The sequence below is a fragment of the Betta splendens genome, chromosome 15 (genome assembly GCF_900634795.4).
Source record: "Betta splendens chromosome 15, fBetSpl5.4, whole genome shotgun sequence".
NCBI classification, from domain to species: domain Eukaryota; kingdom Metazoa; phylum Chordata; class Actinopteri; order Anabantiformes; family Osphronemidae; genus Betta; species Betta splendens.
In genome coordinates this window covers 6,414,724-6,521,287 of record NC_040895.2, presented here as the reverse complement: position 1 = coordinate 6,521,287, position 106,564 = coordinate 6,414,724, and the positions used below count along the sequence as shown (strand labels likewise).

The 106,564-nt window shown below is 45.8% G+C and overlaps 7 protein-coding genes and 1 long non-coding RNA gene across 24 annotated transcripts; 6 read left to right on the top strand and 2 right to left on the bottom strand.

The window, feature by feature from the left end:
* Positions 1-2,082: 2,082 nt before the first annotated feature.
* On the bottom strand, positions 2,083-15,133 carry fam204a (family with sequence similarity 204 member A). 2 transcript variants are annotated; one of them, XM_029127438.3, is made up of 7 exons: positions 14,739-15,130; positions 14,422-14,506; positions 14,180-14,210; positions 13,785-13,887; positions 12,207-12,296; positions 2,621-2,730; positions 2,083-2,457 (listed from the first exon to the last, which is right to left on the bottom strand). In XM_029127438.3, the coding sequence occupies exons 1-7, from the start codon at positions 14,991-14,993 to the stop codon at positions 2,406-2,408; spliced, it is 726 nt and encodes a 241-aa protein (XP_028983271.1). In that variant the 5' UTR covers positions 14,994-15,130; the 3' UTR covers positions 2,083-2,405. The 2 variants fall into 2 exon arrangements, with proteins under 2 accessions (XP_028983271.1, XP_055358192.1); XM_055502217.1 differs by lacking the exons at positions 2,083-2,457; positions 2,621-2,730 and adding an exon at positions 5,017-5,197 and having other exon boundaries at positions 14,739-15,133.
* Positions 15,134-15,226: 93 nt separating this feature from the next.
* On the top strand, positions 15,227-19,150 carry LOC114842087 (uncharacterized). The gene is made up of 3 exons (XR_003783250.2): positions 15,227-15,446; positions 18,836-18,922; positions 19,038-19,150. It is a non-coding gene; the product is annotated as an uncharacterized LOC114842087 (long non-coding RNA).
* An 11,438-nt stretch (positions 19,151-30,588) lies between these two features.
* On the top strand, positions 30,589-38,267 carry pik3ap1 (phosphoinositide-3-kinase adaptor protein 1). The gene is made up of 17 exons (XM_029127584.3): positions 30,589-30,786; positions 31,586-32,011; positions 32,223-32,455; positions 32,558-32,708; positions 32,788-32,930; positions 33,011-33,143; positions 33,216-33,412; positions 33,513-33,690; positions 33,771-33,833; positions 33,911-34,162; positions 34,231-34,284; positions 34,361-34,554; positions 34,641-34,713; positions 34,792-34,959; positions 35,483-35,553; positions 35,908-36,008; positions 37,517-38,267. The coding sequence occupies exons 1-17, from the start codon at positions 30,756-30,758 to the stop codon at positions 37,629-37,631; spliced, it is 2,583 nt and encodes an 860-aa protein (XP_028983417.1). The 5' UTR covers positions 30,589-30,755; the 3' UTR covers positions 37,632-38,267.
* Positions 38,268-39,044: 777 nt separating this feature from the next.
* On the top strand, positions 39,045-67,325 carry LOC114870501 (sorbin and SH3 domain-containing protein 1). Of its 14 annotated transcripts, XR_003788347.3 has the most exons (29): positions 39,045-39,169; positions 44,299-44,341; positions 44,500-44,583; positions 44,794-44,910; positions 45,536-45,642; positions 45,790-45,919; positions 46,078-46,110; positions 46,464-46,606; positions 46,914-46,974; positions 47,074-47,142; positions 48,134-48,169; positions 48,309-48,411; positions 49,074-49,188; positions 50,280-50,363; positions 53,636-53,685; positions 55,336-55,514; positions 57,253-58,650; positions 59,703-59,767; positions 59,893-60,063; positions 60,433-60,479; positions 60,886-61,000; positions 61,075-61,200; positions 61,280-61,474; positions 61,663-62,184; positions 62,753-62,848; positions 63,686-63,732; positions 63,821-63,873; positions 63,974-64,080; positions 64,380-64,414. XR_003788347.3 is itself a non-coding variant. In XM_029175180.3 (28 exons), exons 3-28 carry the CDS (start codon positions 44,550-44,552, stop codon positions 64,445-64,447), a joined length of 4,356 nt encoding a protein of 1,451 aa, XP_029031013.1. In that variant the 5' UTR covers positions 39,049-39,169; positions 44,299-44,341; positions 44,500-44,549; the 3' UTR covers positions 64,448-67,325. The 14 variants fall into 14 exon arrangements, 13 of the variants coding, with proteins under 13 accessions (XP_029031013.1, XP_029031014.1, XP_029031020.1 ...); XM_029175180.3 differs by having other exon boundaries at positions 39,049-39,169; positions 46,081-46,110; positions 63,686-63,873; positions 64,380-67,325; XM_029175181.3 differs by having other exon boundaries at positions 39,049-39,169; positions 46,464-46,600; positions 63,686-63,873; positions 64,380-67,325.
* A 1,022-nt stretch (positions 67,326-68,347) lies between these two features.
* Positions 68,348-73,531, top strand: pdlim1 (PDZ and LIM domain 1 (elfin)). Of its 2 annotated transcripts, none has more exons than XM_029127522.3 (7): positions 68,348-68,615; positions 69,530-69,681; positions 70,102-70,186; positions 71,118-71,293; positions 71,821-71,978; positions 72,100-72,217; positions 72,930-73,531. In XM_029127522.3, the coding sequence occupies exons 1-7, from the start codon at positions 68,523-68,525 to the stop codon at positions 73,114-73,116; spliced, it is 969 nt and encodes a 322-aa protein (XP_028983355.1). In that variant the 5' UTR covers positions 68,348-68,522; the 3' UTR covers positions 73,117-73,531. The 2 variants fall into 2 exon arrangements, with proteins under 2 accessions (XP_028983355.1, XP_040929867.1); XM_041073933.2 differs by lacking the exon at positions 68,348-68,615 and adding an exon at positions 68,737-69,389.
* Positions 73,532-79,093: 5,562 nt separating this feature from the next.
* sgpl1 (sphingosine-1-phosphate lyase 1) lies at positions 79,094-87,897 on the top strand. Its single transcript, XM_029175748.3, has 14 exons — positions 79,094-79,252; positions 82,086-82,251; positions 82,688-82,755; positions 83,027-83,174; positions 83,264-83,343; positions 83,487-83,615; positions 83,690-83,778; positions 83,859-83,967; positions 84,056-84,154; positions 84,240-84,386; positions 84,533-84,771; positions 84,872-85,018; positions 85,112-85,232; positions 85,443-87,897. The coding sequence occupies exons 1-14, from the start codon at positions 79,241-79,243 to the stop codon at positions 85,581-85,583; spliced, it is 1,695 nt and encodes a 564-aa protein (XP_029031581.1). The 5' UTR covers positions 79,094-79,240; the 3' UTR covers positions 85,584-87,897.
* A 111-nt stretch (positions 87,898-88,008) lies between these two features.
* On the bottom strand, positions 88,009-89,725 carry pcbd1 (pterin-4 alpha-carbinolamine dehydratase/dimerization cofactor of hepatocyte nuclear factor 1 alpha). The gene is made up of 4 exons (XM_029175749.2): positions 89,592-89,725; positions 88,836-88,967; positions 88,674-88,754; positions 88,009-88,262 (listed from the first exon to the last, which is right to left on the bottom strand). Exons 1-4 carry the CDS (start codon positions 89,592-89,594, stop codon positions 88,170-88,172), a joined length of 309 nt encoding a protein of 102 aa, XP_029031582.1. The 5' UTR covers positions 89,595-89,725; the 3' UTR covers positions 88,009-88,169.
* Positions 89,726-89,901: 176 nt separating this feature from the next.
* si:dkey-192p21.6 (uncharacterized protein LOC565246 homolog) lies at positions 89,902-105,632 on the top strand. 2 transcript variants are annotated; one of them, XM_029175746.3, is made up of 19 exons: positions 89,902-90,122; positions 90,304-90,390; positions 90,554-90,657; positions 90,817-90,938; positions 91,711-91,829; positions 93,674-93,743; positions 93,824-93,890; positions 94,826-94,905; positions 97,726-97,802; positions 98,441-98,471; positions 98,555-98,709; positions 99,879-99,991; positions 100,168-100,289; positions 100,686-100,809; positions 100,924-101,010; positions 101,692-101,769; positions 104,257-104,327; positions 105,128-105,240; positions 105,310-105,632. In XM_029175746.3, the coding sequence occupies exons 1-19, from the start codon at positions 90,104-90,106 to the stop codon at positions 105,489-105,491; spliced, it is 1,821 nt and encodes a 606-aa protein (XP_029031579.1). In that variant the 5' UTR covers positions 89,902-90,103; the 3' UTR covers positions 105,492-105,632. The 2 variants fall into 2 exon arrangements, with proteins under 2 accessions (XP_029031579.1, XP_029031578.1); XM_029175745.3 differs by having other exon boundaries at positions 89,902-90,390.
* Positions 105,633-106,564: the final 932 nt, after the last annotated feature.

Sequence of the window (106,564 nt, the reverse complement as noted above, 5' to 3'; positions counted from 1 at the left end):
ATGCTTTCCCCACATGTCTTCAGTGGAACAGTCGTGTTTTCTAAACGTTTGTGTTTTCTGGATTGTTGCCTTTTATCAAAGGTTGTGGTTCTAGAAATGTTCTCTAATCACTCTGTGTTTTTTTAAATGGTTTCTGGACTGGAAATGCTTTTGTTTCTTACTGTAACTGTTGTAAGATGTTTCCTTATCTTCTGTGAAAAATGCTAAAATGTGGAAAATGGTTCATTGCAACCAGACCTCAGTTACCCGTGTGACACTTGCGTAATGTCATATCCCATTTAAAAAAATTTGATATATTTAAAAAAAATTCTCATTTTTTGTTTTTCATATTCAAGATTTTAAGTGTGACATGTTTGTTTTAGTATAAGTCAATAATCCAAGTGACATTTAAATGGGCAAACCTGTAAACCATGTGTCTGAGCTGCGGCAGTACCAGGTAGCGTTGCTATAAACACTGTTTGACTTTATATCAGCTGCATCTCTGCCATCGCTCCTCTGAGCTAATCCTCTTCTAGCCGGTGATAGCAGGAAGTGATAGCGTTGGTGTCTCGTTTCCAGCAACACATGTTCCCTTTCATACGACAGCAGCTCCTCCGACCATTTAATCGGGTTGTTGCTGTTGTTGTTTTTTTTTTCCTTCAGCCTTGCTTCGCACAACAAACAAGTCTTCCTACGAGTGATTCGACATGTGCCCAAGGAATTTGTCTGTGCGCTTCACAACAAATCATCCTAGGTCAGGGGCTAAGATTGGCCTCCAGTAATAGACTATTGAAAACAGCTCGTCGACATGACGAGAGAGGGGGGGAAGTGGATTTTCCAGCTTAAAAGCAGAATCATCTCTGCTCAAGGCATTATCCTGTGTTCAAAGAGATTAATAAAGTGAGATGCTGTTGATATGGTGCTGTGCTGCTCCTGGATCAGCACTGGTCATGTTCACCGACAGCCGCTGGTTTTAAAATCGTGGCCCCACGTTTTCCGCATGTCGGGGAAGACGTTCCTGAGCGCTTCCTGCAGGAGTCGCCCGGAACTTTCAAAGCCCCTAAAACGCGCTGCTTCTGGTCGCATTAATGAAGCATCTCTGATGTTTCCTCTCTCCTCAGTCAAGATCTATTTTTCATAGCAGTCATCAAAGTGAAGAAATCCCATGTTGTACTTTGATGTGCTTAACACAGTTCTAACACACGTCTCATTACCCAGATAATTAATAGTTTAATTAACACCAATTCTCACCAAGTGACAGCTTCTCAGTCTCACACTCTAATGTAAAATGATACAAACTTCAAACTTCACCACGTGCATATCTAGGTTTCCTCCGCTCAGGTGTTTTTTTTAACATAATTGCTTACAAACTTTTACTGCTGATGTCTTGTTCATTTTTCCTCACGCTGATTGCGCCTACACAGCGAAGCAGCGAGAACAGTGTTTCTCACCAGGGGACACAGTGGCCAGGTATGTGCAATGCAAACAACTTAGGTGGATTAATTTTATTTCTCATTACCTCGAAGCAAAGCAATCATTTTTACGGTTTGAAAAAAAAAAAAGCATTAAGAATAGAAGTAATTTATCATTTTGTGCTTTTTTTCAATTTTTTGACATGCTGTTTGCAATTAGCACTTCCTGGAATCTGAACGGGCGCCTCCGAAACGTGGAGCCGCCGCCGAAGCGAACGCTGCGGATCACAGAAAAAGATCAAAGCAACAGTGAGAGGAATCAGTGAGTTTACAGATGCTCAAGAGAGCTCGTCGCACAATGAGCCGCGAGTGTAGGCTTCGAGAAACCACGCGCGCCTCTTGTTCGGGGCCCAGAGACAATAGCCCGTCTCCCAGCATGGGTGACGGCCAACAGCAAAGCCCCTGTTCCACGTCTCACACCCCCTTCCTCTCCGCTCGCTCAACTTCCAGTTTTACGGCCGCTCACAACAGTTTACAGCAGCCAAAATTCATTTTCTACTCCCAAATCCTATCGCACATTATCCTGTACATTGCATTAGGGCCCTAATCTTTCCTTTCTCTTCTGCAGAAGAAGAAAGGAGCGCCTTCGTGATTAACCCACTTTACAGCAATAAATAAACGCATCATCCAGTAATGTACACCAGATTTAATTTGGAGGGAAAAAAGGCCAAAAAGCTCAAATCACTGAAATGTAATGAAAAATAACACAATGCAGACACCAATGGGCGCCTCGGGAATTAATTTGAATGCGCCATCGTTTTTTCTCCCTTACACTGTGTGGATTGGGCTCTTCCTCAGCCAACAGTGTGACTTTCTCCTCCTCACATTCTGCTGGTGTGAAGTCTTCAAAATATACAAAGTGAATGAACAGAAAGAGGATCAGTCCATGGTGGAAAAAAACAAAAACGGGAGCATTATCAAAACAGCCTCCACGAGCTGGGTTTCCTTCACGTGTCACATGTAACCCATGTTGCTTTTGGTTTCCCATCGTCTTTTCGCCTCAAACCTGCAACACAGAAAACAGCTCAGTCACTCAACCGGGCTCTAGGACGCACGTCTGTGTGCAGCGGCGCGGGCTTCAGAAGCGCCGTCTTCACCAGAGTGCGACACATGGCAGATATCAGGCCGAGCATAAACAGGACGGGGAGGGAGAGAGAGAGTGGCCGTACCCCCAGGGTATTTGCTTCTTCCTTTTTCTCGCTGCCCTCAAAGCGTCCTCTTCCTGTTTGCGTTTCACAAAGTCACGGCAATCAGCGGCTTGGGTGATTTTCACGGCCAGCTATTTAGAGGCACAGAGAGAGGAGAGGCCTATTAGAGAATGGAAATCAGTCTGTGGCAGGAAAAAGCTTTTTGGACTCGTGTGTCACTGTCTCAGCTTCCATCCGACTGTCCAACACACTCCACATCGGCTGCGCAGGCATTAAACACACACGGCTCTAGTGCTGGTCTGTGTTCATGTAACATAAACAGTACAATATTTGTCATTATGTTGAATGTCTTCGTATTTTGACATTTTATCCACAACTATTAGAATCAGAACTCAGGAATCTGAATTTAAAGTCTTAAACCTTCTAGTTGCCCCATAGCTCCTTACTGTAAATGACAGGATTCTCGTTCTATTCAAATCATCCTGCATCGTTCTGCCTTTTGTCTGAGGCATTTAAGGGGCGTCATATTTCTGAGCTCCTGGTTTCTAGTGTCTCTTTCACACTGTTCTTTTTGATTGCTTCTTTTTTCTTGTTTAATGTGAAAACGAAGCAAATGAATAAATAAACGCTGAGGAGCAACAGTCAGCACTTTCCCCCCCTTTCATTTAAAAAAAAATAAAAATACTCATCACCAGAGTAAAACTGTTTGGAGTACTGCAGGCAGTCCCTGAAATCAGAAGTGCAGAGAATGACCGTGACTGCAAGAGGCAAACATTCAAATCCCAGGGAAGGCGTGTGTATTGTGAAGCAGAATAATCCCAATAACCCCAGTCACACAGAAGCACAGGAAACAAAGGGAAAAATCCTGCCTCCTCTGTCACTCCTGAGATAGGTTTATTATTCAAGCAAAGGCAAACTTTGATAAACAACTTGGAACAATTTCACCAAACCTTTGGGTAATTCTCTGTAATATTCAGAGTACAATCAGGGGGAAAGGAAGTCTTAAGGTAATGAAGAAATGTGCCACCACTGCGCCACTTGAAAAAAAGAGACCTGCTCGAAAAAAATGTTTCAATTATAATTAAGTGGGATAAACTTTATTAGAAAGACTGAAACTAAAATATCTCCTAATGCATGCTGGGATTAAGCAGGTCAGAGCGAGCAGGCAGGAAAAATTAAACTCTAAAGGCTTTTTATCACCATATTTCAGGAACCAAGGGTGTAAAATGTTCTAATTTGGGATACATTAAAAGCCATAAAGGTCTTTCAAAAAGATTAATGGTACTTTGCTTGGATTTAAGATAAGGGCTTCGGCTGTCTGCAAGTACTGGGCTCCGGCTGGGCCCTCAAGGCATTCATCTATACAGTGACTGGAAGATTTGTGGAAGCGTCTGCATAACCTGAAGCGTGCATGCTATGACATTTCTCCCGTTCTTTGCCATTTTATAGCTTTTAAATTCCTTAAATCATGTTTGCTCCTCTTAAAGAGTGCTGCGACGGGTGACGGCGCCTACGTGGGCAGCAGATCTGCGCGCTGATAAGAGCACGCGGACGTGTTCCCCTGCTCCTCGTGGCGATGGCGTGTGGGCGCCTCAGATGTTTCCTGCAGTTTAGAAGAAACCGGACTTTTGAGGAACCCGAGAACAACTCTGCCCTCGTCACGTTTACGCACCGTAAACAAAAGTGCATGAAACTGGATGGTGTCATTTGGAGATCTGCAGACTGAGATGCTTCTTTTTAAACAGGGATTACCCACATTAACCTGCTCTCCTGTGGGGCTGCATTTGAAATGCAAAAGGTTTCAAAAACACGCCTCCTTAAACATTCCAAAAGCAAAATTAAAACCCAAATTCATGCCCCTCGTCTCCCCTATTTCAAATTCAAAACACAGCCTTTACTATATTTAAAGCATTAAAGGTCTTGGTTTTTTCCTTTTTTATCAGTTTAGTCTCCAATCCCTGATTGTCTTTACTGGGGCTCAACATTAATGTCAACCAAGTTACCTAGGAGACAGAAGAGATCAAAGAGACAAAAAAAACCCCTCAAATGTCTGATTAATCAAGCCTGCAAACAGCTTATTTCTTTTAGCCTGCATGCAAGTATGAAAATGAGATTCCGAGAGCAGTACATTGTGCAGATTTGTTCATTCTTATCTGAACAAAGCCAGCGGCAGCTTATTTCATGGATCACTGGCACTGTCAGCGCTGTGGCGCCGAGCAGGTGACGGCTCCTCTTTCTGTGGCGAGAACAAAATTAGCAAAAAGTCGGCACAAATTAGCCTCTCATATTTTCAGTAATATGACATTATTTTTCATTTACTTTTTTGATCCACTTTTCAGGATTTTAGCCCACAACCCCCTCCCCCCCGCGTGCATCTTAGTGCCAAATCCTTTCACATCAGAGGCTTGCGGAAACATAAGAATGAAAGTACAAAGCTGGAATAAAGGCGAGAGACAGGAAACCTCGTGCATTCTTTGTTTATGCAGCTCCTAAAAGGCAATTCTTCCCACTCCACCACATATTAATATACAATTAAGTGTCCATCACAGGCGTGTTTCTGTGGCTTGTTTCTCTCTCTTGTGTGGCCTGTGCACAGCCCTGTTAAAAACAAGGTTTATTTAAAGGATTAGCACTCTGACCTTTGGAATATTTAAAGGCAAAAAAAATGCATCATACACAATGCTGGCACTGCAGCCGCAGAGGCTTAAGGGCACTAGGAGGGTTAAGTCAATAGCACCATTTTCTGTTCGTTCATGTTTGGGTCGCCATGGAAATTTAAGCACGGACCCAAACACGAGGCTCCGATCCACAAAAAAAAAATAATCTGCCTAAGTCATCCACAAGATAAACCTGGTGTGTCTTAATAACAGTTTCACACTCTTGTTTTCATTGGCGTCTCCTCCGTTGCATCATTTCGGAGGCGTTCGAGTAAACGAGAGGAGCATTAGTTTGTCTTCTCGGCCGGAGAAAGAAACACTGTGGCAATTAAACAGCAGGTGCAGGAAGACAATAGCTGCATGAAAGATGAGAAAAATACATCTCCATGTGGATAAAGTGTTAAAGCTCCTATTAACAATAAGAAATAAATGATGGCTTTAAGGAAGAAATGGCCCTAAAACCATTCATAAATTTCCTATCCAGGAAGCCTCTTCCAATTAAAACGTGTGAGAGGTGGATTAACAAGGGCTATATGGCTTTGCCTCGCTAAATCACCTCCCCGAGCTGCTCTGCTGCATTTGACGTGTAAACGATTAATGACCAGCCTAATTCCCTTATCACACTACCTTAATGCCTAAATAATGTGGCCTTAGTCAACTTTGGAAAGCAGGGCTATATAAGAAAGGAATGAATATCAGATTAGGCAGCTCATGAGTTATTTCAGCGTGAATTCTCAGAAGTGACACAGAGGTGGAAGAAAGCGGTGGTTCTGGTTGCAATGGCTTTAGTGTTGCAGCAGCGCCGAGAGGGTCAAAGGATCAAGAGGTCAATCAGCGCCACCCGTATCGCCTTCACGCGGCCGTTTCATTCAGACGGCCCAATTGAAATCTCTTAAGTAAAGCAACGCACTGGCTGCAACACAGGGAATGCAAATCCAGCTCGGGTCTTAAGTCTGGCAGTGATTAGCAGCGTCGCTTGGCGTGACCTCCCCCCAGAAGCAGTGATGTCAGGATGGAAGTGAGGTTTTTGTCAATTCTGCTGTCTGTTGCAGTCGTTCAGGGCATTTTATGGTAGCTGTAAAATCACAGCAGCACCATTTGACCCTGTACGCATTGCATCATTCAACTTTTATTACTGATACATGTGTGAGCACTCACTTCCTGTTGTTAGTTGACTGGGGGTGAGTGGTCCATCATCTAATGATCCTTTATTAATAATGATTTAACACTGATTAACCTCTAGGTTCTTCTGTTAAGTTATTATTTCTCAGCTGGTTTTGTCCAATGAATAGTTCAAAGCCAAATATTATACAGTTGTAACAACTTCCATTTAACATGTACTATCAGTTTGAATGCACAGTTAAGACTATACTGAGGTACAGTGCTTGAATAGAATGTGTGATTATTTCCATGGCGGGGTTTTAAATTCCCACGCTGTTCTCACCAAAGTTTATCTGTCTTCCATGGGGCAGCCCCTGAAGAGCCTTTTGTAATCTGCACCCTCCACTTTGACAAACAGAACTACGTGGCAAGCCAAAAGAAGCCCACTCCAGGGAAGGTACAGTACCACAGCCCTGTCTCTATTTTCTGTGCTGGTAATCTGATGCTAGATACACACGACACGTCATCTTTAGGGAGTAGACAAAAAAAAAAAAAGAAAGCTGTCAAAGTTTGCCCGCTTTGTGCACGTTTCATTATCTCACGTCTTCTGAGTAGAGAAGGCTTATTAGCAAGCTTTGAACTCACACTTACAATAATATGCCATCAACAGTTTTATAAGCTAATTAGAAAAAACAGTTTAATTAATGAGTGACTGGCAATAAAATGGCAATCATGAAAAAAGAAACCGAGGGTGCTAAGCTTCCACTACCACCAATTAAGGCCTAATTACAAACAAATTATATATGTATTTTGCTGTGGGCTTTAATTTTAAATAATGGCTTTAATTAAAAGAGAAAACATGCTAATTAATTAAACAGCACACAAATCTACACTGAAAAGTATGCTTTGTCTATCAAGTAATTAATGAAATACAATAATCCAAATGAGATTCCCAGGCATTTGATAAAAGCTTAGCACCCATTTCAAAATCCATTTCAAAATTAATGGGCGAAAATTTAATGTGACTCATCCAGAGATACAATAAAAGTTCATTCAGTGATAAATTGCTTATGCTGAAGGAAAAATGAACAAAGACGAGAGTTTCCCTAAACTCTGCGCGAGGTGGCCCGGAGGGGGGTGGGGGGGTGGATGGCGATGGCGCAGAGGAGAGGGGAGCCTGCCTCCCTCTCTGATGTGGGGCGGGGAAAGGCAGCATCTGATAAGGCCCGGCTCGCACAAAAGCGCCGCTCATTAATTTTTTGATTATAAACACAGGGCACGGCAGGGAGAAGGTGGCGGCAAGGGGAGAAAAAAGGTGTTAAGTGACATAAATATCATGAAACGCTCTTAGTTCGGCTCTTTGTTTTAACTAAGCCACCATGTCTCCGCTGACAAAATGCCGCGCCACCTTTGCTTCACAGCGTTTAAGGGAGGCTTTTCCAAAGGGTAGATTTCAAGGACAGTGGGGCTTTTCCTTTTAGCTGCTGCTTCTATTGAAACACGAGCTGGAACATAATGAGGGATATTAAAACCATCTGCATGGTCAAACGCTACCGATGCCATAAATGGCCCAGTTAATACATATTCATTTGGTTAATTACTGCACAAGTGATCTAACTATTAGGACGAACCCCGTTTTAAACTGTTTTCGACTGATCGGGGTAATGATGCTCAAACAGAGACTCAAGAGGGGTCCAACGTCCAAAGGCCACGCAGAGAAAGGGAAGCCACGGGTCACATATGAGCCTACAGTGGGGTCACGTTTCTAATATGACATGAATGTGATGAGGCTGCGACACAATTCATTCAGCATTTCTCAGAAAAGACAGAGGCGTTGTCGTGTCTAAATGTTCGTCACACGCGTTTGTTAAATTTACCTCAGCATCTCACTTTCACACTTTTCACAATTTTTTGCATTTTCATATCACACAGGCCTGTGATGTTTAAATGCTGGAGCGCGCGACTCCCAACTAGAACAGCCCAGCGCCAGGTACGTCTGAAGTGGCCTGCTACCACACATCACTGCAGGCCCCTCTCTGTTTGGGGGTCTGTTTATTGCCCCCGTGGTTCGGGGGGAGCCAGCAGCCCTGCAACCAGCTTTTTATTTTTCCCATTCTGTAGCTACTGGAAGTCATAAAATGCATGTGGCACCCCCTATTGTGGCAGACTACAGACAGTTTGTGTTTTGAAGTGGTAATGCCACTCTAATAGCGGAGATGAGTGCTACGGGGGAACTGTAAGCTCTAACATAGCGTGACTGTCTTTTGTAGTGAAATATACCCACTTACTGTATATAAAACACAGCTCCTGAGTCTTTCAAAAGACCACAGTAGTTCTGTCTTGTAAAGAGAGAAAAAAGTGCAGGGGAGTAATTATATATCACACAGACTGAGAGTGAATGGAGTACAGGAGGGCGTATTAATGTGACAAAGAAAGTCCTGCTCAGTATTTAACGGTAAACTAGACAAAGCAGCTTTGTCCTTTCTGAGCTGATTTCTATCATCTTGATTTATGGTACAGTACTGAATAGAGACCTCAATACAATGACATGCAAGAGATCATGAAATGTTTAGTACAGTTCACTGACAATATTAAGCCACTTTCATCTAAATCACCTTTTTGAATGCAGTGAAGCCATAACTTAGTCGTTATTGTCATGACAGCTGCGAGTGATGGGCATTTTATTCAGTCTGGAGGTAGTTGTGGCTTCGCTTTATGTCGGAGCGATCACGACAGACACACAAAGACTGTACAAAATAGTAATTAATGTTAATAACTAAGCTCTGTAAGTCATGTGTGACTGTCCAACTGGCTGCTCTGGTGCGTTTCTGTCATTCAGTGTGTAGGCAGATCCTCAGTTCTCACAATTTAGTAGAAGAGAAGAAGAGACATGCATGTTTGTCTTGTGTGTTGTTTTTCAGAGTGGATAAATCCAAAGCAATCAGAAACAATATGTACTTTCTGTATCTCTCGTAGGTCACACTAGGCTGACGGATGACGGCGTCCCACAGTGCTTTGCAGCATCTCATGGGCTAATTTTCCAGGAACAGCTTTTGAATCCGTCTGTCAAAGATGAGGTTCTGGGTGCTATCAAACCTCCTGACAAGCTTTGAACCGTTCACACTGCACGTGTCACTCAGTGTCATGCTAATTACAGAATTAATTATCCCCCGTATGCAACTTGCATCAGTGTAAAATAATGTGCACATATCAAAGGATGGAGACCCAATCTTCTTAACTGGACGACTTGCATCTTTTATTCCACTGAACTACTAGCACGACTTCAGACGCAAGAAGATTTTTACGTTGTTTCGCGTCTTCTAAGGCTCGTGGAAAGAAATCTAAACGTGCTTGGGAGGATCAACAGACATCGTTATGAGGGAAGAAGCCCTATCTGCACAGTTTAAAGGAATACATTAGAGAGCTTTGTCTAAGAAATGTAGACGTTAATAATATTTTGTTACCTAAAAGGAGGATGTGATTTCTTTGTGCAATCTTTGTGGGCGTTAATACTTTCACTTAAAAAAAAATGGAGCTGTGTCTTTATGAATTTATCCAAAACAAAGACTTTCAGCCTTGGGAACTATTTAAAAACTGTAATGAGAATAAAAAGGCTCAACCTGCAATATCCGAGCGGCACGTCTCAGAAGTTTGACAGATGAAAGAGCGCGTATCTCCGAATTTGTAAGGAGCCTTCAAAACGGGTTTTTTACTTGTTGTAATTGTTTTAATGTTCAGATTAAAAAGAAGAAGAAAGTAGAGCAAATGGAAATCGCTAATTGATTTGAGGGAGCTCAAAACAGCCAAAACAAACATTTTCTCCTCATAAAAGGGGGGATTCTGACAGCAAGCGCTCTATCTCCCTTCCATTTGCCTTTGCTTCGCAGAGATAAGTAGGAACTGGTTAGATTCAGGATGAAAATATACTGCAGCGCTGCCATCCAACGTGTACCAGCGTTTTCTTTACAAAACAATGCCTAGAGGGACAAACAGGCCTCTTTATTTCTTCACAGCTGTCGGTACGCTTTTGCATTTTTTGCTAAGAAAACCTGTTCCTATTCTTCGAGTGAAAAGCCTGCCACAATCACGTCCCGGTGTTATGACCGTAAACAAATTAAACATCTAAGTCATTCTATACCAAATGAGGCACTCAATTATAACCTTGAAATTGATTCTGGCCACAGTGGGAATTATTGATCTTCTAAATGTTTGTCACAGTGATCCTGTCAGTGCACTAGGGTGCTGTAAACAAACATGTTGCTCTTAATGCTATCTGCATTACAGACTGCATCACTTTAAATACATTATAATCCTTTGCGATTCACAACATTTCAAACTTGCTGGCCCTCAGCCGCCACTTCTATTCATAATTTCCACACATCCAGCCCTGCCCGTGTACAAAAGTAAACGGCGCACAACTTTGTGTCACTTAGGTTTTAGGGATTTTAAAATGGTCAATTCACCACCCTGGTGAAATAAGTTATCACTGCTAAACAATGAGCGGGGGCTGCCAGGCTGCTGTCACGTCCCATCATAGTTCTGGCAACGCGCGAGGCAGGTGCCAGGAAGGCAAGAACCTCAGCTCAGGCTAAAACCAATCCACGAGCGCACTAAGAGGCTTTCTGAAAGCACGGCGCAGGTGCCACTCACAAGAGCTTTCATTTAACTCTGCCGCATTTGACCACTCTGTTAGCAGCTAAGATGGGAAAATGAAAGGGCTCCGATGCTGCACACTAACGTCTATTACATGCTGGTGATGCTGGGGCCATGTGTGTAATGCCAATTCAGTCAATAGTACAACTGATGCATTATAGAAATTGAACAGCAAGGAATTTGTCTATATGTCTTATTTGTTCAAGAAAAAAACATTGATGTCCCATTAATTTTTCTTACGTGACTGACAATTATTGCTTGGCTGCAAAATGCAGGTCCTGCTTGACTTGTCGAAACAAAAGACAAAGTCAGAGTCAAACATAATATATTTTTTAGGTGGTGAAACATCCAATCACACACTTATCATTAACAGCTGCAAGGCACCCAGCGGAAGCAGCAGTACCCCTCCCATAAAAGAGCAAAAAAACCCATCAAATAATTAAATTTGGTTGCCAAAGCCCACACCTACTGACGCATACCCTTGAATTACATATGCTTTATTACTATTTTAAGTTACAACTATGAGTATCATTGAAAGAGAACAAGTTCAGCATAAGCTAAACTCTCTCCTGAACCTACTTTACAACTCAATTGCAATCCATGAACAACAATCAAACTGAGCCTGCGGCATGTTACATGTTCCTGTTGCAGCTATTACAAAATTAAAAAAGCTGATGGGATGTTGTAAGCAACATGCATCATGAAACAAAGAAGTTTAACTTTGATGCTCAACGTACAGCAATACCCCCAGTGGAGAAGTAACACTGCAGCTGTATGTCTTTTTAACCACAATTATGTGTGTGTGTGGGCTACATTTTATGCTAAATTAGTTTCAAACCACTTGATCCTTGATGCCTGCCAAGACGGTTAGTTACAAAACTTCAGGCACTGCATTAAGGGACATGTTCACTTCAAAGGTATGAAACTCTTACCTGGAGAATGATTTAACAGTTGGCTTGAAAGCAATGTACCCTTCATTAAAAAGCAGAGCCAAAAGTCCTTTAGACACTGCAGCACTTCAAAACTAAGGGGTGGGCTTTCCATTAACTCAATGGAAAAGGGCTGCAGGACTGAATGGTATGTGTCTGCGTGTGTTTTTGTTCCTCTATGTCTTTGCAGCAGAAATGGCCACGGATCCATTAGCCTGATTTGTCACAGCGGGAGCACCCCAAAGATCTCTTATCAGCACAACGTACCTCTCGTGTGGCGAGTCTGTCGCTCATCTCCTCCGCCTTTGCAATGTCCCCTTCAGCTATGGCCTTCTCTATGCTCTTTTCTAGGCCGGACTGCAGAAGAGGAAAAAAAATCAGTTTTTTTTTTGGGAAATATGGGTAGAGAGAAAAAAAATCAAAGAGTAACTTCAAAAGTCCCCAGGGCCTTATTTTTAATATGATTGCCATTACTACAAATATGTAGATTTCCCTTCACAAATGAAAGGCTTTTTGATTGGATATTAGTAAGGAAATCTTAGAAATGCTACAGGAGATTACCAAACATAAATGTGACTCTTTAATTACACATTTCCATTACAGGCCTAAGCGAGGAGGGGGGAGTCTAGTTACTGATGGCACTTCTGCTGTGATGAGCCCATCTGAGGGAGTCGTGCACCACTTTTCTCAGCTCGCCAAAATTTCATCATTTTTAAAAATACACTAGGAAGAGGCCCTAATTATTAACTTGTCTCCTCTAATGTATTGTTTAGAATAATTGACACCGTTACTCAAGTGGAAAAGGACGATATTCTCAGACTTTACTGTAACTCTGTAACTGGTGGCTTGGATTTGAATAATTATTATCATTTACACTTGACATGACACTTCCTACAACGTGACCTCTGTTGTTATCAACAGTATCTCACTAAATAAAACTTAATGTGACAAAATTTATGTCATGAAATGTATTTTAAGGTCACAGAAGAAACTGTTACAACAGGAATAAAGCTTAATCTAGCTGCTATAACAGCTTTTTTCCTCGAATGACTGTGTGCAAGACTTGGCAAAATTAAAAATATAATATATTAATTAAAATTGCATTTGAGGGATAGAGAAGCCCCTCATTATGTTGATGTGACAAGTTCTCTTTCATTCAGGCTGTTAATCATTTCTTTCATCCTATTCAAAATGAGGCTAAAATCAGCAAAAACTCAATTTTATGCTGCTGTGAGATAAATTAAGCACCAAATACCTCAAAATAATCATTAAAAGGATTTCAAATTGAAATGAGAACAGTTCCCATTGACTGGGTCAGCTATAATATCCATCAAGCTTGCAAATATTTTGCTTCATTGGCAATTTGCAAGACTTTGTATTAAATGTTAATTCATCTTCAAGTGCAGACACACATTTGGATGAAAACAAAGCCTTTAGGTTCTTTGACTATTATTCCTCGAAAGTACAAGCACCTAACTATTTATATTCAATTCATTAGTATTGTGTTGTATCAGATATTCTTTCCTCTCTTCTTCTGTCAAGCTAAATTGTGATTTATCTTAGGTTCTGTGCAGAGGGGAAAAAATCAACTCACTTTAATCTGAACTGCACAAGAAAGGAGATTCGCCCTAATCTTATCACTTAATGTAGCTAAACGTAATCCTTGGTATTCTTGTCAGTGCTACTATAGGATTCTTCTAATCCACAAGTCATATCACATAACACAATGACAGGATACAGTGGCACAGAAACACAAAGGGTGTGAAGGTGCTACCAACAGGTACGGCAGAAACAGTATTAAAGCTCAGGAGACAAGTTAAAAGGAAAAAGTCTTTGTTGCTGTACCTGTGCACAGGGTTTGGAACATGTAGGGGGATCAAACCGATCATTAACACCAAAATACTGTTCAAGCTCATCCCAGTGCTTCTTCTGTTTACCCTGATGTTCTCTGTTAACAGAAAAAAATCATATGTTAATGGTTAATGCAAAGATCAAATACTAGGTAAAACAGAAACTGTCAGGTGACATATGGTCACATACTGCTGTGAAGGACATGAGACGTCAGTGCCAGACAGCAACAACGTTGCTTTCACAAACTATGCCTCTGCTGAAATTCATGTATTAATGACACTGTACATGAGAATTGTATGTATATTTTGATAACCATCACAACTGTTATGCACTTTAATTGCTTATTTTTATATACACTTCACTTAATGGACCTTGTAACATGTAGCTACCTTGTCCCTGTGGGGTTTCTGCATTCTTGTTCTGTTAAATAAGAGAGAGATAGAGATCCAATTAAAAGAAAGAATAGTTTCTATCAGCATCAGATACACAGAGGGCCACAATAACAAGTTGGCCAACAAAGTGCTACATTTTAAAAGACAGTTAATTTCTGTTTTGAATTCAGGATGAACAAAACATAAACTTCATAGAAGAGGCCACTGTAGCAAAAATGGGATTGTATTGTCACAGAAACCTTTCACGTGTCGCCTTCTTTTCCTTCTTCTAGGAACTTTCATTGACTTCATTTCATCATTTTTCTTCCGCAGATCTTGGAATTTCTTAAAATAAAAATAAGACACAGAATGATAATACAACCGGGTCTTACAAACCTGTTATTAATCACTATTTTACCAGGACAATTACTAGCGGGATTCAGCTGCAAACTTAAACAATGTTGATATGTGTTTCATAACCAATTAAATTACATTTCATACAGTTCAAATTCAGGTTTCACCACAGAAAACTATTTCCAATCAGCAGTAGGCGCTCACTACATACAGATTTACATACTTGCCACATTTCCTGGGAAATACCAGGCATACCGCATGTCGGGAATTCACTGTCTGCATCACTGGCAGTGTGGCTCGACTGAGTTTCTATCACTGTGTCTGTGTTTTCCCCGGCAGAGCTTAACTTTTCACTAGATATCAAGCGCGTTTCACTTTGTTTCGTCTTCTCCTCAGCATCATTCTCCTGCTTATCCTCTTCGTCATCTGGACTAAGGTCGTCCTCTGTTAAATCATTAGGTAGAAGCCCGCTGTACATAATCTTTCGTGACGGTTTGTCTCAAATTATAGGGTAACAATTCATTTCATTAGTGTAAAAACAGTAGAAAATCGGCTAATTGCGTTTCTCGAGTGCAGCTGTAGGAGCAAGCTTTCATTTCCGGATAAACACTGTGACGTTTCCAAAATAAGAGCATAGATTGGTTGACAGCCGATCACGTTGTCCAATCAGGACTGTACTTATTAGGGCTATGCCTGTGAAGACGAGGATGAGACATACGCTTCTATTGGCTGTTTTTCGTGGGCACAAACCACATTTTAAGGCAATATTTCGGCGCGTTGTCAGCGATAGCGGTGTTTTGTTGTCACCCACCCTGTTTACTGATATTTACCGTTATTTAACTAATAATGCCGATGTAAAATCGATGTCTAAGGGGGTCTTTGCAGTAAAGTTGAATCAAGAGCTTCCTGATGTGGAGCATTTCTAATTGAGGTGAGCCAGGCGACTGACAGGTCCGTGAATTACCAGGAATCATTTAAATGTTAACCCAGTGTTAGCTATATTTGTGTCATGTTCTCGGCGAGATAAGCGTCCGTCTATGACCAATGGTTCGCAAAGTGCTTTGGGCATTACATTATTATTAGAATGATTAGCATGCAAATCTTGTATAGCCCCTGGCAGTGGCACAGGCACATCTAGCCTTAAAATTGCTCTTTCACACTCATTCACATTAGGCTTTCTTTTGGTTGCATCTTATTGCAAAGCCAATAATCTACATAAATTATAGCTTGTATTTTGAGTGTTGTATAAATGTAGCTGGAGTAAAATGTGAGGAATACACTTACTGGCCACTTTGTTAAGTACATCTGTACGACCTTCTTTAGATTACGTTACTGTAGATTGTAGGGTTGTACTTTATTAATGGGGTACATGACACCAGTTCAATGTATACCGGTCCACACTGGAGACTTTAGAGCAGGTTTTGTGTGTCAGCTAAAGCAATAAAGCAATGCAATGTCATTTGCAACGTTTCAATTATTAGAAATAGAAACAGAGGACACGAGGTCAGGCTTTAAAATGACACAATTAATTGATATATGAATGGACAGAAGAATAATTGACAAATCTGATCATTTAAAAAATTTGTTTTTCAAATAAATATGCCGCGTGCTTGTTGGATTGCTTTTTTTTTATGTCAAAATGAATGGGCAATTTTAAAATACCGGTAATCAATAATTTTGGTTTGGGACTGTTGGTTGGCTGCTTAACAGCAGAAGAACATATAAATACTGAATGATAATCGCTGGTACTTGTGTTTTACATTTTTATTCATTAATTTATTTTACACTTTTACCTTTAACTATATAATTCATATACACTTTTCATGGATTCAAATCAGAAACTTTCTAGCAAGTCAAACAAAACCAGACCTTGGTGTTACTCAAAAGCAGAACGTGGAACCTGGAGACTTTGCAATCTCCTTGACCCCTCTGTGCTCTAAAATGACGGATTTCTGCGATTACTGTGAATACTGATGACTGTGTTGAGCTCGGTGAAACCTAGTGCGGACTTAATAGGGCTGATAAAGTTTAAACTATATTAAATGTCATCTTGAGCTGTAAAATCTGTATCTCATCCTCTGAAATATGCAACCATTAACTGGTATCACTCACTCAGACTTTAATTACATGTGTGACAAGTTGATGAGCATGTCAGCGTCTGAAGGTAAATGAGAGTCACAAAGTCCTGCTAATACTAAACAATTTTGGCATTACAGGTCTGAATCATTTCCTTATTGATTACTAAACTTTGTGTTCTATTTCACACTTGAATTAAAGTCTCTCCGCTCTCCCACCATCCCTCTCCCTGTGTCTCCCTCTCTCTCTGTGACTCTCTCACTGGCATGGGCGCCAGTTCATTATTTCCGTCATTTCTTGGTAATTTGGAGTTGGCTGTTTAAAACTTAGAGCCTCTTATTAAGTTTTGGCCATGGTGGATAAGAGGCAGGACTGTAAGAGCACAGAGATAAACTAATCATCTTAAAACCCTAATTATTAGTATCTTACTGTGGCAGACTGTTTTTGCGAGCCAGCCAAATTGAGCCTCAAATGAGCAAAGGCATATCTGTGGAAGTGGTAATAATTTTAAGTCATCTCGATGTGGCTTGGTGTGGCAGAATTCATTAGTGCAGATTAGCACTATGTGTACAAAGTAAATGAGATATCTAATAGCAAACGTGTAGGTCCGGGACGCCTAATTTCCTCCCCACTACGAGGGATGATGTTAAGTGGCGATTATATAGATTCTAACATTGTGATTCCTGCAGGATAGAGGAGTCACACTAAACTGTTCCACCAAAAAGACGACCTCTCCCCTTTCCTCTGCAGCTCAGGTGTATAGGAAGACAACAAGAATGAACCTTCAATCTGATTACGCTGTGTGACTATGATGCAGAGAGCTGCGTTTCCTTTTTCTTTTTTTTTGCAGTGAATATGAAGGAAGTTAATTATGTGTGTAAGGAGAAGGTTGGGGGAAAAATAATACGATTACAAAGAATAATTTGCTGATATAATTACACCAAAATTGGGTACACACAATCGTAAAATACATGTATTGCTTGACCTGGGTTAGCCAGTGAAATAAATCCTCCTTCTATAGCCTTTGTTAATTTGTTTTTATCATCTCCAAGTGGTGTTTGTGCAGGCAGTTCAATTTGCATGTGTAATTCCACTGTGCAAATTGACAACAAGTAGATAATTCGAGGAAATAGGCTGGTTGCAGGCCCCTGCTATCTTCCCAAGCCTATTCATTTTGAGGAACCGCTGAGGCATGAAACTCATACATCAACTATTTCCTGACAACGCTTAGGCTTATTGTCCCCTAAAATGTCATTACAGCCATTATTTATGAAGCTAATTCATTTATTAAACCATATTTACTCTGACAGAATTTGTCACATTCTATCCATATCCCGAGCATTGCTTTTTGAACAATGTCTTTCAGCGAGGACGTGCGAACGCGCGCGGCCCCGCAAAGTTTTGAATCGAAACTGTTTCTCGCTCATAATAGTTGGAATATTGCGGGAAAAAAGGTGCAGCAGTTCTTGGTTTTATCCACTTTATTCGAGGTGAATTTCCATGCAGGTCCACTGGTAACAACCAGCACCTTTTTGTCCCACCACAGTAGAGCTAACAGGAACATAATCAGCTGAATAGTAGCGAGTTTAGCAGCGCTGATAAATCCCCTCTCTGACAGCCTCCTTCCCAAATGAGTGTGTATTAGTCACTTTTAATGCATTGCAGTCAGACATCTAAAGCGTAGAGAGTTCTCGCGTTGAGCCTCCTGGCCTGTTGCTGCTGACTTATGGATCTGTCAGTTTAGCGCTGCACACTTCATGACAGTGTGGATAATTTGTAATTGTGAGCGATGAAGTAACACATAGGGGAGTCATAAATTTTCATGTTACATGTTCTCTCTGGATAATTCCGTCATACCATTCTCCTGGATCTCTTTCTTTGGGCTCACCTGTCACCCAAAAGCACTTATCACAGCAGTGGTGAAGAGTTGTGTTTGAACTGTTTTACAATATTGATTTGGAGGCATGACATTTTAATTAATACTGGGTGTTAGCTGTCATACAGGCAGCCAGTCTTATTGGGTAGAATATGAGACAGGCGACGTGGGGGCAGTGAAGATAAGGCTAAAGCACTTACTGTGAAAAGACTGTAAAAAGGATCAATGTGGAGGGAGAGAGACAGTCATGGCTAAATTTAAGGTGGAAAAAACAGTAATATCTGTGCTCACTGTATTTCTGTCAGGGTCTATTCATCGCCCGATAGAACAAATCACTAAGACACAGCGTGCCTTCATGTCTTCCACAGGTTGCAGAGTTAGTACACGGTGATATTGGAAACCCGCCTTGCCAGTGGACCCAGAGACAGCCCAGAGACAACCAGGGGGGAAATTAGGTAACTTTGTAGCACTCCATTGAACAGCAATAAGCGTTTAGGGCTTAGCAAGCATAAACACATTAAACTGATGAGATTCATCAGCAGTCTTCTGTCAAATCTGTTGTGCCCACAGGCAGAGTTCAGCAGCAGCACACTGCAGCACGGGGAGGGTGGAACACAAACCGAGGCTTTGTCTCCTGGCTGTTTCCTGGTTTACGCCAGGTGGTCTCCTACTCTGGGTAAAAGGTGATTTTGATGTCATTTTTCATCTTTGGATAGTTGATGAATGCATAGGTTATGTGATTCATGCTCTGATTATTTAAAAAAAAACAGCAAAGTTTGCAGGTTTACTGTGCAATATGTTGACACACACAGAGAGGCTGGACACAAATAAAATACAGCATCGTACAGAAAGTAGCTGTTTAACTTCACATTCTGCTCACACTATAACATAACGGTAATAATATTTTTATTACTGCAGACTGTTTATATTATACTATGGTTAATATAAATGAGTAAAAAAGTCGTTTGACACAAAAGATCAGTTACTAAATGTTATAAACCAGAATTATGTCACATTTGTTGAAGGTGTGTGAAATATATACGCAACAGAGTTGGCAAAATATGGCAGGATGCCCATGAATACCAGCAGAATGGCAGCCTTTAAATAGACATGCAGCATTTGTTCATTTGCAGTTTGTTCAGCATATTTGATGTTTAATTGGCGTAATCTCAGAGCTCAAAAAAGGGAGGACCCTACCCTGATAAAGTGATACATTTAAATTGAAATATTTCTTCTCAAAAGTGAGGCAGCTCTTCAAATACATTCCACCATTTATCTGTTGTCTGTTCCTTTCCAAATCATTATATCCTCTGGCTTTTGGAAAGTTTCACTGGAGGCAACCAGATCAGCATGAAATGAGCTCAGTTTGAATCTTTATATGGTCCAATCAGATGAGCTGAGATTTAATCTTAGCTGGCCTGCCCTAGCAGAGTCCGACCCCTCAGATGAAATTGACTACATATTCATAGGTTCACTTGCATGGTTGATTATGCCTGCATAGAAAGAAGGCAGAGCCCTTCTCATATTTATCATTATTTACTATTGCTTTTTAGGAGTAAGGTTTAAATGTTGAATATTAATAGATTCACCAGTCAGTTGTATGAAATCGCCACATATTTACACTGAGGACAGGTTGTAGCTATAGTGTATTGTGTGTCATCTTAGCCATTCACTACCTACATGTAGCCTGACATAAAATAAAGCCTTAGGATAATGGAAAATATTACCTGATGAATTAATTAGGATGATAACATCTATGGTAGGAAGCTTAAATGCCATCTTAAATTACATGCAAAAACTTTCAACTTGTCTCATTTGCATGGAAGGTGCAGAAGCGTGTAGTGTATACAAAGCCTTCCATGGAATACAGAGGCGTAAAGGAGTTATTGTAGAAATAAAAAAGAGAAACTGAAAGAAATTACATAGCGACGTCAGGGAAATGGGGTCTGTGGTGTTAGAAAACACCTTGTCCTAATTCTAAACTACTAAATACATACATGTCTTTTGAATGTTTGCCCCTTCAGCTCGGAACCCATTTTGATTTCACCAACAGCCTCTAGCAATGTTCTCATTATTTTATGCAAACGTCACAAGTGATTGTCTTTGGCGCTGCCGCAGTTCAACATTGTTAATTGACTTAATGCACGCCGTGCCAATTTGGAAGCAGGAAATGAAAGCGGTCAGTTCCCAGATAACATATTCTTTGTTGTACAGATTTCAAACATGGATATAATTCATTGTATTGTTTCATTATGTGCAGGAGAGATTTGGAGCAGGGTGCCTGTCTATTTCTAAACCTGTTCATGGCTAAAACAAAAATATACTGTACCTGTGGACTATTATTTTTAATAATAATAATTGTAATAATCACAGACATTTCTTTATTATAAAATCAATTGTGCAAACAATAATTATAGGCCGGACAATCCGTTGTCCTCTGCTCTTCCATTTAGCCTAATAATGCTCTTTTGTCTGCTCTCATTTCTTGTTAGCATTTTTTTAATGATGTGTATATTTTTGCTGTGTTCTGGAAAATCTATTTCCCTCCCTGCTAATTAATCTCACATGCACCTACAAGTGCAGCGGGTTCACAGGTAAGCTTCCCGTCACCGCGTCGTGGCACAGGTGGAGGGGGGAGAAAAAAGCCCTCTTATTGTGGAAATCTTCTGGAGAGAAAATGGGAGAAGGAATGCCTTGCCTTCCTCATTACACTGCTGTCATTTACTCTTCATCCCCCGTACTCTTTAGTGGCATTAAGACGGGATGTAAATTTGACAGTTAACGCTGTTAGAAAATGGCTAGTTCAAGAAGGGCAGGAATTAGAGATGGGCATTAGGCGCTGATAAGCTCCTTTCCTCTGCCGTGGCGGCTGCTTAACATTCATGGGAAAGTCATCATCAAACAACGTTATCACAGCTCTGTTGACGGCTGAGGAACATCATCACTATGATAATTTTTTTTATAGCTGTGAGCCAAAAAAGCACTCTTTTATTTCAGCGGTTTGTTAATGAGATAGGAGCTTGTTGGTATGGGCGAATGCAAACTTGCCACTCTCCAGCGTTTGTTTGAGCCCCCCCCACCCCCCCGCCTCCTCTCTCGCGCTTCCCACCGCCTCCACTCCTCGGCATTGCGGGAAGGAGGGGGGGGGGCATTTTTATGTACTCTTTTCGAAGTGCTCTGTGTACATTGCTGAAGGAGGGCCTTTATGTGTACCTTTGCAGATCAGTCGCTCAAAGAGAGGAAAACATGGTTATATCAACAAACGCTCTCTTCTAACAGGCCTGTAGCTGGCACCTGTCACTCACCTGGGATTTAGCCATAGAGACGAATACAGGGAGGGTTGGCTGTTGTTGAAGCTGAGTAAACTCCCACCAGAAATCACCAACTCTGCTTTTATTAATAACAATGTTATTACCGTAAACCGATACTTTGGTAAGAAATGAAATAGCATTAATGTAGTTATTTTTTAGTTGAGCCCAGGTCAGATGTGTATTCTCTGTGACCCCTGGAGCATTGCTAGCTGTATAGCTGCCAATGCTAAGCAGCTTTCTTCTGGACAGGGATAAAACTGTGGGGCTGCAGATACTGTACCAAGATCAGATTTTGGCGTTATCACTGTTCGTGGAGAGGGAGATTTAATCTTCAGTCCTCACTGCGGGAAATGACAAATCATCCCTAACTTGGTCTAATTACTTCTAAAACTTTTTGTTTGCACTCCGGTTGGGAGCAAAGGCAGGTAATGTACTTATAATGTAATGTATATGCAATGTACAGATTATCTGTTAACACTCAGACTCATGCTAATTATAATGCTAATTCATCTTGGTAGTAGTTTAGTCTGTTGGTACAACTGAACTCTATTTTACTTTTATTAATGTAATTATATTTTACTAAAACATACTTCAATATATAATGTAATAACGTTTGACATCGTCATTGACTTGTTCATCTTATTCATCCATTGTCCTCAATTACAAACTGGCAATACATCCAACATTAGCATAATAGTGTAATGTCTGGCTGTTCTGAGACCAGCTGCAGTGTTGAGAGACTCTTTGGTCATTACTCACTTTTTATTGTGTTCATTTAGTATTACAGTATTTTTCCATCTAATCTTTTCATTGAACTGCATTGAGCTTGTCTTACAAGTTTAAGTGTTGCTTCTTTTCTCGGGGAAGCGAGCACCAGGCAAATGTGTTGCAGATGTCCTCCTTGGATCCACAGCCGTTCCGTCTCTTGACTTGATTCCACGGCATTATCTCCACTTTGTAGCGGTCTCCGAGCTCTTTGTCATCTGTGTTCAGTAGTTATCTGTACTGTGGACCACCGTCGCTCCTTGTGTAGTGCTATTATTTAGTGCCACTTTGGGAAACAGGACAGAGCGTGATCTGGTGTTTCTGGGTGTACAGTTTCTTAGCAGTGTTGGGTTCCCTGAAGCCTGAAAACCCAACCATGTTTAATGAGGAGGATTTGTCCAACACAGAGTTCATATATTGAAGTGATTAACTATTCTGTGACATATTATTCTGGTGGGAAAATAAACTCAGAAGTATTTAGAGCTATTGAAAGATCTCAGTTGGAGTTTTTTTCATTTCTGATAATAAAGTGTAATTCAGCCTTTGAACTGAAAAAGTCTGTTCTTACTGTTATAAACTGTTTATCATTGGCTCATATTTTATGCATAATCACACTGTTCAAAGGTCTATTTCCTCTCATTAGTTCCACACTCAGCTGTGTTTGTGATCCTCTTTTTCATTCCATCACCAACTTTAGTCTCTCTGTCTTCTTCAGTTTAGCTCACGAGAGAAATAAGCACACTGGTGGTGGATTACCCTCCTGAAATAGATGTTACTTAGAATTCAGCCACTCCGTTTGTAGTGGACTGAGGGTCCTTGTGGCCAGAAAGGCTTAAACTGCTAATAATAGTAGGTAATCTGTAACAATCTGGTTTTCTATTTGTGGTTATTGTGTCATGGGAAAAACACTTGATGTGGATGAAGCTACAATATGGTGCAGCTGCATACTAACAGGAACCAGCTCCACTGCTTCTCTGATGGATACTAAGCATTACAGCGTCACATTATCAGAGGCTGCGTGAGAGCCAGCTGTGGTGGTTCTCACAGTTCACAATGTATTAATTTATAATTAGTGGCTTTAATGAAACTGATACTACAATATTAGTTATTGGCTGTACAGTTTTAACAGAAACAAATCCATCATTCAGTCCAATAAAAGTGGCCACATGAAAGAAATGAAGTGAAGAAGCAAGGAGCATTGAAGCTAACGAAGTGTATTACACACTTATTAAAGTCATTTTCACTTTGCCTCGCAGACCTGGCCAAAAACACTTTCAAATTTCCATTGTACTCCGAGGTAGACTGTGTGGAGCTCTTTTTTTTCCTGTTAACTTTGAAGTAAGCCAAAAAAATGTATAGGTAGACAGGGGTGGCATCAAATAATCAGCAACTTCAAAAAGCATGCTGCCACTTAGCACTCCTAAAGCTAATGTCCCCAAGACATTCAGAATGGAAATTATTCAAACTCATTTAGTGGCAGCAAATTGGTCTAAGTTCAATCAGAAAACAGACTGACACTGAACAAGAAGTGCAGCCTAATTATACTTGTTTGTCAAATGAAAATTTCATTTGGGCAGAAATGAAACCTTCGAGCAACTTCTTTTAAGGTGAGCTCCTAGTTGTATTATCAGCTAAATGCAGTAAAATCCATAATCATATGATGATAATGAAAATGGAGCCAATGTTAACATTCAGGCTTCCAATGCCCCGGGCACATGGCGATAAAAATTAAGTACCATAGTCCTCTGCCAGGCACGCTGACACCCGGGCTGGTCTTTAGCCTCTTAGATGCGTTTTTGCATTTTAAAAACTTTATCAAAGCACTGTTGCAATGTGGAAAATGTCAACGTGAAATGCACTGAAGGCAAATTGGAATTTCATTAATAGTAAAATTATTGCTTTTGACTGATGTATTACTATGCTTGTTAAGAGCTGGAGAGTGGAACGCTCGTCTGTCTGGTCGGCAGTCTTGCCTCTTCTTGTCCCATGCCATTTGCTGAAAGTTAGAGATCTGCTTTCTGACTGGAAATGGAAATGCGAAGTTGCTAAAGTTGCAGGAAGTGAATATCTCGTTACAGACGTGTAGGATGAGCGCTGAGATCACTGTTAGACGACACTGACGTGCGGGCGCTTTCATGTTTGCTTTATTTCCCCTCAGCTGCACAGTATTGCAGGTAAATAGGCCTAAAGTGATCTGACGGCATTAGCTCAGCGACACACGTGCTCATTCATCAAGTCAGCGTTGTTTATTTATCGATGTCTTCAACGATAGAGGAGGAAACGGGAATGTTGTGTCAGGAGCCGTGAGACTAAAGAGTCAGGAGTTAAAAGATGAAAGGAAGAATATTAAGCAGCATCATTGTTTCCAGAAGGTTTGACTATTCTCACCTCAAAAGTAAAAAACATACACATATATTAAAATTATATATATATTAAAATTCATCAAACTAGTTAAAATGCACATAATGTATTAACTATTTAACTAAATTGATGATTTATTAGGATGCACATTTTAATTTTTGTTGTATTGTCAGCATGTTCTCAGGGTGAAGCACAGCATCTACGACCTAGTGAGTGAATGCATAGTGACTGTACCTTACTAACAAAGAATGGAACTGTAACCTGGGATTTGACCTGACGCTGCGTCCGCTTTCACATCTCCTTCTGTTTAATGTCTCTTACTTGAAGTTGAACCAAATTGAACCTTAAAGTCCTCAAAGCATATTTTGTAACTCGCCGGTTGATTCACACTGTGTTATTGTATTACTATACTGTACAGATAAGAACATGGTACGCACATAATAAAATTAATAAATGAAAGTTATTGACAATCAACACAATTTTAAGGATTTATTAAAATTAAAAGCCTATTTTCAAGCTTTAATTTAAAGAGATTCAAGAGATATTATTTACTTAGACTTTATCCAACACAACGGATGTTAAATTCAGTTTGGCCGGTTGATCCTGTCATTGCATGAAAATCCAGCTAAACCTGTTATTGTAAATTCTCAACCTTTAATTAGTGGAAGTTCTTACAACACTGTAGTGTCGTGCATCCCAGACCAGTTCCTTCCTCTCTAACATCATTTAAAGCAGTGAAAAGTTCCCTTGCTACCTGAAATTCACCTGCAGGCTTTAAATAAAGGGATTTCAGCCCACACAATATTGTCACTCTTTTCATCCACTTAATGGCACTAATAATTAGATTGGTAATGATGTTTTAAGCAAACTTATTTCAACAGACATCTTTCAGGCAAAGGCCTTCATGATAACAGCTCCGTGTCTGGCATGCAGCGAAGTAAATACAGCTTTGAGAGGCGTTTCATAGCATTTGCAGTGGAGCTCTGACCTCTTGTGCCTCATTGTGGAAGTGCAAAATCCTCATGCTACACTGGCGGGGAGGTAATGACAAGGTCTGTAATGCAATAGCTTTGTAAGTATGCACTTTAATTATAAAAATTAAAGCTTCTCAGAGGGCCCTTTCACAGCTCCTCTACAGGCAGAACTTTATGAAACCGCTCAGGTGACTCGCAGAAAGACCTTCATGAACGTTCCTGTGGGAACCGGTCGGGTGATATTTCCTAGAAATGTCCATTTATGGTCCACTCACGCTGGACTGTAAAGGAAGCTTAGCCACCGATACAAGGTTGGTCCGAGGCTGCTTGTAATAAAACGAATTGTAAGAACGAGATCATCAAATCTGCTTTAGCTTTGTGTGTCGTTGCTTTACTGCTTTAAATGATCCTTTAGTCTTTATTATAAAGCACCTTAAGTGACCTTTCGCTGAGTTCCACTTGTAGTGTATGAACTAGCGGCCCCATGTGGCACAGCGCCAGCTAGCAAAACAATAGGAGTCTGTCGGTAACAGGCTCCTAGAGGCCACGGTAACTTTTGGAATAAGTTCAGTAAGTAACATTGAATTATTTAGGCTTTAGGAATGTGTAATTTCCACTTAAATGTGTTTATTTCAATGGAAGATCTCTTCAGTTATAAAGTGTTGGTTGGACAGTTTTGGCCAGTTTTGGCCAGTCTGTACTTTTAATTTGTATTCTCTAGTCACCTCTGCTCTGTGCATCTCATCTGTAAAGTGTGTATTTGAGCCAGGAGAGAGGCGGGACAGAGATTTGTGGGGTCTATTGTGGATTCATCCTGTGAATCCCTTTTTGTCAGCCCGATGAATCCTAATGAAGCAGAAATCTGTCACATTTGCTCCACAATGAGGGTCGCTGGCAAACTTTCTCCACAAAATGAAACTATTATCTTCCACTAGACACGCACAGGGCGCAATATAAATAAGTAAAGTTGCCCTTATCTAGTGGCCAGTGTGATTACTGTAGCCAACGCTGACATCCAAATAGACTGTCTTATCACGTTGACGTGATTTCAGCCGAGTGGAGACAGTAGATGAAAGCTAAATGATCTTTAAATAGTAGTTAAAGATGGCTGTTGGATAAGTTGTTCCACAACAGCTCTGATCAATGAAGCATGCATTCAGTATATTGCCTATTTAGATATGTGAGATAAATTTAACTGGGCTTCTCAAAGATTGATAAATTATATTTCCTTCAGTACAAGGTAATGACTTTACAGCCTGGATGAATTCTTAATATTGGGATGCTTTGGAAATGCTGGAAAACGTCAGCTGCGAATGTGTGTGTGTGTGTGTGTGTGTGTGTGTGTGTGTGTGTGTGTGTGTGTGTGTGTGTGTGTGTGTGTGTGTGTGTGTGTGTGTGTGGGTGTGTGGTTTTAATTAACTTTAATTTAATTTACTGAATGTATTTTTTTAAATACATACATTTTTATTTTTACACACACTGGTACATGCCTTTTTTAGAAATACGCAAAGATGCATGTTTTACACAAGCAGCTGTTGTTGAATCGCCTCCCACGGATGTTGACCAGAGGTGAAATAATTGAAAAAGGGCCTTTCAGCCATATTTGACTAATATATGACTACCTCATGTATAAAAGCCCAGGAATTGCATTTTCCGTGCTCTCCTACACCAAAGCGTGTCAGGTGGGAGCTCCGTCTGTGGAAAATGCCGAAGCTATTTTCCTCTTTACTAGTCAATGCGATGCTTGTTTAATAGTAATTGGAATCTTATCCTGTTGTTTGCTCATCATTTCCTGCGCCTAGTTATTCCACACCTAAACTCCATTTAAGTTTTTAATAACGTTTTAGAATAGTTCCCATTCAGGTAAACAGAATCTGATTACCCCGATGGATTGAAAACGTATGTCTGACAGTAGTTGATTTGATTTATTTATTCTAGAGGCCTCAAATGGAGGCACTTAAAGCGGGGCAAACAAACGGCTGCCGACACGGCCGCGGTCGACGGAGACGAAAATAACGCCGTGTCAGACTCGCTCCATGGATTTGATTTGAGAAGAGGTTTTCAAATGTATAGTTATGTATTTAATGATGGGTTCTGGTTTTCCACAGGAATCCGCCCCAGTTCACCTACTGGAGAGGCTGGTGTGACGTTGGACATTTCTAAACGTACACGCGTCCTCAGTGCCAGAAACCGATGAACAGGCCTCTACAACTTTTCTGTGATAGTTTTGGATTTCCTTTTTTCCATAAGCCTCTCATTGTGTCAGAGGACCCGCTTTGTGCGACTGCTTGCCAGCTGCTTACCAAATGAGGTTATAGTGTTTCCCTATCAACTGTAAATTTCAATAATTTGTTGGAGGGGCCTCCCGCTGTCAGTTTTTATCATATTATCAATGACGACTCAATTTTCCTCTGCCACTCCATCTCAAGCACTGACCCCCGGCCCAATTACAGTCCTGTAATGAAGTGCAATGGAGTGGTAATTGGTCCACATTATACCAGATCAGGTAACATTAGACTTATTTTCTTATCACAATGAGCCCTGCTGGTGACTCTCAATGAGAAACCAAACACAATTCCTTTCTTATGCAGGCTATCATCCAAATAACATTTTAGCTGCAGACCCTTTCCCCATTTCAGTTTTCCATTTCAAGATTGCGCTCCACATCCTCGGACCGTCCTTTGTTTCCCGTTTCCTCCTCTTTAAAGCGCTCCCAAACATGCTAAAAGCCAGTGCAGATATGAGGTAGCGCTTTCCTGGGATGGGGAAGTACAGTAAGCGAGACGGTAACACGAGCACCCGCCCAGCCATGTTAGCAGCGCAGGCCTCTGCTCCTGCCTGCGCTTTCCTGTCTTGAATTACTCGGTGTTTGGAATCTTGATTTTAGTTTTGTTCGTTTTTATGCTTTTGTCTTGTTAACGTGATTCCCTATAAACTTTTGATGAATTAGTGTAAAAACGGCACTTTTAAAGTTTAAAGTTTGTATTTCTTCCATTGATGAGACCCGTAAAAGAGCTTTCACAACCTTTGGTGTAAATAAGGTAACTTTGTAATAACTGTTAATAATGAGCTGAAGTCTATCCACACTGTGTCTGACAGACCGGCTGGTTTGTACCTGACCCTTCATGATCACGACCTCGTGCCTGCTGCCGTGAACCCACGCACACTCGGACAGGTCGGCCCCGCGCTCGCTGAGAACGCGCGGAGCACTAAAAGGACAGGATATTGGATAACAAGGTTAAAACATAGGAGCGAAAATATTCCCTTATTAAACTCAGGCTGCAGGGATTTTATTTGAGCCACCTAATAGATAGTGGTTTCAAGGGAGCCCAAACAAAAGGTAACGTCCCGGTCATGCTTTTGGTAGCTAATGGCAGACTTAGAAGAAATTAGGCTTTGTTTTTTTTACAGGAAATTGTATTTAAAGACGGGTCACGGATCACCCTGCTCTTCACAGGCAGCTTCAGAAGTCCCAGAGTGAACTTTTGCCGCGGTTATTAAGGGGTCAGAGCGGGAACAAAACTAATTGTATTTTTTGGAGAAAGGCAGAGCTGTGTAAATGAATTTCATGGTGAAAAGTGAATAATGTCCTGTGATTTCTCAATGAAGCGTGAGCGAGGTGAGGTCTGGTGGACGGTGGTTTTTACAAACTGTTGTAGTTGCACTTTGTTGAGTTATGATCGGCTTCACCAGGGATTCTCTCAGTTGCTTTGAGTTGATTGGTGCTCATAAAAAGACAGTGGGTCAAAGCAGCCTTTTACTCATAAACGTCTGGTCTCACCCACCAACTGCTCACCTTTGACTAATGCCTTTATTCTGTGCTATAACAGTATTAAAGCTGCTACATCTTTGTTCCCTTGGAAAGTAGATCCAGTGCTGTCACCATTTCCCAACATTTCCTGTGGTTTGGTGAATTTTTTTAGGCAAAATAATGAAATTGTATCTGGAATATAACAACATATTAGGATTCTAGTACTGTATGTTACCACACCTGTTTGGAAGTACCTGCGTGTCTCATCCCATGCATCCCTGTACAGTGAGCAGTATTAGAGGCTGTGTGCTGGCCAATGTAAGTGATGGTCTGCTGCCCTCTAGTGGATGTGAAGTCGTGGTGCTTCGTTTTTTCTGTTTTACCAGTGTATTACTTTTTGGGTAGTTTGTGACTTAAGCAAGGTAGGAGTTGCAACAAACAGATGATTGCCCAGTTCTCTGACTCCTTCGCTGTAGTTCTGTGGTAAAATGACACAATGTACCGTATGATGATAAGACAGAGATTTTATGCGTCATGGTGTTAGTGTGACAGCACATTGGCTTAATTAGGCTTTAAAAGGCTCCAGACGCATTGCACTGTGTTAAGGAAGTGAAGAAACGGAAGAAGCACGTCACACACAGGTACAATGGAGTGTGTGTGTGTGTGTGTGTGTGTGTGTGTGTGTGTGTGTGTGTGTGTGTGTGTGTGTGTGTGTGTGTGTGTGTGTGTGTGTGTGTGTGTGTGTGTGTGTCTTTTATTATAGAGTACTTCTAACATAAATGCCACTTCAATCTACTGTCAAAAGCTTCATAAAAGCTTCATTGAACACATCTTTTGTAACTTTTGGCCCAAACAAACAAACCCATCACCAATGACAAACAGCCTCGTTGCATCCTGCAGACGCGTCGTGTAACAGCGACTGTGGTGTAGTTTCTCACTTCTTCATCTGTTTCAGGAAGTGGGGCAGTGTCACCAAAATCAGGAAACTGAGTGTTGCTATTAATACGACAGCACTAAGTGTGGTACTTGGTGAAAGCTTATGTAGTGTCAGTCGACAGAGAAACCTAAGGGACACGCTAAGGCAGCGATGCCTTAGATCTGGGGTGATTTTCAAGCCTTCGCAGCCATGGAAGAAGAAGCCTCAAGTATTGAGTCAGGTACAAGTGGCCTTTGTTCTACGAGTCGCCAGAGTCACGGTCTGTACATGTAGACAGTGAGAACGTAGATGCTTAAAGCCTGTTCATTCATCCAACAGTGTGGACCAATTTATATTATATATAATTGTTGTATTTGATTGAAATGTATCTTTATTTGTTTTTATTGTATCCGACTCGCTTTTAATTAAAATACTAATATTTCAAGCCTCTCAAATAAGGAAGCAGCCATTCTAGTTTTCCTGTGTGGTCGAACTCATAGGTTGGCCATATTTATTTATTATATAATAATTTCCCCACGGGTAAATTTGATTGGGTCAGGTCTCTGGCCCGTAAAGCTGTCTGCTCCGCCTCAGTGGGAACTGTAGTGAAGGTGAACCCTCATGTTGGGGTTCTTTCCCCGTTAGCGTGTACAGGGGTGAACTTGACCTGATTAAATACTGTAATGAGTCAAACTAAATCACGTTGACCAGTGTTGACACAGCGCAGTGTTTGCCCTGCTCCTCGCTGGCTCCGCGCTGAAATATCAAACAGATCGGACATTCATTCTCCAACCACAGTCACCTTGACATTCCACCGCCGGCAGCGGCCGTGTGGAGCCTCTCCATGGCAAACACTACCTGCTGCAGCACATAATGTGGGCGCTGTTGTATCATTAGCGTAATATTTGAGCTGATTACGGGATTATGATTAATGTCACACGGCGAAGCAAGTTTAGCAACGTTTAGGAGGAACCGATGATGAATATTTTCCAGAGTCTGACACTGTGGATATTAACTCCGCTGTGCGTTCTGCTCCCCAGCAAACGGCGGCGCTCCCGCGGAACCTGAGCTGGTGATCCTGCACGCGGCCGAGGCCCATAAATGGGCCACGTACCTGCGGGTGATCCTCATCTCGTCCCAGAAGTTCCCCAAAAGCTCCATTCTGCTGTACTCGCTCAGCCCGGAGGACCAGCTCCACGGGTACAACTTCCAGCACCTGCGGGGCTGCAGCTGCGTCGTGGTGCTGGTCAGCGGCGCCTTCGTGGACCTGCTGTGCGACCCCGAGCTGCACGCGGCGCTGCACCGGCTCCTCCACCCCCCGCGCAGGGTGGTGGCGCTGCTCTGCGGCATCGCCGAGGACGACGTGCTGGCGGACAGCTTCGAGCACTGGCACAGCTGGAGGAAGCTCTACGCCGACGACGAGCCCGTCGTCTATGTTGACACCATTTTGGAATCCTTCAGAGACCGTATGACAATTAATTCACGCTCTACTTCCTTCTATCACACTTACATGAAACTATTATTACTATTATGAGTATGAAAAAAAGGGTATAAAATATATATATATCTTTAGGATTAGTTGATGAAGTGAGGTCTTCTTAATTAACATTGGTTAAATGGAGCGGTTCGACAACGTATAGGTGCCTTTGTCGTATTTCATTTTTTATTTCCTCATAGGTGGACCTGTGGAAGCTGTGCACGAGAGCGAGCTCGCGGCCATAGAGGAGTTGCACATCGCGGATGACTCTTTTCCCGAACCTCCCGCCGAGGATGAAACGGAGGAAGCGGCGCCGGAGGAGCTGCCAGATCCAGTCCCAGAGGATGAAGAGGAGCCCGTGGCGGTGGAGGATCTGGCTCCACCAGCGCCGCTCACCTGTCTCACTGTTCAACCAGACAGAGTCCTCTGTGGGGTGAGAGCCACATAATAAACACCAGTGTTGATCTGAAGTCTCTTTATGTCTACAACTTTGATTGGAGTAAATAATTCTAATTTCTGATTATACGTGTTTCAGGGAGGAGAGACACTTTTTATCATTTTCACTCATAAATTAGAGGACCAGTCGGCACCGGAGGTGGAGTTCTCGTCTCATACCGCAGCTACGTGTACGACAAAGGTCCAGGCTGTGGTGGAGAACGACTACACCATAAGCGTTGTGGCGCCTGGTGGGTGTCTCCTGGAAGCCGTGCATATTCTGATGGTGTGAGATTCAGAGAGGTGTAGTCAGAATCTGCTTTTGTCCAGATATGCCTGCCGGAGTCGTCTCGCTCACCGTGCACACCGACTGCCTGTGTGCCGACCTGAGGCCTGTCACATATTACACCAGCATGGGAGAGGTCAGCCGATATCTTGAAAAGGCCGCCGATCCACTCAATTTCATTTGCCAGGTGAGTCGAGTGGGTTTTGAGGTTCCGGCTGCTTTAACTGTCCTTCTACTCTCATAACCTGTTTGTGTTTTCCCTTCCAGGCCTTCAATTGGACGTGTAATACAACAGAATCGCTGGACGTCATGTTGACGGACTCGCTCAAATCTAGGCTGCCTTCAGCCGGTTTTCAGCTGTTTGGAATCAGACAGATCGAAGAGGAAAACATGACCACATGTGAGTAAAGCGCTGATGTCCACATCCAGTAGGCGTGTGCCGGGTGCCCATCGGTTTACCCTCTGCCTCCAGACCAGCGGAACGAGGAGCTCCCCACACTGCTGCACTTTGCTGCTAAATACGGCCTGAAGAAGCTGACCACGGTTCTCCTGCAGTGTCCCGGCGCGCTGCAGGCCTACAGCGTGATGAACAAGAACGGAGACTACCCCAACACGCTGGCCGAGAGGAGCGGCTTCTCTGACCTCAGGCAGTTCATGGACGATTTTGTGGTGGGTGCAGGCAAAGTGTGTCACAGCGGGTCTTGTCCCGTGGAAGTTTGGTTTTCACTTTCCGTTCACCTGCGCCTGTGTTTCAATACGTCCACTGCAGGAGACAGCCGACATGCTCAAGTCTCACCTGGAGGAAACCATCAACCCCGATGAGGGCGCAGAGGTGTATGAGCACATGTCGAACACCTCTCAGGACATTATGATGAAGTATTCAGGTTGTTCAGAGGACATTTATGAGTCAATGCTGGGGATTGACCCTGAATGTGCAGGAGACCTATGTAAGATTACAACTGTTTTACTTATTGGTCATATTGGTGCTTTGAATCACAAAGCTAGTGAACTCTGGTGTTTTTATCAGATGAGGTGATGAACGCAGTAAACGAGAACCCAGAGGAAGCCATGCTCCGGACGTTTTTTCAAGGTATGTGTTTAAAAGATATTAAAATTGTGAAAATGTATATGAACAGCATAGTGTGTTAATTGTGTTGTTTTGTTCAGCCAAACCTCACAAGAATGCAGTCGGGGACAACAAGGAGCCCCTAAACTACGGGGAGGAAGAACGCGATGTGAATGGCCTGAATCACAACGAAGAGGAGGAGGATCCGTACAACCTCTGCCCAGAAGACGTCTACGACATGGTGGACGACAACAGCAGCTGTACCCCAGTAGTCCTGAACCGCCCACCGGCCCCGCTACCCAGACCCGAGTCTGAGGTGGAGCCAGACAGGGCCATGGCCTACATATCTAAAGGTATGACGCCAAATGTTCTTTTTAAAACTGATCTCCAGGCAAATGTGGCTAACTTGGTGTTTGGACAGTATTTTCAGATAAATCTGCACCAAATAAAACCTTGGAGATGGAGTATTCTGCAGGTAAAGTAAAGTTTATAATCTTTCTTCTCATACCACAAGTGAGGTTTTAAAGCTAAGAGCCTCTGCTCCCTCACAGTCCGGCCTGTGGTAGAGGCCCCGACGCCTATTTACGACCCCTACGCTGGGATGAAGACGCCAGGACAGAGGCAGCTCATATCGCTGCAGGAGAGGGTGAAAGTGGGCGAGATCACCGTGGACGAAGCCGTCCAAGAGTTCAAGGCCTGGCAGTTCGACCACGAGCGGAGGTCGAGCTCCATACGCTACCAGCAGGTACCGTAGGTCGACTCAGCGGGCTTCGCGTTCGTTCGTACGTAGTGGCCGATGAACGGAGCCAACGTTTGCCTTTGTTTTATCAGGACAATCTGAAGAAGTTACGCGAAAGCATCACCAGGCGCCACAAAGAGAGAGAGAAAACAGGAAAGGAGCTCGGTGGGATTCAGGTTTATATATTTAGTTACTGTAATAAATTTACCCCCACAACATTTTGAAAGTGGTGTCTCCCGTTAGATTATGAGATAAGCGCCCCCCTGCAGAGGAACTTCTACTGGGGCTCCAACGTGACGCTGGAGTGCGCCGTGTACGAGTCCACGTCGCGGCTGCCGGCGGCGCCGCCCGCGGCGACCCAGGTCATCCAGAGAGGCAACTGGAAGACTGGCAGCACGTCTAGCACATCCAGTAAGTGTTCAGTTGGTCCAGTTGTGGGCGCCTGGCTCCACTGCTGTCTGAGCCCTAAACAGATGATTTTCCACTGAGGATAACAGTGAGCAGAGGCCTAATGCGAGCATTCCTACAGTGATGACGTCTGGATATGTTATCAGAACATTGAATTATTCTGATGAAGCCGCAGTAGTTCTTTAGTTAAGCAATGGTGGTTTCTCTCTAAAGGGAAACCTTTCTAATTAATATATATATATATATATATATTTTTTTTTTTTTTTTTACTTTTCACAACACGCACATGACCACGTATTTGGTTTCTTAAAATGAACAGATGGCTAAACTATTTTTTAAACTGTCTATTTACAGTTTGATGAGTCAGCGCTCCAAATATCATATTTCAAAAGATTTTTTTAATACTTCATTTATGTTCGTGGTACTGTTTAATGAATTCTTCTTGTATGTATACAATAAGAGGGATGTTTGATTTACATCAGTGTGCAGTCAGAATTTAATGGTTCTGTGTTTTCGTTTACACCAGGTACTGAGAGCAACAGACTCAGCACTCACAGCACTTTTAGCTTCAGCAGCGGAACAGAGCCGGACTTTGAGGTGAACCCAAATTAACTACATGAGAATTTGAATTTTTGTTGTGCATGGAACCGTCCTACTTCCTTAACACACTTCTGTACAGCATGTCTGTTTTTACCTTCCTTTTTATGATGCACTCATTGATGACTTCAGCTGAATTATTAACCTACAGATTAATTTATGCTTCAGAGATCGATGTGCTAGCTGGTTTATAGCAGCGCCTCATGCATATGTTTCCTTCCCTTTCGTGGAATCACTACACCGTGAAAGTCTTATTTTGACAGTCTGACTGAAACCCTTTACTCATAGCACAAGGCGTTTGCAGAAGTAGAAGGAAGACTTGAATCTAAGTACATGTATCACCTTTTTTTGAAGGACACATTAGAAGGTCTCCCTCCTCCTCCTCCTCGACCTCTGCGCTCGTCTGACGCACCCGTTCTTCCTCCTCCTAGGGTTCCTCCACGGATCCCAGAAAGGTCAGTAAAGAACCAACGCCTGAGTTTACCATGTTATATACAGTGTTGCATCGACAGGTCACACGGAAGTGAAAGCATAGCGAGTGACAGAAATAAAGCTGTAGGCTAAAATATGTGTATGTGAGACAATATGTTGGAGGGGAAAGTTTGACTCACCAGTGATTCACAGAAGCATTAGGGAGGAAGTCTTATGTGCTTTGCTGATAAAAGCGATATCATTATTTCTCCCACACAGTCAGCATTTAAGAAACAAAACTTCTAAGTACAGAAGTTATACCTGCACTTAATTTCCGGAACTGTGATCACTGTGATCTGTTTCTAATTTTAAAACACCGTTCTCTATTCTCTATTTCTGATGACATTAAAATAACTGCTTCTGTTGACTGTTTGAAGCCGCTCTGAACGTCTGACACGCTGATAACAGCATATGTCGTTCCTCTTCTCATATGATGTTGCTGCACATGAAGAGTATTTTAACCATTTTCAAAGGTACTACAATATAAAGATAACAGCGCTGGAAATAGTCCCCACAGAAACACCTACTTGGCGACAGGTACTGTGCTCTTCACAGAGTGGTATTTCCACGTGTGGCTTTCATTCTTGCAAATTTGCAAAATTATACCAAGCGAGTGTTTGACGCCTGGCACGAATGCATAAACTAAAAGTGACATGAATTAAGGGGCTTAGTGTGACTTCAGGCATTTTGTTGGTTTCACGGTTAGATTTAGAGGCGTTGCATTCAAATGCTGTGATGTGACACTAGTTAGTGGATTCACTGCATGTGTCTGTTACATTCACTTGTTTCTCCCCTCCACTGCTTGAACTGGTTCCTTTTTAAAGACTGGTTTCAGTTTACTAAACCCTGGTTTCAGTTTACTAAACCCTGACTATCTTATTTTAATCTGTGTCAGCGCTGAGCTATATCTTGTGATCATTCTAACCCTAGATACCATACAGTCAATAACTTCATGATACGCTCAGTGATCTGCTCCATATAACAAGATACAAAATGCAATTATCGCGTAGTTCAAAAAGGATGTGGGAAAATGTACAATTGGTGTAAGCCAAACATCACATGCATTGTTCATTGTCTAAAAGCGCAGGCTCCAAACCAAACCACTGTAACCGCATTCAGGTTGTTAATCTGTGGGCGGAAGAGCTTACAGTAACACATGCAAAAGATAAGAGAAGTACAAGCCGTTGTCTGCAGTAAAAATAATGTGTGTTTGTATTTTGAGTTTTGGAACGTACTGTAACAGAGACACCTGCTGACTTCAGTAATGATAAGAAAACAGGCTGCAGTTACAAAAAAATGCTGCTCAACCAAATAAATAAATAAATCAGAATGCAGTGTTGTAATTGTTTGACATTGTTATTTGAAACAAAACTAAGACTGTGCTTTCATCCAACTGTAAGTGCTGTTTAAAACCATGGCATCTCCTTGTTCCTGGTTCAGTTTACAGACCCATAGCTCCATCATGTGACCTTAGGCTGCCTTTTGTCTGCAGGGTACAAGATAAGGTTCTGCAGGAGCGCTACATTTCCTGCCCTACACGGCCCCCTCCTCAAAGACCCTCCTACAGACAAACAAACTCAGCACCTCCCGTTCCTCGGCGGCGGTGATCCGTTTGTGGTCGTTTTACAGTATTGAGTTGGGAGGAGTTATGGCCCAGAGGACGCCACCATCAGGACCATCAGGATCCACTCCTGATGGTCGTTTTGCTTGGCTTTCTTTCTCTATTTTTCACCTGAGTTGCCTAATTTGTGTGTGTGTGTGTGTGTGTGTGTGTGTGTGTGTGTGTGTGTGTGTGTGTGTGTGTGTGTGTGTGTGTGTGTGTGTGCTGAGATATTTTTTATATATGTGTTATGTTTATTACTGTAAAATATATGAGTGTGGTATTCTGAACTTGTTATAATTGTAAATAATACTTTTTTTCATACCTTTAAAGTAGTTAAAGTCCTAATTCTACAGTATTTATCAGCATTTAGAACGCTTAATCATCTATGAGGTATTGCTTATATTTGTGACTGTAGCTTTAGTTTCACAGATCCAACAGTTGCTTGGTGACTGACAGTGATGATCATAATTATTACAACGTTATGCAACATTGTTTAAAGTAACAATGTTTTAGAAGCAATATTTAGGAAGTGCTTTCAGAAGGTGACTCTTTTTTATAATATCACTTAAAGTGTCATGTTGATATGTATCAATTCGAATATGTGCCTAATAAATTCAACTGAGTGTATTTCCTCTATTAACCTGAATGTCTATTTTTTTCTATGGGTCTATGGCCGTTAGTATAATTTATTACCCGCAATATCCGGCTCTGACCACTGGGTGGGGCTGTTTGTTCTGGTGAGCTTCAACGTGTCCCATGAACATACATCTCTTTTAAGTAGTTTTTTATGTGATTTAGCGCGTGTAAGTTAATCATGTAACACATGACTTCATGTTTTGAAATATAAATGAGACTGCAGCCCCATTAATATCTCTCAGCACCGACCTGTACAATTTGAGCGGTTACACGACTTCTGGTATGACCTTTCAAAGTAAAAGTATAAAAGTGAAATGTGACGTATACAAATTACATTTGCTCAAAAGACTGAACGGTCTCTTCATTCTTCAACTGACATGTGATTCTACTATAAAATAATTCTCTGTGGACGCACAGAAAGCCAAGTGTGTGCCACAACGCAGATGGTGGTGAAGCATCCTCCACCCTCACAGGCAGGTGTCAGGAGCAGGAATGGAGCCTCCTGCTGTAAGTTTACAGCCTCACAACCAGCTGTGGTGCAGCAGCATCACTGGCTTTGTTTCTGTCTTCTGACTGTATCGACAATTTAGGTATTATTTAAGGTACTAAAACTAAACCCAACTTGTCTTCGTAGATTCGTTAGATGTTTTTATTTTTGCACAATTTTTGCACATTGCCCATTTTTCACTCTTTTGTACCTCACTGCTCGTAACTTTCGTCCCACCTGGCCCCGTTCAGCCTTTATTGTGAAAGGAGCGCGTCCCGGACCCGGTGCTGGACGTGCGGCGCGGTGGCGGTGACGCAGCTGAGGCCGGTGGATGTGAAGCGCTGACAGGACGCTGAGGGAGAGCAGATCGGTGAAGTGTGTCTGCAGCAGCGGCCACAGTGGATTACCCGCACGCACAGGTACAGTTTCCGCTCCGCATCACATCACATGTGCGTCTCGATAACATTCCTCACATTTATATTGGCCTGTTTTTATGTATATGCACCTTTATTTCTCATTACTTAAAGGCACCTTACGTCTGACTTTATAGTGATGTATTATGCAAAAAAACCGCTGACCTGATGTATTTTTTATAAGTCTCCCGGCACTTTAATGGCAGACCCGCAGACTTTATTCACGCGTGGGACTTTGTATGGGCCAGTTTGGATTCTGCGCCTCAGCACACGGGCGCTCTGGCTTTGGGACAGTTGCTGCAGCAGCGGCAGATCCATACTGTGCGTGCCGCACCGTGGAGCTGAAAGCCCAGGAGGAGCCCTGAATACTCAGGCGAGGCGTGTAAAAGCTTCCCGACAGCTGCGGCTCAGCGCGTCCTGCGTCTCTTCCTGTGCGTCGGCGAGGCTGCGCTATTAGTCGCTGCGCGTGAGCAACGGGCTGCTCCACATGCGCTCAATGTGACATCAGGACCACTCTCTTAATGGAATGCACATCATGCGGCACTGAGGTGTTGGGGGTATTTATGAAGTAGTATTTTACTGTAAATCTTAGCACAGTGTTGTGAGATGTGATTAAACGGTGCGAACGCCTGCGAGCGTCCGTCAGCTAATTTACAGCTGATTGACGTTACTCTGGACTCCCCGTGTCTCACGTCAACGCGCAGCTGCACAAAACGCTGCGTTCCGCTCCGACGACCAGGTCCGTCTGACGCCTCGTAATGAGCAACTGTCTTCGCAGCACAAGTGTGGACTTACGGTGGGGACGCACGCGCGGCAGCCAGTCAGTCTAGAAATGCGTGTTGTCATAACGTCCATGTGAGCTTCGCACGTGCCGTGGTGCTAGATGCCCCTAAGTCACGTACAGTAGTGGCTGTGGGCTCCTCCTCTGTTCTGTCAATCAACTCACTGCATCACTGCAAACGTTTGCTCCTGTTTCCATTCATAATTTCACTACAATAAAGTCACCGGTTCCTTTTTTGGCCCCGGGAGCCTGTACACGACAGTACACGACTATGGTAAAATATTAACCTCAACGCAAATAACTCGGCAAAGTCTATTGAGGGACAAAGCTGCACCGGCCGATTTGGCCCAAACGACACGTGTCACATTTTACGGCGTCGCCCTTTTATCCGGCAGGAACACGAGGCCTCATTAGTGCATTAGACATTTACTTAAGCTTGTGTCCACTGTGTTCACTGGCCAGTTTTTCAGGTTCACGGGCGCGTTCGTGTCAGCAGCTCTGGGCCGATCACAGCCACAGGAGGCTCCCAGGTTCACCTCCATCCGCCGGGAACATGGAAATCTGTGTAAATAAAACCCGAGAATCCTGCAGCATCGCTTTGGTTTCATGGTTCAGCCGTGACCGAGCAGGCTGGGGAGGGGGCCCGCCGGCCCGAACCCAGCGCAGCTGTTAAAATTTCATGAGGCTCTTCCAGAGTCAAGTTGCACGGATCCCGAGGATCTGAGAGGAAGGAGCGGCGGATGCGTCAATCTGCAAACTGAATTTCAAAGATTTCCCCAAATCCGGCCGGCCTCCGGGTCACAGCTCTGTTTTTCCAACCGCTCCGTGTTTGTGGACCACATTTAGACACGTACTACCTCATATTTACAGTGTCCACATGGAACCACCACCTGTTGGTTCTGTTAGCTCCTGTTAGCTGCAGCAGCCTGCTGCTTTGGATCAGGCCCGGATGTGTCAGCCAGACACCGGGTTTCTGCTTTCAGTCCATGTTAATGTTACAACATGTTGCTTGGCAACCCGCTCCTGTCGCTCTCCGTTGTCTCCCCTCATTGGCCGCCGTTGGTAAAGTGCCCGATGAGGTGAAGTGTTGTGTTGTTCAAGGCCCCCGTGACACAAAGGCGCTCACTGATCCTCGACGCATGTAAACAAGGTTGTGGAAATGCAATTTAGACCTTGGCGACAGGTCCCGCCCGTCTCCTCTCATATATGTCGCTGATGGAAAATGATGACATCATCGTTTTTTCCAAATCACTCACTGCTAAATGTAATAAAATGGAAAATTGAATCTGGCGTTTGCAGTGTCAGCGACAGTAGACAGACAACGAGGGGACGGAGGCTCCCGAACGCTGGATCATCGCACCGTTGTCCGTATTCGCGCCCGGCCGCCGCATCCCACGCCTCAATTATCGCGCCGTCCTGTCAGGGAGCTATATCGGGCTTCCAGCGCGTCAGAGTCAAAACATCCTGCCGAGACGAGCAGAGGCTTTCAGCACCCCCTCAAAGAATCATGTGAATTATCATCGCTCACCTAATGCGCTGTGATCTGAGCCAGGAGGAATTTCTCGTGAACAGCTGAGCCCGTTGTCCAGTGATGAGCAACACGTTTAGTCATGGGCCTAAATTAAAAGCCACTGTGTTATAAATATGTCATTACACATTTTGGTTGTTGTGGAGGAGTTATCTGGGAGTTATGACTTTCGCGACTTGGAGTCTTTGTAGTTCGGATGCATCTGCTCCTCTGAAGCCCGGGAGGCGTTTCACACTATAAGCAGCTGCAGCTCCCTCCGGACCTTCACATGTGCCGGTGGAGTGTTGCCCGTCCACGTGGAGCATCCAGCGGCCTTTGTTTCCAGACATTGAAGAAGCTCGACTACGACCGCGAGAGCTGTGGTTTGAGATCGTTCACAGCGGCGTCCGTCCGACCTGTCGGCAGCGTGGGAGCTACATACATTTCCTTTTATGCTGCACTTGTTTGAAATGAATAGCTCGGTGGAGGAATGTGTAGAATCCCAGGCTGCCGTCCAGCGTGGAAGCTGTTTATGGAAGCGAGTGGGGGAGGGGGGGGGGTCGCTTCTCCATGAGGAGGATAAGCCGCTGCTCCCGAGCCCTCTTCCCTTTCGAGCCTTGTTTGGAGGTGTTCGACCCGCGGCGCTGGACAGCTTCTCCTCTCGCCGCCGTCTGTTGACAAAGCACGAGTGGAAGCGTTGCGTAACGGGCCCTCGGCTCCGCTCCGCTCCGCTCCGTTCGGCTCCTCGCGCCCGAGCGCGATGAGAGCTCTTCTGTGTCCGCGCGGCCACTTCGAAGGCGGCTTCAGACTGAGAGTGGAGCTCATCGTGGTTCTGCCCGGTACCACCGGGCCTTTGTTCAGCTTCCAGACAAGGCCGACAGTCTGACTCAGATGCTGTAGGCTGTATTTAAAATGATGAAATTCGTTCATAGCATGTTAAAAACTGCTGCGGAGAGGAGTAGATTTCCACATTAACATCAGTCAGCAGTGGCCTCTGCAGTGGTTCATGATGTGGAGCAGGTGTTATGCCCAGTTGAGTGCGGTGTCTGGATCCCGTCTCGCCCCCGGCGCCTTTCAGGGCAGGGAAACATTTCATAGCAGCAGCGCCAGTTGCTGAGTGGGTGACACGTTCCCGGGTGGCATGTGGTGACAGCTCCATCTGGACACGCCTGTTGTCAAAAACAAACAGACCCCCTGCTGTGCATAGCAGGGGCCAAGGGCATCGCCGGGGGCAGGGGAGCTTCAGGGACGGCACCCAAACCGCCCCGTGGGCTTCGTGAAGTAGGTAATGGAACGAGTGCTTCCTCATTTGGGAGGAAACGCAACCCAGAACGTTAGCGTGCACCGTCGACGGTGCAACGAGCATTAGGGCGCCGCTCGTTCTGGACGGACGGATCAGCTCCGCTCCCAGGCGTCGCTTCCTAAAAAGGCCAGAGGTGATCCCTGCTGGTGTTTATACAGGGAACCCAACGCTCCAAGCTGCTATTTTCCCATCCTCTATCACACGAGAGAGGCTCCGAAGCCTCCGCTTCGCTCTTCCCAGGTTCATCCGAGGACGCGGCGGCAGCGGAGCGGGGACCGGTAAAAGCGCCACTGTAAATGGTGTGAGGAGTGAGATCACGGATGCACGGGGCCTCCGGGACGCAGGGGGTCAGGAAGCCGGTGATTGTATTAAGGAGGGATGGAACATAAATACGCAGCTCAGCTCCAGGACTGGGAGATGTTTTAAAAGGCTTGTACTTTGGTTCCCCCGTGGGACCAGTTTGGAGTCGCTCCCAGTTTCCCTCATCCATTTAAGCCTATTTGTGGAGGTTTCCAGCAGCAACATCAGTCCCCGGCCTGTTCCGCAGGCCGGCTTATTTTCCGCCGGGCGTAAACACGCGGTCTCACGCGACTCTGAATGCAGCTGACGTTGTACAGTATGTTACATTCTGAAAGGATCTTTCTAGTAATTCATGTTTTTCCATCCATAACAATTGACTTGGAAATACTCTTGATCTGCAGTTGTTTGTACACAGGAGTGAGTGTTTGAGCGGCTTCGCAGTGTGCGTGTGTGTCTGGACTCAATTAGCCCCTTTCTCTGCCTTTTTAATGGGGACGTCTCCTAAATCAGTGGTCCAGACTGGGCGCACTGGGAGGCCTCCGCAGTGATGGAAAGCGTTTCCGAGCTGCTTTTCTGGTGGCCTTGGTTTTGCTCACGCCCCTTCTTATTGTCTTTAAAGGGGACTAGTGGAAAAGGTTGAATACGTATCATTGGTAGTCGAACCAAACATCCCCCTGAACCCAAATCTTCAAAGCAACGCTTGCTTTTATTGGAATAAAGTGTCTGATCACTGAGGACAACAACCTGACTGACGTCTTCTACTGAATGTAAATAGATATAACACTAATAAGGATTAACAGACTGTTAATCCTAGACTGAGACCCGTTCACCACCTTCCGGTCCGGCTGCTCTGTCTCTCCTTTCAGTGTGTAACCCAACCATGTGTGTACAGTACCGCCACCATTTCATTAGCTGCTCGTGGTCCCCATCAGAGCTTTCAGTGTCCCACTTTACTCACAGCAGCCAAACCAGGTACTTCAGTCAAGTGACCCATATGTGAAGCATCGCTGCCGTCTTATTAGTAAAATTCAATTTGCCCGTCATTAGCGAGCACTGCCCTGGTTCCAGGCTTCCACGGCTAATATGAGCCCTGGAGTGAGATTCAACTGGGAAAGCACAGTGTATATCAGCAAGTCTACTGTGTTGCTAATTCTGCCTCGTAGTTTTTATTTAGCAGCACTAAATCACACGAGTTGTTCATTTCCCGGACTGTCCAGTGTTATTGGAGGGTTTTTGTCTTTCAGGCCTGTCCAGCAGGGGGCAGTGTGAGACCAAGCTCCGCTCCCAGTAAGCCATCTCTCTCCCAGTTTATCGAGTCAGTGGAGGTTTTTTGAATATGAGACTATGCAAATGAAGCACAAATTAAAAACATAAGTAAAACCAAATTTTATGTGAATCTCTGTAAGACACACACACACAAACGTTTTCTACATGTTGTGTTGTAGACCGAGGTCCGAGGTCGGTCTGCGCTGTCAAGATCACGCCTCTGTCTACCATGAAAGGCTCCCCTGACCTGATTCCTTCTGCAGGTGACGCACCCCTTCATCTAATTAATATTTAAGCACCTACAACTGTGGGACACCTAACACCCACAAAGGAAAGTTAGAAGGAGGCCTCTGAAACTCACTTTTTAACGAGACAGAACACACAACCCGAGCTCCGGCCGTCTTGTGAGTTCGGTCATGAACGTGAGACCGGCGCGGCATGAATGACGAGGGTCTCACCTGGACTGTTCTCAGATCTGGACCCCAGCAGAGTGTGCAAAGGGAAGGGAGTGGTGACTCTGAGGGCCACGCTCGTCCACATAGACGACGAGGGCCGCATCACCGAGGAGCCCAGCGTCGCCCCGGCAACAAGTAAGTCAGCGGCAACAGCACCTCCGCGGGACGGTCCCAGTTGTGAGGCCGCTCCTGGAATGTGAAGCGCTCTTGCGTTTGACTCTCAGGGTTTTGTTTTGATTTCACGACCATAAAACGCGGCCCGTTTGGAAGTGTGTGCACAGCTTCGGAGTCGTGATGAAGCGCGATGCCTCATCATTTCACACACGCTTGAAAGAGGCCTTTTGTTGCAGCCTGCCCACGCTGAACTTTGGAGCCGGGACCTCGACTGTGGGCTTGTTTGTTGTTTGGAGCCCAGTGGAACTGGACTGGAGGCCGGCCAGCACGTTGGGGAAGATGCTTTAATTGTTGTAGAGTCTGAACATAAAGGCCATTAGAACAAACGGCCTTTGCAGCTCGCTGAATGGGCTCTTTGTTCTAATAGCGAAGTTCAGAGATTGTGGGAGAATCTGTTTTCTCCCTCTTTCCTCAGGATGTTAACAGCGCTGTGCACGAAAGCCGCCGTGGAAGCTTTCACGCCCTGTGGAAAGAAATGAAGATTTATATGGTCAACAATTAGATGTTGTGCTTTGCCATTCAAGGCCTATATGTTTCACTGTCGCCCTCTGTGCCTGCCAAACTCAGTGTTCTGGACTCTTCTCAGGCGGCTGGACGGGCCAGATTAATGGAGACGGCTCCGGAGCAGAACCGGCCGAGGGCGGCAGCAGCATCACAGCTGATTTACCTCCTGTAAACAGCGCTCGGTGCCAGGTACGTTTATGTCCGCTCCATTTAACGCAGTGTCTGCTCTCTTTACAGTTAGGGGCTGTGTAAACCCTTTTTTTTGTAGATTGTTTGATTTGTCAGATTTCTAAAACATACGATGAAATACGAATTTTGTGTATTTGTCCATTTCAGGCCAATCCATCAGCGCACCAGGCCGTCCTCTCCACGGACCTTCAGGACCGTGCCGCGTCCACCTACGGCTCTGCTTACCCGTGCACTAGCACAGTCAACCCCACCATCGTGCTGCTGCAGCACAGCCGAGGTGAGGCGACGGCTCGCGAACGCATCGCCATGACTCGCGGCTGCGAGTTAGCGGCGGCCGTGCTCCATCAGCCTCGCTTTGAACCGCCGCTTCCACGCGATTGCTTCACGGCTCGGTCGGATTTCACTGTGTTGCCCTTGTCTGTTTGTTTCTCACAGCAGAGCAGCAAAAGCATCTTTCTCATTTGGAAGGTATGCACTGGGTTCACCTTTCGTTTGTCTGCTTAGACTCGTGCGTCTGTCAGCATCACAGACGCAGCCAAATGTTAAATGTCATGAAATGGATGAGCCACGTTTTATGCAGCAGTGGGTTAAAACTCATTTAGAAGCTTTTAAACTTTTAAATTTATGTATAATTTCAAAAAAACATATATTCATAAACATAAATTCATATTGGAATTTATTTGCAAATATTGTTAAGCAATTCAGTCCAATACTTAGTACCAGCGTGGCCTTCACACCCGATTCCTCACTGAACCTTGTCTTCTTATCTTTAGTAAAGTGCTGTAAACCTTTTGTGTGTTTTCTTTCATTTTATTTTACAGACCCAACCCCAGAAAGGGACAAAGGTCCCGATCCGTGGAGAGACTCAGTCAGTCCTGTCAGTGATATGGATGGGAAAAGGCTGCGACTATCGTTTCACTCCCCGATCCTCAGTCCAATCAACAGACCCATTGTGCCTGTACGGGTGAGCGGCTGCCGTCACGTAAAGAATAAACTACTCGCTGTTTAATATGAAGCCTTAGCCTAGGATTTGTATTAATAAAACACAGCTGCATTACTTATAATTGTATCACACTGATTTACAGTCAGATGGATCACAGACGCTTTATTGAATGTGGCCGTTGTGTATTTTATTGGTTCCAGCTGTGCTTGACAAGCCAGGCTGTCACAATCAGAACCTCAGCCTCACCGCAAAGTCGAAATACACCACAACTGATTGTGTGGGAATCTGGTGCGCTTATTCATTAAACATATCTATATCTTCATTTCAGAACACTGAGAAGCCCAAAGAGTGGTATAAGACAATGTTCAAGCAGATACACAAGCTACCTGGTAAGATTATGATCATCTCCCCTCTGCGTATGTTTATGTGTACGGCTCTGGGTGTTTGTCAGGTCACGCTGTGCTCTGTCTCTCCACCGCTGTGCTCAGAGCCAGTAGAGGAGAACCCTTACCGCCCCACCTACATATTCCCCGAGAACTATGAGGTGAAACCAAAAGGTATCCGACGGCAGTAGCTCCCCTATCGCTGTCCTTCCTGATCTGCCCCCAGCGGCGCCACCCTGGGCCCTTTCAAATACTTTAGCTGCATTTGATCGGCCTGACCTCATCACAGTCCAAAAAGAAGAAGTATTTGAAAGGATTTAAACTTCTTTTCCTCTCCGTGCATCAGAGCAACTAACTAGATTAACATCGATGTGCATTCCAAGTTATGTGCAAATCTAACATTTCCTAAAACAAACCTGCTACAGTAGTGTGATCTAGACTCAACCATATTAATATAATGTGCAGCTCAGTTCTGCGTATGAATGCACAAAACCTTGTAGTGTTGCTTTTTTGTAACAGCTTGTTCGCAGTTTCTTCACTCTGTTAACCGTCTAATTTTAATTCTGTAGTAATAACTTGGGTGCAGTGCGGGGCTTTGGCCACTAGGGGCTGCTGCAACCCTGCGTTGAGGCTGTGAAGTGGGGGCGTCTGGGTCGAGGCTGTGCAGAACCTTCCCACTGTTTGCTGGACGCTACAAACCGAACCAGTGACAGATAGTTTCAGGTTTTAGGCTCGGGTTCGGTTCATGGTTTTGGTTTTAGATTAGCAGGGTTTTTTAGTTGCCTGATTCATCAGTTGGGTTTCTCAGAATCTGCGGATCCCAATAACTTCCATGTGTTGCTGTGAATTTTATGGCTCTGTAAACGGCCTATCAGTAAATATGGTTTATGCAGAGGTTGTTGTGAATGTGGTGGCTGTGCTGTTTTGGCTTCACGATGCATTACTTATTCAGAGCCTTGATGCTGTTTGTGAGCCGTTTTTAGCTCAGTAATGCTTCCTGTAATGTGCTTTGATTCGATGAACCTCTTGCTTTACTCTAAAGAAGGTGTGAAGCAACGGGAACTCAGCGTTTTAATGCCTTGTGAATTATTTAGCAGTGTGCTATATAGACAGGTGATAAAACTCTATCAATAGGCTTTTGATTGACCGTTTTTCTCCTTTTTAGATGATGGTCTCACCCCCTTTGGTTACTTGGAAGATGGTGAGTTTAGCGATTGGGTTTTGTTACAGATAAGCCATAAAATACACTGTATTATACTACAAACTTCACTATCTCACTTACATTTTAAGTGTTGCATTAAAGCTGTTATCTGTGTTGACATTACTGTGACATGTTCCAGTGAAAACAGTCCCACGCTCAAAAAGCGATGCTGAAGTCAGCTCCAGGGGCCGGTCCATGCCTGTGCCAACACGCTCGTCGTCCCTCAAACCCTCTGCCAAAAGGTCAGTGTGCTCCACTCCTCCTGTGTTCACAGTGCTTAACACCAAGAAGGGCTGTATGTTCTGTTGGTGGGCCTAAAAAAGGATCATCTGACCAGAGAAAGGTGCAGAAGACATATTGAGGACTAAGGCTCCTGCTACAGTAGCTCTGTTTATCTGTGTTCAGTTCAATGATCTTGGATGCTTATGTGAACTGTTGTGCGATAAGATGACTGTATTTCAGCCCTTCGGTAAGGACTAATTTATGGCAGAATGTAAAACATTTTGCAGGAAGTCCTGCACCAGGTCCAATCTTATTTAACTGATTAAATTAGTGATTAGGCTCAACTGTGAATTGAATTTTCTGTCATATGCTCATTACAGGAAGAGGGGGGAAGACTGAGAGAGCGAGAGGCAGTGATAGAGAGAGAGGACAGGGAGAGGGAGAAGAGAGAGAGCGAGAGAGAGAGAGCGAGAGAGAGAGAGAGAGAGAGAGAGAGAGCAATAGAGAGAGACAGTGAAAGGGGGTAGAGAGAGAGAGAGAGAGGGCAGGGATAATGAGTGTACGTCATGTCTGAATTAAAAAAACATCTTAGCCTATACCGGTTGCCATGGAGACTACTTGATAAGGATTGGCTCTCCTCCATCCCACACCCCACCCCTTGCTGACACCCATTGCTCTACAGGAACGAGTGGGAGCCCCCAGATAAAAAGGTAGATACCAGGAAGTACCGCGCCGAGCCCAAGAGCATCTTCGAGTACGAGCCGGGGAAATCGTCGGTGCTGAAGCTGGAGAGAACGGTACGCCAGCCGCCCGCCCGCCCGCCTGTCTCTCGCTCGCTCTCTCTCTCTCTCTCTCTCCCTCCCTCCCTCTCTCTTTCTATGTGCGTATCGTGTGAGCTGTCACGCACTCCACGCACCAGCCACCCCACCCACACACTTCCACCGCGTCTGAGCAGCTTCACCAATAACGTGTGTGTGGCCCGATTCGCCATGTGCACCACATTCCTAAAGCGTGTCCTGTTGCGGTGACAGACGAACCTGCTCGGCAGCGGGGGGGTATCACTTACAAGGATAACCATTGTCTTCCTGTCTTCAGCGTAAGGTTGTTGGGCTGAATCTGCTCAGTGTGAGCGGATCTGAGCGAAGACACAAAAATGGATTCTGTGCTCGCTACCTTACCTTCATTTAAAGCCTTAGCAGGTTCTGCAGAGTCGGCATTATTCAGTGTCCTTGAGGATTGTCACCTCTTGAGAATGAGCTTTACTGTGTCAAATGGAGCACTGGAAGCTGGGTCCTTTATACTGTTTTCATATAGAACAGGGCACAAGGTTGTGTATTATTGTGATTAGTTAAATGCTGTGGGTAATTGTGTAATTTTTATTTCACCAAACAGAAGCTGTTGGCCAAGATCCCAGACAGAACAAATAGACTCATTAGAGTTTGCTCCAGTTCACCCTGAGACCAATGTAAAACAATGAGCTGTAGTTTTATAATTACAAACTCAGTTATTATGGGTCAGTGTCCCTGTTGCTGCTCGTTCACTCCGTTACCTCCTGAAGTTGGGCTGAATCAACCGAGCGCTGCTGGGAAGTAGGCGTCAGGTTTTATTACCTCAAAAGATGAAGCAACTGATTGAACAGAATCCATCCTATTCATAAAACGGGTCATTGAAGACATGTTTGTCATCATCAATATTTGTCTTGTCAATATTTGACGCACAGCTGGATTTCACTCCCAGCGCCCACTGTTGATCACTGCTGTGATGAGGTGGAAGCGTTGGCTCAGCCAGCGGAGTCTAACAGCTTCATCACCTCGGCATGTATTTTCTGTGCTGTCTGAACTGTCTTCTCTTTGTTTCTCTCCTCCTCCTCTCGTGGCCGTGGCCCTAGACTCGGGACGTAAGCCCCGAAGATGTAGATTTAGAGAATGAGCCGTGGTATAGATTCTTTTCAGAGATGGAGTTTGACAAATCGGTAAGTGGTCCGCTGTCTCCAACCTGACAGTGTGTTGCATTCTATTGCATGTTCAAATAATCCCTGAACAAACTGTTTCTTCCTTCAGTTTTTGATCCCCTCTCACATTAAATGTGCTACTGAATAATTTTCTATTCATTTGATGCTGCTCTTTAAAGTCACACGATGCATGTCTAAGATGTTTTTGTTTCTCCTGAACTAAGTTTACTACCATGTGTCCCGCCAGTGTGAAACAATGAGACCTCCTTTATGCATCTTTATGTTTTTTATAATTGTTCAGGGTGTGTGTAAACCATCCTGCCTGTGGTAGCTTATTCTTTTCTGAGCACTTAGCCCAGTATGTGTAGCTATTGTCGTTGCCCATTATCACCTCATCCCACTTAAAAGGTTTTTCATCCCTGCTCGTGTCTAAAACAATCAGCTGAGTTCTATTTCTGCCCCCTTCGCTATTGTCCCTCAGCTGTTTGTTTACGCGTGCGACGCAGAGTCAGCCGCCTCCTGACTTCATCTGTGGCTTTTACTCGTCTCATTAGCTCATTGATCGTTATCAATAGTCCGGTGGTAGCATAAATCCCACCAAAACGAACCTATTCGATTGGCACAAAGCAGCTGTAGCAGCACACATGCTCTTGCGTTACTCATGAGAAACCCTTGTGGTGATTCTGATCCCGACTGGAAAACGTATCACGAGTCCTGACACCACGACTGGGTGATTCATTCAGAAGCCTCTCCTGTCACTCGGGGGGGGGGGGGGGGGGCTGCAGCCCAGTCGGCGTTAGGCTCCAGGGTAATCCCAGCCCCCTCGTCGCCCGGTAGTTTTCCCGGCATGTCTGAAGGGACGCATGCAGCAGCAGGATAGGGTGTCATGACGCATCCATGCCTCTGGGCCTTAGCTGGCACCAGACAAGTGTGGCACCCGTCGCCCACAAGCTGATGTCCGTCCTCCCGCTCCGTGTCACTCGGAGCCACACCCCGGCTCATACGAGGTGGCACCGCCGCCTGAGCTCATATCCCAGCAGCCGCAGGGTCTCCTGCCGCATGCGTGCATGTGTGCGGGAGCTTTAGCGGTGGAGACGACTGACTCCGTCTCATGGCAGCGCGGATGTTTGCCAGATGAGCCCGGCTCGATGACGGGCTCCTGTTTAATGTCAAAGTCACTTCTAAAGCCGCACCTGGTATGTGCAGCATGTGACCTTAAGGCTCAGCCAGACAGACTGGCTCATTGAGGTTTGATTGGCACACTGGTACTTACTCGGCATTAGGTGGAGGCGAGATATGGCTCGGCTGTCTGCGAAATAGCCGGTGCTCAGGGTTGAAGTGGAGAGCCCGGTCTTCAGTTAACGCTCGTTCTTATTAATAACCCACAGAATGGAGGAATACTTGTACCAGTGAAGTACTGTAATAATATGATTGAAATTATACTTTATGTGACTGTTTGGTCCTGTCCTGAGTAGCATCTGTGTGTTACAATAGTAACAGGTTTTCATATTGAATATTATTCTTATATTGTCAACTATCAGTGTCTCCATCTCTTGAGCATATGCTGTTACTCAATCCATCCTTCCACCACCTGACGTGCTGTATTCCAGAGGGGGCCACTCTTTAACCCCCTCAGATCAACGCGCTTTCATATTTGACCTCCGATACACACTTAACCTTTACATTTAAGCATTTAGTTTAGCATTGGGACGAGGGTCGAGCACGGCTATAACAGGCAGTGGGGGTGAGGCGGGTGGGACTGTTTGTTTTCATGAGGACACATCAACACAAATAAGGTTCTGGAAAGAATGGGATTCGTGTTACCACGACCTACTCACGATGGCTATTTTGAAAATGAAAGCGGCACACGGGAGCCGGCGCTGCGAGTGGCCGGGGCCACCTGTTAGGAAACATGCAAATTCTGCAGAAACCCTTGTCATCGGCGTCTCCGCGACTCACCAACGAGACCGGTTTCAGCGTTTGTCTCACAGGTTTCACAAACCAGATGTAGAATCCGTGTAACGTGAGGGTAAAGAGTGTAGAATCTGTTTAAAATCATCTTTGTGAAGAACCAGATTGAGACCCCCCCGCTCCTGATAAGCCCCTCTCGCTTGTTTCCTGTTTACTTTCCACTCAGGCTGTGTGTGTGTGTGGAAGCTCGACCCGGAGGTGTCAGAGGACACTTTCTTCAGCCTCACCGCACGAAACAAAGACGAGCCGCAGATTATTCCCTGACGCTCGCCCGTTCTCCAAGCAGGAGACGTGGAACATTTGGACTTATAAATAGATCGGACCAAGCAAACGCTGTGCTCTTATGAAGACTGGAATTTATTCTGAAAGGTTATTAGTGATCACCCTGCCTGGCAACTGAGCGGAGAGGCCGCCGTGGCGAATGGGCCGCGGGGCTGCTCCTTGTCTGGTCATGCTGCAGGCGCTGGAGGCCGGGGGCCGCGCCGGTTGGGATGGAGATTGTGCAATCGTATTTGCAAACAAACACTCGCGCTCCGATTCGTAGTGCTCGGCTATTTTTGCCCGTGGTGACGTCCGGCGGGCGGGAAGCAGCAGAAACAGCGGGCTAAAATTAGCCGGGCCCGTTCGAACTGCCGGCGCGACCGCACTGGATGTTTTTTTAGGGATCACTCCTCCTAAATACTCTAACAACCACCTTCACGCTCCCAGTCCATGTATGTTTGATTCTTTGTCTTTAATAAGCGCCATAGCATCTTTACTTTGACTCTAACCATATGTTTTGAGATGACCCGTGCGTGTGTGTGTGTGTGTGTGTGTGTGTGTGTGTGTGTGTGTGTGTGTGTGTGTGTGTGCGCGTGCGTGCGTGCGTGTGTGTGTAATTCGGCCTGCGTGCACCACCAGCTGGTTAATTGTGCCTCGGTCTGGTCCAGTGGTAATGAGAGTGACTCAATACCAGACAATGGAGTGGGCTTCAGTGGGAGGCAGCAGTCCATTGGCTGAGCCTGTGACAGCCCCCCTCCCCGCATGGGCGCCCCTGACCGATGCACGCCCACCGCCCCACCCCTTCCACTCTCCACTCTGCCGCTTGGTTTCCCCACCAACCCGCACGCGGGCCAAAACACACGCTGCCTCCTCCGCGCCAAGCCCCGTCCACGGCAGCTGAGAGCCCCGCGGTGACCGAGACAGGAACCCAGAGCGGCGAGCGCGCAGCCGAGAGGAAGCCGAGGCCGAGTGGGACCACAGCGGACGCTCCTGCTTGTGTTCTAGCTGGAGGAGACCTTCCTGTGGATCTATCAATGACTTCTTTGTTTGGTTTGTTGCAGAGTGCCCCCTCTTTCAGCCCCCTGGAAACAGCCTCGGACCTGCAGCATTAGTAAGTTCACATCCCGCTTTGCTGTTTAGATCCTTGCGCTTTAAACCCTGCTTATGCCTTTAAATATGCTGGTGCTTATTTGTGTCATGTTATGAGGATAAATGTCAGTGGGAGATTTCTCCACCCTGTGGAGCTCGCCCGCCTACAGCTGACGGGACTCCTGCTTCCTGAAGAGATCCTATTAGAAAGGACCAGCGCTGGCAGAGCAGCGTGTGTTCCGTCTCTGCATTTCGCGGTGTTTTGAGGGGTTCGGGCGGTCGCGGCGCGGAGTCGCGGCTGCTACGTGTTGACTTATTTAAGCACAGGATCCTGGATGTCACTGTGACGGAGGCTCAGCCAGCTGCTCCCTAACTTAAAAACCGTTATGTCTGAGTGGATGGCAAACTAGGATCAGCAGCCAGATTGTGATAGATGATGTCTCATATTTAAACTGAGCCTGCTTTGTTTCTCTTTGGTGAAATGAAAGTTTCCCTTTTGGTTTATTTGATCAAATTCAGGGTATTGAGGACTGTGACGAATGCCTCGTGCTGTGGTCCAGGGGAAACAAAGCTCTCTCCAGTTTTCTCCTAAGACATTTCCGTCTGTTACACTCATTATGTCGTCTTGATGGAGTATTCGAACAGATCCACCATCTAATCCACTTGTGTGTTGCTCATGTTGTTCGGAAGCAGTTCTTTATGAACGGTTGTGAACTTCACCCAGGCCATAAACTGACTTCCTTCAAAGGGACATATGTTTTGGACCGGATGTTATTTTCCTTTGGGGTCTCTTTGAAAGTCGAGACATTTTCATTCCTGTAAAGACTGTTATGGTGTGTGTGTGTGTGTGTGTGTGTGTGTGTGTGTGTGTGTGTGTGTGTGTGTGTGTGTGTGTGTGTGTGTGTGTGTGTGTGTGTGTGTGTGTTATAATTATATAACTATGACAACATATATTATTTAGTCGTGTAGTTAAATTAACAATTCATTAGTTGACTGGCAATAACCAAATCATTGCTTCTGTCTCCCTCACTGTGGAGTTCACCAGAACCTTCTCCAGACATCTTAAATCTCCTGCGCTGTAGATTTCCTGTATGGCATTTATGTGAATTCTTGTAAGTAACCTAGAACCAAAATGACTTTAATAGCCCTGTGCAGTCTGCAGTGAACATTCTCCCAAGAGTTATGAAAGAGCTTCTTGTTGAGGCAGTGAACAGGAGGAGCAATGTGTCCATACATACATGTTGGGATTTAATTTCACCTGGATGACACCGGAGCCTCTGGCAGTTAAACCCACTAGTAGGACGCACATGGGCAGTAGGTGAAAGCAGAGTGAACCCCAGGCTTTTACAGGTGCACGGCAGAACCTGATGCACCATGTGGGAATGTTCTGGGAATATTTATAGACACCTGTCATGTCGGTCTCCCTGGAATGCCAAGGTACGGGTATGAGGCAGTAGCTCCTCAACGCCAGCCCTGCAGTCTGTCTCATGGTTGGCTTTTTCTGTTCCTGATTACTCTCTCTCTCCGTCTGTGGAGACAGGCGTTACCTCAAGATACGTCTAATAGGAACCATATGACAGCTCATCCTCCAATTTGTGGGCCTCTGTTTGTCATAGAAACACATGCTTCCTCTAAACGGCTTACCCTCCGTGTCCCCCTCATCTCCGTCCAGCTCCTCGAGCAAGTCTGGACACAACGAGGTGGAGAAGGACAGGGCATCGTCCTCGAGCGAGCCCGCCGCTCCAGAATGCGACCGCCATGTTTACAAGAGTGTCCTGGAGGGCGGGGACATTCCCTTACAAGGTCTACGGGCCCTGAACAAGCGCCACGGCAGCTCCTCCTCCTCTAAAGGTAGGACGCGTGACCGGTAGCAGCGCCGGTGTGTGTGTGTGTGTGTGTGTGTGTGTGTGTGTGTGTGTGTGTGTGTGTGTGTGTGTGTGTGTGTGTGTGTGTGTGTGTGTGTGTGTGTGTGTTTGTGTGTGTGTGTGTGTTAGGACTGTGACAGTGCAGTGGGTCATTAAAGACCTCTCTTGCTGAGACAGAACCAATTGGTTGCATACACTGTACTGATGCTGGACCAGACAAGGATACACGCGTTTCCATCTTTCTGTTGAAGTGCCCACATTTCTTTGCTCCCAGACTTCACAGCATTGGCCAGTCAACTTGTAGCATCCATTTCCACTGCAGCTTTTGATTTATCAGTGCCGTCATTAATGTTTTCATAAGATGTGCACCGGCTATCTGCATGGGAAAACTCACAGAGGCAGCGAGCTCGGCCCCGCTGAGTCGATGGAAGCTAACCTTGGGGGGATTTTTCCCCCCTCTTGCTCCAGTTGTGCACTGCCAGTCTCTAGGCAGACTTAGGGCAAGACTCCAGAGCGTTCCAGCGCCAGGGTGAGAGGGGATAAACGAGGAGGGACGCGGGAGATCAACAAAGCGTTGCTCTTTACAACCCGGCCAGACAAGGGGAGATAAACAGGAGGGACACGGAGGGTGGGCAGGCATGAGGAAGTCAGCTGTCAATGTGGGGTCAGGCACTGGAATGCCTGTGCACATGGTCGGGAGGAGAAATGCTGGGGGAGGAGATGGGAAAATACAAGGAGCGGAAAGGAAGGGGCCGTCTGTCATATGTCAAGAAACACGACGCATGTGACTTCAAGGGAGGTGGAAATGCGTTAAAAGGGTTCATCCGACTCCTGCTCGAGGCACCACCTCGATCCCTAGCGCCGCTTACTGTCCGCCGCGCACACGGTAACGCGTAAACAAGCCCAAAGAAATGAGGCCGCGCTGCGGGCCAAGCATTTCATCATGTGCTTCTGTCTTGTGCCCGAGAAATCCAAAAATGTCCTCAATAAACGCGGTGTCTAAAGAACCGAGCCTCCTCGGGGGGGGGGGGGGGTTCAGTGGCCGCGAGGTTAACGCTTTCCTCGCCTGCTTCCTCTGTGAGCGTTCCCGCGGCAGATACGCGTGTGACAGATGGGACGCGAGCGTCTCCCGGCGAAGCGTCAAAGTGCCTGTGTCATTTCCCCGTTTCCATCTGTTCGTCCGACTGCCTGCGCATCGGAGCCAGGAGCTGACAGGGTTCCTCAAGAGAGAGAGAGAGAGTCATATTTTATTTGTCAGGTTGAGTCAGGATACGCTTTATTTACGGCCGTTCAGGGGAACGGTATACTGGGAGCAGTGCCCCCCGGGCCCATTAATCACCGGAGCCGCACGTCTGAGGTAGACGAGGTTTAAACGGCACATGTTGAGCCTGGGTATAAATATAAAACCATCAGCGTCACCAAGCATTTCATGGCATATTGCTGTTCACTCCATGTTTTCCTGGTTCTGTTGCTGCTTTTTATGAGGCGCTCTTCCAGGACCCATGTTGTTATAATGACAGTCATCAGTTACTTGATGCTCAGGGCATCAGGTCTGCTTCCTCTCCTCATCTACTAGAACTTGGTCTTTACCGTTAGAAACGTGCCTGACTCAGTTTTAGCCTGTGTGTGTGTGTGTGTGTGTGTGTGTGTGTGTGTGTGTGTGTGAACCTGTGACCATTGTAATCTAATATGTTGTTTATTCTGTTGTCCTGCATGCTCGCCAGTGGATTATAAAGGTGGGAATGGCTGTATGATTTCGCCCTGCTCTTCTGTAAATAGTCAATCGGTTCTTGCCACTAATGCAATAGGTAACCAGTGTAAGAGTAAGAAGCCTCTTTCTGCTGCCAAAGCCTGCATTCCGCAAATCCTGCCCTCTAAGTTCAAGCCCAAGCTGCTGCCACACAGTGGTGAGAGTCAGGACAGCGCCAGCAAAGCTGTCAGGCAGCCCAAGGCTCACAGCTGTGAGGACCTGTACACGGGGCCGTGCGACGCAGACCTCACGCTTGACTCCCAGTCTGTCTGTGGAGGTGAGGGCGAAGGAGGCCTCAGCGATGTTTCCCCCGCAATCAGGAGGAGCACGTCGGCGTTCTCCAGCCTGTACCGGACCATGCATCACATCCAGCGGCCCAGCTCGGCCGGCTGCAGCCCGCACGGCAGCGTCCGCAGCCTGGCCTCCCTGTTCGAGGGCGCGAAGGCCGAGGGAGGTCAAAGGTCAAAGGCGGACGGCGCCAGCGTCCCACGGGACGCCGTGCTGTCGCAGGTCAGCGAGTTTGAGATGATCATCCAGCGGACCGGTCCGGCGCCCAGCCGCTCGTCCTCCCTGCCCACGCTGCACTCCGACCGGAACCACAGCCCCGACCGCGGCTCGGCCCGGCTCCGCATGGCGTCCGCAGTGTCGGCAGAGTCTCTACCGGCAGCCGGCGCCACGCAGACGGCGGAGGCAGAGGGCAAGGCCTGCGAGGAGGAGACCCTGTCACCGGAGAGCGTGAATATGGAGGAGTCTGGTTCCTCCTCGGGCGACGGACTCAACATCGGGACTGATTCCAACACTGAAGCTGAGGTGGAACGGATCTTCAGCGAACGCTCCCCAGAACTGATCTGCCAAAGCGTTAGCACGTCACGGAGTCCCTCAGCACCGCACACCGAGTCCCCTCCGCAACACAACCACCTCCACCACCACCACCTCCTGCACCACCTCAACCACCACCTCCTCCTCAAACCCAGCAAGTGCAAAGGCTCCTGCCCGGCCTCCTACACGCGCTTCACCACCATCCTCAGGCACGAGCGGCAGCAGGCCACCGCGCCACAGCCGGAGAGGAGGAGCACGACGCCGCCGGGGAACCTCCTCCTCATGGGCCCCGCTCCCTTCAGGCTGAGGAGGAACCCGCAGTCCGGCCAGACCCGCAGAACCCTGCTGGCCGCCACGGCGACGATGGGCACCCCGAGGCCCGGCAGCAGCCGCTCCCCGGAGCCCAGGCCCCTCATCCCCCAGCGCATGTCCTCCCTGGAGGTCCTGGAGAGGCTGAGTAACGGGGAGGGAGACCCCAATGAGCCCCTGAGTAACGGGCAGGGTTTGGACGCCAATGGGAACCTACTGCAGCCGCGGGCAGTCCTCTGCAGAGGTGGCTATCTCCATCCCCTCATTGTCACCCTCCTCTCTCCCTCTGTGACCATCCATGCACCTCAGCGCCGCCTCCACCGTGTGTCCCCTCCGTCCGCCGGCCTCCATTTCTAGTGTGTGTGGTGTGTTTACGCAGTGCCAGGGAGCCCTCCCTCCATCCCATTCTGAGCATGCCGTTTAGGGCTCCTCCGTCCCACCGTGCTCGGCCACGGCCCCGCACGCGTTGCACAGCACCTCAGTGACTGTGGGAGGTTCAGGCCGCTCGCGGTAACGTATGACGCATCTCTACTTCTGACATCACATTTGAGTTGTATGCAAGAGTGCCGGCGGCTGCGCAAGCATCGCAGCGGTGCAGGCAAGCGTCGATTCCATCACCACGGTGCAGATGAAGGTGAATATACGTCCAAAACAGGCGATGCCTTTGAAAGCCTCATCCCAGATCACAATCCCAGAGTTCATCTGTGACGTTTAGGCACGATACTGTGATGTTACATTGCATACACGCTCTCAAATTGATGTCTCATCATGTCTGTATTTTTTGTGCCCCTGCTATTTGGGGACTGTTCACATCTGCCATCTTTCATTCTCTCAGTATGAAAGGTTTGTATTAGCCAGACAGGACGGTTCCTGCCTCATTTGTAATTACTCTGTTGGTGATTAGAGCCTCAGACACAGTGTGAATCATCTATGGCGATGTGGGGGAGCATATTAGGTAATCCGTCAGTCAGACAGTGGATGCTGGTTGGTTGATCGGTGAAAACATGTTCTTTTTATTTCTTTACAGTGTGTTACATTTTCATTCCTGCACTTGTTTCTCATGAAAACACACACGGGACCATTTTGTGTTCGTTCCTACTTGCATGCAGGATTACATTTGGCTTTTTGACGTGTGTGTGTGTGTGTGTGTGCTTTATGGTGTTCATTTGAAGCATGCCTGGTTGTGCAGTAGTTATTGTCGCCCTTTATGATATTATTTGTTGTAATTCAGGAGTTGATTTTGAAGTTGGGTAATGAGCTCTTCACAGTGTGAACCTCTTTCCCTTTGTGTTTCAGACTCGTCCCCGGCTCACGGGGAAAACCCTGATGAAGTGCTGCGGAGACGTCACGGAGACAAAGAGGTGAATTCGCAAACTTGCTTTAGTACTGAGCCCTTTGGAAGCGATACACAACAAAAATGAATGTGTCACGTGGCATAAACGCATGGAAGGCTCCCGTATCTAGACTCAGTCTGGTTTCCTGGCAGAAAATGTTGGAGGAGCAGCGGCGGCTGAAGCGGGAACAGGAAGAGGCTGACACGGCGTCGAGGCGACACACAGGCATTGTTCCAACGCACCATCAGTTCATCACCAACGAGCGCTTTGGGGACCTGCTCAACGTCACAGATAACTCACAGAAAAGGAAATCGGGCGTGGAGGTACAATGCAGGGCCTGTCTTATCCTTCTGTGAACAGGAAAGAAGGCGACAGATGCTTTGTCAGAGAAGCTGTGTGTGTGTGTGTGTGTGTGTGTGTGTGTGTGTGTGTGTGTGTGTGTGTGTGTGTGTGTGTGTGTGTGTGTGTGTGTGTGTGTGTGTGTGTGTGTGTGTGTCGTCAGTGGGGCTTCTGCCCACACAGATAGCTTTGAGAGAGACTGTGTCACACAGGTTCACAGCCTACAGCAAATCACATAATCTGGTATCTTCTTATTTATTAGATGAGCAAACGGGTGAGAATTAGCATCAGAGCCTGATTATAACATGGACATGAAATAAGCAGCGCTCAGGTTTCTGTTTGTGTCCACACAGAGAACTCCAGCCATGGCGCGCTTCGACTTCAGAGCAGAAACTCTAAAGTAAGTGGGAACTAAATGTTTGTACATCAGATGGGGGCGGGGGGGAATTATCATCAACAATTAATTACTTATTGCAATCAAGTGTAACAGCATCAGGAAACAGACCTGAGACTAATCAGCACCTCTCAACCACAGTGTTCACATTGGAATTAACAACAGAAGCTGTTCTTTCCAGTCGTGTGATAATGGACAGATTCTGACGCTGTGTTATTATTTTCACTTTCTGGCTCAGTGTAATATTTCGTAGGCGGGGTCACCAACCGCGGTGCCAAACGCTCTGACAATCGCAGGAAATCGCTGTTAGACCCACAATGAAACGCGTCTGCAGGACCTCGAACGTGGAGAGATGCCGCGAATCCAATGTAACACGTGCATTTTCTGTGCCTGCTTGGTTTTGCCTCTTCAGGGAGCTGCCGTTTCAGAAGGGCGACATCGTCTACATCATCCGGCAGGTGGATCAAAACTGGTATGAGGGGGAGCATCACGGCAGAGTGGGGATCTTCCCCCGCAGCTACGTGGAGGTAGGAGCGCGTGGGCTCTTCCCTCCCCCCCCCCCCCCCGGCCTCGTCTGAGTCACGGTGTGTTTGTGTCCCAGCTTCTACCCCCCACGGAGAAGGCGCAGCCGAAGAAGAGCGTCCCGGTGCAGGTCCTGGAATACGGAGAAGCCGTGGCCCGCTTCAACTTCACCGGGGACACCGCGGTGGAGATGTCTTTCAGAAAGGTGCCCGTGACTCCTCACTCGCCGATCCCCTCCCCTCCACGTCCTCCTCCACTCGTCTAAACGCTCTCTTTGCGCGCAGGGGGAGAGGATCACGCTGATCCGCAGGGTGGACGAGAACTGGTACGAGGGCAAGATCTCGGGTACCAACCGCCAGGGCATCTTCCCCGTCACCTACGTGGAGGTGCACAGACGGCCCCGCATCCGGAACGGGGTGGAGTACCCGGACCCCCCCGTCGGCCAGTCGCCCCAGCGCAGCACCAACGCGTCCCCCCAGGTACCCACGCACCCGCCCGCACTCAGAGCGGAGCGGACCGGCACCGCTTCCTCGCCTCCTCTCAGGACAGGATCGCTCCCACCTCCACCTCTTCCTTTTGTCTCATCCGTTCTTTTTTTCTTTCTCTCCCCCCCCACCCCCCCCCCCCCCCCCCCCCCCCCCCCCTTGTGCCGTTGTCGCAAAAAAAGCTGTATCGCAATCGCCTGACCACCTCGCCCCTGCCCCTCCCCCGCTCCCCCCGCCGCTCCGTCTCCCCCGAGGTCCACGCCGTCTCCTCCGAGTGGATCTCCCTCACCGTGGGAGGCGGCAGCCCGCCCGCCGCCCCCACCCCCCCCCTGCCGCCGCTGCCCACCGTGTCCTACCGCTGCGGCGAATACCTGCCCCCCCCCTTCTCCGTCAGCCCCCTGCCTCACCTCGCCGGGAGCCCGTACGGCGTCTCCCCCGTGGCCTCGCCGTCGGCCTCCCCGCTGCCGCCGCCGTACCCGCCCCGGCCCAACTCCACCACTCCCTTCGTCACCTTCACCCCTCCCCAGGGGGAGGACTTCCTGCTCTCCCCCCCCTCGTCCCGGCTGTCGCGCAGCATGAGCCCCTGCGGGGGGCCGGTGCTGGAGGGCTGGCTGAGGGGGGAGAAGGAGCTGGCAGAGGGGGAGAGCTCAGAGGGGGACAGGGGCTGTGCAGCCCCGGGCAGCAGGCAGAATAGCCCCGCAGAGGTACTTTTGCATGGTGTGAGGCGTTGCATCACATGGAACTTGGGCTTGTGGCCACAGTGTGTTTCCCTAAAACAGACAAAGTACCGGAGGAGAGATGTGCGTGAAAGACATGAGTTACTGGTAGAAATGAAGAGGCGACGATGATGATGAACCCGCCGGCTTGGATTCATCACATTGCTTGAGGCTGCGAGTTTGCATGGTGTTGTGTGTTTGATACTAACACACAGACTGGTTTTTGCAGTGTTTTAGCGTTTGCACATAGAGAGTTTCCGGTTTGCCTTCGTATCTGTGGAGAACTGTAGGAGGAGCTTTTGCCTGGTGCTTAGATTTCCAGATTTAGTCTGCGTTCCATTCATACGGGTGCATGTTGCTGTTCCTGAGCTGAGGTGATAGCCTGGATGCTGTGACAGGTTAGACGGCGACATATTTATTAGGAAGTATTAATAGGTCTCACATGTTGGCTTCTATTTCCACCTGCAGCTGCAGAGGTATGACAGCGTTCACAGCAGGAGGGCACGGCTGTGATCTTAATCTGAGTCGGGACTGACGCGAGACCTTTGTGTTGCAGTTGGTGAAGAGCGAGCCGGACCATCACGGCCGCAGCTCCAGGAGCCCCGTGATGCTGTTCGACATCCAGGACAACAACAACGTTAACTCCTTTGCGGTAAGACGCGGCGGCGCCTTCTCACCATCGCTTTAACTTCGTAACCCAGCGTCTTCAAATACCCATTGGATTCCCATCATCTTTAACCCCCACTGAACCTCTGTATTTGTCTTGTACATTAGTCTAAGGTCACAAAGGGCCGTGACGGGGACAGAGGAATGGTTCTGGCATTTGAGGATTTTTCCTTCTATGTTTCTCATATGAACAAAAAGCTATAAACACTAGAAAGAGGAGGAATCAAGTGGTCTGGATTTGTCCAAAGCTAATACGATGTACCTGCCAACACCTCTAAAGCTCAGTAAACAACCTTTTATGGCCGTCGGGTGATCTGCATGACAACTAAAGAATTTTATTTTTAGTGGAAAGTCGTTGAATCCCTGCCAGATTAGCTAACGCCAGAACTACTGCAGCCTCTGAACATTTCATGTGCGGTTGTAAAAATAAACTCCAGTCTAGCCTGCGCGCTGCAGCTCATTCACATTTCTGTCTGGCTGATAACGGGCGGGTGAGCTACAACCCAGAACTATTCCTCTGAGCCGTTCCCGTCATCCCCCTGTTTCATGCTGCATGCTCGTACAGAGTAGCTGAACTAATATTTCCCGTTTCCCGTCAACGTGCTCTCACTCTGCTGTCTTGCCTTTCCATGCCTCTCCCTCCGGCCTCCACCGGCATCTGCTCTGTCCTCCGGCTCACTTCCCCTCCCTCGCTACTCACTGGACCCACCTCCCCGTCTTGCCCTTCACCTCCCTCCCCTTTCTAACTCCTCAACTCCACCTTGACCTCTACTGGGACGTCTGTGTTTCCCTGACGACCCCCACCTTCTACTACCACTACTAGGAGGCAGTGTGTAATGAGATCTTGAATATAGCTGAGACCTCGGTGAGGTACTGCAGCACCCTGTCCCACCACCCCCACGATACTGTCCATAGACTGCACCCCCACCCCAGTAAACAATCTCTCATCATTTCCCAGCAACCCAAGTCACACAGCAACAGTCCGGAACCGAGCCGTCTGAGCTGCGGAATGTGAGTAAGACCTGCGTCCCACGTTCAGCTTTCAGCTGGGTTCTGCCGCCGTCACCTGGTTTGACATCCTTTGTCCGTCGTGCACGTCTGTGTCCTCCAGTTTCCAGGCTCTGTACAGTTACGCGCCGCAGAACGACGACGAGCTGGAGCTGCAGGAGGGGGATCTCGTCAGCGTCATGGAGAAATGCGATGACGGCTGGTTTGTCGGTACGTGCCTTGGGATAAATTCCTCGGAGATGCAGTCACGCTGGCACCGTTGGGTTATTCCATACAGGGCGTCTGCAGGATGACAGCAAAGAAATGCATGCGTGCAATGTGCATGTTAGGACTAAAGTCAAGCTCGGCCTGTCACATCCTCCCATATAGGGTTCCTCAAGAGTGACACGGGGTGATGTACTGTACAAGCACAGGCCACGCGCTTCGTTTTAATAAGAGAAATGATTATTTATTCGTATAAGTCTGCAAAAATATCTGTCTGATCCATGTCTCACTTTCTGTTTCTTCAGGAACCTCAAAGAGAACGAAGCAGTTCGGGACTTTTCCTGGGAATTACGTGAAGGAAGTGAAACTGTAAGGATACCTGCTCTACCATGACCCACGGATGCCCGTTAAGCTTAGGAAGTCATTTCTATCACGCATGTCGGCTGTTGGTTGGAAAAAGACTTGGTTGGTATTTTGTCTGGGAAAGTGATTGGTTCGGCCTGAAGTATGTCAAACAGCTGGAGGTGAGGACAGAGACGGCTCACTGGCCCAGGCCTCAGCGCGGCGCACGCCGCCGCCACGTTACACATCTGGAATTTTATCGTTAACTAGCATTTTAACGTACAGAAGGCAGATTTCACCTCGTCCACGTTTTTGAACAGTTACACAAGTGTTTACGTAGCAGCTCCACCCGGAGGCACGGCAGCGGAGCAGTGCGTGGATCAAAGAGCGGGTCCTGGTACATGAACTGGACTTTGTCGGGGTCAGAATGTATTTTTGTGCGACGCGGTGGTTGGAGCTTTTTGTCATGAGCCACCTTTCAGCGCCGGAGGTGTTTATCGTATGATGCAAACCAGACATGTAAATGATTTTGTTTCTATTCAGGCTGTGCTTCCAGAAAAAAACATTCAGTGTTTAAATTTATTTGACGTGAATGTATGAAATCAAGATTGGTGGTTCATTTTTGGACAGTTTATCTAAAATAAGGAATAGTATGCAGTTTGAAGCCCCTTCAGAAAAACAAGTCTGTCTTGTATTGTTGTGAAAGAACTGCAAAGTAAATCAATATTTGATATTTCTGAAGACCTTGAAAGCAGTGTTGCTTTCATTTTCTGCCCTTGGTTCCTTCATCATCCATTTCATGTCTCACAGAAAGTGAGGACAAACGTGCACATTGTTGGAGTGAACTGTGTATTTCTACTGAGGCCTCCTGTGTTTGCTGATGCCTGATGCCTATACGGTAGCTGGTGGTGGAGGCCTGGCTTCAACCACAGCGCACGCGTGATAGCACTTAACTTCCTGTTTGGTTCTTTTAAGCAAACCCCACCTAATCCCTGCAAATAGCAGAAGATGAATCAGTAAAGAAAGGGATTCGATGTTTTAACTAATGCCAACAAGGTGTCTTAGAGAATATTCATGTTGATTTTTAAAAGCAGATGAGATTTTAACCGTGCCCTTAATGACGGAGTGTATGTTTTAGCCATGTAAATGTGTACAGAAAACTTTAAGCGGCCTTCCACATACAGTTCAGTATGGCGACATATTTTCATATGTAATAAGTACAACTACAGTATGCAGTTAAAGACTAACTCTCATAAGTACAGCATGCATTGTAAAAGAATAAAAAACTAACCATTAAAGGTGGAGCATGAAACTCAGCCAACACGTGTATTTGCGCCCTTAGCTTAAAGAAAACGCTTGTGGCGACAGGGTTCCCTGACTTTACTAGCTCTGCGGTGAAAGATCACCCGCACGCGTCTTCCTGCGAGCTCATCAGTGGCACCACCGGGTCCTGCATCGCGCACTAAGCGTCAGAATAGGTCGCACAATGCGATGCCGTAGCTGTTGTGTTTGCTTTGCTTCAGACGCCTCGTCATCACCCATCGCTGCGACGTGCTCAGTGGTTCTAAGCAGAACTGTCCAACTGTACTTCCAAAATAAAAGTCTGCTTTAGCGCTTGGTCGGGTCTGTTTAGAGCAGTATTTTACTAGGAGCTTCACCAGATCCGTTTCAGAATTTGCACATTTTTAACAAGTGGGCCTGTTGTTCAGTGTATGGTCGAAGTATTGAAAACTAATATACCGTCCTAGATCCAGAGGTGTATGTTTACTGCTGTGTATCAGTATTGAATACGTTAGCAAGCGTTATGCAGTTGTGATAAACAATGGCCTGATAGGAAAATGACTGATGCTGTGTGATACGAGGCTTAATCACTATTGGAGCATGTTGATTTAACAAGTGATAGCAGTCCTCTGACAGTTTCTGTTGAGACAAAATCAGGTGGCGCTTCCTGACACTTCTGCCAACGTCAGCAAGGGAATATTTACTCAGCAGGATGAAACACAATGAATGGACAGCGTTGTGGGTTTGCCTGTGTAGCACTGGTGTTGTATGTTCAGGTATTTTGTTTCACCACAAAAGCATGTTTTTTTTTTTCCTTTCACTGCTGGCCAAACGTGTCCCTGTGTAACTTCAGCTCCTCATGAAAGTGCAGGAGATGGAACCATAAGGAGAGAGACACACGACAGTCTGTGGTGAATGAGTAATAATCATGTAGCCACAACACGACTCACTGTTTATAGGTTTGCGCTACAAAGCATCACAGGATGAATGAATGTATGAAGACATGAATGTGGCTCACAGAGTGTACAAATACTTTGTAAAGATAAACGAACGTGCAGACTTATGAGCAGCGTGGCACAAGAATGGCTGTAAATATGTAAAATAACAATGGGCTGTGAGTGATGGAAGCATCGGTTTGAGCTTCCCCGTCGCTCGCAGAGGTTTATTTACCTGAAGGCGTTTTGGCGAAGCACAAAGTGGAGCGTTTCTGAGCACAGGAAGTTTGACGCATATGAACATTACGCTGCCATTTGTGAGGATCATAATTCCTTATGTTTGATGTATTGTGCCTCATTTTCATATATCTATTTTTTTGATCATCACTGAATTATATCCATGTCATGTTTATTGTAACCATGGTGTGCCCATAAATCCTAATCCCTGTGACGGGACAATATTTAATATGAACTTTAATAAAGACAGTTACTGTACCTTAGTGTGTGACACGACGCTTCGACATAATGAATAATAATCATAGGAATGGACTTGTTTGATGACATACAATCTGCAACAGGTTTGGTTTGTTTGCTTCGATTTGCAGTGCTGTTACATTGACAAAATGAAAATAAAATACTATACACTGCTGTGACTTTGGTATTATGCAATATTTAATAAATCCATTTAAACCATTTGGTGTTACATGTTTTGACTTCTTATAATATTCTAAGAAAAAGCCGAGATAATGCTACAACACAAGAAGAAAAGTTTAGTGAGTTCTCTTGGGAAACAATATGTTTGTGTTATATGTTGTTAAAATCCCATTAGAGCCACGATGTGGACGAATGTGTTTCCACAGGCGACTCGCTTCACCTGGGTTCGAGACATATAATGAAGGGCTGACGTCACCGTCTGCCCGGAGGCCTTTTGTTCATGCGCGTTACCCCCACATGAAAGGACGTGTTTCACTGTGTCAGTCTGCCCAGTGCTTTCCTCTGCACTTTCACCACAGATCATCTGGCAGGAATTCAAGTCTTGGGAGCGGCACATTCCACATCCTGGAATTTAGCTCTACCATAAATGGTAAGCCTGCATATAACGGGGACGAAGAACAGTCCAGGAGAGGGAGGTGAGGTCAGAGGGATCACTCTGCAAAGTTTTTACTTACACGAAAACGTCAGACTGTGTCTTGTTTGATCACACTTTAGGAATAATACCAGACGTACTGATGTTGCCTTTACCGGACACCCTTGTTAAAGACTCTCTGTCAAAGTCATGGCAACAGTGTTTTTACAAATGGTTTAAATACTTTTCACAGCAATAAGCACCAGGGAATGTTTTCTCTAGCTGTGGATTAAACCTGCACAGCGTCCAGGAGGGTATTTCGTTACACAATGGCTTCAGCTCAGCCAGATTCCTCGGATGTTTGGCGTGAGCCCCTCACTCAGGCCCGTGGAGCTACTGGGTCTCCAGGATGCTGTGCAGGTCAAATCCATCTACAGCTACAGGAAGAAAAAACTTTCTACAAAAAGCACAATATTCAGATATTTTTGTGGAACCTTTTATTTTGTTTTGGCAAATCTTGATGAGCCGTGTTGACACTGACGTGTGAATAATTGTACGGTCACAGCGTGAGACTGTATTGATGGGACCGCCAACTTCATCTAAAGTGAGCCATCATCATAATAGACGATCTTCGGTCTCTTGCCGATCAGTGAGGAAACTTTAAAACCTATTCGCCCAGATGTGACCTGAGGGTCCTCCCCCTCCTCGAATCGTGCCTCGCCGTCGGTCGCTGAACTCGTTGGATGCTGTAGGAAGTGGACTGTTGCTCTGACGGCTCCTCGCACGCAGGATAACTACCGTCGGCTCCGTTCTACACTAACGTCATGCCTGTCCGGGTGGTGATGCAGGGTCCTGGGCCCTGGGGGTTCAGGCTGGTTGGGGGAAAGGACTTTGAGCAGCCGCTTGCTATTTCCCGGGTAAGTTTTTTTGTGGGTCTGTTAGCTGCGACGCTGCTAATCAGCGTAGCTTCACCTGCGCTGGTCCCGGTTACGCCTTCTCCCGACTTTACGGAAAATACTAGACATTAGAAAGACGTTAGCGGCTAGTTAGTTATTTAAGCAACGACAAGTCTGTGTTACTTTACACTGACTGGACTAATGGCCACTGGGTTACCCGTTTAGTTATTAATGAACGCTCGTTAGCTAGCTAGTTAGTTAATTAAGAAACGTTAGCTAGCTGACGCTGTATTTCGGTTGCACACTGGTGATAGACGCGTCCAGTGTTGCTCTCGTCTTTTGTGGATAACGACACAAAGTTTGGGCTTGTTTTTGTTGTAATCCTTGCTTTCATTATGCAGAATGGACCAAACTTTTTTTTTTTTACTTTACTAGTATCTCATGATGTTTGCGGTCCTTCCAAGTTAAACTCGTTAAACTGAAAACTTTAACTAATCTGCCCCAGAGCTTATCCACAGCCTTGTAGTTCCGGCTGTTGCCTATTTAAACCTTTATTCTCTCCTCTTTGTATCTCGCGTGAGCGTCTGCTGTTCCTGGAGTGAGCGCGTCTGTGGTCGGACCTCTCCACCCTTGGAAAAGCGATTAGAAATTCCTGGGCCGCGCCAGAGTCGTTCCTGCTTCCAGCCTTTATCTTTGGCTGTGTTTGCCCTGAAGGCAGAGCTCAGCCCGTACTTAAAAAAACGTCTGTGTGTACTGTAAATAACAATGGTGTGTCTAGAGGCCCTTAAATGTCAGGTAAACATCAGAGCAGTCGCCCGAGCATCTCATTAGAAATAAGATATGACATGACTATAATATGATGGAAATTACTGCTCTGCTTTTGCACGTGTCTAATATTTGAAACCTATAATTATGCTTTTGTTGCTGTGTTGCAGGTCAACCCTGGGAGTAAAGCGGCACAGGCCAATCTCTGCATCGGCGACATAATCTTGTCTATTGACGGAGAAGCCACAGAGAACATGACTCACCTGGAAGCGCAGAACAAGATCAAGGGGTGCGTGGAGGAGATGGCGCTCTCCATAGACAGGTAGGTCGGCGCGGCACGCTGTGCGCCCAGGTTTCCAGGGAGTGACGCTATTTTCTCACACTTCTTAAAGGGTGTGACTGTCTTTTTGTTTTGCTGATATTTTCAGTAGTTGTGTACATATGCTGAGCTACCATGTAATGCTCATCCAAGCCAGAGCATTATGTCATGACCTTCTGCGCGTAGGAAGGATTTTGAAACGGATTCAACAGGCATGTTGGAGCAAATATGTTGGAGTCGGGTTGAGCACTGGAGTTAGCTGTCAAGGCATTCTAGCAAAAGAACATTACGTACCGTAGCAAGGTTTGTTGGATTAAAAACACAGATGTTGTGTCGCCTTCATGGGTAGATGCATATGAGAACATCATGTTGGATTTAAACCCACTGTCTGAAATTGTTTTGTTTTTGCTTTGTGTTCTGCAGGTCAGAAAGTAAACTGTGGTCACCGCTTTCATCTGAGGAGGGGAAGACCCATCCATACAAGATGAATCTTGCATCAGAGCCACGGGTGTGTGTCGACATCAAAGTTGAATGTAGCACTTAAGTATTTAAAACGAGCTCCTTCGCTTCAGTCTGTTATTTAGTCTGAAAGGAGGAAATCCAATTTACAGGTAGCTCTGGTTTCTAGAAGCCTGGGCATTCCATACAAACCACGCCTGCAAATGCTCTTTTATTCTCCTCCTTACTGCCAAGAATGAAGTCATTGTTTACTTCCCAACAGGAGGTTTCCTAGGCGATGCTAGTTTATCAGCCAAGTTCTGACGCAAGCTTCAGTTCCTGTCCGCTAACTGGAAGGTTAAACCCAAAGTCTAACTTCATGTAGGAAACTGTGACGTGTCCCAGTCTGTGTGTGTTTTATAGATCACAGATGTGCATTTTTCTCACGCGCACAGAAGCACGTGTCGAGTACCTGCGTGGCGGCTGTCACCTCTTGATGCTTTGCCACACTTTGAGTGAAGTTTTTGTACCACACTGTGCTACTGTGATGTGCCTACATAGTTCATCTTTGTGTAGTCTTTGTGGAGGCATGAGCTATATTTGGAGGGATTTCCATGTTCTCTCTGAAGCACTGTGATGGCATGCCAGCATCATAACCTCTTTGTGTTTGGAGACGCTTGGTTATAATTTAGGCAGAATGAGTAGTCTTGTATTATTTTGCTAAGTCATGGCGTCACTGTTTAAGAAGAAAAGACGTGTCATTTTCAGTAAAAGTTGCAACATTACTGTGACCCAATAGAGGCTGGTCCTAAATCTTGAGTAATAATATTCATAAGTTGCATGATATCAGCTGCATGTCCGTGCAAGCATTAAAGTAAAAGGTTCATCTGACGGTATCCATGAAACCATGTCACCACCATTGCACTAGTGTAGCTCAGCTATTACATGTTCTCTTTGTGTGTCTTCCTCTAACAGAATATTTTGAACATTCAATTTTTCAGGAGGTCAAACACATCGGCTCAACCCACAACAGGAGCGCGCTACCCTTTGGCCCGAAGGTGGTGACCAACCAGTACAATAGCCCATCCGGTCTCTACTCTTCAGAAAACATCAAAAACTTCAATACAGCTGTGGAAGAAGTTAAAACGGTGGCTGCACCCAGTGAACCCAACAGCAAGTAAGATGAGCCGAAATGATATGTTTGACCCTGTGTGGGTTGAGACTGAGCCACAAGAGGGTCAAGATTAGCTCAGACTCCAAGGCAAATGCAGTGCCACCGACCTCCTGTCTTTTAGTAAAGTAAAAATCTTCTGACTGGGTGGGGTATTGGTGTTAAGCTTTCACTTCCCTGTGCAGGTTGTGCTGTAGAGGTTGTAGACTTTAACAACTTGTTCTTTGTCAGTAGAAGCAGAGAAATGTCATAGTTGAAGCATAGAAGGCGGTTTAATACCTCTTCATGCATATTATATATGATCATATTCAAAATGTGACCTGTGATGACCTGGACCTGTGGCCCTGTGTCTACCCTGCTACACATCTGCTTTAGGCCAAACACTCCCACCAGCTTACAAGAACAAGCAGTGATGTAAAGGCTTGTCGGAGGGCAGAAGACATTAAGTGACATAACCAATTATTGGTTCTAAAAAAAAGGTATTTATGTCTGGCTTCTGCATATATATTGAGATGTACACCATTCCTGTTTAGAGCCTCACCAGCCCCAGCAGATCAATCAAAGGGCAGCAAACGGCCGCCTTTAGCAGCAGAGTCAGAGGTCTATAAGATGTTGCAGGAGAACCAAGAGTCTGAGGAGCCTCCTCGCCAGTCTGCTTCGTTTAAGGTGCTTCAGGAGATTCTTGAGACAGGTATGAGAGCCTGGTTGTTACGCTCTACTCCATCAAAGAGGGTTGAGGTCAGGGTTTTTTACTTAAATAGTATAAAAGCTAATTATGTGGAACCTCAACAAGTCTGACATTTTATTCACAGGTGACTCCGATAAGCCCTCTGGCTTCAGGAGTGTGAAAGCCCCTGCAACAAAGGTTGGCTCCTCAGTGGGGAACGCAGACCAGTTACCCATCTGTGACAAATGTGGATCTGGGATTGTGTAAGTGTAATTATTCCTCAGCATTGATGTTTTTACAAATGTGCTTATTCGTGGATCCATCTGAATGCATCCAAACAGATCTGTTCAGATCTTTGCTGATAAGACATTTGGTATCAAATTTTAATTTTTTTCCTGTGGCAGTAAACTGCTCTAAAGACCCTTTTTGTCTCTGGGGTTTGTCGCCATCTGGTGGCCTAATCACATAATAACCCCAGAATAAACGTCTTCCCTCCCCAGATGTTTTCTTTATTCCTGCTGCCCAGTCTTAGAATAAAGTGCACTTTGCGAGAGGAGGAGAGTGGTCTAAACATTTTAGTCATGGCTACTGTGTTTCAGCCCTTTATCATATCGTTTCATCAAGCTACCAGTGGCCTGGTAGCTCAGTGGGTATAGTATTGGCCTGGGAAGAAGGAGGTCCCAGGTTAAAACCCACCAGGGCTCCAGGTGTGTCCTTGAGTAAGACACACTCACTAGCTCCCCAGGCGCCTTGTATGGCAGTGCACTGCTCCCCCACGGTCATTATCAAGATGTGATAATGACCAATAAAGGCTTTCTTCTACATCTTTCTTTTCCACACCATTTAAAAACCAAGCTAAAAGCTAGATTACAAGAAGTGTTTTCAATTAGTTGTGGGTGTAGCCCTGACTGCAATCTGAATTAAAGCACGTCCCTGCAGTCTCTCACACATGTGATCTTTGCATGTGTGTTTCAGGGGGATGGTGGTGAAGCTGAGGACAAAGCTCCGTCACCCTGAGTGCTACACCTGCGCAGACTGCGACGTCAACCTAAAACAGAAGGGACATTTCTTTGTGGAGGACCAGATTTATTGTGAGAAGCACGCACGTGAGCGGGTGACTCCACCTGAGGGCTACGACGTGGTCACAGTCTTCCCAAAGTAAAGCCCTGCCTGTAGGGTTTGAACTGCAAACCTCGACAGAACAGAACCACAGAACCCAAAACATCTCAAAGTTAGAATGCTCCAAAACCTATCATGGTCTTCTCTTACAGTCTATTTCAGCACAGTCACTGGTGACGGGACAGTAAGGAAACAGATTTGAAAATGTTCATTTGCACATTAGGTTTGGCATTTGTATAATCTCATTCCCTTTTTTTTTTATTATTGTTGTAATGACAACCACTGTTTAGTAATTTTTGTATTCATTAGTTGCTCTTTGGAATCACAAATGGAAAAACCAGACTACTTTAACCACAAGAGACTTCATGTTTTCTACTTCTTTCTTTTGTAGACCCACTTTTATGCTGCAAATACACTTGAACAAATGTTGCCAAATAAATATTTTAGATTAAACCAGGTATTGTTCGTTTTACTAAATAATTGATTGATCTTCTTTGGCTGTTCCTTAGGTACATTGCCTATTATTATTATTATTATTATTATTGTAAACCTGTTCAAAGGACTGGCTAATGCTAAGTTGAACCCTCCAGTGATGTTACTGTTTACTAGAAAAGCTACATACATTCATAGGTGGTGGAGAAGGTGACGGTCACATACATGGATCAGTGAAATGTAAAAGTCAGTGATTTAAAGTATTTCTGAGATTGTCTCCATATAGTGACTTAAAATAAAAGGTAATGGGAAAAGTGTTGGATTCATCTGTGAAGATTTTGCATCTTATTTCATCAACAGATGCGTTAAAGTCCGCAGAGGAAACGCTGGACGGGCTGCTCAGGCCCGGTGCCGCCGTGTGTCCCTGTTGCTCCGTCATCCGCAGAGTCTCGGTCAGAGCCCAGATGTAGTTGTAGGCGAAGCGCAGCGTTTCGATCTTGGTGAGCTTCGCGTCCTCGGGCAGCGCCGGCAGGATGCTCCTCAGCAGGTCCAGGGCGGAGTTCAGGTTGTGCATCCGGTGACGCTCTCTGTCGTTCGCCTTCATCCTACGCCGGCCCCGGTGTCCGGGCTGCTCACATCTGGGCGTGTGCGTCGGAGGCTTCGCGGAGGACGCGTCTGTTCCTCTTGGGAAAGCCAGCGGGTTCGGAGGCAGGTTCACCCTGAAGACGTCTGACGCGTTACCAGCTTCACTGAGTGCGTGAGAAAACCTGCTCAGCATCAGCTCAGACGGAGCGCATCGTCTTTTAGGAGACATCCTGAGAAAATGAAGAAATTGCTATTAACCAAGTATTGTCTTATTTTGAAAGTCTTTATTTTTGTCAAACTCTAAAGGAGTGAATCTGCATTTTCGGAGATTTAATTAATTAAAACAAAATTCCTTTATAAAAAATGTGGAACAAAGCCTGACAACACAAAATAACATTTCGACTGGTCATTTGTGCACTTACCTAGTGATGAGAGGTGAAGACACGGACAGGCAGCCGTTTTTAATCCGCTCCCGTAGCTGGAGATGGCAGCCGGCGTTCACGTGCAGCTGACAGTGAGGGACGGAGGCGCATCTTTGTCATTTTATATGGCCTTTATCTTATCTTTTTGCCCGGTGGACGCCTGAATCAACAGCGCCTGTCAAGTGGCCAATCAGCTTCCGCGCAGCGCGTCCTCCACTCGTACCCCCTTTAATTTTTTTTCACACTTCTGTATTTCTTTGTGCAATAATTACGCGGAATAAAGTGCCAGAGATGCTCGTTAGGTTATTCATATTTAAAGTTAAGCAGCATGCAGGACTGCACTGGTGACTCTGTATTAACATTATTCACACTCAGTATGTGTGAAGCCTACTAACATCCAGTATCAAAAGGACATCTTTATTAAACCACGTGTTTCATAACTATATTTATCCAGGGTTGTTATTCATACAAAGGCTACACAATTTATACAGTATGGTACAGTTGAGCGTAGACGATGCTCAGCTCTATTGGGAGATCTTGTTATTGCAACTTCAATTAAGGTTGGAATAAAGTTACATTGATTGTAATTTCTTTTTAAATTTAAAAGTTTACAGTAAAAATTCGATTTATTTGCCTAATGTTCGGAATTGCATTTAATTTTCACACAAGGATTGATTTACTTTTTGTTGTGAGGTCGTTTGTTTTGGGGGGTCCTTGGAATGGCACTTTTCACGTGGCACATGCCGCAGGGGGAACACGCTGGTCCCACTGGGAACTGGGTAAACTGGCCTCTAAAGTCAACTGACAAGTTTGCCACAGCATTAAAAACACGCGCTGAAGCAGCTATATCTCTGCGTTCTTTTTCAAATAAAATGTTGGAGGTGCGTAATTTGATTATGCGTAAATCACCCAAGCATTAAAACGTAGGCTGCGGTGAAATCGCCCCCACTTAAAACTGGCGGAAAATTATTTTAGGAGAAGCACTTGTCTGAGTTGTTTTCAAAAATGTAAACCATATCAAAGAAAAGCTTCATTTTTATTGGCAGTCATATTTGGATAAACATTGCTTAGTGCGTTATAGCGCAAAGCTGCGGTATTTGGATAAAGACAATTACGCATGAGGCCACCCAACAAAGCGCGTTTAAGAGGGTGAAACCCTTTGTGTGAAGTGATAGTACAAGGGGTCTTGTTGTGTGTCACATCAATAAAAGTTCGATTTCTTTCATTAGACGGTCGTGTATCTGTGCGCTATGACATCTCCAAAAACACAGCCGCTGTGGCGACAACTCAGTGACGCACTGTAGTTTTATATCAAACCTTGCCTTTACGAAATAAAACACTCATGGCAACAATGTGCAGACGCGTTTCGGCTCTGGTGAGGGCGAGGTGGGGAGCGTGGCAGCGATTAAACATGATTTACAATTGCCAACAATGGGTCGCGAAAAAGCTCTCCTTAACTTTCTGTCTAAATATGTGTTTTGGGAGCAATCTGATAACCATATGCTTTCAATAAACTGGACAAATACAGTAGTGAGATAGGAGATGGTGCCTTGCTGTTATAAAAGGCACAAAAAAGTCCAAAGTAAACTAAATATTACCACTTTACAAATAATCATTGATGCCAAATCCATTTTCGGATATCATGGACAGGTGTGGGTTTGAAGTTGTCAGTCTCTATCCTTGATTTTTATCAGTGTGCTGTAGTATCCTGCTTGTTATGCAAAGTATGGGCAAACATAAGCGGCCAGTTGCTGTGGAAATAGCAGATATCGGAGCAGACTTGGTACAAAAAATGAAGTAACAATATTTAACAATAAACTCGGCGAGCGCCCGAGCAGGTGATAACTGCCCGAAGCTCCTGATTAATACTTCCTCTACTACTTCACTTTACAGTCTCCTTTGCTTATTTATTAAACGAAATCTATTTATTATTATTTTAGCAAACAGAGGTACCAGGTGGGGCTTTATTTTCGCCTTCAGCTTTTTGTTTGAAGGACGTTTTGAAGGGGGCAATCAAAGTCCAACAACTCGCTGACCAGATTGTTGTCATCCCAAACTAGCAGCGAAGCCATTCAATGCGCCCCCCTCCTCTTGTTCTCCCTGGTAAAGAGCTGCCGGGAGAGAGAGAAAAGGAGAAGGAAACTTCTTTAAGAAAAGAAAAACATCTTAAAAACATTTAATTGCAACCCGGATGCCATATGTACACCTCTTGTGAAACCCCTCAACAATGTGACTGCCTTTTAGAAAGTATGGAGTGCGCCTTTGGAGACGTGTGCGCTTTTGGAGAGGTGCGCGCGTCGTGACCAGAATGACCCCGAACACACTTTACACAAGAAGTAATTCACTTTTAATGTGCTTTGGAGTTTCTTTTCACAGGCAATCCATTGTAGCTTTCACCTCATCTTTTGAAGGCAGTGTACACCAATTACACTGGGATCGTTGTCCTTTGGAGAAGTCTCTTTTTGTGAAGATGGTAGATTCTAAGTAGGGAATGGGGCTTTGGCTTCAAGTCGCCCCTTTCACCCTCCGACTAACGTGAGATGCCTCTTCTTTCATTCTGATAGCTTTTTCAATACGCAACTTTGTGTTGTGGCCCTTTGATAACAAAAACAACAAATGTGCGTCTTCTACTAATGGATGCAGAAAGGACAGACGCATGTTCATTTATAAAAGCACAATCTAACAATTTAATGTAGATTTTACTTCAACATTAGTTCAGAGATGCTCCAAGAAGCCTTCAGACAGGTGCAAGCCTTTTCATTTATTAAGGTTGTGCCAAGTGAAATCTAATTGATGTGATCTGCAGGGAACTTGTGGAGTGAATTAAATATCTCGTTTGAGCTTTTCCCTTTATATTATATATTTTTTAAATAACTTAGTGCCTTTTGTCCTTAGAAACATCTTCATGGTGAACTTTAGCTGCCCTCTTGAGAAAATGAAGGATTACTTAAGTCTTTTGGTGAGTTTTATGAATAAGCATAAGGTCTTCACTGTTGTTTTATTAAGTCCAAACTTTGATCAAGATTTGAAACCTGCATGTTAAGCTGATCAGGTGCCGTAGATTGAAATGAGCAAAATTTTGGAAAATTAATTATGACAATAATAAGTAAATAGACAAACAAATAGAGATGACTTTAATTGTAACCAGCAAAACGTCAAATGCATTTGAAAAATATTGTATCAAACATCTAGCGATAATTCTGTAATATGTCCAGCCCCAATCAGTTGTGTTTAAGGACGATATTTTCCAGCCTAATGATGACAAACGCTTGTCATGCAAGCAAATTCACTACAAGTGAGGCAACACTTCTGTGTTTATGTTTTGTGTAGACCTAATGTGCAATGTAGAGCAAAAACAGCAGTTAGTAAAGGTGTAAAATAGTTTATTTTAGCTACTTTGTGTCCCTCATCCAGTTTATCCTAAGAATATTTCACCCTTTATTAGCTGTTTGACTGTTTTTTGTTCTGCACATGTAAACACGTAAATAAAAAAGTAAATAACGCTGTCAGATAAAAGCAGTGAAGTTAAACATACATATATGTATACCTAAATGTGTTTGATTATTTTTAATCAAAAGTGACAAAAATTTTTCATCAAACTATTTTAAATTGTATGCATGTATACTACTTTAGTATGAACTTGATTTCTAATTATCTCCGGGAATATACAATAAAAATAACATCTAAACAAAAATTACAACAAAAAGCCAGAACCAAACAGCATAGAGCACTTTAACTGCAGTGCCACTACACGGCGGCTCCGAGGCGCTGTTCTCCTCCAATATAAAGATGTCAAGCAGCGAATGAATGGACGTAAATGATGACTCCGTTATCATTACCTACAGTAGTCATGTCAAATATACAGAAACCACTGTGGATCAGCCTAAAACAGTTGTATAGCTAAATGTGGAAGTGCTTTAAAATCATCACTGTTTGCAAAATTCTGACACATCAATATTAATTTTTTATTTAATTTTAATTAATTACCCTCACTCAGCTACAGTGCAGCAATATGAAGTGTGATATATGTCATTCAGTTAATTCTGCTTAATACTAATGTTTTTCTAGATAAGGTTCCTTAAAATGTGTTTAATACTATAATAATGGATAATAATATAATTATTAATTAATCTTCTTAATCATCCTTCCACCTGTGCAACATCATATCAAAATTCACAACAATTTTCTTGTCCGAGTTCTTTCCTACGTACAACAGTGTACAATTCTTTCTTTTTGTAATCTCTCATTTAACAAAACGTTTATGAGCACCTCAATTGAAGACCAATTCCAACCAAACCAACCAATGTTTGATTTGGGGCTCTATAGAACTTGGGTCATGCTTTAACTGGACAGCCTATTACTTGAACGCATTCTGCATTTATGAGGACTCGTGAACGCCTCGTCGTTCTTTGCTAACTCATCCAGTTGTGTACGTCAAAGCGTGCGGTGCCCCGGTTCCATCACTAAAGATGTACAAAACATGCGACGCCTCGCGGGCAGGACGCTTTGGCGGGTTACAGGTAGACAGAGCGTTGTCAGATCTACTCATGCGCAGACGGCGCGCAGCTAAATCGGGCCGACTCACTTCCTGAATCAGGGTTAGCTTGCGTCTGCGTCTTTGAAAGTAGCATGTTGAGAGAAGCCGACGGCTACACGCAGGCAGCTGGAGGTGACTTTTCTGAGTAGCCGCAGTTAAAGGGGACTTTTGGTGAGAGTCGCCTCGACAACATGGATTACTGGGTAGGTTTCCCTTCACTTCAGCGGGTTTTCTCACACTATTTACAAAGCGACCCACGGGACGATGGTAGCGCTGCTACAGGACTCATAAGGAGGCGAAAGCTGTTTATCGGAGGAGACGGAAGCTAATGAGCCGAGTTGTTTTGCTCTCAGGGATGCTTCAGGTTTCCCACTGCCTCTTTGACATGAACCAAGCTTTATGTTGCCGTTTCTTCAGTTTGTGAAACAACATTTGACCCACATTAAAACTTTAGCCTCTGGCACTTTTAGCCTTTAAACGTCTGTTACTGTATGTGATAAAACAAATACAAAGTAGCGGCGAGGTCTGTAGCTTCATCACGTTGCGGGTCAGTTAAGGAGAAATTCGATTTCCTGTTTGATGAATTGTCTTATAGAGGGTGATGCTTCCTCTTTTACAAGTTTAATAGCTCCTTCCTATTGTTTAGCGTTGCCCCTGCTGTTTATAATTAGAGATCCCGTTCAACATAAACCTGCAGGAAGCTTCAACAAAGCGTCGCTCTCCTTGTTGCCTCCAGAGAGCTGTTCAGATCGGCAGGGTTTTCCCTGAAGCAGAAGAATCAGTTTTGGTTAATTGTGGCATCAGCGAAAAAAAAAGAACAAAAAAAAACTTCAAGTTATCTGTTAGTGAAGGAGTTTAGTTCAAGGTAACTCAGTAATTATCTCCAGCCTCAGTGTCAGTTCGTGTCATGTCTCGAGCACAGATCTCGTTCTTTCTCCTTCTTTCCTTGAACATAGGCAGCGGTGATGTTTTTCTTATTGTCTCCTGTCCTTTTGATGTGTCCAGGAGCACTCAGTACATTTCCACGGGAACATGACCTCCTCTCTGACACAACAAAAGCTTCTCCTCACAGAATAGTCCGGCGTGGAGCGAGGGGGAGCAGAGGAATGGGTGTCAACTCTTCAACAATGAGTTGGGACAAACTCGGCACAAGAGTCTTTGTGCGAAGGCAGTTTAAGTTTTCCTGGGGCGACTAAAGCAGTGAATGGTTCGGAAAGTCGTGGGTGGCCAGAGGTCGCGATAGAGGCGTAACATGTTGGATAACAGGAGGCCAGAACCTGAAGGAACAGACCTTTTGCACTGATGTTAGATAACGTGGTTGGAGTGTGTCTTTTATGACAGATGCGTTGCAGTAATCATTCTGCACCTGTACTTTAGTTTTTCTTGTAAATGCTGCTCCTGTCATGAAGCATTAGTCCATCATTACGCGTCTCCGTCAACTCGCCTGTGGCTGGTTTTCCACTGCTTGCATGAAGCTGATCTCAACAAACCTGTATGAGAACAGGCAGACAGATTCGTCTCTGGAGTGATCCTGATATGTGTTCACTGGCCATAAAACATTTGATCTTCATGGAAGGAAAGACAAACTCGGCACACTCATAACAAATAGATCCCTTTGATGAGCCCACAGTTTAAATGATCAATTTCCCAGTGGAAAAGGTTTGTGACTGTTTGCCTTTAATAACAGGTTGGACCTCATTTGGCAGCAATAACCTCAAACAGGCACTTCAGGCACAGTGTTCAGGAGGAGTTTGTCTGTTCTCCCAGACACAGTTCAGTCCAACTGGTCCAACATGTGATAATATGAGCTGTCCTGCTGTGAATGGCTCCGCTCTCATCAGAGTGGATTGCCAACAGGTTCATCAAACCCTTTTTTGTTCTCCGCTTTACCCGACGACCTCTTCGACAACGTTTGCAGCACGTTCACCTCCATCTGAACCAACAAGCAGGTCCCCGCCGTCGTTCCTCGTTTGTCAGTCAGGCTTCACATCAGCGGAGAAACGAGCTGAACATGCTTTTGTGACTGACGGCTTCATGCACGAAAAAATCTTATCTTTTTAAGATCTTATCACCATTTGATGACATGAGTGATAAGCGTGACGCAACACCCGAGACACACGACAAACACTGGCGTCTTGTTGCACGCGGAGAGAATGTTTATTTGAGGCAGCAAAAAAAAACCCGTGGTTACTTAAAATCCTGTGTTTGAACCTTAAGCTGCTCTCTGTCTGATTGTGGCTGCCTTGGGGGGCCGAGCTGTTGCTATCAAACTGCCTGATACAGTGTCATAAAATCACCACGGGAGAGATAATAAGAACATAATCTAACTGTGCTTGTGAAATAGCATTCATAAGTCATTCATAGTGACCCGCTTTGAGCTCACGATGAGGAAAATGCTGCCGTGTGTGAGTGTGTACACACAGTCCACATCTTGTATGTATGTTTGTGATGAATGGACGGATGTGTTGTTGGGGTGGTGGGTGGAGTCTGGTGGCAGTCGCCCAGGTATTGGTGTGTTCACTCCCTCCTGCCGAGCAAAGAGGCCATTGTTCAACTCAAAGCGTCCGACAGTGTTACTGTGCGTCTGACAATGTCTCCTGAAGTAAGTAATGTATATAGACTGCCCAGTAACCAGCATTTATGTTAGGCTTTGGATAGGATATCACTGTGTTTATAGCTGCACATACTGTATTTGTGCTGGTACATGTTATGTGTGGCCACGTAACCACATTTCTCTCAATATTATTTTAATTGAGTCTCTGACTTGTTTCGCAACAATGGTGGAAATGCTGTCTGCTGATGACTAACTATTAAGACGAGGAAGTGCATCTTTTTAATTCAGTCATGGGAGTGATTGTATGCGTCTGCAGTGACGTCACGTTCATGTGATTGTGTTTAAGTCTATTTGAAGTACACTGTAATTACTGTAAACACAATTCATGTATGAAGACAAAATGAAGCTTGCGGTTAAATGTGCGCTGAACTCCCTGTTGCGGCCGTTCATTGAAGCCATGCTGTCGTCTGTCCTGTGTGCAGAGTGCCTTGGAGGTGTACAAGGAGATGGTGCTGCTGTACCTGGAGGAGGGCAGGCGGCAGATCAACTCGCACTGTGCTCACCTGGAGCCGTGGCAGATCATCGCAGCAACAGTCCTCACCACGCTGGGAACCATCTGGGTCAAAGGCTTCCTGTTCCAGCCAGAAAGTAGGTGATTCATGGACACAGTCTGAAGACCAATTCAGACATGACTGTGAGAACCAGCTTCATTTATGCACTTAGACATCTGAGTCATACAGTCGGTGTTGGATGTCGACACGTGGGCTAATGGGGATGTGAAGTTTCTTGTAGTACAAACTGTTTATTCCAGAGATCGAGGTCTGCTATCAATTGATCGGTGGTTGGCTCCACCCGACTTACATAAGCTGGGAGCGAATCAAAGCTGTGCAGGCTGAGGGTTTGAAACCGGCTGCATGTCGGTGCTTTCAGGGTCAGAATGAAAGGCTGCGGGAATGTTTGGCTTTCCACAGAGCACGTCTTGTCTTGACCTATGATTACGGGTCACACTCAGCTGTTTGATATTTGTGGCTGACCGTGCGCCAGAATTTCACCACATCTGCTGCCTTGTCTTTTTGGCTAATAGGCCTCACGTCCCGAATGAAGAAGCAGTTCTTTCGACTCATCAGAAAAATACCCTTTGTTGGCACAAAAGTAAGTATCTGTGGTAAATTGGTTCCTGCTTTTTCCGGCAGATGTTCACTGACTCTCTAGTCTGCCTTGTATGAGTCACACTTATGGCTGAGTAGAGCTTGGGGGGTTGTTCAGACCTTTGGTACAATTAACTACCCTTGTGATAAACACGGTTACTTCTGGTCATTGTGTCACTGATGAGAACTCGCTCATTTCTGTAAGCTGTGTATAACACAGCCTGTTGCTGCATCCGGGGGCTGTTCATAAAGTAGCTGTCCTTTCTCCATGGCAGATCCAGAGTCAGCTGAACAAGGCTTTGGATGACATGTCTGCTAGTCTGTGCACTCTGAAGGACGGTATGAGCTACACTAAGCGTCTGCCCCCTAAAGGCCTTTCTCACAACCAGGTGCTAGAGAAAATCAAAGAGTACAAGACACTGAGTAAGTTTGAGTCAGATGTTGCTTTTATCTCTGTGAAGCCTCATCCTGTTTCAGTATTGACGGGAGCTCCTCTTGATGTGTTATTGCAGATGATGTGAAGTGGGAGAAAGGCTGTGTGTCCGGCGCCGTGTACTGGGGCGATGAAACGCTGACAAAGCTCCTAGTGAAGGTACACGTCTTTGTATATCTCTTTGGACTTTGGCAGCGCAAGCACAGATAGTCAAGGTTGAACATGAAAACAATTTGTCCTGGTAGAGTTAGACTTGGTTATGATTCTGCTAGCCGGTGCTCATTTTGTAACTCTCCTTGTAGGTGTATGGAGATTTCGCCTGGAGCAACCCCCTTCACCCAGACATTTTCCCTGGCGTGAGGAAGATGGAGGCCGAGGTCGTACGAATGGCCTGCACGCTCTTCCACGGGGGACCCAACTCCTGTGGCACAGTGAGTCATCGCACATATTGCAAGTTGACCATGTCCGAGCCCAGACAGAGACGTGATGACGTTCCTTTGTCCAGGTTACCTCGGGTGGAACCGAGAGCATCCTCATGGCCTGTAAAGCGTACAGAGACCTGGCATATGAACGGGGCATTAAACACCCTGAAATGTAAGACACGGTGAAGCCTCACAGCCTGCTCTGCGCCACATTTGCCCCTTTGCCAATTTGTTTTGCTCTGTTTCTCCCAGCATTGCACCGGTGAGCGTCCATGCCGCTTTCGACAAAGCAGCCCATTACTTTGGAATGAAACTGGTTCACGTTCCTCTGGACAAGAAAACTATGAAAGTGGATGTGAAGGTGAGCAGAAAAAGGCAAATAATCGTGTCTTAATCGGCTCCTATTTTCTGATACCAGTCGTTCTGATGCTGTTCCTTCTCTTTTCAAGGCCATGAAGAGAGCCATCGGAGGGAACACAGCCATGCTCGTGTGCTCCATGCCTCAGTTTCCTCATGGAATCATGGATCCCGTGGAGGAAGTGGCCAAGGTTAGAAGTGAAACATCTTCCCTGTAAATAGAACCTGAAGGGAAGTAGCAGACGAGTGAAGAGACTTTCCTTTGTTGTTTTCCAGCTGGCCGTGCGCTACAACATCCCGCTGCACGTGGACGCCTGTCTGGGAGGCTTCCTGGTGGTTTTCATGGACAAGGCTGGTTTCCCATTAGCACCATTCGACTTCAGGGTAAAAGGTGTTACCAGCATCTCTGCAGACACCCATAAGGTAATGATCTTTTTAAAATTAATATTTAGACATTGCTGTAAATTGCTGTAATGGATTGGTGACCTGTTCAATCCCCCTCCTCTAGCTAGCTGGGATAGGATTCTAAGTTATTATACCTAACAAATGTCTGTGTGTTGCATCTCTAGTACGGATACGCGCCCAAAGGCTCTTCAGTGATCCTGTACAGTGATAAGAAGTATCGTCACTACCAGTACTTCGTAGCTCCAGACTGGCAGGGTGGAATCTACGCCTCACCCTCTATAGCCGGCTCCAGGCCCGGAGGAATCATCGCCGCCTGCTGGGCAACCATGGTCTACATGGGAGAGAGCGGCTACGTGGATGCCACCAGGAAGATCATCAGCACTGCGCGCAAAATCAAAACAGAGTAAGACGTGTTTTTATGAAGACAATCATATGCACTAAGAAGAACAATAATCTGTCTCATCACTTCTAACACACATGCCTGTGTTTTTTCTCACTGACAGAATCCGCAAGATAAAGGGGGTGTTTGTGTTTGGAGATCCGGAGGTGTCAGTGGTGGCGATAGGCTCAAATGATTTTGATATCTTCCGTCTGTCGAATGCGCTGTCGTCAAAAGGCTGGAATCTGAACACGCTGCAGTATCCATCCAGGTACGCGCTGAACCGGAAATGGCCTACGCGGCAGATTAGCGCTGTGATAAAAAGTGACAAAGAAGCAAATGTGTGTGACCTTCTCTCCCACAGCATCCACATCTGTTGCACAGTGCTGCACACCCAGCCAGGTGTGGCCGAACAGTTTATTCGCGATGTCAAGGAGCAGGTTGGCATCATCATGAAAAACCCCAAAGAGAAGACCACAGGCATGGTGAGCCAGCTGTCACACACCCACACACTGCAGCACCGCTCATGATGTCATGTCTGCCTGAAGCTTGTACTGTGAATTCTGTCCGTTAAATAAGGAACTGACTCTATTGTTGTTTATCAAGATGTACTGACACAAATTCTATAAATACCACTGTGCACTAAACTGATTAGACATTTTTGGCTAATCTTATCTAACTGTCTTTTTTGTCAGGGTGCTATTTATGGCATGGCCCAGGCCATCCCAGACAGATCCATGGTGACGGAGGTCTCCCAAGGCTTCCTCGACTGCCTCTACAACACCGAGGTGAAGACAAACATCAACCACATGAATGGTAACGGCAAAGCCCACTAAATGGGAGCGAGGCCTCCGGGCCTCGACCCGACTGCATGCAGGGAAACGCGCTCGGCTCCTTCCAGAGCCCCGAGTTCATCGCTCAACGGTTGCCTTACCTCTGTAGCAACGTATGGGAAACATCTGCTAAGCTCTTTGAAGCACAAAGCCATTGTAATTTGAATCAGCCCAGAGGAGAAGTGACTGCTTTCAAACCAGTTTGATTTTGTTTGTGTGTGTGTGTGTGTTATTTTATTTGTTGTAAATTTTCATTTCAATTTCAACTTTGCTAAACTAGTGATAACCTCTGATGCTGATTTCACAACAAATCCATTAAGTTTTTGTTTTAAATGCCGGAACATTTCAGTTTGGGAGCGTGTGATGACTCAATGTAAAAAAAGAACCAGAGCACTGAAACTTGAAGCACTGTGCTGCCCTCTAGCATGAAGCCTGGCGCACTGCTCCACACTGGTTCATTAACGGAGGCCTGTTGAAAGTGGACGTTTCCACACAGAATAACAAAATATCATTCCTCCACGTAGTACAGACCTAGAGAACTAATAATAATAGTTTTAGGCGACCAAAACTGACAATTTAAATCAAAAATTTTCAAGCATTAAGTAAGATTGAGCTACTTGCTACTGAACCACTATCAGCATCGTGTTGCAGGACCTGACGATTTAGTGTAGTTTCCTTAAATCAGCATTTAGAATTGCACGGCATAGGCAGCCAGTCGCACTATTAAGTCGTTTTTTAAAATTATTATGATTAATCATATTATCTAACACGGTTCTGTGTAAAACTGTCCTTTCATTGTGAAAGCCCTGCGATGCCCTGAAAAGAACAGTGATCTCTCACGTGAATCTACAGCTCTGATGTACTGGTCTGCAGCGTCTGTGCTCGTCAGCACTTCCAGTAGCACGATGACAGTCGTTTGGTTGGGTCCATCTGCAGTTGGATTTGTAGGCACAGGTAGAAGAATTTGGAGCTTTTGTTGTTAGTCATGTTCAATGAATGCTTCTAAACTGAGGGGGGAGGGGAGAAGCTGCAGCCACGGCAGGAATAGGAGCTCCACTTCTGCAGACTGCATGGAGTCGCCTGTGGACCATCTTCTTTTAACGTTTTGTCTCCTAATTCAATCTACCTCAATTCCAACTCTGTGCAGATGTCGCGTATCAAGTCACGGAAACGGTCCAAAGGGGTTTCTCACGATTTCTCATTTCCATTTCAAACATTAATTTCACAGTTTAAGGGCATTCGACAAATTGTACTGACGTGTTCATAGATGTACAGACACTGAAGGCTGTGATGGAGACTCAGTGCAGGGAATGTTATCATGGGAGAAATGCACCCTGTGCTCCATCTGATTGTGGTTCTATATATTTTTTTTTTAACAAGGCTGTTCCTCTGGATATGCACGCACTTACTAACAGGTTATAACGATGCATACTGTAACACCAAAATGATCTGTGCTCTCCTTCTTTCATGTGATTTCCTAATAATGTTATAATTGTGGATTTCCATGTTTGTGCAATATGTAACTTGTCTTCTTATGAATGTAATGAAGTGAAACCAAGGGAAACGCTCATTTGCTTGTTGATGTGTGAGGCGTTTGAAGACCACTGGGTGTTTAATCAGTTATTCGTAAGTTTGTTTTGTGTTTCCAGCAACTTTTTTTTAAACACACTGAGCAGTTTAAACTTATTAATGTATTTACGTTCTTGCACATGTAGGATATTTCTGTACTTTAGCCAGTGCCTACAAGATTCACCGCAGACAGGATGTAACGTCTTCATTAACAACCTCATACAATAAGGTCTCTCCTTTTTTAAAATACAGTCAACCAGACACTCTTGCCTGTGCACAACAAAGACCTTTTCATGTGACTCGTTCTGTTTGCTGTGGAGAAATGTCCTCCACAGTTGGGATGATTCTGTGGGTAAGAAATGTCTTTGGAATAAAACTGTTTAATTCAAACTCCAGTAACTAAGTGAATGACATTGTAACAGCTCTAAGGACCTGTTTTGGTTTGGTTGTAGCAATAAGGAGTGTTTTCCTCTGTGCCTTCAGAGGTTTGAATTCGTGACTTCTCAGCGTCGAACATCCTCAGGGATTTGACCTCAGAACAGCAACATTCAGTAACTGGGTGAAACAAGCATCACTCGCAGTTGAGGGCTACAACCTGTAACGTGTGTGTCTGTGTGTCACAACAGTTTCTGAGGCTCATGGATGCTATAGCAACTCTCATTAACCCTCAAAGCTCATAGTTGAGTCCAGCAGATTGTCAATGGTACAGTTTTGTGTTTTCAATAAAATTCATTCAGTCCATTCATCAGATCATTTTCTAGTCTTTTTCAAATATTACCAGTAACATTCTACAAAACCATCAGGTTTTAAGTGGCTAAGCAGTGGCTGTTTAATGTTTAAACATGAATTTACTGTTGAATTGGCTGCAATCTCATTTATTCCCCTTGAACAGGACAACAATATACAGTATTATACAGAATGTTTGGACCCCTTACGCACAGCTACATAATCTGTCAATGAAGGCAACCACTGCAGGTTATTTGTGTATCGCGTTTCCAGCTGTTTGGACTTGCACCACTTTCACATCAGAGAAGCTTGGTCGATGAAAGTGGCCAGTGTGACGTCGCGCTGGGAGAGGCCTCCACAGTCATGTGTGCTGAGCGTGATCTGGACCTGAGGGAACATCAGGGAACGAGCAGAGAGCATCACATGAGGCTGCTTTTGTTGTCAGTTAAAGCAGCTCAAGGGCCATTGGCAAGTAACTGCCCTTTAAGTCCTCCTCTACGAATTATAATGTAATTAGCAGGGTAGTTGTTAGTAAACATGACAAACGTTCATCTGGTGCAACGTGTTTCACCTGATGAACATAAGGTCAATATTTAGACTTCCTCCAGTAGCTTTGTTTTGATATTTACCTTCTCCTGAGGGCAAGTGTGTCTGTTTGGGTGATAACTGCCCTCACGTTACCCTGGTTTGTTTAAATCAACAGGACAGAACTGGACAATCCACAGGCAGCATAAAACCAAAACTAACTGACACGTTCAATTATACTTTTACATAAAGACACATAATTCAGTTTTCTACCTTATTATAGACGTTGAACCACTCAGGGTGATGGTCCATCTTCTCAGCTTGTAAAGCCACTCTGGACATGAATCCAAAAGCCTAAAACAAACCATATCGTACCCTAAAACAAACAGGATTTCGTGATGAGGGCCGTGCACGGTCGCATGCGCGGCCGCAAACCTGGTTGAAATCTTTAAAGATGAACTCTTTGTAGATGGCGTCGCGCTCCACCACCTCCACCCACTGGGCGTTGCGCAGCAGAGGGAGCAGGTGGGCCCGCTCTTCGTCCGTCAGACTCTGGATCTTGGCCGCCTGGTTGGACAGAGGTGACAGCAGCACATTCAGAGGGGGCAGCTTCACAAACACACCCTGTGATTGGCTGCACAGATCCCATCTGGGAACAATGAGCGGCCGCATTCCGAGGTTAAAGAACTCGCTGGTTCAAAGGTATTTGGTGGTGGGACGCGAGGGGGGGGGGCCCTGTCTCCTCCTAATCATAACGCATGATGAAGAGTCACGTGGGTTTAAAGCTCGTTATGTCCGTTTTGTTTCTTATTTGTGGATCTAAACTGTAATGTCACCATTTCACAGCGCTCTGCAAACCGAATGCACAACCAAGAAGAGCCTTTTAAGGATGAGTGGTCATTGTCGTAGCGCAAAGGTGACGCCGACGTCACAGCCCGAAACAAGGCGACGACATCGACAGGTATCCTAGCAACGCTGTAATCAGCCGCATCTGTGGAGCAACAGGCGGCTCAAACCCGGAGCGCTTCAACAAACAGTGGCTCAATGCGCGCACAGAAACGCATCCGCATGGGTCATTCTCACTCCTTCAAAATCACACAAAATGTGACGACAGCGCGTCTTTGTGCGAAGACGAAGCCTGTCAACAGGTGCGCGAGGCGGAAGGCGAACGCTGGGAGGCCTTGTACTCACCATGTCCTCGCGCTGCTCTCTCTCTCTCTCTCTCTCGCGCTCACGCACGCAGGAGGCTCGGCGCCCGTCGTGGAAGTGGACCACGGCGCCTGGAGCGCCAGCGCGCGTGAGCGGGGTCCTGCTGAGCTGCCCCCGCGGACGCCTGCGCACAATTCCCCGCTGACAGCCAGCTCTCAAGCATGGTTTAATCCCACACTGGCACCTGCTGCACAAAGCAGGAGAAAGGGACAAGATTTACTGGTGTCGGATCAGTCCAATGCATGTCGTAAATAACAAAAGGCTCGCACAGATAATGACGTCCTTGTAAATCAGGGCTCCTCTCAGCTGACTGGAGTTCATGTCAGAGGTCAATGAGGCTCCCGTGTGAGATTGGCCCCGTGAACTCGTGTGTCACAGCCAGCGCTCAGACAAATGAGCTGGTTAATGAAATGAGGAGGGGGCAGGATGTGACCGTGAGCCGCGTTTAACGCTTGGCTGGATGTGGATCGGGACCAGTGTCGATCAGTGCTTACATGGGAAACACACACATCTGTACTGAAACACTTTACAATGTGACATGAATTCAAACTTGTTTTTTTCTGTGACTTTATTCCATCCGTTGTGTCAGTTCGCGTGTAATGCGAGTCCTCGTACTACGCATGCATGCTGCCCTTTGCTCACTCTTTATGTCGCTGCCGTTATAAATCTGAGCCGCGCAAGTGTCTGTTTCCAGGTGGCAACATGGAGCCTGGGAAATTAATCCAGGCCCGCGTAACTCTGTTGATCCTTCTAACAGGCAGCTACGGAATCATTCATTCAGGTGAGTGATAACTGTTCTTTACTGAATCCAGCACGACGTGAATAAGGATGCGTTTCAACTAAAATGTGTGTCTTAGAAAGTAGTTGGTCTCTGCCAAACCCAACTACTAGTTGGTTCCTGTCTACGTAATGTTTAGCCCCAGCTGTGAGTCCCCTGTCTCTAGTCCATGCAGGGCCCACGCTGACGACTGACCATGCGCTGTTAACCTTCCACAATCAGCTGACAGAAGAAGTGGAGGTCTTTTATATGTCAGATTACTGCTACAAGGTAAAGAACGTGCAGTTTCTCTGTCTGTGTCCAAATCCACTCACGTTTTCAAATAAAGTCGCATGAATGAAGTCTAGGCTACACACATTCTCCTAGTTTAACATTCTAAAATCGTCGGTGTAAAGTCATCAAAGTTACTGCGTTTATTGTTTTACTCAGTGTGTGTTCCAGCGTTTGGCCTCTGTCAGGCCCAACAACGGCAACACGTCCGTTGTCATCGGCACCAAATTCACTCTGACCGTGCAGGTGGAATCACAAACCAGCAACGCGACCCTCTGCAGGTACGTTTCGCAGCAGTCAAAGTCCAATTAAACATTAATTCCGCCGCTGCTTTATTTCCGCTTTGCTGCTCGTGGGAGTGGACCACGCTTGTCTGCGCTCATAAAACAGGGTGGAGGCACCTCCGGACTGCGTCAGCACCAAGCACAATTATTTACAGAGCTGGGGGAGTGATCCGGAGCTGCCTGGGCCTGAGTGATGCCCTCCCTTTAACCACCTCGCTGCGTATCGATCAGGAGCCTTTTTGGGGTTAATGAGACCCGACGTTCCAGTATTGATGAAGAGGCCTCATTAAAGCTTCAAATCTGTCCTGTGGAATCCTTGTTGGGGGACGTTCACTGGAGAAAGCATATTTATACATGCAAAAGTGACACGACATCGGCAGAGATCCTAGATGAGGGTCACCTGTAAACGTGGGTCCAGGCATTCGAGAGCAAGCTGATAGGCTTCTTTTCTTCTCAGAGGTCCAGTCCTGGGCTTCACAGATCAGTACAGAGGTCTCTAGCCGCACTCTGCCTCTATTGATTTCCTTTTCCCTTAGAAAGGAAAAAAACACTCCAAGTGATGGCTTGTATGTCATCCCACCAGTGGATCAATAGGAGCATGTTTTTGAAGCCTGAAACGGAAGCCGTGAGGTGAACGATCGTGCACTTCATGTCTTCGGGCACTAGGTGGCGCTCATGAGCCGCGTAATAAAAAGAAGGGAATAAAAAAAATCATTACGTGTCTCTTATAAAGAAAGAACTTCTCATCATTTACCTGTTTTGGATACAGGTGGAGACAAACCTATGGAGAAGGTGGCCATTACTCTGTTTGGATCCAGATGCCGGACGCAGACAGTAACGTCAGCTGCACCCATGATGTGGATAAGACACCAAACAACCCATACCTGCGTAAGTGGATCTAGGCTGAGGAGAAGGAACTCAAAAAAACCTATTTAGCAAAATGCAAAAGCCAGCAGCAAGTAATAAAAATGATTAAAATATGTAAAATCACAAACAACAACAACAAATCTAAAAATGTCGTTTCTTGCCCTATGACTGCTGCTAATCTACTCCAACCTCTCTGTCTCTGGTTGGACAGTAGACGAGTCAGAGACAGAGTAGAGTCTCTGTAGAAGCAGACTTCTCCTCATCCTGCCTCATGCAGGGGCCAAACTGCTCACAGGCAGTTCTGCCTTTCCAAGTCAAATCCCCTTTGAACCTTCTCCCTTTTCCTCGTTTCCTCAGTTTTTGCCCAAACCTGCATTGACTGTTTCAATCTGGCTCCTTCCCCATTCTGTCCGTCCTTCTCTTGTTTTGGCCTTTCTGCTACTTTTCTTCTATTCTTAGTCCACTTCTGTCATCAGTTGCATCGTTTCGAATGACTTGTCAAGGCTCAGTAACAGTAAGTTCTTTCCCTTAACATTTTTATTTGCACGACGGTGTAAACTGAGTCAGCAAACAAAAGAATCACTCCGCGTGTGCACGTGTGCTGTGACCCCCCATCGTTCTCGCGGGACTTGGTGCGTATCGATCAAATAAGACGCGCTCTCTTTAAAGAGGATTAAAGAAAAGCTTTCGTGTTTGTTTTGAAGCCTGCGCACACGGAGGATTGTGGGTAATACATTAGGGAGCGTGGAAGGATTAGGCCGTAATGGGACTTTGAAAGCGTCTCTCTCCATAATGTACACTCTACTTAACAATATTGCAGATTATGTTGTAGATCGGACTTTTAAGGCCAAGTAGCCATTATCTGAGTAGATATATGGTCAGTGTGACTGCACCCCTCGCAGTATGATGAGCCTCCATTAGCTCCACAGACGCGCGCCGATGAGACAAACTTCCCATAGGACTCGCTGTGCTTAAGTAATGGTCTGGTCAGCAGCTGAGGGTGGGTTAGACTTGCCCTGTGAGGGAATTTCAAAGTTGACTGCGGGGCCTCGGGTTGAGTGGCGGCAGGGCTCCATCAGGCAGGAACCTTTCGAGGATGCGTTTCATCAGATCCACCCTTTAATCGCGTTAGTACTGTATTCTGCATCGCAACACAAACCACAAGTCACCTGCCCAAGGGCTTCATTCAGTCCACAGCATCGACTGGTATTAAGTGTTTGCTTTGACTTTTAGCGAACGCATCAATGAAGCCACCTTAATCTAGTTGCGTCGGGAGGCGTCCATTAATCTGCTCTTTATTGTTGCACTAACTAAAAGAGCGATGGCGCTCGCCGCGCGCTGCTTGGTCTTCATGTGCTGAGAGCATCGCACTGTTTCCACCGGAGGTGCCATAACTTTTCCACGGCGTGTGGATTCAGTCCGGGTTCGAATGGCTTGGCAGTGTTTGCTTTGCCTCTAAAGACAAACAGTGCTCGGGCCGACCCCTCATTTCCAGCGTTGACGCAGGAGGATTGTACTGATATCACCTCCGCCTCAGGTTGATAACCAGTGAATGTTTAACTGCTGCTGATGCGGATTCATTTATGTAATACTGTCCATTCTGTCCAGTCCTGTTGCTTTTATTTCCCCCTTCCTCTCAGTCTGAGTCTTTCATTGTCCTTTCCGGTGCTCGTAGAGTTTGATTAAGCAGAGTGATTTTTCTAAGCTTCTTCCCTTTGACACTGCCTGAGTGACAGGGAGCCAGAAGGGACGGTTTGGATGCATTAATCAGACCCTGTCGTGATGCAGACGTGACATGAGGAGTATCGCAGTTTGCAGCGCAGCGTCCGTCAGTCAACCTCCGCTCTCTTTCTCTGTCATTCCAGCTGTTCTGGTGGCGGCGCTGCTGCTGGCCACGATCGCGCTCCTGTTTGTCATGGCGCCGTACGTCTACAGGTAAACCCATTGTAAACCCACCAAACCAGCTTCCCCGTGCATTGGGACCAATCAGACCGAACCTCTGGTCCCTCCCACAGGAGGCCGTGCACTTCAAAGTGTGTTAGGATCATATGCTGCCGAGCCCCACAGAGCTCAGTGGATAATGTAAGTAAAACGCTGCCTCGGGTGAAGGCGTTAGAATCATCTCCCCAACGCAGCGCGGAGGCGTAGATGCTTGATTTGATCGATAGATTAATCACGAACCAATCAAAACCTTGGCCAAGAGGCAGCTTTGAGATGAGATGGCAAACAACCCATTAAGTTAAAAATGCTCCATTAAACCCACAAATGTTCTGTGTGTAAGTAAAATACGTGACTCGTCTTTGTTTGGGTTCTTTATTCGTGAATTCTCCACTTTAGTTTGCAAATGTTACAAAGATCAGCAGCCTAACTGCACCATGGCTTCTTTGTAATCAAGCACCGGCGTTTCCTTGATGCAGCAGTTCCGTTGCATTGTTTTCATTGGCCGGCTTCGCAGCCCGACATACACGCTGAAATTGCTCGGAGACTCCAGTCATCAAGTCATCTGGGAGACACTAATGGAATGATTGATACAAATGTTAGCAGAGGCGATCGTGGAGCAGACTTGCGCGCGGCGTCATATCCGTCCAATCATCCTGCTCGACGGCATGAGCTGCAGAGTATTTTGGGTGAACATGAATGGCTCCTCTCAGCCTCCCAACGCGTCTCTGCCTTCCATATGCTGCCTGGATGGCATGCAGATCCATCATCACGTATTAGCGCCGCTTTCTTCCTGCTCTGGCCCTTTAAACCCCTCCGCGGAGGCCAGGGAGGCAGGCTAATCCAACTGAGAGGGCAATAGGCCAGGGTCATCTCAATGCTGCCTTCACAGGGAGTGGGAGAAAGGGGCGCCGGGGAAAGGAGCTCAAGCGCTGTTTTCAGACATTTTGACCCGTGCAGCGTCTTTTACTTCTGTGAACATTTTTTACATTTCAAAACAATTGCATCGCCACAATTCCTGCGCGTAATACATATTTCAGCAATTTAAACCCAAACGTGTTATATTGCTGTTTCCCCAGGATGGAGCACGTGACTTCGAGGCCGAGGACGTCGCTGGTAAAGCTAAAGCGCGTCTGCGCTCGCTGGACGCTTTCAGAGGGTACGCGCGGCATCGGCGGCCATGTTGCTCGGCGCCGCGCCACCACACGCGGCTCCTTCACACGCTAACTCTTTTCGGAGCAGCCAGGCAGGATGAGCCACTGCAGGCCCGTGTAATGAGTAACTGCAGAGGTCACGGTCTGGCCACACGTCCCCCCCAGGCTTCTGCGATCAGGCGGCGTAGCTCTCAGCATGATTTCTGATATCAGCGTCGCGTTTGGAACAGTGTGCTTCTATTAGACAGGAGTGATGCATGTGATTGAATCTGGTGCTCCTTGCTGGCCTTAATTGTGGCCCGGGGGTAGATACAAAGCACGCCTCTCTGGAAACAGGACGCTGGTGCGGCGCTGACCTCCCCCCAGCCAAATAATTGATATAATAATACCGTCAACATATCAGCACACACCCACATGGCCATAGATCTCCTGCCAAGACCAGGAGCGAGAGGAAATCCAGCAGCACAGAAGCAGCGGCCAGTAGATTAATGGGACGGTCGCCGTGTGGGGGTTTCTCATGAAGACACACGTGACAAGTAATATACAGCATATAGTTTGAATGGGTTTGAGTACATTTACACCAGAAACCAAAAAATATATTCAAATTCTGCTTCTTTTTAGCTACACTTGGAGCCTGTGCCCTGTTTAATCTAACCGTGTGTCCCTTTACAGATACTTGTTGCATATTGATGATGGATAAAAGTAAAAGCTCTCATACCTGACAACATACTTCATCAAAGCGAGACTCATCATTCAAGCTTATTGCTGCCTGCGCCTCCTCGGCCCCCGTGACTTATGATCCATGGCCCGTGACACGAATCAACTTTTCCTTTTTTTTAGAGAACAGACACATCAGTCATCTGCCATAAACGCTGAGACGTTTCTAACGGCGAACTGCGTTTCTTCCGAGCTGAAAGGCTTTTCTGATCATTGCTCAGGCTCCGGTGACATGATCTACAGAGAACCGCGGCCGACCAGTTGGACGTTAATTTTTCTAAAAGGATTTGGATTTTAATCTTGTGCCACGCTGCTAAAAGGCCTGTCGCCAGTTTCCTTATTGTTGAAAATCGCCCCGTCAGTCGTTTAGCAGCGCTGTAGAACAGAAGGGCCTAAACACCAGACTGTCAGTCGCTTTGACACCAGGTGGCTTATTCATTGTGCCTCCAGGCTCCAACTTTTCCTGTGGTTTAGTTTCAGATATGCTCTGATGTTTGGCCACAAGGAAAGAACCTGGGTAGTAATTTATTATGACTACATCTTGTGTGTGTCTGTGTGTGTATTTGATAGAGCCGGCACAGCAGGTAACTCGATGCTCAGCTGTGGCTGTAACTATCCATTTCCACGGGGGAAATGTACTGAGCTTATACTCTAATTGGTAATCCATGTACAGCAGTTCAAATCCAACAAGTCCATCAGCGCCGCTTTGTGACTCATAACCAGTCGCCACTCCTGCAAGAATGACACGTCCGTGTGTGATCTATTAGCTATAAATCACAGGAGCCGATTTCCAGACATGAATTAAGTCTATTAGTCAAGTGACAAATGTCCGACTGAGAACTTCACAGGGACATTCGCAGTTCAAACCTGATTAGGAACAAAGAAATAAGCCTGTGGTGCTTCAGCCCAGACGTTTCATCAGTGGTCGTTCATCTTGTGTTAAAACAAAAGGGTGTCATATTAATTAGGCACTTGCAGTTTCCCCCTTAATCATAATCAGCAGCTGCAAGTGTCCACCGTGTGTCGGATTTGTAATTTAATCCGCCGATAATGGAGCCCTCGCACACAATCACTACTCGGAGCGTTTAATTAAAAAATGGCCAGAAAGCTGTGATAGTGCAGTGATTTTCAGCGGGTCTCATCTGGCTGCTAATTTAACCTTTGTCTTTGTTACTATGGCAACTAATGGATATGTTCGTCAAAATTTGAATGATATCCTGTGCCTGTGTGCACGCACGTGTGTGTGTGTGTGTATTGGGGGGGGGCACGCACCGTGGGTTGCTCTTCTTTAATAGCCCTTTTGAGATGATAGGGGCCGATTAAAATCTTGCATCAGTAGGTTGGGGCTAAAAGAGCAGTAATGGCTTTGGTGCACTTCTTAATTAAATCTAGGCAGAATAACAAGGCAAAGCAGAGGTAGATACAGTATCTTATCAGTCGCATTCTCAGAGGTTGTCCTAATCTGGTTAGAATGCTCAAATATCCCCTTATGATTTTTTTTCTCTGTTGGATCTAATTAGTAGTGCCTGATGCAGACATTGGATTTGATGAATGCACGCAGTCTGCCTTGGACCACTGGATTATGCAACCTCTTGCGTTCGTGTCGGCTAATGGCACCCTCCCATTTTCTGTCAGACACCTTCTCTCCTCCAGTGTCTGGTCCAGTGCCGCACTCCATCACGTGTGCTGTGTTCGGCCAGTGCTAAAGTATAAAGTGTTTCATATATTAGATGCAAAGTCTTTAGTCAGCACTACTGGTTGAGGAGATCCAGAGGACAAGTGTTCATTTCCTGAGTGATTCATAATGCTTAGATTGCATTACCTAGCATTTGGAGTGTGACAGAATAAAAAAGACCCGTCCTGGACCGCTTTGAGTCAGATGTTAATACTGTATGTGCATGAACTGATTGGAATGCAAACAGAACCATGGTCAAAACATTTAGCTAAGAGATCTAAAGCAGGGTCACAATGTATAAATACTACGATGCTATCAACTGTTTATTCGGCTCTATGATGATTTTAATTGTACACACATTAATCCGACACCTGCTGATTTAAGTGCTGCGTGTTCTGTTCTATGGGGCCGAGTCACTGCTGTGTGTTTGCAGGTTCGCCCTGACAGTGATGGTGTTCGTGAACGGCGGTGGAGGAGGCTACTGGTTCTTTGAGCACGCACCGTGGAACGGTACAACGCCGGCTAAAATAAACCCAGATTGCATCTTGCGCGTGATTAATTCATTTCCTCTTAAACACTATCTGCCGTTCAAATGAAATTAGTGGATGAAGGGACGCGGCGAGGACAGTGGTCTGTTTATGGACAGAGCAGGTGCTCCTGCGCCGCCTTCACGCCGTTATTAGGAAATGAGCGCGTGGCCTATTAATCAGCCGCAGCCTTCTCCTCGTTAAGTCTGCAGCGTTGCTGCTAATCATGATAGATGCCGTTCCTTATGTAACCGAGGCAAAGCGCTTTATTGTTATTAATAACCAGCGTTTGATGGACAGCTGGGAGAACACAGGATGGAGCCGCTGTGACAGTTGCAGATTTATGAAAATGTAAAAGTGTCACTGCAACTTTTCAAAAGTTATTGTTTTAAAATTAAAAATGCATCACAGCTTTTTCTCATCATCTACACAATTTTATTGATTGCACTCACAGTCTGATTAATAATCTCTTTGCTGCAGGGCTGCTGCTTTCATAGGAGTGTAGATGTTTATTAATCATATTTTTCCAATTTCTAGTTAATGGACGAAGCACCTGTGTAAAAAGTATTAAGACCCAGCTGTCTGTTTCTCCATTTGAATGTATGTCTCTGTGTTTTGCAGGTCTGACTGTGGCAGACGTCGTCATGCCGTGGTGCGTCACACGTCAGCCTGATTCATATACACACATCTACACACACGCATATTTTTGCCATGAAAACGATTCTGCTCCCCCAGGTTTGTGTTCATCATCGGGACGTCCGTGGTCCTGGCTTTCACATCGATGCAGAAGAGAGGAGTCGGCCGCCTGCAGCTGCTGAGGAAAATCACCTGGCGCACAGTGGCGCTCATGGTGATCGGCTTCTGCTTCGTCAACCACGGCGGCAGACTACGTACGTGCAATAATGGCAAAAGATGTGACAGATTGTGGCTCTTTTCGTTTGTTCACGCCTGGAGATGAATGAAGAAACGCATTTACATCCAGACTGCTGATAAATGAAAGCGTGCATTAAAAAAAATCCCCATTTCATCCTCCACCTGGGGATTTGAAGGGTGCCCCTCGTACATTAGCCTTCCCCGGTGCTAATGGACTCCTCCTGGGTGGTGCCCCGTGTAAATGGGTTAACAGAAATATTGTTATTGTGTGTGCAGTCTCCAAACCCAGCACCGGGGGATGTTTACCAGAGGCAGATTGAGCAAAAGTACGCACTGCAGTAATGGACAATTACAGACAGATAGTGTTACCAGCCTCAGCTGTAGACGTGATGCTGGAGTTTCACCTTCTCGCCTCCCGGATGAGGTCGTCCTCGGCTGGTCAGTGATGTAGGAAGACGGTGGAGTTGAATCAGCTCAGTATGTTAAACCGTCAATGCTTTTAATTTCAGTATGTAAACTTGGATTGAATAGACTTAAAAACGCGCTTCTGTAAAAGTTTTCCACTCGACTCTTTACTTTGGGCTTTTCAACGTGTATTTTCTGCTTTGCTCACTTTGGCTGTGGAATCATCATTTCACTCAATCACCACTAAACGTAGGCAGCAGAGCTTTCACACTGCATTGACCGGCCCCTAAAACCCAACAAGCCCCAAAACATTTTAACCTGCATATTTTAGCCAAGTGTCATCATGACGAGCTTCCTCTCTCCAAAAGATGGACTTCCGCCTCTTATTTGATTTGGTTGGATCAATGATTGAAATCGGGTTGTTTTTACGGCACTTTGTGCAGCTAAAAGGTTTTCAATTAACTAATGTGGAGATCACAATCAATCTGAGACCCATCCCTTCCAGACCAGTTTGTTGAGACCAACAGATAACTGGGAATCTTTCATTAGCTTCCCACCTCCTTGACGCGTCCACATCCTGAAGAGTGACAGCGTGCTCTATTTGTGTAACTATCCATCTGCGTTTCTCAGGAAGTAGTAATGAAGACGAGCCGTTCTCTTATCAGGTTCCTGATCTATAACCTGCAAAATCAGGAGGAGGAGCTTCGCGCCATGAGTTCTAGTTGAACCTTGTTTGAGCTTGTGAGAAGCCTCATACCTTGAGTTGTTGACTGGGTTTCAGTGTCGTGGTCCTGGCTGCGCTTCCCTGGAGTCCTGCAGCGTCTGGGCTTCACCTACTTTGCTCTGTCTCTTCTGCAGACTTTCTGGGGCCAGAAAGAGATCCCACTGAGATCGGTGAGCAGCTCCGTCAAGTCCAGTCCCATCAGTCGCTACAGTACTCGCTAGAGCTCGAGCGTGAAAAAAAGCCCTATCCTATAGCGAGAATAACTGCAATAAATATTATTGGTTAAAGTCTTATAATAACCAACGGTTTGTGTTAGTTTGTGTAACAAGAGCTGTGTGTGATGCAGTATCACTGGTGGAACCCCATCCAGGATGTGCTCCTTTACTGGCCACAGTGGCTCATCATCTTCCTGCTGGAGACCCTGTGGCTGTGCATCACCTTCCTCATGCCCGTGCCCGGCTGCCCCACGTGAGTCTGAAGGTTCCCTGCACACGCGCGCTGAGCGTGCGTCTCCATGTCCAGGTGCTGTTCAGCCGGGCAGGTGTTGGCCTGCGCCGTGTGTGGCTGGGTTATGAACCTGCGTGATTTATGGGGCCTGTGGTGGACGCTTCGCGGGCCATAATTAGCCAATCTTAGTCTGCCTTGTGCAATAAGAGCAGCGGAGGCAGAGGATCCATCTCCTTCTCCCTGTGTCTCCTGCCCGCGCTGCTCCTCCCACCGAGCGTCCATGCTAAAAAACTACAGTAATACTACAGTAATACTACAGTAATACCACAGTAACGGGTCACAGCTGGTGCAACAGGATGGTTAATGTTAACTATGTTTGCATTTCTAATGACGTGTATGGGTTCTTCTTGTTATCAGAGGGTATTTGGGACCTGGTGGTATCGGTGATAATGGACTTTACCCAGACTGCACTGGGGGCGCAGCAGGGTACATTGATAGATGGATGTTTGGCGACAACATGTACAGATTCCCCACCTGCAGAGTAAGACATTGTTCACACATATTTGTTATTTTATATATTTATTCCAAAGTCAAGCAGGGACTGAATTTATTAAAACAATGTTGCTGATTTTGTTTTATATTTTGCTCTTTCCAGCCAATGTATCTCACCACACAGCCCTTTGACCCTGAGGGGATTCTAGGCACGATCAACTCCATAGTAATGGGATTTCTGGGCATGCAGGTGAAACAAGTATATTTGTGTCCTGATTGTGTTGTTGTCAGAGAGAGATCCTTTTCTACATAAATACTGCACCACTATCAGGGAGAGGTCGGTTGATACCTTTATCTAAAAAAGCAGTGGCGTTAGTATCTAATATATTATGACATACTGTACTCCTACTTCTGCATTCCGATCCGTGCTTGTGAATCATCATTACAGGAACTGTGTTTTCCCGCTTTACCCTAAATTGCACAGCTGCTGCTCTTCACAGACTAAACGTTGTGGGAGCGGCCTCGCTCTCTGAGTCTCCGGTGGCACCGCTGTCGCTTACGAGCCTTCCTGCTGTGGGAAGCTGCGGGCCCGAGCGGCCGCATTGCTCAACTCCCTGTGGGCGGCCGGCGCTGAGCCCGTCAGTCAGCGGGTCTCGGACGACGCGCCAGGTGCCCGCTGCTCCCGTCTGTGTCGGCCCGTGCTAATGTCCTCGGCTGAGACACATTCGTCGTCACCAAATTAATCAAAGGCCGCGGAGGACTTACACGGCACATCTGGCCTGACAGGACGGGGGAAATGTGGCCGCCAAGTCAGGGACGTGGCATTGACTCCCACATCCCAGGCCTATTTAGTTACCTGAGGGTAAATACACGGACAGTGCAGTTGTTGGCCTTTACATCACTGTGTCTTTCTCCCCTTTTTTCTCTGCAGGCTGGCAAGATCATCATTTACTACAAGGGGATAAACTTCCACATCCTCTGCAGGTTCCTTGCGTGGGCCATCATCCTGGTACGTTGCATCATCGGCTCGGTTGAAAATGTAAAAAAATGAACAGATCGCTCAGGTTTCTGCTCCAGCGACTCACCCCAAACGGAGCGGGTTTACCTGCAGGTAAACTGTGCAGCATGTTTTCCTGTCACTTAGAGATTAGTCATAGCTGCCAACACCATTCATTAGTAAGACCCGTGTGTGATCTCAGTATAATTAAACAACATGCATTTCCGGGTAGACACGAGTATCCAGTACCTCAGGGGGACACGCTCTGCTTCCGTTCATAAGCCTGCAAGCGAGACCTCAGCAAACACATAGAGATCAAAGGCAGGAAGAGGTCCAACAGAAAAGTCCATTTAAATCGAGGTCAGAATGATAAATCTATTCCAATAACATTTGAGGTCTGATTGGTTTTGGATTCATCCAGATTCTGGGTGGTCTAAAAACACAAAAAGAGGCGCGCTGGGCTCTGTTTCATGTAGTAGGGGAGCGCGTCCCGCAGGGAGAAGCCAAGTGTTACATGAGCCGGTCCGTTTTGCATCTGCAAGGCCTGCGACAGGAGGCCGCTCTGACTGGATGGACAGACGTCCACGAGGGAGGGCCGGGCTGCAGCTCCTGCACGGCCGCCGCCGCCGCCAGCGAAGCCCCGAAGACGCGGCCCGAGCAAAAACGGGGTCAGCGGGAGGGGTCGCACGTCCCGCGCTGGCGGTGCTGGTGCCGCGACCCGGAGCGATGATGGACCCGGAGGAGCTGGCCGAGCAGCTCCCTCGCTCGCTCGCTCTCGCTCTCTCTCTCTCTCTCTGAAAGCAGACTGCGCAGAGAGCGAAAACAGGGGAAGCGGCCGACTCGGCCAGAGAAAACACTCGGAATCGGAGCTCGGCCCCGTTAGATTGAAGCTGCGTACGCTGGTTGCTGGACGTAACCGAGCCTCTGCTGTGGTCTGACGTATCAGGTTCCCTGCACGCTGGAATGTGTTTTTGTAGGAGGTTTATTTATTTGAACTACGTGTAAATCTCACTTTGGAGCAGGGCTTCAGGCAGGAAAGCTATTTTTATGCGTTATTTTTTCTAATTGAATTCATGTAGTCAAGTTTGTCATATAAGTGTATATTAATGGTCCAACATTATTTAAATATAAGCTCTGACCTCAACAACTTAGCTACAATACAGAATAAATGTTTATGTGCTTAATCTTGTAGTAAATCTGAGTACAGCAAAATAATAGGTCCAATATTAATGAAGTATTAAATCCTAATGAATGAAAACATATTTGTGTCACTGCTATAAGTGAGAACGGGTTGAAGCTGTGTTGTGAGACTTTTATATAATTAACCTCCATTCTTAAATGATAAATTCCCCTGTATGTCTCCTGGTGTTGGATCTTATTGACCATTATCGTGGAGCAAATGGCTGCAGGGTGAAATAAATTAGATCCATTTAGCTTCTCCCACAGGCGCCGAGTGATAAAGGACCAAATAAATAAACATCAGGCGTTTATGTTTTTCCACTGCGTCTCATAGTTCACCACTCAAACCAGAGGACACTACTAACGATGCTGCGACGATCAGGAGGAGGAATCAATAAAGGCTCTTTATTAACTGGTTAACTAGCTTTTTATATTCTTATGTACAGACAAACACATGTTTTTAGCCTTCACATGTTTCCTTAATCTGACTAATTTGGTCTATTTTGAGTTCCACAAAGTGTTTTCACTAACAAAAAAGACAAGATTAGTTTTAGCGATCGGCTGCTCCTGATATTGAGTTTTTGTATACGATTCTGGCCCAGAGGGAGGCAGGAAGCGCAGCTGAAGCGCCTCTTGTTTCAGACATGTGCTCTGGACATCAGCGCGTCTCCTCCTCCTCCTCCTCCTCCTCCGAGGAGGAGGAGTGAACGCGTCCCGCACGCGGCCGTCGCTGTGTGTTTCTGGGGCGGATTGATATTCAAGCACGGCTACTGTATGCATCTTCACCCCCCCTTTAATTAAAGTCCAATGATCAGGCCCCAGAAGTGAGAGATTAAAATTGAGCGATTGCCCCACATACCCGCTCCATCCCGCGTCCTGCTGCCTGTATAGCCTGGAGACCCGCCCCAGCCGCGGCTAGGCTATTTCCACACCATTGATTCTGTCATCCATACACATGATGGATATCCACCTAACAAGCGTGTTTGGATTCTGATCTGCTGCCCCCGGTTTCTCTCTGGCGCACAGAATGTTTCTAAATCACACGCAAAGGTAAACAGACGCCGCGGCTAAAGCTCATAGATGAGGCATTCATCAGATGGGTTGTTCTTTGAACTTGGCTCTAAGTGGCCGTTGTTTTTTTTTTTTTTTTTTTTTTTACATTCACATGCTCTTGTTTACAGTCCAACATGGCGCACGTGTGACTGGATGGACCCTGTTTGTCCGAGCCTGCGATTATCTGGCTCGCGCCTCAGCGGCCCGGTGCAGCCCTGCTTTATCGCCATCCCATCGATTTGAAATCTGTTTCATTTCCACCCTCAGGGAATCTCTGCAGCCATCCTTTCTAAGTGCACGCGAGACGAGGGATTTATACCTGTCAATAAAAACCTTTGGTAAGTGCTTCCTGACCCTCTAAATCCAGCCACGTTTCCTCACAAAAGAAGGGCCGTCTTTCCAAGCGGCACAAATCAAGGCTGCTAAAACACGCGTTTACTTACCTCTAACGACGGCCGGCTACAGTAAATAATCACCGGCGCTGCTGGGAGTGTGAGACGGAGCAGTTACACATCCTCCCAACGTGATCACTCTTCCTCGCAGCCAGCGAAATAAGGCATGCTTTATGCTCTCCTCGCTGGGAGCACTTACGCCCTTTACCAGGGCCGTGTAATGGAACAGGATCCGACTCAGCGGCATCAAGCGTCTGAATAATCATAGTGAATTTTTATAAAAACAAGTCTTTGCGGCTTGATGAATGTGTGCAGGGGTTTCTGCGTGAAACGCGGCTCGATTACTACCTGGGACCGGGTTTACTTTCCAGCCTCCGCTCCCACGTTCCCCCTTAATGTGAGGTGAATCATTTTAATGTTTCAGCAGGAAGAATACCATTTCATCTGTGATGTGTAAGCAAATTCCTCCTGATGTTCCACAGGGGCCCAGCACTAACGCTGCACTCATCTCTCGCCATTACCCACCTGCCTTTTATAGGCAGTTCATCATGCACAGGTTATTGAGCTCTTGAGTACTAGTCCCTGCCTGGATGTCTAGAAGTAATTAACTCCCAGCCAAGAGTCCTTTTTGCCCCCACTTCAGCTGATACTCTCCATACATATATAAATAGGAGTAAAGGCCCAGTGAAAGGAGGCTTCATGATGCAGCCATTTTGCATCTGATGCTGTTGTGCTCTGTTTTCCAGGTCTTTGTCCTTTGTGCTGTGTATGGGCTGCTTTTCCTTCCTGCTGCTCGGCGTCTTCTACTTCGTCACGGACGTCAAAGGCTGGTGGGGTGGACAGCCCTTCATCTATCCAGGTGCCGTGCACTCACAGATCCACATGCGTTTCGAGGGGCGTGTTTTTGACCGGAGCCTCTCCTCCTCAGGGATGAACTCCATCTTCGTGTACGTCGGCCACTCCCTCCTGGGTTTGTACTTCCCCTTCAGCTGGGAGATGCGCCTCCAGGACAGTCACTGGGAGTGGCTCTTCCAGAACCTGTGGGCGACCGCGCTGTGGGTGCTCATCGCCTACTTCCTCTACAGGAAGAAGTTCTTCCTCAAAATATAGAACAGAACCATCATGGGACCGTTTTCTGTGGATGAGGATTTTTTGAAAGCCAGATTAAATAAATTAAGATTATCTTTCCACAAAATGCATCTGTAGTATAATTTGCAGACGTTGCATGGTACGTGTCATGGAAATAAACAGAATGTCTACAGAGAAATGACAAGCTTTTATGAATTTAAGAAATTTAAAAGCACAGATGAACAAAGAACGATCTGTTCCATGGGTGTTTGTCAGGTTCAGCCTGTTGATCGTGAACACAGGCGGCACGGAAAATGTTTTGCTATCTGCTGTGTCCACGCTCAAGGACGCTGCTCCGCGCGACCTCGTCCTCCCGGGACGAGGGCAGACAACACAGAGAAACAGAGTAAGTGATGACAAAATGCCTCAGAGCGTTTGTGTGTCGCCAGCGTCCAGTTTCTAGAGGCTGATCCACTCGTTACAGGCAGCTGATTTATTTGATACCACTCGTTTTGTGCACTGATTAAATCAAAAATACTGGGGTGGTACTTAACAAATTAGGCCGAGTGATTCCGGCACACACCAGGCCGGCTATTACGGGTCCGTTGCCATGGCCACCGGCTCTCTCTCTCTCTGCGCGCGTGCGTGCGTGTGTCGGGGAACCATCTGTCCAAGTGACGGCGCTTTAATGGGGGTCAAGACGCGCGGCTCACAAAGGAGCGTCGTTAATGGGAGCGACACCTCTTGCTCTCATTGTATTAGAAAATCAGGGAAATTACACAAATCCAATTCAGCCCAGGACAACAGCGCCGAGTCCCCTCAAGGAGCTGCAGCCCTTTATGCAGTTGCATTGAACACACAGAGAAAGAGAGGGTGTCGTTGTACAGTATATAGAGGTTGTAGCATGTTTGTATTCTTAATAGGAATTCAGATCTTTGTGCCTCAGCATCAGGTCAGATGCTGCATGTATCATGAAATGACCATTTAGTTAATGAAATGAAGCATGACGTCCTTCCAGAATAAAATCATGTTACACACTCCTCACCAGCCGTAATGACGTTGCGGTTTTGGTAATTGTCTTATAAGCAGAAGTTGTTTGGGTCCCAGTAGGTTCA

What these genes read in the sequence shown, in the direction of transcription:
- fam204a (XM_029127438.3), bottom strand. Translation starts at nt 14,993, where the DNA reads ATGTACAGCGGGCTTCTACCTAATGATTTAACAGAGGACGACCTTAGT. An exon ending in TTTCCCAGGAAATGTGGCAA is followed by an intron (nt 14,507 to 14,738) that starts GTATGTAAATCT and finishes TTTTATTTTAAG; the next exon opens with AAATTCCAAGATCTGCGGAA. An exon ending in GTTCCAAACCCTGTGCACAG is followed by an intron (nt 12,297 to 13,784) that starts GTACAGCAACAA and finishes CCTCTTCTGCAG; the next exon opens with TCCGGCCTAGAAAAGAGCAT.
- pik3ap1 (XM_029127584.3), top strand. Translation starts at nt 30,756, where the DNA reads ATGGAAGAAGAAGCCTCAAGTATTGAGTCAG. An exon ending in CATAAGCGTTGTGGCGCCTG is followed by an intron (nt 32,709 to 32,787) that starts GTGGGTGTCTCC and finishes GCTTTTGTCCAG; the next exon opens with ATATGCCTGCCGGAGTCGTC. An exon ending in GCTCCGGACGTTTTTTCAAG is followed by an intron (nt 33,834 to 33,910) that starts GTATGTGTTTAA and finishes TGTTTTGTTCAG; the next exon opens with CCAAACCTCACAAGAATGCA.
- LOC114870501 (XM_029175176.3), top strand. Translation starts at nt 44,550, where the DNA reads ATGAAAGGCTCCCCTGACCTGATTCCTTCTGCAG. An exon ending in CTCAAACCCTCTGCCAAAAG is followed by an intron (nt 48,412 to 49,073) that starts GTCAGTGTGCTC and finishes ATTGCTCTACAG; the next exon opens with GAACGAGTGGGAGCCCCCAG. An exon ending in GGCAGAATAGCCCCGCAGAG is followed by an intron (nt 62,185 to 62,752) that starts GTACTTTTGCAT and finishes TTTGTGTTGCAG; the next exon opens with TTGGTGAAGAGCGAGCCGGA.
- pdlim1 (XM_029127522.3), top strand. Translation starts at nt 68,523, where the DNA reads ATGCCTGTCCGGGTGGTGATGCAGGGTCCTGGGCCCTGGGGGTTCAGG. An exon ending in ATCTTGCATCAGAGCCACGG is followed by an intron (nt 70,187 to 71,117) that starts GTGTGTGTCGAC and finishes TCAATTTTTCAG; the next exon opens with GAGGTCAAACACATCGGCTC. An exon ending in AAATGTGGATCTGGGATTGT is followed by an intron (nt 72,218 to 72,929) that starts GTAAGTGTAATT and finishes TGTGTGTTTCAG; the next exon opens with GGGGATGGTGGTGAAGCTGA.
- sgpl1 (XM_029175748.3), top strand. An exon ending in CCGTGGAGGAAGTGGCCAAG is followed by an intron (nt 84,155 to 84,239) that starts GTTAGAAGTGAA and finishes GTTGTTTTCCAG; the next exon opens with CTGGCCGTGCGCTACAACAT. An exon ending in ACGCTGCAGTATCCATCCAG is followed by an intron (nt 85,019 to 85,111) that starts GTACGCGCTGAA and finishes TCTCTCCCACAG; the next exon opens with CATCCACATCTGTTGCACAG.
- pcbd1 (XM_029175749.2), bottom strand. An exon ending in TCTTTAAAGATTTCAACCAG is followed by an intron (nt 88,755 to 88,835) that starts GTTTGCGGCCGC and finishes GGTTTGTTTTAG; the next exon opens with GCTTTTGGATTCATGTCCAG. An exon ending in GGTTCAACGTCTATAATAAG is followed by an intron (nt 88,263 to 88,673) that starts GTAGAAAACTGA and finishes ATGTTCCCTCAG; the next exon opens with GTCCAGATCACGCTCAGCAC.
- si:dkey-192p21.6 (XM_029175745.3), top strand. Translation starts at nt 90,234, where the DNA reads ATGCTGCCCTTTGCTCACTCTTTATGTCGCTGCCGTTATAAATCTGAG. An exon ending in AGCAACGCGACCCTCTGCAG is followed by an intron (nt 90,939 to 91,710) that starts GTACGTTTCGCA and finishes TTTTGGATACAG; the next exon opens with GTGGAGACAAACCTATGGAG. An exon ending in GCAGACGTCGTCATGCCGTG is followed by an intron (nt 98,472 to 98,554) that starts GTGCGTCACACG and finishes CTGCTCCCCCAG; the next exon opens with GTTTGTGTTCATCATCGGGA.